The 117175-nt window shown below is 38.1% G+C and overlaps 1 protein-coding gene across 2 annotated transcripts; it reads left to right on the forward strand.

Annotated features, from left to right (window-relative positions):
- The first annotated feature begins 21916 nt into the window (after positions 1–21916).
- On the forward strand, positions 21917–101662 carry LOC147581671 (uncharacterized). Of its 2 annotated transcripts, XM_086702899.1 has the most exons (3): positions 21917–22337; positions 81025–81228; positions 101100–101662. In XM_086702899.1, exons 1-3 carry the CDS (start codon positions 21987–21989, stop codon positions 101205–101207), a joined length of 663 nt encoding a protein of 220 aa, XP_086559025.1. In that variant the 5' UTR covers positions 21917–21986; the 3' UTR covers positions 101208–101662. The 2 variants fall into 2 exon arrangements, with proteins under 2 accessions (XP_086559025.1, XP_086559024.1); XM_086702898.1 differs by lacking the exon at positions 101100–101662 and having other exon boundaries at positions 81025–81513.
- Positions 101663–117175: the final 15513 nt, after the last annotated feature.

The following is a 117175-nucleotide window of genomic DNA, read 5'->3' on the forward strand; positions in this document are numbered from 1 at the left end:
GGATCTTTTATATATGGCCTTTATGATGTTGAGGTATGTTCCATCTACACTTATTTTGTTGAGGGTTTTTAATCAAGAATGGATGCCATATTTTGTCAAATGTTTCCTCTGCATCTTTTGAGAGAATCATATGGTTCATATCCTTTCGTTTATTTATGTAGTGTATCACATTGATTGAGTTGAAAATATTGAACTGACCCTGCATCCAAGGAATAAATCTCACTTGATTATGGTGAATAATTCTTTTAGTATACTATTGAATTCGATTTGCTAATATCTTGTTAAGAATTTTTGCATCCATGTTCATCAGGGATATTGGTCTGTAATTCTTTTTAGTGGGGCCTTTGTCTGGTCTTGGAATCAAGGTAATGCTGGTCTGGTAAAATGAATTGGAAGATTTTCTTCCATTTTTATTTTTTGAAAGAGTTTGAGAAGAATAGGTATTAACTCTTCGTTAAATATCTGGTAGAATTCCCCTGGGAAGCCATCTGGCTCTGGACTTTTGTTTGTTGGGAGACTTTTGATTACTGTTTCAATTTCTTTGCTGATTCTGTTCAAATTTTCAAACAGAAAATTTCTGTTCAAATTTTTTATTTCTTCCTGTTTTCGTGTTGGTAGTCTGTATGTTTCTAGGAATTTAACCATTTCTTCCAGATTGCCCAGTTTGTTGGCATATGATTTTTCATAATATACACTTATGATTGCATTTCTGTGGTGTTGGTTGTGATCTTTCCCCTTTCATTCGTGGACTTATTTTTTGTAAAAATTTAAAAAAATGTTTAGTATTTAGTTTTGGAGAGAGAGAGAGAGAGTGAGCAGGGGAGGGGCAGAGAGAGGGAGACATAGAATCTGAAGCAGACTCTAGTCTCTGAGCTGCCAGCGCAGAGCCCAATGTGGGGCTCTAATCCATGAATTGTGAGATCATGATCTGAGCCAAAGTCGGATGCTTAACTGACTGAGCCAGCCAGGCACCCCCTCATTTGTGGATTTATTTATTAGGGTCCTTTCTCTTTTCTTTTTGATAAGTCTGGCTAGGGGCTTATTTTATTAATTCTTTTAAGGAACCAGTACCTGGTTTCATTTATCTGTTCTACTTTGTTGTTTTTGTTTGTTTGTTTCTGTTTTGTTTATTTCTGCTACAGTCTTTATTATTTCCCTTCTGCTGGCTTTAGGCTTTATTTGTTTTTCATTTTCTAGCTCCTTTAGGTGTAAGATTAGGTTGTGTATTTGAGACCTTTGTTGCTTCTTGAGGTAGGCCTGTATTAAAATATACTTCCCTTTTAGGACTGGCTTTGTTGCACTCCAAAGGTTTTGGACTGTTATGTTTTCATTTTCATCGGCTTCCATGTACTTTTTAATTTCCTCTTAATTTCCTGGTTAACTCATTCATTCTTTAGTAGGATGTTCTTTAACCTCTAAGTACTTGTGGTCTTTCCAAATTTTTTTCTTGTATTGACTTCAAGTTTCATAGTTTTGTGGTCTGAAAATACTCATGGTATGATCTCAATCGTTTTGTACTTGTTGAGGGTTGATTTGTGACCCAGTATGTGATACATTCTGGAGAATATTACCTGTGCACTCAAAAAGAATGTGTATTCTGCTGCTTTCAGGTGAAATGTTCTGAATATATCTTTTAGGTGCATCCGGTCCAGTGTGTCATTCAGAGCCATTGTTTTCTTGTTGAATTTCTGCTTACATGATCTGTCCACTGTTGTAAGTGGAGTGTTACCCAGTGGTAACAATTGGGTATCAATGTCAATGCATTTCTTTATGTTTGTTATTAATTGAGTTATATATTTGGGTGTCCTCCAGTTGGGGGCATAAACATTTATAATTGTTAGCTCTTCTTGATGGGTAGATCCCTTAAATATGATATAATTCTCTTGTTACAGTCTTTGTTCTAAAATCTAGTTTGTCTGAGATGAATATGATTACTCTGGCTTTCTTTTGGCATCCATTAGCATAGTAGATAGCTCTCCATACCCTCACTTTTTTTTTTTTTTGCTTGTCACACAATTTTTATTAAGTCAAACACTTATTTATATCTGTTTTGATTCATGTATACATATTCTGTACATTATTTTATTTTATTTTATTTTTTAAAATTTACATCCAAATTAGTTAGCATATAGTACAACAATGATTTCAGGAGTAGATCCCTAATGCCCCTTACCCATTTAGCCCCTCCCCCTCCCATTACCCCTCCAGTAACCCTCTGTTTGTTCCCCATATTTAAGAGTCTCTTATGTTTTGTTCCCCTCCCCGTTTTTATATTATTTTTGCATCCTTTCCCTTATGTTCATCTGTTCTGTCTCTTAAAGTCCTCATATGAGTGAAGTCATATGATATTTGTCTTTCTCTGACTAACTAATTTCGCTTAGCATAATACTCTCCAGTTCCATTCACATAGGTGCAAATGGCAAGATTTCATTCTTTTTGATTGATGAGTAATACTACATTATATACAAATATTCCATCTCTTCTTTATCCATTCATCCATCGATGGACATTTGGCTCTTTTCATACTTTGGCTATTGTTGATAGTGCTGCTATAAACATGGGGGTGCATGTGCCCCTTCAAAACAGCAAACATGTATCCCTTGGATAAATACCTAGCAGTGCAATTCCTGGGTCCTAGGGTAGTTCTATTTTTAATTTTTTTTTTTAAATTTTTTTTTCAACGTTTATTTATTTTTGGGACAGAGAGAGACAGAGCATGAACGGGGGAGGGGCAGAGAGAGAGGGAGAGGGAGACACAGAATCGGAAACAGGCTCCAGGCTCTGAGCCATCAGCCCAGAGCCTGACGCGGGGCTCGAGCTCACGGACTGCAAGATCGTGACCTGGCTGAAGTCGGACGCTTAACCGACTGCGCCACCCAGGCGCCCCTATTTTTAATTTTTTGAAGAACCTCCCTGCTGTTTTCCAGAGTGGCTGCACCAGCTTGCATTCCCACCAGCAGTGCAAAAGAGATCCTCTTTGTCCACATCCTTGCCAACATCTGTTGTTGCCTGAGTTGTTAATGTCAGCCATTCTGACAGGTGTAAGGTGGTATCTCATTGTGGTTCTGCTTTGTATTTCCTTGAGGGTGAGTGATGTTGAGCATTTTTTCATGTGTCCATTGGCCATCTGGATGTCTTCTTTGGAGAAGCGTCTGTTCAGGTGTTTTGCCCATTTCTTCACTAGATTATTTGTTGAGTTTGATAAGTTCTTTATAGATTTTGGATACTAACCCTTTATCTGGTATGTCATTTGCAAATATCTTCTCCCATTCTGTCGGTTGCCTTTTAGTTTTGTTGATTGTTTCCTTCACTGTGCAGAAGCTTTTTATTTTGATGAGGTCTCAGTAGTTCATTTTTGCTTTTGTTTCCCTTGCCTCTGAAGACGTGTTGAGAAAGAAGTTGCTGCGGCCAAGATCAAAGAGGTTTTTGCCTGCTTTCTCCTCAAGGATTTTGTTGGCTTCCTGTCTTACATTGAGGTCCTTCATCCATTTTGAGTTTATTTTTGTGTATGGTGTAAGAAAGTGGTCCAGGTTCATTCTTTTTTTTTTTCAATATATGAAATTTATTGTCAAATTGGTTTCCATACAACACCCAGTGCTCATCCCAAAAGGTGCCCTCTTCAATACCCATCACCCACCCTCCCTTCCCTCCCACCCCCTGTCAACCCTCAGTTTGTTCTCAGTTTTTAAGAGTCTCTTATGCTTTGGCTCTCTCCCACTCTAACCTCTTTTTTTTTTCCTTCCCCTCCCCCATGGGTTTCTGTTAAGTTTCTCAGGATCCACATAAGAGTGAAAACATATGGTATCTGTCTTTCTCTGTAGGGCTTATTTCACTTAGCATCACACTCTCCAGTTCCATCCACGTTGCTACAAAGGGCCATATTTCGTTCTTTCTCGTTGCCCTGTAGTACTCCATTGTGTATATAAACCACAATTTCTTTATCCATTCATCAGTTGATGGACATTTAGGCTCTTTCCATAATTTGGCTATTATTGAGAGTGCTGCTATAAACATTGGGGTATAAGTGCCCCTATGCATCAGTACTCCTGTATCCCTTGGGTAAATTCCTAGCAGTGCTACTGCTGGGTCATAGGGTAGGTCTACTTTTAATTTTTTGAGGAACCTCCACACTGTTTTCCAGAGTGGCTGCACCAGTTTGCATTCCCACCAACAGTGCAAGAGGGTTCCCGTTTCTCCACATCCTCTCCAGCATCTATAGTCTCCTGATTTGTTCATTTTGGCCACTCTGACTGGCGTGAGGTGATATCTGAGTGTGGTTTTGATTTGTATTTCCCTAATAAGGAGCAACGTTGAGCATCTTTTCATGTGCCTGTTGGCCATCCGGATGTCTTCTTCAGAGAAGTGTCTATTCATGTTTTCTGCCCATTTCTTCACTGGGTTATTTGTTTTTCAGGTGTGGAGTTTGGTGAACTCTTTATAGATTTTGGATACTAGCCCTTTGTCTGATATGTCATTTGCAAATATCTTTTCCCATTCCGTTGGTTGCCTTTTAGTTTTGTTGGTTGTTTCCTTTGTTGTGCAGAAGCTTTTTATCTTCATAAGGTCCCAGTAGTTCATTTTTGCTTTTAATTCCCTTGCCTTTGGGGATGTGTCGAGTAAGAGATTGCTACGGCTGAGGTCAGAGAGGTCTTTTCCTACTTTCTCCTCTAGGGTTTTGATGGTTTCCTGTCTCACATTCAGGTCCTTTATCCATTTTGAGTTTATTTTTGTGAATGGTGTGAGAAAGTGGTCTAGTTTCAACCTTCTGCATGTTGCTGTCCAGTTCTCCCAGCACCATTTGTTAAAGAGACTGTCTTTTTTCCATTGGATGTTCTTTCCTGCTTTGTCAAAGATTAGTTGGCCATATGTTTGTGGGTCTAGTACTGGGGTTTCTATTCTATTCCATTGGTCTATGTGTCTGTTTTTGTGCCACAGGTTCATTCTTCTGCATGTCGCTGTCCAGTTTTCCCAGCACCACTTGCTGAAGAGACTGTCTTTATTCCATTGGATATTCTTTCCTGCTTTGCCAAAGATTAGTTGGCCATACGTTTGTGGGTCCATTTCTGGGTTCTCTATTCTATTCCATTGATCTGAGTGTCTGTTTTTGTGCTAGTACCATACTGTCTTGATGATTACAGATTTGTAGTATAGTTTGAAGTCCGGGATTGTGACACCTCTTGCTTTGGTTTTCTTTTTCAAGATTGCTTTGGCTATTCAGTCCATCCCCTCACTTTCAATCCACAGGTGCCTTTAGGTCTAAAATGAGTCTCTTGTAGGCAGCATGTAGATGGATCTTGTTTTTTAATCCATTCCAATCCCCTATATCTTTGTTTGGAGCATTTAGTCCATTTATATTCAGGGTGATTATTGAAAGATATGAGGTTAGTGTCATTGTGCTACCTGTAAAATTGGTGTTTTTGGTGATGTTTTCTGTTCCTTTCTAGTTTTTGCTGCTTTTTGTCTCCTCCTCACCCCAACTCAAAGAGTCTGCCTTAATATTTCTCGCAGGGCTGCTTTAGTGGTCACAGACTCCTTTTGTTTTTGTTTGTCTGCGTAACTATTTATCGCTCTTTCTATTCTGAACAACAGACTTGCTGGATAAATTATTCTTTGTTGCACATTTTCCCCATTCAGTACATTGAAAATATCCACCATTCCCTTCTGGCCTGCTAAATTTCTGTCGAAAGATCTGCTGTAAACCTGTACTGTCTTCCCTTGTATGTTAAGGATTTTTTTTTTCCTTGCTGTTTTCAGGATTCTTTCCTTGTCTGTATATTTTGTAAATATGACTATGCTATGCCTTTGTAATGGTTGGCTTTTGTTGAATTCAGTGGGAACTCTCTGTACTTCTTGGATTTTGATGTCTATGTCCTTCCCCAGATTAGGGAAGTTTTCAGCTACAATTTGCTCACATAAATCTTCTGCTCCTTTTTCTCCATCTGGGACTCCTTTGAGACGAATCTTATGTTTTAACAAGTTGCTGACTTCCCTCAGTCTACCTTCCTGATCCATTACCTGTGTTTCCGTCTTATTTTCAGCTTCATTATTTTCCATTTTTTATCTTCTATATCACTAATTAATTCCTCTGCTTCTTCCATTCTCACTCATCCACCACAGAAGAACAAGGGGCATAGGGCATTTGGCAAGAAAGTAGTTAAAACTACAGACTATGGATTTGAAAGTAAGCTCTACTGAAGTATACACAAACAGAAAGGTGAACATACCATAGAAATACAGCTTAGTAAAGTTTTACACACTGACCACCTGTGTAACCAGGACTAGGAGAGTAACGTGAGTTATGGAATTTAGTGCAGAGCAGATAAGAGTGAGGACAGAAGAGAGAAAAGTACCAGGGACTATAGGATAAAATGATATTCTGATAATTAAAGAACTGAAGCAAAAGTTGAATGAGAGGAAGGATAGGATGTTGTGACCACAGAAGAATGGCTACTTAAGTGTTTTATCCCAGGTTCCAGGTTTTAGTAGTAAACTTGATGTGGTCTTGGGGGGGGGGGAGTGGCTCATTTGGTGTCATTGAAGCCAAGTCATTTGACAGGTTATATGCTCAAATATTTTGGGCATCCGGGACAACAGAAAGAAGGACTTCAAAGTCTTAAAAACATATGCAGGAGTGACCTGGAGTCAATAGATAATGGCAAGGAAAAGTGGTAGAGGGTAGAACAATGGAGGCAGATCTTAAAGGTACTAAAAGAATGAAGAAAGAAAGATAATGAAGGACAAAGGGCCTTGAAACAGCAGTAGGGTTTGAGGAGGATGTTGACCCCACCTTCAGATTCTGTGGAGTTGGGTATAAAATTCAGTCCCTACTTGAAAGGGCTGTAAGGGAGGAGGAACACTGGAGCAGAGGTAGTTGCAATGAAGGCCAAGGAGTGAAGGGCATTCTCTGCATAAAGGTTGGAGTTGGGAGAGTTTGGAAACCTTTGAGTGGATCTCCAGTGAATATAGGGGTAGGTTGGGGTGGCACGGAGATGGGGAGGATGTGATAAGACATTTTGTCATTTTGGTCAGGATTACTGTTCACTTCTGGACATTGTTTCTGCCCCTTTGATTTTCTTATGGTAGGCCTTTTGTGCCCTCTCTTACCTAGGTGGCTTCTCTCTCACTTCATCCATTTTCTAAGTGTTCTTCAAGGTAACTTTCATTTCTTTCTCTGAGAGTCGGCATTTTTTGTAAAATTCTAATTTCTTCTATCTCCTTAGTTTCACCTCTAAATTTCTTTTGAGTTTTAATGCCTTGCTTGGGTAAATGAGTAAATTTCAGACATTTCAGAGGAAGATCTAGGAAAATTTGGTTATCTCAATGAGAAAAAAGGGAGCCATTATCTCTTTTCAGTTTTTTGGGGTAATTTAGCTCGTTCTTTCTTTCCTCCCTTCCTCCTTTTCTTCCTTCCTTCCTCCCTCCTTCCTCCCTCCTTTCATTCTTTCCTTGCTTCCTCTCTTCTTTCTTCCTTATTCCAGCTATAACATTTTGGCATAAGAACTACATTGTCTTTCTGCTGTTCTCTATGAGTGGTTTATTATTTTAATTGCTACCTTATCACTCAACAAGTTAAAATTCTTACATCATTCTCTTTGCACAGTATAAAGATCCTCATGGCTATAAACTCTGCTTTGACAGAAGGTTGGCAGTTTAACTTTTGAAACTAAAAGGTGAATACCACTAACGAAGAACTTAAATTCATGTCCAGGATTCTGGTTTGAGGGAGAAAACAATGCTGAACTAAATGAGGTAAATGGGGCCCTACTATCAAAATGAGCCAACTGTTACAGGGGCAGGATGATAATGTTCAATAACACCTCCTGGTTTAATTAAGCATAATAAATACAGATGAAATCTAGGTTACTCTTTCCTGTATCTTATCATTATATGATATATTCTCATTTCTAGAGGAGTATTTAAGATACTTGCATTCATGTGCTGCAGATGGTGTCTAATCTCTCAAATCTTCATGGAACATATTTATTTAACATCTAATTGCGTAAGGCAGCATGCTGGGTGTAATGTCAAGAAAAAAATATCTTATAAGGTTATAATGTAGAGGAGAATTATGGAAGCATTTTCACATTTCTTTTCCTCATATAATCTTACCCTAGTTTTTAAATATACCTTAAGGTTTTAAAACATGTAACTTATTTATTGCTCTGTTTTAAATAATGGTAGAATTTAAGAAACTTAATTTTTAAAGAGTCACCACTTTAACAGAGTTTATGCACTTGCTGCCTTCAAGACATCACGTACATTAATGCATTCATGAGTAGCATAAATAAACTAATGTAAAGATGCATATTATAGACACATTAGAAATGTGGATTTATTATAACAGAGTATAAGATTCTTGAAGAGGCAGTTCTGTTAATATTTTTTATGTTCTTTACTTGTGGCATGGATGATATTTCAGCTCCTTATGAAGTATTAGGAGTTGTCTTATGTGAACAAATTATGTTCAAATTTAAGTTCCTTCCGAGTTTGGCCTTGAAGTTATTAAATAAATATTGAATTATTTTAATGTGAAAATGTCTCACATTTTGAAAGCAGGTATTCTTTTCTCCTTGAGTTTCCTATTTTCCAGGTTAAACAGTGCCAGGTTTCCCAATGGCCTTTTTACATGACACAGTTTTTATATGGCATCCTGATTCTCTTTGTCCCAGAAACAAGTATAATAGTTTTAATAAAGTCTGATCAATGAAAAGCACAAGTTTTACTTCCTACATCTGATATACTCAATTATTATTATTAATGGAGTAGGACTTCTATTAATTGGCTTATTTTGTCGATATATCATCCTTTATTTATATTTCATTCATTGTCAACTAGAGCTCTTAAGGTTTTACAGCTCATGTTAATAAGTAATAACCATAACAGTTGTAGTTAATTGAGTGCTGAATAGCTGACAAACACTGTTTTATTTTTATTTATTTATTTTATTTTATTTTTTTAATATATGAAATTTATTGTCAAATTGGTTTCCATACAACACCCAGTGCTCATCCCAAAAGGTGCCCTCCTCAATACCCATCACCCACCCTCCCCTCCCTCCCACCCCCCATCAACCCTCAGGACAAACACTGTTTTAAACACTTTGCATGTCTAATGATTTTTATCCCTCAGTAACCTTATGAGTCAGGTATGTTATTCTTTCTTCTTTAAAGATGAGTAAATTTAGACATTGCAAAAGGCCATGGAGTTAGCAGGTGGCAGATCCGGGATTCAAAGTTGGGCGGTCTGGATCTGGGCTCACGCTCTTATCTTACTTTTCCTATACGATTTAATTTACATACTCAGGAACTGTAGACTCAATTATTACTATCTTTAAATAAACATTTTATTTTGGAATAGTTTTAGGTTTACAGGAAAATTGAAGAGAAGTAGTTTTCCATATACTGTTCATCCAGTTTTTCCTATTTTAACATTTTACATAACCACTTGTAGAAACTAAGAAACCAACGGTGCATTACTATTAACTAAATGCCAGGTGTTCTCTTAATATCGTTAGTTTTTTCACTAATGTCTCTTTTCTGTCCCAGGATGTCATCTGGGATAGCACTTTATACTTAGTTGTTCTGTCTCCTCTGGGGTATGACAGCTTTCCAGCCTTTCCTTGTTTCCAATGACTTTGACAATTTTGAGGAGTGCTTGTCAGGTATTTTGTAGAATGTCCCTCAATTTGGGTTGGTCTGATTTTCCGATAAATAGACTGCGGTTGTGAATTTTGGGAACAATGCCACAGAGGTGAAGTGCCCTTCTCATTACATCATACGTGGGCACATGTTGTCAAACTGATTTATTACTGCTGATGTTAACCTCAATCATCTGTCCAGGTAGTGTTTGCTAGGTTTCCCCACTGCAAAGTCACTTTTCCTCCCTCTTTTTCCTATATATTTTTTTATTAGATATTTTGGTTCAGTGTTTCCCAAAGTGTATTATACAAAAAATACTAGCTCTGTGAGAAGTTAATTAGTATTACTTGAATTAAGGAATCCATTACCAAATAAAAGTGGAAAATATTGGTAAAACAAAGGTAATTTTTCTTTATTGCATTGCTTCTCAGAGCATTTTTAAATGCCTATATGCATTATACTTCTCCAGGAGAAAATAATACGCAGTGTTTCCAAATTTTGTATGTTATCATAATAGTTAAAGCATCACAAGGACGAGCATTTTGTAAAACACGTTTTAAGAATAGCTGTTTCATCTTGCCTTCTAGTCTAAATGAAGCTCATTTTTAAAAAAATATAATTTATTGTCAAATTGGCTAACATACAGTGTGTAAAGTGGGCTCTTGGTTTTTGGGGTAGATTCCTGTGGTTCATCGCTTACGTATAACACCCAGTGCTCATCCCAACAAGTGCCCTCCTCAATGCCCATCACCCATTTTCCCCTCTCTCCCACCACCCATTCACCCTCAGTTTGTTCTCTGTATTTAAGAGTCTCTTGTGGTTTGCCTCCTTCCCTCTCTGTAACTATTTTTTTCCCCTTCCCTTCCCCCATGGTCTTCTGTTAAGTTTCTCAAGATCTACATATGAGTGAAAATATATGATATCTTTCTCTAATTGACTTATTTCACTCAGCATAATACCTTCCAGTTCCATCCACGTTGCTGCAAATGGCATGATTTCACTCTTTTTCATTGCCAAGTAGTATTCCATTGTATATATAAGCCACATCGTCTATATCCATTCGTCAGTTGATGGAAATTTAGGCTCATTCTATAATTTGGCTATTGTTGAAAGTGCTGCTATAAACATTGGAGTACATGTGCTCCTATGAATCAGCACTCCTGTATCCTTTGGGTAAATTCCTAGTAGTGCTATTGCTGAGTCATAAGGTAGTTCTATTTTTTTTATTTTTTTGAGGAACCTCCACACTGTTTTCCAGAATAGCTGCACCAGTTTGCATTCCCACCAACAGTAAATGCAGCTCATTGATGTCTTAGAAGACATTGGCAGAGAGTCACCTGTAAAAGGGCAGCTACAGGAATTAATTTTACTATTTTGTAGTGTGTAAAGCAAATTATTCATGAGATGTCATGTGACTTCATCTTTAATGATTACTTACATTAACATTCCAAATGAATGAACTGAGTTCCTAATGAACATGAACTGAGTTCATGTTTTCCAAAGTTGTTTATTTATAGGCCATTTGCATTACAATAGTGTAGTCATAATTAAAATATATTTTTGGAACTGTTATTTTGGAGTTTCACATAGCTTGCAAAATACCTTTCATAAACTCATTGGCAACAAATTTCCATTCATAATTTCAGAAGCAAAGAGTAACTCAGGGTAGGATGAATGAAGCCAGTTATCAAGAAGGGTAGTAAGTTTTTAATTTAAAAAAATGCAACTGTAAAGTAAGGAAAGTGATTTTTGTGCATGTCTTGAAAATTTTTTCTGATGGTTATTTCAGGAAAAAAGTCCAAGCACTTTTGGATCATGGGAATAGTTATATAACTTCTAAGGTTTGAGACTTCTAAAGATTGAGAGGTCATTAAATTGGCATGTGAGATAGACTCTTAGATAAGTTCACCGTTCAATTTTGACAGAGACTGACAATTCTCATGGACTGGGTGGGTAATTTGTCAAGTCATATAGTTACTTGGGGGTAGTGCTTCAATCTACTCTACAGAATCACTTTATGTATTACTACTGTGATATCATCTCTTGGTCAACCGTGGCACATAAAGTAAGGATATCTTTCCTCTCCAGCTAATTCCTGCCACACGTACTGTATACACTGGTGGCAGGTAGAAAATCAGGCAGCAATGAAATTGTCAGAAGTGAACCTGTGTGAGTGGAGTTAGGGGTCAGGGTAGGACTGTGTTGAGGGTAAATGTTGGGAAAATGAAGCCATTTCTTGTGTGTATCTGACAGAATGTTTCTGGAGTTGAGATTCCGAACTACCTCTGCTTTCTCCTCTAAATTCCTTTCACCTGGTTATCCTAAACATTTAATTCTAGTGATCACAGAGGCTTTCTGAGTTCGCTAATTTTTAGTTACTATCTTTGAGTTTTAAAGTAACCCTAATAAGCACAGATTACCTCTTTATGTTTACTTTCAATATTTTTTTGTCTACTGAGGAAGTTAATATAACTACAAGTAATGCCATGAAATTCAGTGAAACGACATAATTTCAGTGAAACCAATGTGATTTCATTCAAAGTAGGTTCATTCTGGCAGAGAGAATTACATTTTCCTCATATTTTCTTTTCCTTTCTTAAGGCATTCCTCTGCCTCTGGTCTAAAACAGTTTCTCAGTTTCTTTGCAGGAGGTCTCCTTTAAAGGCCTTTTTCTGCCATGGACTATTTTTATCCCTCTCTTTTGTATTTTTATATTATAGCACTGTTCCACTTCTCAAATTATTCAGAAGAATAAATCCATTTAGTTTAACATGGCTTCTCAGAAATACTTCTTTCCTTCAGTCTCACTTTGTTTTGTCTTTTTTGTTTTTGTTTTTGTTTTTGTGTTTTTCATGGATCACTAGGATGACTAGGACAACTTGAAGCCAATAAAGAACTGTGTTTGACATCAGGAGACCTGGGCCATGTTATTGAACCTCTCTGAGTCTCAGTTACCACATAGATGTCCCATGGTTAACAGTGAGGTTGGCTTAGATATTATATTCACAACATAGCTCATAGACTTAGAGGTTATTATTATGATTCTAGGAACCATAACCATGAATATGAAAGACAATTTTAAAACAAGTGTTCCCTTTTGAACTATGAAAAGATTGTTAACCAAAGATGTTTTCTCATACTAGCAGAAGCATGGACTTCATGGCCCAGCTTTTTCAGAATTTGTTATTCTAAAAAGAGATACTTCTCTCCCCTCCCCCAGCATTTCTATACTGATGGGTACATTCATTCACAAAACTCCAAGAGTTTTTAGATAATTTTGTTGGATAGTTTTAGCTATTTGAAATATAATAATTTTTATCTATTCAAAAACTATCAGCCAGTCTTAGAATTGTCCTCAATACTTCCATATTCAGTTACATATAATTGGTTATTGTAGGTATTTCTGTAATTTATAAGCACACCAACTACTACTCATCAGTGTTCACAGAGTAATCATTTACTAAATTACTTTACAAGTATCTTTCCTACAGATAAGTCTTTTTTTAAGTTCATTTATTTATTTTGAGACAGAGCAGGGGAAAGGCAGAGAGAGAGGGAGAGAGAATCCCAAGCAGGCTCTGTACTGTCAGCATAGAGCTCACCTTGGGATTCCAACCCAGGAACCGTGAGATCATGACCTGAGCAGAAATAAAGAGTCCCATGCTTAACTGACTGAGCCACCCAAGTGTGCCGTCTAAGTCCAAGTGCCCCTTATAAGTCTAAATAAGTTTTGTTGAGGGGATAGTTCCTTTAAGCAGAAAAAAAACCTACTTCTGATGAAAACTAAAATCTAAGACTGCCAAAATTTTTAGGGCACTTTCAATGGCTGTTATATGACTATAAAACACTTTGTCATGTTTAACTCCCCATACCCCACTAGCATTACTTTCAGCAAAACTGAAAATTCCTGTTGAAATCTTTATAGGGGGATCCCTCTTACTTAGCTGAGATCTATCCCTCAGGGTCGTGGGACGGGATGTAATGAGACACACAACCATGATGCACTGTCAGGCATCTGTAAAAGCAAACTGAACACAATACCCAGAAAACGGCTGACAGGGGCTGGAGGAAAAACCCATTCAGGGACACCCCACTTTACCTACAGAATAACAGAAGAAATTCCGATGCCACTCAGTTTCCTTATTCAGAAGTGGAAAATTGTTTTCTGTTTGTTTGTATATAATAGTAAACTAAACAGCTCCCTTGAATTCAGCTCCCTTGAATTCAGTCTGTTGTGACACGTTTAGTTCCATATGACACCCCCATCTCTACCCCCTTTCACTTCCTGCTTGAATTAGTAGTATATTTAATGTTACCTGAAAAACTATGGTGCAAATATAGACAGCCTGACTTCTCAAAGCAAATTCCAGCCCATTATATTTCCTAGTTTTTGGCACATTAGAAAGTCTATTCCTTCTGAGGCATTTTGGTTGCTTTTCTTTATTTTCGAATAAGGGAACCAGGAGGATACTGACGCAGATTCTTTGCCTGACTCCCAATGAAGGGGAGGGATCAGGACCCTTTAATTGTTTGGGCAGATTTAGTTTACAATTTAGCTAAGGCTTATATAATTTCTAGACTCTATGAAAAACAGAGTGAAAAATATTTGTGTTTTTTCAGATGTTTGTATGTATTTAGGCATGTTTTAGTTAAAGTCATACTTACCTTGCTAAGCAGAAACAAGTTGCCCCCTTTTCCCCTAAAACATCTGTCAGTATTAGTTTTGGTGGTTCTTTTTGATTCATTACTGTGTTTCTCATTACTCACGCCCATTTTCATGGGAACTGCTCTGACACCTGTCATAGCCCAAAGATCAACTACCTGAGTGTTTGGATTTCACATCGTGTATTAACCTTGAACCTAGGAGAAGGTTAGCACCCAATGCCACAAAGATGCGGTTGGTTTCCCTTTTCACTCTTCATGTCACACATCTAACACTCTGATCATAGAAAAGGAATCAGTGTCTTTCTTGTTCTATATGGGAAATGTTCTGCCTTTACATTAACACCAAGGGCTTTCTGAGTCTAGGAGATAAAAGGGGATAATTTCACATGGAACATCACTGATCAAGTGATACCTAAGAATTAAATTTTAAGGATTTTTTTCATGTACTCTTATCAGTAGATAGGAGCCAAATAGCTATTTTACACTAACTCCCATCTCTACAAATGTTTCTTGATTACCTTATTGAGCAGCATGAATTAGATAGTATTAGCTCATCTAATTTCCTTTTTTATGTGGTAAGAATTATTATAGTTTTAAGTTTAAGTAATTCAAAATTAGAATTGAATTTAAAATGAGAGAGTTGAGATTTCTGGAAATTTAAAGTTGAAATCAATGTCAGTTAGGTAAGCACCAATGCTCTGTAAGAAGGAAAACAGATCCATGCTCAGACCTTTGGATTCCCATTCTAGGATTCCTTTCTACTCTCCAGACTGAGAAATATCTAGGGTCATTAGTGTCCAGTAAATGCAAGTTTGTGGGACACAAAAGGAAACCTCATTCCAGGTTCTCTCCTAGAACAAGGCACATCTTCCAGTGAGACTGGAACTATGCCTCATTAGAGAATACTCTCCACCTCTTCTCATACCACAGCTCTCCAGTTAATATGGTCTACAGCTATATTTCAGTACAGAGAAAAATGATTCTATATTCATATATATATTATATATATTCAGGTGTCCTCATGCTATTCTATGGGGTGTATAATTATCTGCACATCTTTTTCTTATAGATGAGAAAATTGAGGTTTGGAGTAATTGAGTAATTTTCTTAAGATCACAGTTTCTTTTTTTTTCACATTTACTCATTGTCCCAATGTCTTTATTTTATTGATTGATTGATTGATTGATTTTTTAATTTATGTAAATATTAGTATATAGTGGAAAAATGATTTCAAGAGTAGATTACTTAGTGCCCCTTACCCATTTAGCCCATCCCCCTCTCCCATAATCCCACCAGTAACCCTCTGTTTGCTCTCAATATTTATTTATTTATTTATTTAAACAAATTTTTTTAACGTTTATTTATTTTTGAGACAGAGAGAGACAGAGCATGAATGGGGGAGGGTCAGAGAGAGGGAGACACAGAATTTGAAACAGGCTCCAGGCTCTGAGCTGTCAGCACAGAGCCCGACGTGGGGCTTGAACTCACGGACCGCGAGATCATGACCTGAGCCGAAGTCGGCCGCTTAACTGACTGAGCCACTCAGGTGCCCCTGCTCTCCATATTTAAAAGTCTCTTCTGTTTTGTCCTCCTCCCTGTTTTTATATTATTTTTGTTTCCCTTCCCTTATGCTCATCTGTTCTGTCTCTTAAAGTCTTCATATGAGTGAAGTCATATGATTTTTGTCTTTCTCTGACTGACTAATTATACTTAGCATGATACCCTCCAGTTCCATCCACCTAGTTGCAAACAGCAAGATTTCATTCTTTTTGATTGCCGAGTATTACTCCATTGTATATATGTATACCAACTCTTCTTTATCCATTCATCCATCGATGGACATTTGGCTGTTTCCATACTTTGGTTATTGTTGATAGTGCTGCTATAAACCTGGGGGTGCATGTGTCTCTTCCAAACAGCACACCTGTATCCCTTGGATAAATGCCTAATAGTGCAATTGCTGGGTTGTAGCGTAGTTCTATTTTTTAGTTTTTGGAGGAACCTCCATACTGTTTTCCAGAGTGGCTGCACCAGCTTGCATTGCCACCAACAATGCAAAAGAGATCCTCTTTCTCTGCATCCTCGCCAATATCTGTTGTTGCCTGAGTTGTTAATGTGAGCCATTCTGACAGGTGTAAGGTGGTATCTCATTGTGGTTTTGATTTGTATTTCCCTGATGATGAGTGATGTTGCACATTTTTTCATGTGTTGGTGGGCCATCTGGATGTCTTCTTTGGAGAAGTGTCTATTCAGGTCTTTTGCCCATTTCTTCACTGGATTGTTTGTTTTTTTGGGTGTTGAGTTTGATAAGTTCCTTATAGATTTTGGATACTAACCCTTTATCTGATATGTTGTTTGCAAATATCTTCTCCCATTCCATTGGTTGCCTTTTAGTTTTGCTGATTGTTTCCTTCACTGTGCAGAAGCTTTTTATTTTGATGAGGTCTCAGTAGTCCATTTTTGCTTTTGTTTCCCTTGCCTCTGGAGACGTGTTGAGTAAGAAGTTGCTGCAGCCAAGCTCAAAGAGGTTTTTGTCTCCTTTCTCCTCGAGTATTTTGATGGCTTCCTGTCTTACATTTAGGTCTTTCATCCATTTTGAGTTTATTTTTGTGTATGGTATAAGAAAGTGGTCCAGGTTCATTTTTTTACATGTGCTGTCCAGTTTTCCCAGCCCCATTTGCTGAAGAGACTGTCTTTATTCCATTGGATATACTTTCCTGCTTTGTCACAGATTAGTTGGCCATACATTTGTGGGTCCATTTCTGGTTTCTCTATTCTGTTCCATTGATCTGAGTGTCTGTTTTTGTGCTAGTACCATACTGTCTTGATTATTACAGCTTTGTATTATAGCTTGAAGTCTGGGATTTTGAAGCCTCCTGCTTTGGTTTCTTTTTCAAGATCGCTTTGGATATTCAGGGTCTCTTCTTGTTCCATACAAATTTTAGAACTGTTTATTCTAAAATAATAATTTTAGAATATTAGCTCTGTGAAGAATGCTGGTGTTATTTTGATAGGGATTGCATTGAATATGTAGATTGCTTTGGGTAGTATCGACATTTTAACAATATTTGTTCTTCCTATCCAGGAGCACAGAATCTTTTTCCGTTTTTTGGTGTCTTCTTTAATTGCTTTCATAAGCTTTCTATAGTTTTCAGTGTATAGATTTTTCACCTCTTTGTTTAGATTTATTCCTAGGTGTTTTATGGTTTTTGGTGCAACTGTAAATGGGATCTATTCCTTGATTTCTCTTTCTGTCACTTCACTGTTGGTGTATAGGAATGTAACCAATTTCTGTGCATTGATTTTATATCCTGCGACTTTGCTGAATTCATGAATCAATTCTAGCAGTTTTTGGTGGAATCTTTTGGGTTTTCCATATAGAGTATCATGTGATCTGCGAAGAGTGAAAGTTTGACCTCCTCCTGGACGATTTGGATGCCTTTTCTTTCTTTGTGTTGTCTGATTGCAGAGGCTAAGAATTCCAATATTTTGTTGAAGAACAGTGGTGCGAGTGGACATCTCTGTCTTGTTCCTGACCTTAGGGGGAAAGCTCTCAGTTTTCCCCATTGTTTGGAAAAAGTTTGGAAGTTTTTCTCCATTTGGATGATATTAGCATTGGGTCATTCATATATGGCTTTTATGATCTTGACGTATGCTCCTTCTATCCCTACTTTCTTGAGGGTTTTCATCAAGAAAGGATGCTGTATTTTGTCAAATGCTTTCTCTGCATCTATTGAGAAGATCATATGGTTCTTGTCCTTTCTTTCATTGGTGTGATGAATCACGTTAATTGTTTTGTGGATATTGAACCAGCCCTGCATCCCAGGTATATAACCCACTTGGTCGTGGTGAATAATTTGTTTAATGTATTGTTGGATCTCGTTGGCTATTATCTTGTTGAGGATTTTTGCATCCATGCTCATCAGGGAAATTGGTCTATAGTTCTTCTTTTTAGTGGGGTCTCTGTCTGGCTTTGGAATCAAGGTAATGCCGGCTTCATAGAAAAAGTTTGGAAGTTTTCTTTCCATTACTATGTTTTGGAATAGCTTCAAGGGAATAGGTGTTAACTCTTCCTTAAATGTTTGGTAGAATTCCCCTGGAAAGCCATCTGGCCCTGAACTCTTGCTTTTTGGGAGATTTTTGATGATTAATTCGATGTCTTTACTGGTTATAGGTCGGTTTTAATTTTCTATTTCTTCCTGTTACAGTTTTGGTAGTGTATATATTTCTAGGAATTTGTCCATTTCTTCCAGATTTCCCATTTTAGTGGCATATAATTGCTCATAATATTCTCTTATTATTGTTTTTATTTCTGCTATGTTGGTTGTGATCTCTCCTCTTTCATTCTTGATTTTATTTTTGGATCCTTTCCTTTTTCTTTTTGATCAAACTGGCTAGTGGTTTATCAATTTTGTTAACTCTCTCAAAGAACCAACTTCTGGTTTCACTGATCCGTTCTACTGTGGTTTTTTTGTTTGTTTTGTTTTTTTGGTTTCAATAGCATTAATTTCTGCTCTAATCTCTATTATTTCCTGCCTTCTGTTGGTTTTGGGTTTTACTCATTGTTCTTTTTCCAGCTCCTTAAGGCATAATGTTAGGTTGTGTATCTGAGATCTTTCTTCCTTCTTTAGGAAGGCCTGGATTGCTATATACTTTCCTCTTATGACTGCCTTTGCTGCGTCCCAGGGGTTTTGGATTGTGGTGCTATCATTTTCATTGACCTCCATATACTTTTTAATTTCTTCTTTAACTTCTTGGGTAGCCCATTCATTCTTCAGTAGGATGTTCTTCAGTCTCCAAGTATTTGTTACCTTTCCAAATTTTTTCTTGTGGTTGATTTCAAGTTTCATAGGATTGTGGTCTGAAAATATGCATGGTATGATCTCGATCTTTTTGTACTTACTTAGGGCTGATTTGCGTCCCAGTATATGGTCTATTCTGGAGAACGTTCCATGTGCACTGGAGAAGAATGTATATTCTGCTGCTTTAGGATGAAATGTTCTGAATGTATCTGTTAAGTCCATCTGGTCCAATGTGTCATTCAAAGCCATTGTTTCCTTGTTGATATTTTGATTAGATGATCTGTCCATTGTTGTGAGTGGGTGTTGAAGTCTCCTATTATTATGGTATTACTATCGATGAGTTTCTTTATGTTTGTGATTAATTGATATATATGTGTGCTTCCATATTTGGTGCATAAATGTTTACAATTAGTGGGTCTTCTTGGTGGATAGACCCCCTTGATTATGATATAATGCCCTTCTTCATCTCTTATTACAGTCTTTATTTAAAGTGTAGATTGTCTGATATAAGTATGGCTACTCTGGCTCTCTTTTGTTGACCATTAGCATGATAGATGGTTCTCCATCCCCTTATTTTCAATCTGTAGGTGTCTTTAAGTCTAAAGTGGGTCTCCTGTAAACAGCATATAGATGGATCTTGTTTTCTTATCCATTCTGTTACCCTATGTCTTTTGATTGGAGCCCTGAGTCCATTGACATTTAGAGTGAGTACTGAAAGGTATGAATTTATTGCCATTATGAGGCTTGTAGAGTTGGAGTTTCTGGTGGTGTTCTCTGGTCCTTCCTAATCTTTTGTTGCTTTTGGTATTTTTTATTTACATATATATTTTCTCATGTTTTCTCCCCTCAGAGAGTCCCCCTTAAAATTTCTTGCAGGGCTGGTTTAGTGGTCACAAACACCTTTAGTTTTTGTTTGTCTGGGAAACTTTGTATCTCTCCTATTTTGAATGACAGCCTTGCTGGATAAAGAATTCTTGGCTGCATATTTTTCTGATTCAGCACATTGAGTATATCCTGCCACTCCCTTCTGGCCTGCCAAGTTTCTGTGGATAGGTCTGCTGCAAACCTGATCTGTCTTCCCTTGTAGGTTAGGGTCTTTTTGTCCCTTGCTGCTTTCATGATTCTCTCCTTGCCTGAGTATTTTGTGAATTTGACTATGATATGCCTTGTTGATGGTCGACTTTTGTTGACTCTAATGGGGGTCCTCTGTGCTTCCTCGCTTTTGATGTCTGTGTCTTTCCCCAGGTTAGGAAAGTTTTCTTCTATGATTTGCTCACATAAGCCTTCTACCCCTATTTCTTTCTCTTCCTCTTCTGGGGCCCCTATGATTCTGATGTTGTTCTTTTTAATGAGTCACTGATTTCTCTAATTCTTAAATCGTGCTCTTTTGCCTTAATCTCCCTATTTTTTTTCTGCTTTGTTATTCTCTATAAGTTTGTCCTCTATATCGCTGATTCTCTGTTCTGCCTCATCCATCCTTGCCTCCACGGCATCCATCTGTAATTGCAGCTCAGTTATAGCATTTTTAATTTCATTCTATTTTTTGCTTCTTTTATCTCTGCAGAAAGGGATTCTAATCTATTTTTGATTCTAGCTAGTATTCTTATTATTGTGATTCTAAATTCTGGTTCAGACATCTTGCCTGTATCTGTGTTGGTTAAATCCCTGGCTGTCGTGTTTTCATGCTCTTTCTTTTGGGGTGAATTTCTTTGTTTTGTCATTTTGAAGGGAGAAAAGGAATTAATGAGGCAGAAAAATTAAAATAAAAAATTAAAAAAATATTAAAATTAAAAAATTAAACACACACACAAATCAAATAAATGATGGTAGATCATAGGTGTGTTTTGGTCTGGGTGTTGAAAGTGGTTTGACAGATTACAGGAAAAAGGGGGGAGAAAAAAAAGAAAATCGTTTGAGAATTTGAAAAAATGGATACACTGAAGTAGACTAAAATGAGATGATGGGAGTAAAATAGATTTAGAAAAAATTTACACAAAAGTAAAGAATATAGTAGAGAAAAATAAAGAAAAATATTTTTAATAAAAATTGAAAATAAAAATGAATTTTTTTCTCTTTCTGTATTCAAGAAAAAGAATAGTGTAAAGGAGAAAAAAAAAGAAAGAAAATTGAATAGATGGACCTGCTAACAGATTGAAGTAGGACTGAAATTACTTCGTTTTCGCCTAGAAGTCTGAGTAGGAAGCACTTTATAGTCCATAAACTAAGCAGGCGGTGAGACTTGTATTCTTGAAGAGCCAGGTTGGCCCAGTTGGGCGGGGCTCAGTGTAATGTCTCTGTTCTCCACTAGATGGCGCTGCTAGCCTACTGGGGTGGATTGTTGTAGCCCTCATTGGTGTGTATGCGCACGCGCAGAAGTAGGAAAAATGGCGTCACCCAGGTATGCAGTCTCTAGTATGGGAACTGTTTTCTTGGATCGGCAATTGCTCACCTGTCCTCTGTCTTTAGCTTTTGTCCGCTCCCCACTTCTTCACTCTCCGTGCCCAAGCCCCAGGCAGTACCTCTCTCCCGAGTTTTGTCTCAGATGCAGCTGTTTTCCCCAGCCCCTTACTTCTTTTTTTTTTTTTTTAAATTTTTTTTCAACGTTTATTTATTTTTGGGACAGAGAGAGACAGAGCATGAACGGGGGAGGGTCAGAGAGAGAGGGAGACACAGAATCGGAAACAGGCTCCAGGCTCCGAGCCATCAGCCCAGAGCCCGACGCGGGGCTCGAACTCACGGACCGCGAGATCGTGACCTGGCTGAAGTCGGACGCTTAACCGACTGCGCCACCCAGGCGCCCCCCCAGCCCCTTACTTCTGAAGGACTGCGGCTTTGACCCATTCAGCCCCTCTGTGGGAGGGTCTCACGGAGCAATGGCCGAATGCCGGCTGCATCCAGGAATGCCTGCTGGACCCTGCTGCTGCCGGTACCCTGTGACTGTGGCCAGGTTCCAGCCAGCTCCAGAAAAAGTTCGAGAGATGGTGTAGCAGCAGCGTTTCAGGGATTATGGAAAATCACAACACACATCTGGCACCAGGCTTCACCCTTAACGACCTTGTTCCAGCACCAGCGAATGTGGCCATTTTCTGGGATCTGCTGGGACCAGGTGGTCTCAACAGTCGCTACCAAATGTCCTTCTAGCAGTGGAACCGCTTTTCCCCGTGTGGCCCAAGAACCTCCTGGACCCCACTCTGCTCCGGGGGATTCACCCTTCCCATCAGAGCACCTTCAGGTATCGAGCTGCAGAGTTGCAGACTTTGTGCTCCCCTTGTTTGCAGTCTTAATGGAATTTAAACCCTCTCCTTTCTCCTTTCTCCCTTTTTAGTTTAGTCCCTGTGGCTTTTTCCAATATTCCACTTTCTCTCCAGTTGCTTTTGGGGTGGGTGCTTTTCTTGTATTATCCCCCCACCCCCACCCCTGTCTCTGTCCTCTCTCTGCCTGCAAAATCACCTCCCTGCCTGCTGCAGCGTCTCACTCTCCAAGTTCACCTCTCTATGCTGCGTACCTGCTGAATTCTGTGGTTCAGGTTGTGCAGATTATTGTGTTAATCCTTAGATAAGTTTTTCTAGGTGTGCAGGATGGTTTAGTGTTTAGGCGGTATTTCACAAGACACACAAAAAACTTCCATGCTGTTTTGTCATCTTGGCTCCTCCAAGATCAAAGTTTCTAAAAGGAGGAGCCAAGATTTGTACACATCTGTCTGCTTTTATAGCCCCTCCTAACTTTATTGGTATCTCCATCACCATAATATGCACCAGATGAGACAGAACAGTAATAGTCTTTTGCTACTGTCAAGTAAAATAAAAAATTAAAAATCAAACAAATTAAAGCGAAGTCCTGTATCTATCAGCATCTCCTCCATTCACCTACTCTCAAAACCAGGTGATTGCAATTAACATCAACAAACTTAGAGAAGTCACTATTTACAAATGATTTTCAAATTTTAATTGTCATTATTGAGTCTGCATTTCTGGACATCAGAATGATTTATTGCCTTGATTACACATGTTCCCCACAGATTACAAATTCTAGTAATTAAAGGATAAGATCAGAATATTAAAAAAATTTTTTTTAATGTTTATTTATTTTCGAGAGAGAGACAGAGAGACATAGAGACAGAGAGCAAGCAGAGGAGAGGCAGAGAGAGAGGGAGACACAGAATCTGAAGCAGGCTCCAGGCTCTGAGCTGTCAGCATAGAGCCTGACGTGGGGCTCGAACTCACGAATTGCAAGATCATGACCTGAGCCGAAGTCAGATGCTTAACCAACTGAGCCACGCAGGCACCCCAGAACATTTTTGTCTTTTGTCTATTCTGCATTTTTTAAATATAAGTTGAGGGAAAGCAGTGAATCGGTTTTGACCTACCAAATCATGGGAGTTCCATAGGTCTCTTATTATCATTAATTCATATTTTCACTGGGGATTGAAATTTTTCATTTGGTTGGCTGAGCAAAGTATGTTGTAATTCTTTTTATCTTTTTATGAGTTTATTTTTCTTTGGGATGGTAACTTAGATCAGATGCAGGAAACCTCTTTGGAAAAAGAAGAATGTTTTTATTCATTCTAACTTGAGTATTCTGAAGTCTGTCATATTTGGAGCATTAAAATATTATGTGCTTGACCAACCAAGAATGGCAACTGTTCAGCTACACAAAAATCTGTATGGCAAACCTTGTCCCTGTGGCTTTTATAAGCGCACACAGTGTAGTCAATATGACACAGTTCAATATTTGTTTTATGTAATCAAATGAATAGCACATTTATCCAGAGAGTGCTAATGTAATAGTGCGATTATCAGCAAAGCAGAAGACTTTTATATCCATGCTATAGTACAATAATGTATGTGAAATTTCAATAATGGCCTTCTCATTCGGGAAAGGGTGGTCATTAATTGAGCTGGTTTCCCATCAGAGAGTGGTAATCATCAGTTTTCCAATGATGTTGATTTTTATATGAACACAAAATACCAATTCATTCTTAATGACATTTTCAGTAATAATAGGGATATTAATTCAAATTCCTTTTTCATTTCCCAGATCTTTATATTTACTGCTCAATCACTCTATTTCTGCTCTAAAGGAATATGTGCAGACCTTGAGGGAGACAGACATAAGACAAAGACAATGCCCTAGAAGGCTTACAGTCTCTTAAAGGTGACACATGTCAATAGATAATTGAAATGCAGTGAGTTAAGTGCTATGTCCACTTCTCACCTCCCTTTACTCCTCAGTCAAACCTACCATGTGATCAAAGCCACCAATAATCTCCCTAAAGCTAAACTCAATACATTTTTCTTAGTTGGCTTCCTGGAAATGTTTCCCATTGTGAGCCATTCCCACTCTCTCAAACATCTCTTGGCTCTGGGTTTCCATAGCATCACTTAATCTTGGTGTGTGTGTGTGTGTGTGTGTGTGTGTGTGTGTGTGTGTGTTTTCCTACCTCTACAAATACTATTTTTATCCTTTTTTTAAAAGAGGGTTTTTCTGTCTATCCTGTGGTGGTCTCCAGAACTTTCATTTTACTATGCACATTTGCCACTATTTCAGTTATTATCTTTGAACTAATGGTAAAATCCGAACAGCCACAGTTGTGAGGGCAGGTGGAGCCATGGGAATGGCGGGCCAGGGGACAAATAAGAAAGAGAGGAGAGAGAAGGGACTTAAGGGCTAAAGCCAATATACAGTGGGGGAAGGGAGTCTCCCATAAAGAGCCTCAGTCTGTGATTCAGTTGGCCCTATGATTTTAAGGTCAGAGATCACAAAGCTGCTTCCAAATTGCTTTCTCAGAGGACTGTCTAGCTGGCTCAATCAATCAGTACAGTGTGTGGTTTTGAACTCAGGGTTGTGAGTTTGAGCCCCACTTTGGGTTTAGAGATTATTTAAAAATAAAATCTTCGAAAAAAATCATTAGCCAAATTGCTTTCTCAGATATGCTTACACACTTGTACTTTGATACTAGCTATCTTTTCCGCAAAAACTTTCTTCTGTTTATGAATTCTGCTCTTAAATTTAAAAATGCACAGTTCCTGGGGTGCCTGGGGGGCTCAGTCTGTTGGGCATCTGACTTGATTTTGGCTCAGGTCACGGTCTCAGGGTCCTGGGATCGAGCTGCAAGTCAGGGTCTGTGCTGAGTGTGGAGCCTGCTTGGGATTCTCCCTCTCTCCTTCCCTCCGCACCTTACCTGCTCACACTTACTCACTGTCCCTCTCAAAATAAATACATAAACATTTAAAAAATAAATAAATAAAACAAAATCTTTAAAAAACGAATACAGGGGCACCTGGGTGGCTCAGTCGGTTGAGCGTCCGACTTCGGCTCAGGTCATGATCTCACGGTCTGTGGGTTTGAGCCCCGCATCGGGCTCTGTGCTGAGGCTCAGAGCCTGTGCTCAGAGCCTGGAGCCTGCTTCGGATTCTGTGTCTCCCTCTCTCTCTGACCCTCCCCTGTTCATGCTCTGTCTCTCTCTGTCTCAAAAATAAATAAACATTAAAAAAAAATTTTTTTAATGAATACACAGATCCTCTCTTCTTTTCCTGTCAGACAAAATAAAACTGTTTTTATTCTGAAAGGAAAGACATTGCAACACATATTTTTCTTTTTCACTTGAAACTTGTGCAAAAAATGCCACCCAGAGTTGGTATGGAATCAGCAACTGCTGATTCAGGGAGCTGCAGAAGAGGGGTAGTGGTGAGCCAGGTAATGTGGGCGCCTCTACCTGGGGGAGCATCTGGAAAATGAGTTGTGTATGTGTGCAGGTGTGTGTGTGTGTGTGTGTGTGTGTGTGTGTGTGAGGGAGACAGACAGCCTGAGAGAGAGAGACAGAGAGACAACAACAGTGATTCTTTTACCACTAATTGCAGGGATTCTCAAGCATTCCCATTTAGGTGTCTCTAATGACACCTAATGAGGGAGGAGAGGGGCGAATGTGTAACCTAGGAGAATCCATAGCATTGTGCCCTTCTCAGATGTGAAGGTGAAAGTCTAAAAGTTCTTTGAAACACAATGTTTCATTTTAAAAAAGAAATCAGAAGTATCTCACTCCCTATTTTAGCCATGCTTGTTTTCATATAAAAAGGATATTTCAAGTAACTTGCCAAAAAGATGCTATTGCATTAAGTCAAACAATTTCAGAAGATGGTGCTGAATTGATAAAAGCAATCCCATCTGATAGGTTCAGAGTCCTGGCAGTTTTGAGAAGCCAGTTTCACACGAACATAAACCTACTAACGGCAACAATTTTTATCATTGCTTTTCAAGCCTTGCTGCACTGGGGAGACATATTCTGAAATATTCTGCCAAAAAAGCAGCAGGGTGCAATGCTTTCAGTGCCTCTTGGTGGAAATTTTGATAAGTGTATCTTCTTGTGTGTGTTATTTGGCAGATTAAAAAGACTTTGATGGTACTCTCTTATTGCCCTAGGTGATCATTTATTGATTTATCCCAACAAATATTTTTTCATCGCCTACTATGTGCCAGGCATTGTTCTCTAACTATCAGTGAATTTGGCAATGAGTTTTTATAGGGAAGGAAGACAACCAAAGTTGCTACAGATTATTTTAATTCCAATGCTATAGTTTTTAATTTCATGTAACTGACAAACGTGACTGTATTTCTAAAATAAATCTCTTCATTTAATGTTCAAACATTTTCATCATGTTATGTGTACTGAGATCACTTATTTATTCTCTGCAATCATGGGCTGAGATATTCACTTTTAAAACACTATCTGATAAAAAAGTCAATTTTGAGAGTTGTTCCTTGTCATAGGATAATGGTGGTTTTGTTTTTCTTATCTAGATCTTTAGCTATGGGTCAGGATGAGATCATCACCTCTACTTAGCCCCTCCAGCATACATTTCTGTGATAGAGCAAATTTTCAAAATCGCTTCCATTTTCACTATAAATTTAAATAAAAGTAAAAGGCATATTCTTTGCAGTGAAATATTTCTGGTGAATGATTCAATGTCTGGCTTCCTGGGCCACAGGGTCCCTTGTGAGGGCCACTGCTCTCCTGGTTCAGACCAAACTGTGACCATCCATGCATATCTTCTAGTCCAAGCCTATGAGGGCTTATGAAATATCATTTATCTAAAATCTGAGCACGACTTTCTACAGGCTCTCTCAGGGCTAGAATATTCAGTCTTGTGCTCTACTGCGTGTATGAACTTGGATACTTGAATAAGTGGACTCACCTCCTTTTGTAAAAAGGGGATCACAACCACTTTACAGTGTTGTCTTAAAAATGCCATAAGCTTCTTACTATAAAGTGCAGAGCACACTGTCCAGCACACAGAAAGTATACATAGAAAATTTTAGTATTATAGAATATATTAGCCTTTTTAATAATTAATTTTAAGCAAATCTCTTTCTTCATCCACACAAACTGAACATTCCTATTCTTGATAAAAACTGCCTTCCAGGGGTGTCTGGGTGGTTCAGTATGTTAAGTGTCTGACTCTTGATTTTGGCTCAGGTCATGATCTCACAGTCATGAGATCAAGCCCCTCATTGGGTTCCGTGCTGGGAGTGGAGCCAGCTTGGGAATCTCTCACTCCCTTTCTCTCACTCAAAAAATAAAAATAAAATAAAAATAAATTGCTTTCTAAATCCCTCTTTCTTCTTTTCCTTTATTTTGCTCCACATTGTATGTTTAGAGATGATATTTGGTTAAGTAGTCCATATGTCAGACTACAGTGTAAGACCTAAGAAGCCTGCTAAAACAGAAAGCTGAATGCTGGGACAGAACCAAATGGCTGGCCCAGTTCTGGGAATTTTAATTCAAGGAGTTTTTAAAATGTGTCTGAGTTGTTTATTCCCACACAACATTTGCTGGGCTGCAATCTAGACACTTTGCATACTCTCTAGTTTAATTCTCCCAACCTCTTGTGAGGTACATTTTATTATGTATTCTTACAGATAAAAACAAAGAATGAAACCTCGGGGTCTTGGAGAGGTTAGTGGCTTTTTAAAGAACTTACGTTTAATCAGTGGTTGAACCAAGATTCGAATACAGGACATTTTGGGTTGAAGCCCCAGATAAATGTTGCCCTATTAAAACAGAGCAGAGAATTTCAGATATTTTGACAACACTATCACAAACCTGATGAATTTATTCTTGTTCATTGAATTTTTAAAAAGTATTATCCTGTTCAAGACTAGTGAGAATCAAGGACAAACAATAATAAAGAGAAATGTATCTAGGCATTTCAATTGCCATGGAAGCTCTTTGATTTGAATGAATTATGGCTCAGGAAAAACACAATTTGTCAGAGATCATCTGGGGATGAATTAGTTTGGAAGGAGTTAGATGCTAGTAGATAGATTCAGTCCACTGAGCCATTCATTTAGAGTCTGAGACAGTTTTTACTGGGTTGGTCAAAAGGCTATGTGGCTCTTGCCAAGGTTGACTTAAATCCTCTACTTACCATCTCGAAAGTGTTCCAGAGTTAATTTAAAAAATAGCATCCATACCTTTAAACTAGAAAACAATATATATGTATTGTAGGAAGCTCCTAAAAGAAATATACAGAGAAGCATTTTTCAAAGTTGTATCTAAATCATGCTGTTCAGAGATATTTCCTTCTAATTTGTTTCAGTGCCTGTCTAACTTGTACAAAATTCAAGTCATTATATACTTTTTCCATATAACCACTATAACACATGCATTTTCAATATCATTCAAAGATTCTTTGATATAGCAGGTCTTAGTTTATCTTATAATAATATTGTTTTTCTCATTTTATACACATTCTAATTAATACTTATTGCAGACAATTTGGAAAACCCTAAAATGCAAATAAAAATTACCAGTAATCATACCATCCCAAGATAATCATAGCTAATTTCTTCCCTTAGAGATTTCCCCGTGTGTGTGTGTGTATGTATATATATATATATATATATATATATATATATATATATATATATGTTTTATTTGTAATAATAGCTCATTTATGGACTGTGTCCTATGTACCAAAAGCTATTCTAACAACTTTCAGTCCTTAGGGCATCCCTATGACATGAATATAATTATAATCTCCATTTGCTTGGAAAAAACTGAGGCACATTAGGTTAAAAAACTTTCATAAGTTTACATACCTAATAACGACAGAGGTGGGATCTGAACCCAGGAAATCTGCTCCATGGATTATACTCTTATTTCTAATATGATACTGCCTCTCTCAATTTCATAATTGATTATACGGAATAATTTAGAGACAAGCCTTAAAAATTTAGCACCACTATATTTCATTTAATCTGAGATATCATTTATTCTGTTACACTATTACATTATTTGTAATGTACAAATACAATACAATTTGTTACAATACAGTGTAACTACACTGTTACATTATTTTACGTATGACTAAGGAAGAAGAAAGGCTATCAATTTTTGTTGTAAGATGCCATTGATTATAACATACATTTCAATTTCAGAGATGTTAATATGTGGACAAAATGCCTTTAAGAAAATATAAAACCCATGTGATGAATATTTTCTGTCACCAAAAAAGCACCATTAAAAAGCATCCTTTACAGGTGCCCTTCATGGCTCAGTCAGTTGAGCATCTGACTCTTGATTTTGGCTCAGGTCATGGTCCCAGGATTGTGGGATCATTATTTAGTTATAAATAAGTAAAAATCAAAATAAATAAACGCATTCTAAAAAAAAAGTACCATATAGCATTGCATCATATACATATACTCCAATTTGTTACTCAATCCCTTAGTTTTTACCTATGTTTTCCCAGCTAAAAATAATGCTGTAATTGTGAATAATACTCTGATTGTGGATCTAAATATTTTTGCACATCTCCTGTCAGTTCCTTAGAATATGTTTTTGGTTGTATAATTTTTTGTCAAAAGTGTCAATATTTTACTATTTTCATATTGTGAATTTTGGGTAGGAGATTTTACTAGTTATCATTCTCATCTTCAACATAGATATACTCACTTTATCTTACTTTTATGGTGGGATTTTCCTTTCATTTGAACATTTTCTTCTCCTGATAAGCTCAAGTGGTCTCCCCAAAGCCTTAAAATGAATGCATTCTAGAGTTTACACTGGAGGCTAATGAAGAAATATCTTAAATAAATTTTAAAAAGTATATAGTCTAGGCTACATTTGCTAAGAGAGAAAAAAAGGTCAGTTAATTGAAATCCCAGGCCCAGTTTTCATACTTTATCATGGCGTACATGCTTTCTTTCTTTCTTTTTTTTAATGTACACTTTCTTTGTTTTAGAGAGAGAGCACACACGAGTGGGAGAGAGAGAATCTTAAGCAGGCTTTACATTCAGTGTAGAGCCCAACTCCAGGCTCAATCATACAACCCTGGGATCATGACCTGAGCCCAAATCAAGAGTCAGACACCAAACCGACTGAGCCACCCAGGTGCTCCTATTGGCCTTTATTTTAGAAGCCAGTTCATTTGCTGAACACTTTGAATTGGTCTAGACTCTGTCTTGTGCTTTGCTATTGTATATTTGGGGACAGCTTAAGTTATCTCCTTTGACTTAGAAGGACTCCACTTCCAACATCTGTCTCTTCTGCAGATCTCATTGGAACTTGGCTTTAGACTTTCACAGGCATGTCTAGAGTAGGTCTTATTAGGGCATGATCCTTACTTCTAAGGTGTGGTGTTTCTGATGTTCCATCCATGTAGTGTCTGTTAACAAACTCTGTCCATACTGCTGGGACCAAACTCCGGTTGTTCAATGCAGCGGTGGTTTCTGTAGCATGGCTTCACATCTTGTAAGTCTCTTCTACTCTAAAACACAAAACAACCAATATCTCCTCTGCCCTGTGTGGCCTCACCCTACACAGACAGCCCAGCTTCCAGCCATGGACCGACAGAAGACCCATTGCTTCAACATGGACTTCATGGCTCCTTTTACACAGTCCCCATGTCTAATTCCTGCAGATCTTAGTCATTTCACTGACTTTAAATTCTATTCTCTGCCTCCTCAGCTCATGTTCTGCTAGGACTCCAGCTCTTTGTTGCTGTGACAGGAAATTGTCTCCAGGCAGAAAGTGGGGGGCAATAGTGGAGTTGCCTTGTGAGTTTCACTTCTTTCTGGGATTTCAGTCTTGTAACGTCTGTTGTTTGCTCTCTGAAACAGTGACTGCATATATTTTGTCCAGTTTTATAGTTGCTTACCATGAGAGATCTAATTCAGTACCAATTAGTCCGTCATGAATGGACATTTTCTGCAAAGGCTAATTTTACACCTCTTCTCAAATGTACTCGTATTTCTCTAGGAGACACAGGAGGACAGGATGAGGAGTAACTTATGTAAATTCACAGTCAGACTATTTTTAAGCAGATTTGTTAGTACCATGAGTTAGTGTCAGGGAATGTAGAAAAAGAATAGATAGGTATCCACAGTGACAAAGTCTTTTATGACCTAAATGTGCATCCATTAGAGACCTGTCATGGTAAGTCTTAGTTCAGAGCCACTCATTCTGTTCACTTACTCCCTTGATGTTACAATCCTCACCACACCATCCTATAGCAACTGATTACTAACCTTTGTTTAATTATTTCCAGTGACGAACTCAGTGCCTTGTGAAGCAGCCAGAATTCCTTTTTTTTTAAAAAAAAAGGTTTATTTATTTATTTTGAGAGAGAGAGAGCACGTGAGCAGAGGCAGGGGTGAGAGAGAGAGAGGTGAGAGACAATCCCAAGTGGGCCCCGATGCGGGGCTCAATCTCATGAACCGTGAGATCATGACCTGAGCTGAAATCAAGAGTCAAAGGCTTAACTGGCTGAGCACCCAGGTGCCCCTAACTCAGCTTCTCCTATCTTTGGATGGTGAAATTTAAAGCCAGATATTGTTTCATTTTTTTGAGCTGAACTCTGTCTCCTAAAGCCATCCCTCCGGTATCTTAGTTTTATTGGCTACCAATGACCGCTAAGACTCATCTTTCATGACAGTTCTTCAAATATTAGCAGACAAGGAGACTGTTCCTACTGAATCTGCTGCTCTCTGTGGTTGGTTGGGAAATTGTTCCCAGGAAGAATATGGAGACAACTGTGGATTTTCTTCTTTCTGGAATTATAGACTTATGTTGTCTGTTGTTTGTTTCCTGAAAACAGTTATTTTGTATATTTCTTCAAGTCTTATAGTTGCTTACTGTAGGAAGTCTAATTGAGTATCAGTTACTACATCATATGGGGTTACCATGCTTTACAAAGTCTATTTTTGCATTTTGAGAACTTAAGGTTTGAGAGCTTAAGGTTTGAGACTTAAGTGGTGGTCTCAAACCTTGGAACCATGCCAGTGTCAGTGAGACTTTATTAACTTAATAAGTGCTCTTAAAATCTCTAGGAAGTAGGTGTAATTTTATCCTCATTTTACATAGGAGGAATCTGAGGCACAGAGAGGTTACGAAACTTGCTTAATGTTACACAGCCAGAAAATGAACATTTCTGGACTATATAGACTGAGAAGTAATGTGCATTCATTGCAGATTTCTTTTTATTATCTCTTTTGCTGAGTGAAAGTCTGATTACTTTCTGGCCTTTTGATAGCTCTGGGAAGCTTGTATCTGATATCTCTTACTCGTCATTATTAAAAACATAAAATTACAAAATCATTTCATTCCAAACTACTCGTAGAGAATAGAACTGATTACAATTTGAAATCAGAAACCACTTTTGGGGATTATAAACCTCTGTACTGGGAATGCCCAGTCCAAAGAGCCACTAGTTTTTGTCTGTTTTGTTCACTGCTACACCCTCACAGTTAGAAAGAGCAGCTGGAAAGAAATGTACCCTTCATACATATTTGCCGAATAAAATTTTATATTGTTCAATTTCATTGAGAATAGGACCACATTTTCAACCTTCTATTACTAAAAATCTATGTTTATCTTGCAATTACAAAGGATAACTGTATTACAATTTTTTCACTGCAAGAATACTTTCTAAGACTAGTGATTTTTTGCCTTGTGTCAGGCTCCATGCAGGGCATAGAGTCTGCTTAATAGTCTGTCTCCCTCTGCCCCTCCCCCCATTCACATGCATGCTTGTGCTATAAATAAATAAGATAAAGCTAGTGACTATTTCTGTTTTTTTTATTTACTTCTTTTTATACATATATCTTTTGCCTTACACAAATGTTACCCCTCATGTTAGAAGGTGTCAATAACAAGGTTTGGTTTGATGATAACTTGATATTGGTAGAGTATTAGAGAATTCTCATTGCTTTGACATACAGTAATACAGATGCAGAGATGGGCATATATGGGTGCAGCATGTTTACAAGGAAGACACTTCCCTTAACGAATTAGTCTCTTGGATAGTTCTGGATTACAAAGATGAAGAGTACATTATTAAAATTATTTATGTATTTTTTTAACTAAAGAACCATGCACTTTCTCCTCTATGCCATATCTTTTCACTTCACTTTTCATATATTATCATTGTTCCATGGAGCTTGCTGGTGTGACTTCCTCATGAAATCTAATTTTCATAGCATGAAATGCCAAAGGCTTCATTCCCCAGGGATTAAAGGTACCCAGTATATTTCATGCAGTCACCAAAGGGAAAGCTTTGAAATATGGTCACATGGTGACCTTTTGTACTTGAGAAAATTGGCCAAACAAGCCTGGGCCTGACAGAGAAGAATGGCAAGGAAGATGAACAGTGTGCCTTTGTGCACTTATCCCATAAGAGTGGGGAATCTTGCAAAAATATACATACACAGCAATTCTCAGATTCTGGACCACCAGTTCTGGAAGCTATCTTTTTATTAAAGATAGCTTTTCTTTTTCTTCTTCTTCTTGTTTTTTAAAACAGCTTAATTAGGGTATAATTAGTATACAGAAAACTGCACACATTCAAGTACACAACCTGAGTTGTCTGGACACAAGTGGGATACTGAAACCATTACCAAAGTCAAGGTACTAAACATACTGTTAGTAGCTTTTCTTTAACTTTTTGTCTTGGTGGGAGGAATGTTCTTTGGTTAGTCATTAGTAAGGAGTATTGGGGTTGTAAATGGCCAAAGAGCAAGCAAAAGCTGCTTAGTCAATAAGAAAACAACATAAAAGAAGAGATGTTTCTGCTTAACAGCAGAGGCATCTCACAAGACCGTTTAGATAAAATTTTTCTCACTCAAGAAACAAAATATCTGTTGTGGAAAATTATATACAACTTTATGCCCTTTTATTGTGTAAGGTAAATAAGAAGATGTGCCAAAGGAACAGACATTAATGAAAACTCTCAACTATAACTGGCCTCATTGGAATAAACAATTTGTGCACAAAATAAAATAAAATAAAAGCAACAGCAATCACCTGTCTTAGGACAAATAGCTGGAGGCAATCTTCTTCACAATGGAAGCCTTTTGTCGACTAGCATTCTTTATTATTCTTTTCCACCTTGCACTCATTTTGTAGAAGTTGCGTAAAGATAGCAGGTAGAGTGTCCAGGGTTTATGCTGAAGGATTGGATGAACTTTGAACCCTCCTTGGCTCCTCTCTCTCCACCTCACGCCAAGGAAATCCCAGGGGGTTTTACTCAGATCCGGTCACTTCTCAGCATCACCATTGCCATGACAGGGCACATCACCATTTCTCATCTGGGTTCTGTGCTACCCTCCTTCAAGATCTCTCTGTTTCCATTCTTTGTACAATCTATATTTTTTCTTTCCAAAGTTTTGTTTAAATTCAAGTTAATTAACATATAGTGTAGTTGGTTTCAGGAGTAGAATTTAGTGATTCATCACTTACATATGACACCCAGTGCTCATCACAACCAATGCCCATCACCCATTTAGCCCACCTCTCCACCCACCTCCCCCCAGTGATCCTCAGTTTGTTCTACAATCTATACTCAGTGCATCGGTTGGAATGCCCTTGGATAAGTAAAACGAACCACATCACTCCTCTGCTCAAACTCTGTAGTGGTTCTGCTTCACCTAGAGTAAAACACGGAGTCCACAGAGGACACACAAAGTCCCAGCCCAGGGGATCTGGTCTTGGTTATTTCTCTGATCTCATTTCCTACCCTCTCTTCTACAATTATTCCACACCAACCCCATGGCCTTCTTGCTTCTTGACCTTATCAGGTATCTTTCTACCTCAAGGTCTTTACTCTAGCTGTCCTTTTTGCCTGAAGTGCTCTTTTCCCAGATGCCCACCCAGTAGATAACTTCTGAAGGTCAAATCTTTGCTCTAATATCACCTTCTCACTGAGGCCTTCCCTTCCACCCTAGTTAATATTGCAACCTAGTCCTCATCTCCTACCCTGCATTTCCTGTACCCCAACTCCTTTTTCAAGTAGGTATCACCTTTTACCATACTATATACTCTTTATTATATTTACTGCTATCGTTAGTCTCTGCCCTGTAACTGCTTCTTCCCCCCAACCAAACATAAGCTTCATAAAGGGCAGAGAATTTGTCCACTTTATTACCTGATATATGCTAAGGACCTAGAACTATACTTGGCACATAATAAGGTCTCAATAAATGTTTGTTGAATGAGTGAATAAAAGTTATCTGGTTCTCTGAATAAATTGAATTCTATGGCTGCTATTTAAAGTTTCTTATCAAACTTTAACGTTATTTTAAATTAGTTTTTTGAATAAGCAATACAAACACATGGCACACAATTTAGAAGGCACAAAGGATATATAATAAAATTAAGTCTCCTTCACACCTCTCCACAGATCATCTTTTGAGAGGAAACAAATTACTAGTTTTTTTTTTAATACATCTTTTCAAAGGTATTCTATACATTTAGAAGTCTATAGGCATTTGTAACCTTTTATGTTAACATAAATGGTAACATTTTATTTATCTTGCTTTTGGTATCTTGGTGATTATGTTATTATAATACACAGATGAACTCTCTTGCTCTTTAAAAAAATTTTAATGTTTATTTATTTTTGAGAGAGATACATACAGAACATGAGCAGGGGAGGGGCAGAGAGAGAGAGGGAGACACAAATCTGAAGCAGGCTCCAGGCTCTGAGCTGTCAGCACAGAGCCCCATGTGGGGCTTGAACACACAAACTGGGAGATCATGACCTGAGCCAAAGTCAGACGCTTAACTGACTGAGCCAACCAAGAGTCCCTCTCTTGCTCCTTTTAACAACTACATCGCATTTCATTTATTTATGTACAATTGGGTAGATATTGTTTGCTCTTACATAAAATCATTGCAATGACTGTTATGTGCCTGTGTCAGCATAACTGCCAGATAGAGTTCTAGAGAAGGAATTGCTGGATCAAATAACATGTACATTTTTATTTTGAAATATACTGCCAAAAATTCCTCCCTGGAAATGTTACCAGTGAACGCTTTCTCCAACAATGTATGAGGATTTGTATACGATTCTTCATGCTGTGTTATGAAAGATTTTTGTCCTTAATTAATTGTATTTCAAATCAATATGGCTAATAGTAAAAAAATAAAAACACTACAATAGTACAGAAGGTATAAAGTGGTCGATGAAAGTGCTCGAGTCTTTCAGAGTCTTCCTTTACAAGCTCCAAAGATATTCATGGTTCACAGCATTTTGCATATATTTTCAATACATACATAAGAATTATATACAAATGTATAAAATTCTTTTGTACACAAGTGTAAATACAATGTAATCATGCTCTATGACTTATTCATTTGGCAATATATCATGGGTAACATTACAGTTAATACATATAATGCTGCTTTATTTTTTTTTAATGATTACACAGTAGAATATGTACCATGGTTTAGTCTGTACAGATGGAAGTTTAACACATTTTCATTTATTTATTTATTCATTTATTTTAAAATATTTATTTTGAGAGAGAGAGAGAGAGCCTGTGTGTGCCATGCACATGCTTGCATGTGGGGGAGGAGAACAGAGCAAGGAAGAGAGATAATCCCAAACAGGCTCCATGCTGAGCATGCAGCCCAACATGGGACTTGAGGTGAGGTCCATCTCACAGTTGTGAGATCACGACCTGACACCTGAGCCAATATCAAGAGTCCGACGCTTAATCAGCTGAGCCAACCAGGCACCCCTGAAGTTTAGCACATTTTAAGGATTTTAAGTGCAAACGGTGCTGCAAAGGATGGCTTTGTGTATGCATCTTTAATTTGTTGTTTGTTAATGCAAATACATTTTTAACAGCCAAGAGATATGTGTACCTAAAATTTTGATAGTTCTTTCCAAGTTACTCTCTAAAAAGTTGGAATGCTATTCTTTAAATTAGAGATCTTGCTTCTCTACTTACTGTTGTCCTTTACCACTATTACGTGGGTGCAGAATCAGCATTTGTTCAACTGATGTGGAATGGTGTGTGTTCTAATGGGATGTGACACTGGGAAAGAAACAACTTTTCCACTGCCAGTGGGGATCCTCCCCAATTCTGAGACTTCTGCAGAATGCCATGTATAGCGAACTCCGTATATTTCAGATCTCTGGAGAGGCCTGCATTACAACTGGCTGCCTAGAAGGAGGCGGTGCTACTGAAGTTAACAGAGAACTTTGTTGCTGGTAAAATTTTGTACACATAGGTTGCCATCCTACTAAAAATGTTTCCCATATGTGTCCTCAATTCTTCATTGTGACTAAGAGTTGCTATTACAGCAAATGAATTGTCATGAATTTTGCATTATTGTGATCATCCTTAAACATCTTTGCATGCTGCCTAAACTCGGGAGACACAATTATTTACATATATTTTCAATCTATTTAAAAAGGATATATACATGGTAATCCAACAGCTCATTTATTCTGTGGTCTTGATAGGAAAGCTGGGCAAACATAATGCAATAGTTTGCTAGTTGATTGCAAGTATACAATGGAGTGAACTACAAAATAAATTACTTCTTATAAAGATTTAAAGGTTGGCAGGAACAAAATCCAGAGAAGTTGTTGTTGTTATTTTGTTTTCCCCGAGGTAAGCAAACTATTTATTGAGTGTTTGTGCCTAACCTATTTTATCTGTCAAATGATTTCCCTTTGTTTACTTTGGAAATTGTTTTCTTCCATCATTTTATAAGGAATAGCTAGCTATTTAAAGCACCCTACTTTGTAGATTCTAGAGTCTAAGGCATTGCTCGTGACAACATAACAGGGCAGTTAGTTATTTCAATACCAGGCCAGAGAATGGAGAACAGAAGCAATTATAAAGTATAGTCACCTTGTTATGCTAGAGATCGGGCAGCAATGGAATAGAGCTAGCCAGAAGACATGCATATCTGGCATTCTGGTAAGACCCAAAGTTCCAGCAAAGACGGGGGTCAAGATCAAATAAGGTGAAGCAGGAGGACCTATGGCTTAAGTCTAAGGCAATGCTTCCCAAGTTTGAATGATCATAGAAGTGTATGATGATGTTTGTGAATAAACAGATTCCAAGATCTCACTTTGAGGCTCCAATTGAGAAGTCAGCGGCAGTGGGAGGGGCAACAGGAGTCTACATTTTCACAAATGATCCTACTGCAGATAGTTTACCTACTGCATGTTGAGACACAGTCAACTACTGGAAAGTTGTCTCAGTCTAGGGGTCAGAGATTTAACCATTACATCACTGGTAGGCAGGGTTGCTGTGCTCCACTTCTACTCAGAAGGTGTTTCTTCCATTTTGTTGAATTTGCCTGATGGTGTGAATTATCCTTGCACAAGAATCTGAGCTCTCATGGAGAGATAGAGATCTTAGGAGAGTACACATCTTATACTAGACAAAAGTTGTGTCAAATTAATAGTTTTATTTTAGTTGTGCTACTGTCCTTCGACATTTGTGACCTGGAGTCAGATCTTGCCTTTGACAGCTTGTGTAGTGTTCACTTTTACTCACTTTTTCCTGTTTAAGAAGTTATTTTGCCTTTACATTTAAATTCTTCCTGCCCAAGGGGTCCATGGGTGGCTCAGGGGGTTAAGCAGCTGGCTCTTGACTTCAGCTCAGGTCACAATCTCATGGTTTGTGAGTTCAAGCTCCATGTCTGGCTCTGTGCTGACAGCTCAGGGCTTGCTTGGGATTTTCTCTCACTCTCTCTCTCTCTGCCCCTCCCCTGCTTGCATACTCTGTCTCTGCCTCTCTCTCTTTCGAAATAAATAAATAAATAAATAAATAAACTTTAAAAATAAATAAGAATACATAAAAATAAAATAAATTCAATAAATTATTCCCACCCAAGCCTCCATTTGAACAGTTTCTATATGTTTTCCTTTTTTTTTCATTCTCTTCCCATGAAAGTTCATTTTCCTAGTAGGAATTGTGAATGATTTTAAATCAGACAATCTAAAGAATTACTGGTTTCCATGGGCTTATGAGTGGCCTTAATCAGGGCGTCTAAACTCAAATGCATCAAAAATTGTGGGGAAGAGTGTATGCGGAGAACAGGGGTGTGAATCAAAAGGGAGTCACTTCAAACTGACAAGTGTACCACCTGCCTAAAAACATCAAAAATTCAAAACAAAGCACTGTGTTGTCAAAACGGAACAGGTTTTCAGACCAAATTCTGACGTCTGGCCTCTCGTCTATGCCCTTGACTTAAAGACTTATATTGGTCAACGTGTAGGTCCTATCTCAGTTGGTTATGACTTCATGTTGATACGATATAAGTGACACTACAATAAAATGTTGTATGCACATTAGAGCACAGTATGATACAACAGAAATTTGGGGGATATATTGGGAAGAGCAAGAATAAGGAGGTGGGGAATAAAGAGAAAGAGAGAGAATATGCAAACTGTGTCAAACACCTACTGCCTACATGAACTTGAATAAGCTACAAAGCCTCTCTGAGCCTGTTTCATGTGTAAACTGGGGATAAAATATCTGTCTCAGGAGACTGTCTTAAGGTTTAAGTGAGATAATACTTGTTAAACTTTATACACTGCTTGATACATAGTAGGCACTAAATAAATAGAGTCCCTTAATTGATTTATATGACAGAATATGCTGACAATATTCTGAAGAAGATGGGATTTCTCTAGAACTAATACATACATACTTGGTGATATGATATATGATGTGGACCCATCTCCAAGGCTAAGCTGGAAATATTGGATGGAGATTGCTCATAGCTGAGAACAAGGCAAACTACATTCTCTGGCCACTAAATTCAAAGTCACACTCCTACTGTTCTTTGTTTTTCTTTTTTCTTTTCCCATTTCCCCTCACTCCTAGCCAATTCCAGTAATGGTACCTAGTCCTTTTCTTGTGTTTTCTGAATGGCAATGCCCTCCAGAGGTTATGAAGTGAACCATTGCTCTCGGTTTGGGAATAGGGTAGGTGGAAGAAGTCAATCTCTATAAGATGACAAACAGCAGGCTTCAAGGAGGGCTTAGCCGGGCACCTTAGACCCTCTCTTATGCCCACACAGAAAAGCCAGGGTCAGCTTTTTCTGGGAGAACAGAGCTTGAGTTCCTCAGCTTTGGAAGACTCCTGCAGCCTTGGAGCGGCTGCATAGCCAAATAAGGTGTGACCTGAATCATTCGTCTTCCACCAACAACGTCCCATTACTTCTCTCCCACAGACGAGCATTGTGAAAAAGGGGGTCACCAACAAGAGGGTGAAGAGATCTCTGGGGAAGAGATAGTTACTCAACTGTGATAGGATTATCTGAACTTGATTATCTGTAGGAGATAAGGTTTTAAATTATAAATGAGGGAAAATTTGTTGGGTTGGATTGGACATACTGAAACAGGGAGAATAAGTGTTTTGGTCTGGGCAGGGGTGTGGGGATGGAGTAACGCATGCAGTTTGAAAAACTTAGCAAGCTTCAAGCAGCACATATCCGACGTTTTACTGTTTAATTCATACATGACATGCATATTCTCTAGCAATTCCCCGTTACGTTTTTGTGTTTACCCTGGTCTGTCTCCTGTTTATTGTCCTAATGTCTTTGCAAATGCATGCAGGTTAAAGTGAGGGGACCACAGTGTGGGACTGGTCTATGGTACTCATTTCTGCTTGGAACTGCTAATTTCTATGGTTACCACATCAGCAACCTTGGCTTGATTAAGCTGAGAGTCAAAAATATTGGCTGAGTACCTAATGTGAGTCAAGTACTGTACTACACTAATTTTTGTGTTTCTTCATTCAAGAATAATATTTATTGAAAGCCTGTTTTGTTCCAGATACTCTTCTAGGTGCTGGGAACACATCTTTGAACCAAACAAAGCCCCCATTCTTATAAAGTTTACACTCCAGTAGAGGAAAGCAGACCACACCTCCCCCACCCCCCGAAAAAAACACCACCCCAAAACTTGCTATATTCTATGTCAGAAGATGTGATCCAGTGGGGGAGGTAGCATTTGAGCAAGGACCAGAAACAAACATTAGATGAAGCCATGTAAATATCCACATAAATATGCAAGGTAGAGGTAACAGTTCTACAATGGCTTTGAGACAGAAGAGTACCCAGTGTGTTTGAGAAACAGCGAGACCTATGTGGCTGGAGATGAAATAGTGGTGACACCGAAGTAGACATCAGAGGGATCCTCAGGGAACAATCACTGAAGGCCCTAGCAAGGGTTTTGGATTTTATTTTGCTGAAATGGAAAGGCACTGGAGGGTTTGAATATACAACTGGCATTTTAAAAAGATCATTGCTACCGTGTGTGGAAAATGTTGATTTCGCTGACTATGCTATGATTAATACATTACCATTTTGTTTGCATGTAGGATGACAATGTACAAAATCAACCCATAGACTTTGTTTGCATATTTACAAGGCAAAGTGTGTTTCAATTATTATTCCATGGTATGATATGCCTCATATGAAGATATGCCTTTTAAGAGGCAGCACTTGGATTTTCTGTTGTGGTGGTTGTTGTAAGGGTGTCTCTAGTTTGTCTGTAAAGTAGTTTATCCTACTTCAAAAGTTGTCATGATACTGAAATCTGGAACCTATCCCTCTGTTCCACCCTTTCATTCCTAACATCTCATAAATACCGTAGCAGACCAGAGTCTGTCTGCCAGAATTAGGAAGTGGTGGTAGGTATCTTAGCTCAGTAGGTTCTAGTTTAAAGTACTATGACTTAAGGGGTGCCTGGGTAGCTCAGTTGGTGAAACATCTGACTTCAGCTCAGGTCATGATCTTGTGGTTTCTGGGTTCGAGCCCCCATTGGGCTCTGTGCAGACAGCTGGAGCCTGGAGCCTGCTTCAGATTCTGTGTCTCCCTCTCTCTCTGCCTCTCCCCCACTTGCACTCTGTCTCTCTCTTTCTCTCTCTCAAAAATAAATAAATGCTAAATTTTTTGTAAAGTATTATGACTTTAAAAAATTGTATGTATAAAAACTGGGATGTTTTTCAAGTCTTATTAAGAAGATTTGCGTAATGTCAAACTGACTAATAAATGAACAAGGCACCTTGTTTCTGCATAATTATAAATTAAAGTGCCCCACAGATGAGCAAAATCAGATAGTTTAGGAAAAAAGAAAATAAACTTTAAAAGAAACAATCTTTTAAGAACACTGTAAGAAATAAATTACATTCAAGAGAGAGCGAGGGTCAAAGGCAAAGAGAAATATGTAAGCCAAGAAAAGGGACTTCCAGGAGATAAGAAACCACTTTTAGACCATTTTTTTTTTAAATGTCTTGGTGATCCTCATTAAATACTCTTTATTTTTAGAATAAGCTGAAATTTTCCTGGAAACTGTCATGAAATGGCTAAAAAATAGGATAATATATTCACCATACAAACTAAGAAGGCCTTAGAGAAAGACAATATGATGTTTTTCCCCCATAGCTGAGTTTCTTGGTGAATTAGGCTCAATGTCTACAAGAAATTATTACTGAAAAATGAGATAATACCCAAATATTAAATAGAATATATTGTCACTGAAGACAAACTTGCATATTTTATTCTTCCCTATAAAACAATAAATTATACCCATTTTGTCAGTAATGAACTTAATAGCAAGCTAAAATTTAATTAAAAATGAGGGAATTAAGTCAATATATTTTATTCAGGGAACACTAAACTAGAAATATTAACTTCCCCACTTCAAAAGGTAAAAAGTTTCGATATTCTGATTGATGCCTTTTTAAAAGATGCACAACTTTTAGTGGTTTATACTGTTGCACACTATTTTGGACCCTTTCCATTAATAAGTCAAAATATTTTATAATGAATAAGTTTTATACATTTCCCCCAAATACAATAGACATATTAGTTTGTCCATACAGTTATATTTATTTGTTTTAAAAATATGAAGCTATATCTGGAATGACTTGCTACTATTGTGCTCCAAGGTGGTAGAGTGATTCCAAACCCCCAAATAACTGGGTTGGTAGGGCTAACTGAAAAGAAATCCTTGTGCAAATCAAGTAGATGGAAACCCAGGAACATATGTGGCCTCACGCGTTTGGTTTAACCTTTTTAATTATAATTTTCATCTATGGAAAGGAGGTTACAGAAAGAATAAATGAAATACTATCTACAAACATCTAGTATAGTAGGTGCTACATACAATTTGCATTCCTTTACTATCCAATGAATCAGTTAAGGGATATCATGATGGTAGTTATATATAAAATATAAGAAATGGCCCTTGATTGGTAAATTTGCCCTATTTCATGAATTTAAAGCAACAGGAAATTGAATCACTATTTCCTGAACTATAATCTTGCAGCTGACATGACATAATTTTTAGCTCCAAGCACAGGCTCATTGGGAGTAAATGGCTTGTTTTGGTACCTTCAGCTTTTTAATTGTGCCCTCATTTTCTTGTTCTGTTGTTCTTTCTCTTGTTTGCTTTTTGAGCAACATATAGATTCACACAATCCTAGAGTATGAAAGACTCTTAGATTAGAACATGAGAAACCATTGTTTTGATGTAGTAATTCCTTTGACAACATGCCTAATAGGTGGTCATTCGTCCTCTACTTGCATACTTTTTTTTTTTTTTTTATTAAAAATTTTTTTTTTCAACGTTTATTTATTTTTGGGACAGAGAGAGACAGAGCATGAATGGGGGAGGGGCAGAGAGAGAGGGAGACACAGAATCGGAAACAGGCTCCAGGCTCCGAGCCATCAGCCCAGAGCCTGACGCGGGGCTCGAACTCACGGACCGCGAGATCGTGACCTGGCTGAAGTCGGACGCTTAACCGACTGCGCCACCCAGGTGCCCCTACTTGCATACTTTTAACAAAAGTGAGGTGAAACCTGTCTCAACACACTTATGTAGAGAAGTAATTGTTTTCTCAGACTCCTTTGCAGCTGGGTGTTTACTGCTTATTAAGTTTATTCCAATGGAATGTGAGCAAAAGTGATACACATCGTTTCAAATCAGAGATTTAAACTACGGAAGCATCCATCCTCCACATAATCTCTATGAACCAGAATGTGGGGATATGCCCTCATTGCAGCTTCAGTCAGGCAGACAAACAAACAACGAGAAAATGAGAGACCTCAAAACAATATTGAAGAAACCTGGCTCCAGAATGACAATCACCCTCTGTCTAGAACACTAACTGTGGATTGTCGTATAATAAAAAAATAAACTCCTGTCTTCTTTACACAGTTGAATTAACATTGAGTCTCTGATATATTATTATTAGGAATATTCTGTTATTATCCTAACTCATGCAAGAGACACTTCACTTTTTCTATTCTCTGGAAAAGGTTGCTTAAGATTGGATTTATCTATTTCTTGAATATTTCCTAGAACTTGCTTATAAAATCATTCAAACTGATGTTTAGAGTTATCCATCATATTCTCTAAAGTTTTAAAATCATTCCTACATAACTAGAAAGTAGTTATGTCCCTCTTTTTACTCTTGATGTTGTTTAGTTGTTTAACTTTTTCCTTTCCCATTCTTACCAGTTATAATTTTAAATTATCTTTGTCATTTCAAAGGAGCAACTTAGGCTTTATTGATTCTTTATTTAATTGTTTTTTAATTTAATGTTTATTTTTAACAGAGAGAGAGAGAGAGAGAGAGAGGGAGGGGCAGAGAGAGAGGGAGACATAGAATTCAAAGCAGGCCCCAGGCTCTGAGCTGTCAGCACAAAGCCCAATGCTGGGCTCAAACTCCCAAACCGTGAGATCATAGACGAAGTCAGACACTTAACCGACTGAGCCACCCAGGTGCCCTGAATTGTTTTGTAATTTAATTCAGGCTCTTAAATTTATTATTGTATTCTTATTTGGGGGTGGGTTAATTCTATCCCTTTTATTCTAAGTTATTAAGTGAGAAACTTAACTAATTTTTAACTAGAAAGCCATAAATTACATACAAGTATGTGTTTAAGTTTCAAAATATAGAAATGAAGCAGTTGAGGTGCCTGAGTGGCTCAGTTGGTTAAGTGCATGACTCTTGATTTCAGCTCAGGTCATGATCTCACGGTTCGAGGGTTCGAGCCCCGTGTTGGGCTCTGTGAAGACAGTGTAGAGCCCGCTTGGGACTCTCTCTCTCCTTCTCTCTCTGCCCCTACCCCCACTCTAAATAAATACATAAATATTCTTTAAAAAAAGAAATGAAGCAGTCATTTAAAGGAATTAGTATCAATTACTGAGAAGGACATATTAAAATCTCCTATTCTGATAATAAATTTGTCAGTTTCTCCTTAAGGTTCAATTCCCTTCTCCCCTTTTTTTTATTTTATGTAATTTGAAGCCATGTTGCTTGGTGCATATAATATATATATATATGTGTGTGTGTGTGTGTGTGTGTGTGTGTGTGTGTGTGTGTATACATTTACTATATTTGATCTGTTTTGACTTATTGCTGTCTCCTTTTATTTATTCTAGATTTTCCATGTTTGTTTCTCTTTCTTCTTGCCTTTTCTTGGATTAAATTTTATTTTGCTTTTTTTCTGTTTTCGCTTCTTACTGGTTTGAAAACTGAACACTCTGTTATCCTAAAAGTTTTAACATGCATATTAAATACAACAAAGTTTAAAAGACTTTCTAAATGTTCTAACATCAACTGCTATTTCATATAGTCAATGTTTATTCATATTTCAATATGTTTACCGTTTTCTGTAGAGGCCGCTTTTAGGCAATAGGCTTGAGCAATGGAAACGATCAAGGTAAAAGAGCCCACAGCTACCACCAAGCTGAATGCAAATAGGCTCATTAAGCAATCTGCTTTGAAATAGCCATAGGCTTTAACTAACTAATGTGCTACTTACAACCTGGCACAGTTACCAAAAACTGGAAAATTCCATAGTTCCCATATTCCTTCACTCCATGCTATAACTGTTACCCCCTCACCCCCACCTTGTGGCAGTCTCTGCTTTGCTGTTCTGCCCGCAGCTCCCTTGTGGTGTATTCAGTAAACTTCTATCTCCCTTGTTCGGTATCAGGTGAATTCTTTCAGCCCTGGCACTATTGGTCTCTACCCAGGTTGCCCCACATTTAATGGCCCCCCATCCTATCAGGAGACCCCCACATTTTCTTTGTTTATTTGTCTTTTTCACATTTTACTTATTCCTTCTGGAATCATATTCTTTATCCTGAAACATTTCCTTTTATGCTGCAAAAAGCATTAGTGTTTCCATTTGGTTCATGGCTTGAGAGAGGGCTCCAGGGTAGTTAAAAAGCTGTCTAGTGGCTGCAGGGAGAGGCTCAGGCATAAGCCTTGGCACGAGAGGGATGCTAGAGGGGTCCCTCCAAGGCCAGGAGGCTTCAGAAGCTCCTAATTGCGCTTGAGGGGGAGCTTTTGGAAGAAATACTCCCCCAGCCCAGCCTGGAGGGCCAACCAGCCTGCAGTTAGTCAGATGGTCACCATCCTCTGGGTGACTTTTACCTCCTTATCAGGAAATGGCTCTCCAGGAAGTCACACAGATGGGGGCTTGCGTAGGCAGAACCCAGGTGCATGCAGATCCAAAAGGACTAGGTTCAGGCTCTTCTCTAGAACCAGGGCAGTTCTCATGGCATCCAGGGTTTTACCCCACTCAGTTTGGGATGGGTTCTGCACTGAGGAGGACGCCCCCCCCCCCCACCACTGGGTTGGGCATCTTCAAGAGACTAAGTGCCCTCCCCCTTCTCTTCAGCCAGCTCGTGGAAGAAATGGCCCATGCCCTCCAGAGCCATATGGTTTGGGTCAAAGTAGAGGCTTTGCAGGAGGCTTGCAGATACATGTTGACCAGGCAGTTGATCATGGCCTCCACATCGGTGGAATAATTCTGATGAATCTAGGAGCTCACGAGTGATCGGTAATAAGGAGCTAAGCTTAAAATAGGGTGTTGGCTGGTCCCAGAAGCAGAGGGTCACAACTGGAAAAAAGGTTGGACCGTGATCAGAGGTTGGTGGAAGGGGCAGGCATCCTCGGGTCTGTTCTGTCCAAACACTGTCGAAGCAAGAGACAGATCTGCAGGACCGCTGTGCACACTACTATCCTGAAACATATTTTTATTTTATTTATCTTTTTCCTGAAACATATTTTTAAAAAGTTTAGTGGAAGTATCTTAATTGTAAGTTGTCATTTCTTTAACTGAAAAGGTATAATTTCATTCCTTTTTGAAAGGTAGTTTTGCTGTGTATAAACTTCTAAATGGTGTGTTATTACCTATCAGCATCTTGAAAATATAATTCTAAATTGTGTTGTTGTTACTGAGAAATCAGATGTCAGTTTCATACTCCTTCCTATGAAAGTAATTTCTCTTTTCTCTTGAGTTGACTTTAAGATTTTGTTTCTTTGTTATATGTAGTCATACTGGGATATAATATTTTAAAAAATGTTCTGCTGAGAGTTCATTTGGTTTATTGAATCTATGTCTTGGAATGTTTAGTCAGTTCTGGATTTTTCTCAACCATTATCTCTTTAAATATTTGCTCTACTCTGCCCTCCCATGGAGCTCCAATTTAATGAAGGCCAGTTGCACCCCCTTATTCTCCATATCTCATTCATGTAAAGATTGCTAACACCATTTCTCCCTCCGTTTCTCTCCTAGCTAAGGAAACCCAGCTTTAGAGATAGGCAAGAAGTTTCTGAGCAAAGATAAAGGCAAAGGTTTGTTAGTTGGAATCTCCTCATCTTTGTTGGATGTATAGACTCTTTAGCAGATACTTCCTTTTTTCTTATCTTTTCTTCTCTTCTCTTGTCTTGTCTTCTCTTATCTTCAGATGCTTCCTTCTCTTCTTCTCTCCTCTTTCCTCTCCTCTCCTCTTCTCTTTTATTTTCTCTTTTTCTTTCTAAGTAGGTTTCATGTCCAGTGTGGGGCTTGAACTCAAAACCCTGAGATCAAGTGTTGCATACTCTACCTACTGAGCCAGCTCGGCACCCAGATGCTTCCTTTCCTTGATGGCTGTTTCCAAATTTGCCAATGATGAAGTTTAGACAATCAGTGCAAATACTTTTATATCTATTCTACTTTATTCTATTAATTCCCTTGCTGTCATATTTTTAGCTACTCTTAGTCCATTTTTGCCCAATTTTGATGGTTTCTGTACTCCTAGTTAAACAAGGTTCTTTGGCTTTCTTTGCTTGCTCAGATTAAATTCGCCCAGAAGACTCAGCGAATTAGACACCAGAGTACCTTTGAATAACAGGGTGTCATCTCCTTTGTGTGTTATTAAGTTAGGTTCCTAGATCTTTGTATGTTGTAACCATGTGCAACTATGTATTGATTAAAGTTAAAAAAAATGTTTAAGAAAGTCCTAGAGAATTAGGAATAATGATTTGACATGTATAAAGAGTTCTATTTTTAATGGTCTTTGGTGGGGGGGATGGCATATATATATTTGAAAGAGAATGCATGTGTGAGTGGGGGAAGGGCAGAGAGAGGGAGGATGGTATATTTAATATATCCCTACTTTCTTAAAGGACAATAAAGTTGGATTCTCTACTTTGTTTTGGTAACTTTTGAAGGTAGTAACCCATACTATATGAGGGGACAAGACCAAATGAGTTAGCAGGACTTTAGTTTAATTAGGACAAACAGGCACTGAAGGAAAGGAGGCCAGTGCCTTTTGAATAGATTCCCTATTATTGGCCAATGAGAGCCATGAGAATGCACGTTTATTCACTAGTTTTGGCATCTTAAATTTTAACCTATAATTTTATTATCAATTAATTGTAACTTTTTACTGGTTTTACAGGCCAACAATGCCATCTTTTTTTAATTTTTACTTATTTTACAATGAGTGAAGTTAAACATCATTTACAGATCATTACTGTGGTATTTCAAGGTACAAGAAACATGCTGGATGCATACTTTAGAAACAGCTATTTGAGTACCTGCTATTTGTCATTGACTTACGGGTTCTTTTAGGTGCAGAAGTTAGTAGAAGGAACAACTCAATGTAAAAATCATGGAATGCTTCATGAAGGAGATAGTAACGTGAAAGATGAAGATTTATGATCTGTATACTTGGTTCAGCGTTTGGATGCACCTGACATTGATTCACTAGTAAGTAGGGTCAGGATTTTTTACCAGAGCTGTTGGTGTGACCTTTGTTCAGAATGGGAAAGGGACTATAGTGAAAATTTTGACGCAGGAAGTAATCATATGTGAGCAAGAAATCTACAGCCAGCAAGTCAGCAAGCTGGGTCTGACAAGTTCCAGATAATCTGTTAAGTCTTAAGTAGCCCTGACCATGAGCTCCATTTGTTTAAAGGAGTCAGCCTAAGGAATTAAGTCTGGCCAAGGAGGATGGAGTTTCCCTGGGTTGTGCATTTGCTTCAGTGTCATCAGAAAGACTAGCAAAGTGGAGTAGATGGGAAGGGGTTTACTCTGTCAACAGACAAGTCCTTTCTGCTCAGCCAGCAGAGCTCTTGTAGGAACAGGGTGAGAGGATTTTCAATTTGGAAACTGTACTTCTCTTGTCCCTTTGATATATATAGAAAATAGCTCAAATCAGAGTGAAATGTTATTCTTGAAGTGGCTAGTCAGAATACTCAGAAACACTCAGATTTGGGGCATGACTGCATGTTAATTTAAGGGAGTAGGGCCTTGGGAACCATTACTTAGAATTCTCTTTATGTCTCTTGTACCTCTGGAGTTTCTATTGCATGTAAGATGAAGGGTGTTTGAATACAGTGCTTGATCTTCTGATTACAGTTACCCTGCCCTGCAGTATTCTTCCTTTCAAAGGCAAGGGAGGCAGCAGGGCAGGAAAAGAGAACTTTCCCAGGTAGACATAGGCAGGTAGAACCACACAATTGGAAATAAACCACACTTTGAACATTTGCCATCAAGGTATGGTAGCAAATAGAAAAAGAAGTGTAAGCAAAACATCATTTTCTATGCTTAAGGGAACTTAGGCCATAAGACAATGTTAGAGATAACTATAAACTTTATACACCTTTCCATCCTTATGGGTTTTTTGACAGCCCTGGTTAAAAACTTTTTGTTCAGCTTTTATCAAGGAGGGAGATTGAACTTGTTGGCCAAGGCAATATTTTTAGTCAAGTTTCTGACATCCACAATGATAACAGGTAAGCAACTTCCTTTATGGAATTTTCCCTTGCACATGCCTTATTCTTCTGTGTGTGTTATTCTTATAGGCATCACCATCATGTATGATTCATACATTAAAACTGCTGGGGCGCCTGGGTGGCGCAGTCGGTTAAGCGTCCGACTTCAGCCAGGTCACGATCTCGCGGTCTGTGAGTTCGAGCCCCGCGTCAGGCTCTGGGCTGATGGCTCAGAGCCTGGAGCCTGTTTCCGATTCTGTGTCTCCCTCTCTCTCTGCCCCTCCCCTGTTCATGCTCTGTCTCTCTCTGTCCCAAAAATAAAAATAAAAACGTTGAAAAAAAAAAATTAAAAAAAAAAAAAACTGCTGATGGAAGGAAATTTGGTCAAGGAAATGATTTTCTTTTTTTGTATAATGAGAAAAACAATAATATATTCTAGTTTTTTTTTTTTTTCAGTTCGTATATTTCACTCTTCATGATTCTACTCCATTAAGTTTTATCTCTCTCTCCTTTTCATTCCAGTAAACTTTTCTTTATCTGCTCCTACCTATCCTGTTATCTCTTTTCTGCCTCTGTCTTCCTAATTACTACTTTTATTTATTTAGATTTAGTTTTCCTCTCTTCTTTAAAACTCTATCTCAGGAACCACCATGGGAGTCTGTGTTGCTATTATTGACCTACTGACATTGGTCTTGATCAAAAGTCTGAATTGTAGTTTCAATTACATTGTTGAAGATTTACCTACTAATTGATCTGGGATGTGAATTTATGCTTCAGCTGAAAGGCCTAAATATGGCAGGTGAAAAGCCTCTAATGGAGAGGGAAAAAAGCAAACAAAACAACATGGAATTCTTACTTGTTCATTTCTAGAGCAGTGTAGGCAAGATATGTAAATAATGGAGCTATTTATATCAGCTGTCACTCTGCTTTCCCTGAGAAGTAACTCTGCAGCTTTAAACAATTCTGCTTGGCATCTATTTGGATGGGTGATAACTGTAAAACATTTTCAGTGTCAAGAACTATACATTTTAATGTCAATTTTCATTTTAATGGAGTCGGAAGCTTTGAGAACAGTTCTGATGGATAGAAATCATCAATCAGCCCTGAATCCGCTGTTACATTAAACAGTTAAACAGAAAACAACAGTTTTGTCTCAGCAAATACGTAATCATATGCACAACCAATTTGTAATTGAGAGTGAAAGAAGAAAAATAACTTTAATGTTTTGGAACTGATTGGATGTATTTCCCACTGGATATAGAATTCTTTCCTGAATTTTAAAATGCAAACATTTGGAGTATTTAAGACAAGTATGCTGGGGCGCCTGGGTGGCGCAGTCGGTTAAGCGTCCGACTTCAGCCAGGTCACGATCTCGCGGTCCGTGAGTTCGAGCCCCGCGTCAGGCTCTGGGCTGATGGCTCGGAGCCTGGAGCCTGTTTCTGATTCTGTGTCTCCCTCTCTCTCTGCCCCTCCCCCGTTCATGCTCTGTCTCTCTCTGTCCCAAAAATAAATAAAAAAAAAAAAAAAAAAAAAAAAAAAAGACAAGTATGCTGTTGTTTTGCCAAATATTTGTTAAAACATTTATTTTGCTTTTCTGGAAAACATCCTCTGCTCTAGGGTATGTGATCCTTTCCAAAGTTTCTTTTCTTTCAGTAAACATTTTTATTGAGCCCATGGATCCTATGCTTGAGAACATATGTTTTTACAGTTTTAAACTGATTCATTTCCTTTTTCCCATCTTTTATATGTTTGACTGTATTTAAAAATCCAAATCACATTAAGCTAGCTCACTGAATATGTATTTAGAGATAATGGAATATAAAAATCAGATACTTAATTCTCTTCTTTGGCGTACTATATTTAAAAACTTTGTAAATAATTTTTGTTTTCTTTTGTTTCCATTATACAATTCCGTGTTAGAAAAATTGATATGCTTTGTAAATCATTTGGTTTTCTTTTGTTTCCATTCCACAGTTATGTATTCTGAAAAATTGATACAATGCCCCCACGAGAAAAAGCTCTCTTTTTCTTATCAGGACCAGGAATCCTGGTTTAATTCATTTTTCAACATGCATAATACAAAAAAGAACCATTCTGTCACTTTGAAAGTTACGCTGTGGAGTCAATGTTATGTCTTGAGAAACACACAATCTTTAGTGCACAGAATACATATAAAATGGTAGTCCTGTAAAACTGTATAGTAAGATTCCAGCCCTAGCTTCTTCAGCTGGGCATCATTTTATTTCTCTGGGTCGCATTTTCCTCATTGGTAAAACTTGAAGCCATATTTGCCTTAATTTGCAGAATTCTGAATATACGATGAGGTGATCAGTGACAAGTGCTTTGCAGTACATGGCTCTTTCCTAATGCAGGACTCAGGATTGTCTTTGACTTTGCAGATCTTCACACAGTAGCCCTCCTGTGACATGCAAAACCCATGTGAAAATAAAAGCTGTCTGGTAACCCAGACACAAAAGCGTTTATACTAGCTTTCCCACTCACCTGCTAGTAATGCTAGCAGTTTATTTCACCTTGCTGTTTGTCAGTGGACTCAAATATACTGTCAAGATTAGAAGATTGACTCATCTTACAGTACCACCGTGAGGCATAACCAATAAAAAAGAATTTCTCATTTAGCAAAATCACAAAAGACATCGTAAATGCTATGAGACAGTGTTATAATTCCACCTCCCCAGCATGACCTCTGGCATTAATGTATTCATGAATCCAAATAATGCACTGACTTTAGTACAGAGTAAGCAAATGTAATTTTCCTACCCATTTTTCCCATCAAAGTGCTCTTACTTCCTGAAATGGTTCGTCAGATTTTTCAGAACTGATGACAATCAGTCACATCTTCATTGTACATGTGTAAACTCTATTGCTTAACATTTTCATAAACCCAGACAATTCACAAACATGTCATCCCTAATTACTCACTGCTGTGGGAACGAAAATAGAAGGCAAAACACAAGGGAAATGGTGTTTTGAGAACATTCTTGGAAATGACCTCTGATCATGGGGAGGTAAACAGAATCTTGCATGGTCAAACTACTTGAAATACGTCGCTTAGTATTGTATGATATGGTATATCATACAATAACATGAGGTAATTAGAAGGCTTAAGAGATGCGCAGGTCTACACTATAAATCTCCTAAAGGGCTAGGTGAGAAGTGGTTTTATTCATATTCTTACTGGAGTTATTGGATGTATTGGAATCGCGGTGAAATGCTTTATTCCTATCCCGCATCCACCTTGAAGTGGAGCTCAGCAACTTGTCTCATCCTCTTCCCCCATGCCCCTGGCCAAAGTGGATACAATTTCACTACTCATTAGCAAGCTAAATATATTTTACTTAAGGTTTCATGGGGGAGTTGGGGAGAATAATTCAGACAATGAGAACAGCACAGGCAAAGGAGAAATATGAGTATTCAGGGAACTGAATGGAAGCCAGTGTGACTGGGGCATGGCAAGTTAAAAGCATGGTGTGAGATGACGGTCAGGCAACGGCCTGTCTTGGCAGGTCCTTGCAGGCCAGTTTGAGGATTTTGGTCTTTAAGTCCTTTGAAGGTTTGTAAATTGGGACAGGGCAGAGAGAAAAGGGATGTTTATATTTTGCTGCAACAGCTCTGAATAGAATTAGAGAATGAATTGAAGTGAGGAGCAGAGGGCATGTAGGGATGGACAAATAGTTAGAAAGCCCTGAAGACATCCACTTTCAACATAATGGGACCTTGCACCTGAGTGGTGGCAGCTGAGATGAGGAAAAGAAGTACTTATGAGTGTTAACTGGGTTTGGGAAGAAATGGCAGAAGGGAGGTTTTAGAGATCCCTGATAGGCTTGAGGCTCACATAACAGGTTGAAAGAAGGTGGCACCTTTTACTGAGATAGGGATACTGGAAGTAGATAAGATTTGGGAAGGAGGCCAGGATCTCTTGTTTCATATGCTGATCTGGAGATGCATTTGAGGAATATATATGGAGATTGGCTATATGAGCCTGGAGTTCAGAGAAGAGGTCTAAGTTAGACATAAAAGTTTGGATCATATCCATATAGTTGGTTTGCCATTAACTTTTTTTTTAATTTTATTTTTAAGTAATCTCTACACCCAATGTGGGGCTTGAACTCACAATCCTGAGATCAAGAGTCACATCCTCTTCCCACTGAGCCGGCAAAGTGCCCCGTTGTTCTTACCTTAAAAAAATAGATTTATTGAAATAGAGTTAATATGCTGTACAATTCACCCATTTGAAGTGTGCAAATAATCCCATGATTTTGAATGTATTACAAATATGTGCAGCCACCACCACAGTCTATTTTAAAACATTTTCATATTTCCAAAAGGAAAATTTGCATGCTTTAACTGTCACAGCAGCCTTTCCTCAATCCCAAGCCCTAAGCAACCATGAATCTACTCCAATGGATTTCCCTGTTCTGGACGTCTCACAGGAATGTGGTCTTTGCATCTGGCTTCTTTCACTTAGCATAATATCTTCAAGTTTTATCCATATCATAGCAAGTATCAGTACTTCATTTGTTTTTATGCCTGAATAATGTTCCATGCTACGGACACATCACATTTGTTTATCCAGTTCACATGCACTTACAGGTGTGATTATCTGAGAAAAGATCATGGTGTGAAAAGAAAATAGGGCTTCATGACACACTTAAGGAATTTCTTACATTTGGGTGCCTAGGCGGCTCAGTGGTTTAAGCATCTGACTTTGGCTCAGGTCATGATCTCATGGTTTGTGAGTTCGAGTCCCACATCCAGTGCACTCTATCCCTGCTTTGGGTAAAACACGAACCCCACTTCGGGTGACCCCTGCTTCTCTCTCTCTGCCCCTTGCTCACTTGTGCCCTCTCTCTCTCTAAAAAAAAAAGGTAATTTGTTAGATTTAATAGCCAGATGGCAAAGAATGAATTTGTAAAGGACATGGAGAAAGAACAATCAGAATGATAGGAGAAAACCATGGGGATTTGGTGTCTTGGAAACTAAACAGCAAGAGTATTTCAAAAGGAGGGAAAAGTCAACAGTGCCAATGTGAAGTCCATTGAGATGGGGGCTAGAAATATCCCTTAAGTTTGTGGATGGAAAGTTCATTAATGACCTTAGCAAGTGCTATTTTGGTGCAGTGATGAGGTCATGAACTCATACTCTAGTGGATGGAGGAGCCAAAATGAGGAAATGGGGATAGAAATGTTAATTACAACAGCAGCAGTTTTAAAGAAGCTTGACTTGGAAAGACAGGAGCAAAGGACAAAAGAAGCTTCAGAGTTGGAGGGAAATGTGTGGTTGAGGAAAGGGTTAAGGACTCAACCAAATCTGGATGATTTAATTATGAGGAAGAGGTTAAATACACAAAAGAGATCTGGAACAAGTGAAATGGATTCCCACACAAGATGACAGAAGAGACAAAAGAAACAATCCTTCCAGAGTAATGAGAGAATAAAATGGATACAGTCCTAGATGGGTGTGCCTATTTAACATTTGGAAGATGAGAGGATGCCCATCTACAGGCCTATGTTTTCTCTGTGAAGCAGAGGTAAGGTCATCTTTTTGCCTTGAGGGTGGAGGCAGGGAGACCAGGGGTTTGAGGAGGGTAGAGAAGGTTTGCAATGTCACTGTGGGGGCACCTGGGTGGCTCAGTTGGTTGAGCATTCAACTTCAGCTCAGTTCATGATCTCCCAGTTCATGAGTTCTAGCCTAGCATCGGGCTCTGTGCTGACAGCTCGGAGCCTAGAGCCTGCTTCGGATTCTCTGTCTCCCTCTCTCTCTGCCTCTCCCCTGTTCATGTTCTGTCTGTCTGTCTGTCTCTCTCTCTCTCTCTCTCTCTCTCTCAAAAATAGATAAACATTAAAAAAAAAAAAAGAAAAGAAAATGTCACTGTGGATGTCAGAGGGTGAAATAGCAAGTGGAGCTTAGACTTCTGGGCAAGATGTGGGCTTAGTTTAGGTGGTGATTATGAATTGATGGTGGAATCAATCAACAACCAGATATTTATTGTCACTTCCTCTGGAGGTTTTCTTACACTCCTTAAAAATGGGTCCCTCCCAGCATGGTCTGTAGCCTAGAGTTTGAGGTTTAGACCTTGCCTTTTACTCCTCTATTTCTATCCTCTCCATCACCACTCATTTATTCATTCATTTATTCAGAAATATTTATTTAGTGCATATATGTGCTAGGATCTCCATTACTTCAACAATTACCTATTCCTCCCCCATCCTTACCTCTTTGCCCTTTATACTAGCCTTCTCCTGTTTCCTTCTTTTTAATTTTTTTAATGTTTGTTTATTTATTTATTTATTTATTTATTTATTTATTTATTTATTTATTTTTGAGAGAGAGACAGAGTGCAAGCCTGGGAGAAGCAGAGAGAGAAGGAGACATAGAATCTGAAGAAGGCTCCAGGCTCTGAACTGTTAGCACAGAGCCTGATGCAGGGCTCGAACTCACCAACCGTGAGATCAGGACCTGAGCCAACGTTGAATGCTTAACCAACTGAGCCACCCAGGCACCCCTCCTATTTCCTTTTCACTTTCTTTTTTCCCCCTTTGTTTCTCTATATCACGATGGGGAAGATGGAGTTATCAGTATTTCCCCCAGATTCTAATAGCTTTCATTCATGGATAGATGAATATGTCAAGCCTAGAGGTGCTATGCATTGAGACCCACAAATAGGTGGGGCAGGATAGTCTGTAAGCCTGTGTTACTGTGATACCCATATAGGATATGCAGAATGTGTTATATTTGAATGGTTTATTTATATGTTCTCCTTACTAGACTGCCAAGTTTTATGATAATTTCTGGATTTTAGTAACCACATTTGCTTGTTTAATAAATATTTATTGAACTACTATGTGCCTATGAATTACTATGCACAAGAGGGAGGGAGACAGAAATAGAGCATTGAAAAGAAGCAATCTTTTTTTTTTTTTTTCAAGGAGCTCAGAGTCCCATAGGATAGATACATGGTTGAAGACATACATTATAATATGATGTGGCTAAGGGCATAATATAAGTATACAGGAGAAAAGAATTAATACAAAAGAGGGTGGGTTGGTCAGGGAAATTATTTGGCAAGAATTTGAAAGGATTGCAAGTGGTCAGTTGTTTACCAGGGAGGAAGAAGACAGAGCGCATGAGTGACGGGAGCTCCTTTTAAGCAGATGGAACAATAAGCACTGCTAAGACCTACAGAGTATGGGGAAGATTGACAGGAGAGAAGAAAGTAAACATAGGCATGGGCCAGATAGGGAGAGGTCTTTCATCCATGCTAAGTGTTTGGGCTTTATTTTACAGGTGATTAAAAGAGGTGAAGAGCTTTAAGTAGTTGGAACGACATGACCTAAGTTGCCTTTTAGCACAATCATTCATGAGGCAATATGGAAAAATTATTTGGAAAGATTAAAACTTAGAATAAGGAGATCAGCTAAGAGTTTAGACAAGAGATAAAGATGTTCTGAACTAGGTTGTGGGGGTGTGAATCAAAGAAAAGCATGCATTCAAGTTAATGGGGCAAAAAGAATCAACTAGACTTATGATCGACACAGCCCAGAGGGAGAGGAGTGGGAAGCGAAGATGAAAGGTGACCCCCAGATTTCTGGTCTGTGTGGCTGGTGGCATCACCTATGATGACTCTCAGTACTAGATGAGAACCAGGTGTGGGGAGAGAGTAAAAGATCCATTTTGAAGCTGTTTGTTTGGAATAGCATTGGAACATCTAGGTGGAGATATACAATAGGCAGATTTACAGAGGTTAGGAAAGTGATCTATGTAAGGAATAAAGAGTTGTGGCTTTAAAGCTTGAGAACAGTAATTAAAATTGTGAGAACAGATGAGATTGCCAAGGACGAGGTAAGAGTGAAAAGAGGGAGACTGAAACATAGAAGCCTGAGAAATATAAGTAGTTTACGGTGTGGTAGAAGAAAAAGAAAAGAAAAGGCATCATAACAGCATAAAATGGCTAGACAGGTAGAAGAGAACTAGGAGAAGTCAATAAAGGACACCGCTTCAAGGTAAAGGGTGATAAATATAAAAAATGGACAGTGGTAAGGATTTACTCTTGTTCGTTGGTTTAGGAATTAGCATTTGTTTGTTTGTTTGTTTGTTTATAGAAGTGTGTGTGTGAGGAGGGGAGGGACAGAGAGGGAGTGAGAGAGAGAGAGAGAGAGAGAGAGAATCCCAAGCAGGCTCCATGCTGTCAGCACAGAGCCCAATGAGGGGCTGGCTCCATCTCATGAACCATGAGATCATGACCTGAGCCAAAATCAAGAGTTGGACAGCTAAGCAGACTAAGCCACCCAGGCACTTCAAGAATAGCATATTTTAATGTCCTTTGTAAGTACAGTTCCACAGGTAGGCATGAAGATATTATATTCATGTCAAAAATGATCAGTAATCACCTATTACTGGAATGAGGGCTAAATGTTAAGTGAGGAAAATAAGAAGTGAAATGTTCTTTAAATACTTTTAAATTTTAGCACAGCTAGGATGATGAAAGGGTAAAAATATTTAATGTCCTCCAGCAAGGGCTCATTAGACTTTTTTTCTTTTAAATACTCCATGGCCAACAGGTGGGACGTTGGTTGTTCTTCTGTGTGGTTCTACATATCACTACAATCAATGGGAGTGGATATTACCCAAAGAGAAAATATTATAATAAGAGATTTCTAACATAAGAACGTCCTTCTTAGCAAGGAAGGAAATTCATTACCCTAAGATGTTAAAGAAGTCTGAGTAGCCACTTATCAAAACACTGCAGAGGAAAGTCCTGTGTCATTTAAATGTTTGAAAGAGTCTCTTTAATATGAGACTTCATTCAATTATTACCTTTTGTTTATAATGGGTAACAGTTGTAATTTGAATTTAAATTATAACTCTAGATGACAGGCCTCTAGACTTATTTCATAATTCCCGTCTTATGTACTCTCTCTTCCTGGTAAACTTTTGCTTCTGCTACCAGTTAATGCTCTCCCTTTGATCTCTATCTCATTTTGCACCCACCACAGCCAATTGACTGAAATAGTCTCTTCTCTCATCCATGTTAACTTTCTTTCCCTCCTGGAGCCTTCTCAGACTAGCCTGCCTCAAGTTCCTGTCACATTGGTTGCTCCAGCAGACCCTCTCTTACTGGCATGTGCCAATCCACAGGTCAATGATACAGCCACTGTTTGTCAGCATGTCAGAAAATATACACATGCCTTTATATGAGTGGTTTCCTAATTCGTCAGGCAACTGCCATCGTATATCAGCATCCCCTGGGTTCATTCAAAAATATAAGAAAGGAAAGATTGACCTTGAAAACCAAGAGCTGAGGCAGGAAGATGGCGGCGTAGGAGGACGCTGGGCTCACCGCGCGTCCTGCTGATCACTTAGATTCCACCTATACCTGCCTAAATAACCCAGAAAACCACCAGAGGATTAGCAGAACGGAGTCGCCGGAGCCAAGCGCAGACGAGAGGCCCACGGAAGAGGGTAGGAAGGGCGGCGAGGCGGTGCGCGCTCCACGGACTGGCGGGAGGGAGCCGGGGCGGAGGGGCGGCTCGCCGGCCAAGCACAGCCCCCGAGTCTGGCTTGCAAAAAGCGGAGGGGCCTGACGGACTGTGTTCCGACAGCAAGCGCGACTTAGCGTCTGGGAAGTCATAAGTTAACAGCTCTGCTCAGAAAGCGGGAAGGCTGGAGGACAAAGGGAAGGAGAGCTGCTGAGCCCCCGGACGACAGAGCTCAGTTTGGTGGAACAAAGGCGCTCGCCAGCGCCATCTTCCCCGCCCATCCCCCAGCCAAAATCCCAAAGAGAACCAGTTCCTGCCAGGGAACTTGCTAGCTCCGCGCGCAAACACCCAACCCTGCGCTTCTGCGGAGCCAAACCTCCAGCAGCGGATCTGACTCCCTCCTGCTGCCACAGGGCCCCTCCTGAAGTGGATCACCTAAGGAGAAGCAAGCTAAGCCTGCCCCTCCTGCCCCTGTGCACCTTGCCTACCCACCCCAGCTAAGACGCCAGATCCCCAGCATCACAAGCCTGGCAGTGTGCAAGTAGCCCAGACGGACCACCCCACCCCACAGTGAATCCCGCCCCTAGGAGAGGGGAAGAGAAGGCACGCACCAGTCTGACTGTGGCCCCAGCGGTGGGCTGGGAGCAGACATCAGGTCTGACTGCGGCTCCGCCCACCAACTCCAGTTATACACCACAGCACAGGGGAAGTGCCCTGCAGGTCCTCACCACGCCAGGGACTATCCAAAATGACCAAGCGGAAGAATTCCCCTCAGAAGAATCTCCAGGAAATAACAACAGCTAATGAGCTGATCAAAAAGGATTTAAATAATATAACAGAAAGTGAATTTAGAATAATAGTCATAAAATTAATCGCTGGGCTTGAAAACAGTATAGCTGACAGCAGAGAATCTCCTGCTACAGAGATCAAGGGACTAAGGAACAGTCACGAGGAGCTGAAAAACGCTTTAAACGAAATGCATAACAAAATGGAAACCACCACGGCTCGGATTGAAGAGGCAGAGGAGAGAATAGGTGAACTAGAAGATAAAGTTATGGAAAAAGAGGAAGCTGAGAAAAAGAGGGATAAAAAAATCCAGGAATATGAGGGGAAAATTAGAGAACTAAGTGATACACTAAAAAGAAATAATATACGCATAATTGGTATCCCAGAGGAGGAAGAGAGAGGGAAAGGTGCTGAAGGGGTACTTGAAGAAATAATAGCTGAGAACTTCCCTGAAGTGGGGAAGGAAAAAGGCATTGAAATCCAAGAGGCACAGAGAACTCCCTTCAGACGTAACTTGAATCGATCTTCTGCACGACATATCATAGTGAAACTGGCAAAATACAAGGATAAAGAGAAAATTCTGAAAGCAGCAAGGGGTAAACGTGCCCTCACATATAAAGGGAGACCTATAAGACTCGTGACTGATCTCTCTTTTGAAACTTGGCAGGCCAGAAAGAATTGGCACGAGATTTTCAGTGTGCTAGACAGAAAAAATATGCAGCCGAGAATCCTTTATCCAGCAAGTCTGTCATTTAGAATAGAAGGAGAGATAAAGGTCTTCCCAAACAAACAAAAACTGAAGGAATTTGTCACCACTAAACCAGCCCTACAAGAGATCCTAAGGGGGACCCTGTGAGACAAAGTACCAGAGACATCACTACAAGCATAAAACATACAGACATCACAATGACTCTAAACCCATATCTTTCTATAATAACACTGAATGTAAATGGATTAAATGCGCCAACCAAAAGACATAGGGTATCAGAATGGATAAAAAAACAAGACCCATCTATTTGCTGTCTACAAGAGACTCATTTTAGACCTGAGGACACCTTTAGATTGAGAGTGAGGGGATGGAGAACTATTTATCATGCTACTGGAAGCCAAAAGAAAGCTGGAGTAGCCATCCTTATATCAGACAAACTAGACTTTAAATTAAAGGCTGTAACAAGAGATGAAGAAGGACATTATATAATAGTGACAGGGTCTATCCATCAGGAAGAGCTAACAATTATAAATGTCTATGCGCCGAATACCGGAGCGCCCAAATATATAAAACAATTACTCATAAACACAAGCAACCTTATTGAGAAGAATGTGGTAATTGCAGGGGACTTTAACACCCCACTTACAGAAATGGATAGATCATCTAGACACACGATCAATAAAGAAACAAGGGCCCTGAATGAGACATTGGATCAGATGGACTTGACAGATATATTTAGAACTCTGCATCCCAAAGCAACAGAATATACTTTCTTCTCGAGTGCACATGGAACATTCTCCAAGATCGATCATATACTGGGTCACAAAACAGCCCTTCATAAGTTTACAAGAATTGAAATCATACCATGCATACTTTCAGACCACAACGCTATGAAGCTTGAAATCAACCACAGAAAAAAGTCAGGAAAACCTCCAAAAGCATGGAGGTTAAAGAACACCCTACTAACGAATGAGTGGGTCAACCAGGCAATTAGAGAAGAAATTAAAAAATATATGGAAACAAACGAAAATGAAAATACAACAATCCAAACGCTTTGGGACGCAGCAAAGGCAGTCCTGAGAGGAAAATACATTGCAATCCAGGCCTATCTCAAGAAACAAGAAAAATCCCAAATACAAAATCTAACAGCACACCTAAAGGAAATAGAAGCAGAACAGCAAAGGCAGCCTAAACCCAGCAGAAGAAGAGAAATAATAAAGATCAGAGCAGAAATAAACAATATAGAATCTAAAAAAACTGTAGAGCAGATCAATGAAACCAAGAGTTGGTTTTTTGAAAAAATAAACAAAATTGACAAACCTCTAGCCAGGCTTCTCAAAAAGAAAAGGGAGATGACCCAAATAGATAAAATCATGAATGAAAAGGGAATTATTACAACCAATCCCTCAGAGATACAAACAATTATCAGGGAATACTATGAAAAATTATATGCCAACAAATTGGACAACCTGGAAGAAATGGACAAATTTCTGAACACCCACACTCTTCCAAAACTCAATCAGGAGGAAATAGAAAGCTTGAACAGACCCATAACCAGCGAAGAAATTGAATCGGTTATCAAAAATCTCCCAACAAATAAGAGTCCAGGACCAGATGGCTTCCCAGGGGAGTTCTACCAGACGTTTAAAGCAGAGATAATACCTATCCTTCTCAAGCTATTCCAAGAAATAGAAAGGGAAGGAAAACTTCCAGACTCATTCTATGAAGCCAGTATTACTTTGATTCCTAAACCAGACAGAGACCCAGTAAAAAAAGAGAACTACAGGCCAATATCCCTGATGAATATGGATGCCAAAATTCTCAATAAGATACTAGCAAATCGAATTCAACGGCATATAAAAAGAATTATTCACCATGATCAAGTGGGATTCATTCCTGGGATGCAGGGCTGGTTCAACATTCGCAAATCAATCAACGTGATACATCACATTAACAAAAAAAAAGAGAAGAACCATATGATCCTGTCAATCGATGCAGAAAAGGCCTTTGACAAAATCCAGCACCCTTTCTTAATAAAAACTCTTGAGAAAGTCGGGATAGAAGGAACATACTTAAAGATCATAAAAGCCATTTATGAAAAGCCCACAGCTAACATCATCCTCAACGGGGAAAAACTGAGAGCTTTTTCCCTGAGATCAGGAACACGACAGGGATGCCCACTCTCACCGCTGTTGTTTAACATAGTGCTGGAAGTTCTAGCATCAGCAATCAGACAACAAAAGGAAATCAAAGGCGTCAAAATTGGCAAAGATGAAGTCAAGCTTTCGCTCTTTGCAGATGACATGATATTATACATGGAAAATCCGATAGACTCCACCAAAAGTCTGCTAGAACTGATACATGAATTCAGCAAAGTTGCAGGATACAAAATCAATGTACAGAAATCAGTTGCATTCTTATACACTAACAATGAAGCAACAGAAAGACAAATAAAGAAACTGATCCCATTCACAATTGCACCAAGAAGCATAAAATACCTAGGAATAAATCTAACCAAAGATGTAAAGGATCTGTATGCTGAAAACTATAGAAAGCTTATGAAGGTAATTGAAGAAGATTTAAAGAAATGGAAAGACATTCCCTGCTCATGGATTGGAAGAATAAATATTATCAAAATGTCAATACTACCCAAAGCTATCTACACATTCAATGCAATCCCAATCAAAATTGCACCAGCATTCTTCTCGAAACTAGAACAAGCAATCCTAAAATTCATATGGAACCACAAAAGGCCCCGAATAGCCAAAGTAATTTTGAAGAAGAAGACCAAAGCAGGAGGCATCACAATCCCAGACTTTAGCCTCTACTACAAAGCTGTCATCATCAAGACAGCATGGTATTGGCAGAAAAACAGACACATAGACCAATGGAATAGAATAGAAACCCCAGAACCAGACCCACAAACGTATGGCCAACTCATCTTTGACAAAGCAGGAAAGAACATCCAATGGAAAAAAGACAGTCTCTTTAACAAATGGTGCTGGGAGAACTGGACAGCAACATACAGAAGGTTGAAACTAGACCACTTTCTCACACCACTCACAAAAATAAACTCAAAATGGATAAAGGACCTGAATGTGAGACAGGAAACCATCAAAACCTTAGAGGAGAAAGCAGGAAAAGACCTCTCTGACCTCAGCCGTAGCAATCTCTTACTCGACACATCCCCAAAGGCAAAGGAATTAAAAGCAAAAGTGAATTACTGGGACCTTATGAAGATAAAAAGCTTCTGCACAGCAAAGGAAACAACCAACAAAACTAAAAGGCAACCAACGGAATGGGAAAAGATATTTGCAAATGACATATCGGACAAAGGGCTAGTATCCAAAATCTATAAAGAGCTCACCAAACTCCACACCCGAAAAGCAAATAACCCAGTGAAGAAATGGGCAGAAAACATGAATAGACACTTCTCTAAAGAAGACATCCGGATGGCCAACAGGCACATGAAAAGATGTTCAGCGTCGCTCCTTATCAGGGAAATACAAATCAAAACCACACTCAGGTATCACCTCACGCCAGTCAGAGTGGCCAAAATGAACAAATCAGGAGACTATAGATGCTGGAGAGGATGTGGAGAAACGGGAACCCTCTTGCACTGTTGGTGGGAATGCAAATTGGTGCAGCCGCTCTGGAAAGCAGTGTGGAGGTTCCTCAGAAAATTAAAAATAGACCTACCCTATGACCCAGCAATAGCACTGCTAGGAATTTATCCAAGGGACACAGGAGTACTGATGCATAGGGGCACTTGTACCCCAATGTTCATAGCAGCACTCTCAACAATAGCCAAATTATGGAAAGAGCCTAAATGTCCATCAACTGATGAATGGATAAGGAAATTGTGGTTTATATACACAATGGAGTACTACGTGGCAATGAGAAAAAATGAAATATGGCCTTTTGTAGCAACATGGATGGAACTGGAGAGTGTGATGCTAAGTGAAATAAGCCATACAGAGAAAGACAGATACCATATGGTTTCACTCTTATGTGGATCCTGAGAAACTTAAGAGAAACCCATGGGGGAGGGGAACAAAAAAAAAAAAAAAAAAAGAGGTTAGAGTGGGAGAGAGCCAAAGCATAAGAGACTGTTGAGAACTGAGAACAAACTAAGGGTTGATGGGGGGTGGGAGGGAGGAGAGGGTGGGTGATGGGTACTGAGGAGGGCACCTTTTGGGATGAGCACTGGGTGTTGTATGGAAACCAATTTGACAATAAATTTCATATATAAATAAAAAAATATATAAAAAAAAAAAAAAAAAAAAAAGAAAACCAAGAGCTGATAGAGAGAAGGGGTTCTTTTATAAGATGAACATTTTTTTTTTGATATGTCTTGGTTTCCTGTGAGGAAAAAAACCACATTCAAATAAATAATAATAATGAAGGGATCACAACAATGGGGATATGATCACCATTTTCTATTTATATGTGTTAGTTGATTCATCAATGATAGTCCTGAACTATGTCTATTCCTGTTATATATGTACATATTACCACCACTGTCTGCTCAGAATTTTTAAGGGTGGAGCTAATGCAGGTAACTGTTTTCCAAATAGTTGAGGGCTTACCTGAGTATAAATACTGCTTTATCTTGTTGAAATATACATTAAATTGCTTTCTTAAAAGGAAACTACTGAAATAAACTTGGCATTTCATGGGTTCAGAGTTAACATTATAAGATCAACTGATATGCTTATCTCATTGAATTACTTCTTCCTTTTATGGAGCCCCTATCAGCCAGCAAAAACCAAGTTAGGCTCTGGGGCTGTAGTATAGTGCAACACAAGGAGGTGTGGGGGCTTGCTGGCACTTAATGGCCAGTGCTTTCTTTGGTTTCAGACTTTCTATTTTAGCCTACCTTGCTGTCAGACTCCCAGTTTCAACTGTTTTTGAAAGTAGACTCACCTCTAAGCAACCTCCTTCACCACCTCTGTTTTTTTTTTTTGGATAGCTTTTCTGTATACATAATAAAAATGAATATATAAAGCAAGTACATAAATCAAATGTAAATCTGCTATGAGTGCATGAAGGGGCTCTCCTTAGAGTAATTGCATAATTTTAGAGCACAAACATGTCATCAATTTTAGGTTCTGAGAGGCCACACATGCATATATTACTATAGAATTAGATTGGTCAAGGGAGCGCAAACCATAATTGATTATGTAGCTGCTATTGCTTCTTGTTTTCATTTCAATTGTGGGTGTATAAACAATGTTTATTAAATAATAATTTCTGACTTTATACTCAAAACTAGGTGTTTTTTTAGTGTCGTTCCATTTATTGGGTACAGCTGATGGCTTTACTGATGTAACCAAGATGGAAAAAATTTATTCATAGAATTTCAGGGAGTTTGGGCTTGCTTTGATAATGAATAGCTCCTTGAGAATAAGTAATATTATACTTCCCAGGCATTTGCAGGCAATGAGGAGGATGAAGTAGAGGGGCATATGTATAGTCTTTGGAATATAACCTGGCAGGAAAAGACAGAAGGAGCCAGAAGCCACTAGTATGGCAGAAAGTTGGGTGGTACATGGTCTAAATGCCTCCCATAATGCCTTTAATCCTCAGGAAATTTACACTCTTAAAATCACGTGATCAGTTTTTTTGTGGATAGGACCACAAAAGGGATAAAGGATAGGACCAAGCTATGTTTCTGAGATAGAACCCAAGGAAATAAGGTTAAGAATTTGCAGAAACCATAGAAGGAAGTTCTGAACTTAAGAGGCCACGTATTGACTGTTCAATCCAAACTTACTTAATTTTTGTAAGGAAAAGAGAGTCCCAAAATGATTATTAGGTTACATATAAATAAGAATCAGTGCAAAAGTAAAAGACTAAATAGATATATTGTTCATGTTTTTGCAAATGGTTTTTAACTGCAAGTCTGCATACATCTGTAGCTACTATATAGATAGATAATTTTCTTTATGTAACATAAACATATGTGGGATTTGTTTAAATTACTTGCATCAGATTGAATTCGTATTTCTGGGTGGGAATCTATTAGGTCTTCCATTCTTGCAACTTCTCACAGAGTCTAGTGTAGTTCAAGGGTAGGTAATCAATGTCATTGTTTGCCCTACTACCTGAATGACAGCAATAGTGGGTCCTCTGTTTGCATGAGTAAATCCAAATATTGAAGTGACAAAGGCATTGACAAGAGAGGTGGAAAAATGGAATAAAAGAATTAGTGGCAAGAAAAAGATATGGAGTACTCTAGATCTATATAATGGAATTATGTAAAAATTAGGGTAAATACCCTACTTTTGATCCACATTGTGATATGTCATTAAAGTTTCAATAAGCAATATATGTCATCCATCAGACAAAAACCAAAATTAAACAAAATCCAAAACTCTATGACTTAATAGAAAAAGGGGAGCATTTTAACGTGAGGCAAGCTTAGGTGTGATCCAGTGGGATATAAATAGAAATGAAGTCTGTGTTTCTCAAAGTATGATTTGCAGACCATCTGTATTGTAAGCACATGATGCACTTGTTAAAATACACAGGTATGAGTCCCACTATAAAACAGGTAGAGTTTCTGGAAGAGAAGGCCCCAGAATCTGCACTTTTAATCTGCACTTTAATTGTAATCTACTCAAGTTTGAAACCACCATCCTAGAATGCAGATTTCATTGTGGTTTCAGAGTTGATGGATAGGACTGATATTAGAGAGTAGGGAAAAATGACGAGGGAATATTTGCTGGTAACTAGACAGGGGGATGTGGCAGTGAACTCTGCTTTATAGTAAAGCAGACCAGGATTTGGGGCGCCTAGGTGGCTCAGTCGGCTAAGCATTGGATTCTTGATATCAGCTCATGTCATAATCTTGCAGTTGTGAGATAGAGCCCCCGCATCAGGCTTTGTGCTGAGCATGGAGTCTGCTTGGGATTCTCTCTCTCTCCTTCTCTCTCTGCCCCTCCCCTACTTGCATATGTTCTCTCTCTCTCTTTCTCTCTCAAAATAAATACATAAACATTAAAAAAAAAAACAGACCAGGATTTTACTAGATGATACCTTGAGCAAATCATTAATTTTTCTGATCTTCTGTCTTCCTTCCTGTAAAATTCAAGTAAGAGTACTCCTGTAGGATTGTGGTCATGAATAGAGATAGTTTGTGTAAAGAGTATGACATATGTAGGGCACCTAATAAGTCATGGCTATGATTGTTAACCCCATGGAAAGAGATTTCATCGTGCTTAAATTTTGCAACCCTAGGTTTCAGAAAACTACCAGGAAGCACAGAGATCTCACATTTGAGGAAAACGTTTTGTAAACAGGTCCCCTAATGCAATCCAATCATCACCAATAACATATACATGGAGGGCAAATATGATTCCATAAGAAATTCATGGCCTGAGAGAAAAGGAAATAAAATCTGTCGCAGGGACATGGTAGAATAATGCAAACTTTCCACTGCTTTGCACCGGTACATGATTACAAAGGAAAAGTGTAACTTCCTAAAGAGGGAAAGAAATTATTTTGGCTAAATTTGATGGGCTAGAAAAGATAAATGCTGCAGATAACAAAGAAACTAAAATTATAGCTCCAAGGGGGTAGGAGACAAACATCAAGTTTTTGTTGTGTATGTGATTAAATCTCAGAGGAGCATGACAAGAAGACCCGAAGTGAGAAGAAAAGAACTGGTAGGTAAAATTTGTAAATGTTCAGTGTCCCTGTAGCAAATTGGTGCAGTTCTGTGTTTGTTTCTTTGAGGAAATAACTATTTCAGGCCTCAGGGCCTGATATAGTAAGTTAGAGTTGCACTATCATGTAATCGCAAAGACCTTAAGAAAAAAAATTTTTTTACACTTATTTATTTTTGAGAGACGGAGCGCAAGTGGGGGAGGGGGAGAGACAGAAGGAGACACAGAATCCGAAGCAGGCTCCAGGCTCTGAGCTGTCAGCACAGAGCCCAACATGGGGCTCGAACTCACAAACCGTGAGATCATGACCTGAGCTGAAGTCGGATGCCCAACCAACTGAGCCACCCAGGCTCCCTGCAAAAACTTTTTGAAGGAGGGAATGTACTTAATCTTTTTTCTTCTTAAATTCTCGAAGTGAGTATTTGGACAGTTGGATAGTTGTCAGAGGTAGATTTTAATTTTTACAGCTTTTTAAAAATGGGGGAAGGGGAGGGGCACAATGTCTCCTTAGAGAATCCTAACATCATTATTTGCAGCTTATTATGTGGTTGAGGCTCCAGTGTTGAACCACTGGAAAGAGAAATATTTTGGTAGTAGTTAGATTATCGGTATCAGGCAATTAGCAAAGAAAACAGGGCTTCTTTATGAATCAGTTGACTTAGTTTCTCCCCCAACTTTACTGAGATATAATTGACATATAACATTGTAGAAGTTTAAGCTGTACAACATTTTTATTTGATGTATGCATTTATTAAAAAATGATTACCACCATAACATCACATAATTACTATTTCTTTTTTTTTTTTTTTTTTTGGTGGTGAAAACAATATCTGCTCTCTCAGCAACTTCGGGTATATAATACAATATTATTAACTATATTCACCATGCTGTACATTAGATCCCCAGAGCTTATCCATCTTAGAAATGGAAGTCTGTACCTTTTGACCACTGTCTCCCCATTCTCCTTCACTATGCTCCAGCCTTTGGTAACCACTACTATGGTCTCTATTTCTATGAATCTGGCTTTTTTAGATTTTACATATAAGTGAGATCAATATTTGACTTTTTACATCTGATTCATTTCACTTAGCATAATGCCTTCATGGTCCATCCATGTTGTCTCAAATGGCGGGATTTCCTTCTTATTCATGGCTGAATACATTCCATTATATATATATATATATATATATATATATATATATATATATATATATACGCACACACACACACAAACACACACACACACATACACACACATATATACATTCTATGTATATACGTGCCACATCTTCTTTATTCACTCATCCATTGACAGACACTTGGGTTGTTTCCTATCTTGACTGTTGTGAATAATACTGCAATGAACATGGGTTTGCAGATATCTTTTCAAAATATTTATTTCGTTTCCTTTGGCTGTATATCCAAAAGTCAGATTGCTGAACCATATGATAGTTCTATTTTTAATTTTTTTTTTTTTGAGGAAACTACTATTTTCCATAGTGGCTGTCCCTATTTACATTCCCACTAATAGTGTCTGAGGATTCCCTTTTCTCAATACTTTTACCAACACTTGATATCTCCCTTTTTTTTTTTATGACAGTCATTCTAGCAGGTGTGAAGTGGTATCTCACTATGGTTTTGATTTGCATTTTTCCTAGTTATTAGTGATGTTAAGCAATTTTACATGTACCTTTTGGCCATTTGTATGGATTCTTCAAAAAATAGCTGCTCAATTCTTCTGTCCATTTTTAATTGAGTTGTTTTTCTGTTATTGAGTTGTATGACTTCTTTATAGATTTTGGATATTAACACCTTATAAGTTATATTTTTTGGAAATATTTTCTCCCATTCCACAGTTTGCCTTGTCATTTTGTTGATTGTTTCTTTGCTGTGCAGAAGCTTTTTAGTTTGGTGTAGTCTTATTTATTTTTGCCTTTGTTACCTTTGCTTTTGGTGTCAGATTAAAAAAAATCATTGCCAAGACCAATGTCAAGGACCTTTCCTGATATTTTCTTCTAGGACGTTTACAGTTTGGGTCTTACATTTAAGGCTTTAATACATTTCAAGTCAATAATTTTTGCAGTGATATAAGATGGAGATCCAGTGCCATTCTTCTGCGTTAGATTTTCCAGTTTCCTCAATGCCATTTATTGAAGAAACTATGCTTTCCCCATTGAGTATTCTTGACTTCCCTGTAAAATACTAATTGACTGTATATGCAAGAATTTATTTCTGGGCTCTCAATTCTATTCCTTTGGTCTATGTGTTTATTTGTATGCCAGTACCACATTATTACTATAGCTTTGTATTATAGCATATATGAAGAAATCAGGAAGTGTAATGCCTCCAGCTTTGTTCTTTTTCAGAAGTGCTTTAGCCACTCAGGGTCATTTTGTTCCATAGAAATTTTATAATTGTTTTTTATATATCTGTGAAACATGACATTGGAATTTTCATGGAATCTGGGTTTTTTGTTTGCTTTTTAATAATGCCATCCAAGAAATAGACTTAACATTACTACTCAAGAAGTTTTTTAATGACTGTTTCTGCCCAATTCTAGGAGTAATTTTTAGCTTAAACTCCAACCTAAAAGTCCTTTCAGAAACAAAACAAATAAGACAAAACCCTCTATTACTAATAAAGGAAGAAACCACGAGTAAAGAAAGCAAAGAGAGAGAAAACTGTGGACCACAGAACTCAACAGGGAGATCCTTCCTCAGTTATGTTCACTTGACAGTTCAAAAACTCTATTGAATAAAGGCTAAAGTTGTTTAGAAATCAGTTCATGAGGATTTTGTTGTTTATGGTATTACCAGTAGATGACAATAGATAATCTGATAATTGTAGATTTCCATGGGAAAAATGGAAAACATCCAAAATATAATGATCAGAATCAAAAAGCAACATCCTAGAGTAGACTAGAAGAAAATCACTCATTTGGCCATATCTAACCAAAGGTTTTCACCATTTGCTAGGGGTCAGATGTTTAGTATACATACTCCATAATATTATTAAGCACATAGAAGATACCTAGTAGATGCAAGAGACTCTGAATTAAAACACAGACTATGTTATCAAAGAGTCTAAGGAACTAGAATCTTACATGTTTTCTGTGTGTGTTTCTATGTGTGTATATTCACATGTGTATTAAACATGAGCTTAAGGTGTTCTGAAATGTAAATTGCCATTATTTCATAGAATAAACTTTTTATTCATTCTCAATTAATCTTTCCACTGTTTTTCTGCATAAACTGCAAGGCAATGCTATTGAGAAATAGCTAGAAGAGGCCCATTTACTCAACTTTTCAGTGTGGATAGCAGTGACTAATTATGACCAGGCCACCTGTTATACCTTCTGAGGAACACGGCTTTAGGGGGCTTATTTGAAGCTAGAAGGGCTATACACTTTGAACAAAGACACATTGTTCCTTTAAAATAAGAAAAAAATCACTGTGAATGGCTGTACAGGAAAGTGATGTTAAATACAATAGCTAAAATAGTTATTAACTTCCTTTTAAGATATTTCAACAAGAATCTAAATCTTCTTTTTTATGAGGGAGAATCCAATTTTTTCATAAAGTATATTATTATCATCTGGGCCTAATTCATTGGCAGGGAATGATTGCTCACACAGATAGTGGTGATAATATAGCATTTGCATTTTTCAGAACTTTATGTTTAAAAAATGAATAACAGGTAAGAATAGAATCCTATTCCATCTCTACCTTCCCTGAGACACTAATACCTCTTTAGCATGACTTTGTCGTGCTAGTCCAGGCTGAATTGCCAGTTTGCTATTTTTAAAAGTATCTTTTCTAACCATCTCACTTCAAAGGTGATTATTTTAAACTCAGCTACATCTTCTTGGTGATTTCTTGTGTTTTTGGTAGAGGAAGTTTGCTTTATTTTGACATGTGGTATAATGATCATATCCAAATGGACAATATGGACTTCAGTCAAAAGGCCTTGACTAGTTCCTTCTAAAGCTATTTAGTGTCCAAACCAGGCAGCTGTAGTTATGCTTTTAATTCTTCCATGTGACTTAGAAAGGAGGTGAGAAACCAGCTTGCACACACACACACACACACACACACACACCCTACATATAGTTTTTTCTCCCCAAATTCATACAAGTGGAGTCACATGTGAAAGAAGCACTTTCAGTTGCTTTCCATAATGATTAATTGCTGTGCAACAAAGGCTTCCCCAAATCCTCTGAAAGAACATCTTGCTGGCTTACAATTAATACATCTCTTTTGACAAAGTCACTAGCAGGAAGAGGGGGAAAGAGCTTATTTTAAATAGTGAACACACCTCCATTTGTCATAAACCCAAGCTAAGCTTTTCACAGCTGCTTTTCATTTTCTTTGTCTCTAGCCCAGTAACCTCTAAACAAGGGAAATCTCACTTTAGTTATGACATTACTGAAGTGTTAGCTTTTTGTAAAATTCCAGCCCAATCTCCTTCCTTTCTTTTAAATACTAAGCATGAGGTCATAAATTAGAAAACGCATAGATTTTCGGTTGTAATCCCATTTATTAAGGTTTGACAGAATAACTCCATCTAGTTAAATCTAGTTGCAGTGCACTAAGATTTATTAAAGGAAACTGTAATGCATCTCTTTCAAAGAAGAGCTAGGCACATCTACTATATTCGGAGTTAATGGTGATTTAGAAGAAATGTACAGAACATTTATTTTTACTTCTGACTTTATGACATTTTTGAAAGCCTCAAAAATAATAAACTATAAAATGTAATTTTTCTCTCTAAAAGATTGTCTTGTGGGTTTGGTATTTCCCACTATCTAAAATGCGTTATTGCACAAATTTTGCAGATACACATATCTCTGTCATAGCAGAATGCTTGATAACAAGGAAACAAATTGCAACAAGTCCATGTATTGTGGCATTAGAGGTGTTCTTCAGTTCCTTTCTGATCTAAATTGTCCATAAGAGAATGTAATCCTGGTCCTTTGGCTCTTGCATAACAAACTATTAGAAAAATCATCTTAATGGTAGAGGTAATTCTCAAAGACTGTACTGAAATAAGCAACAACAGACATTTAAATGGCTAAATAATGAGGATAATAGAGATTGCTAGTCAGTTGTTCTGTTTTTTTAATTCTACCAAGAAAAAAAAAATCTGCGATGTTGCAAAAGTTGTACAGTCACTTTGGCCATTCATGTAGGAATGCTTGGACTAGTAAGATCATTCAATGGCGTATGACCTAAGCATATCAAATAAATGTGAAAAAATATATTTATGGCATTCTGTGAACATTAAAAAATTACTTGTGCTTTGTTCTGTGGGCTTCTCTTGCTACCCTACACCACAGTGGCCAACTGTTCTAATAGGCAAGCATTTGTGAGCAGGTAACCCAATGTTTTCTGCATCTTTAGGGTCTAGTCTTATTGGCATACAGCACTCATTCATCCATATTACTCAAATCAGTGATGGAATGATAGAATAAGCTGATGGAATTTTTTTTTTAAACCTTTGGTTCTCTTAGCATTTTTAACTGATATATAAAATAAAGTATTGGTATTATGGAGAAAAAGCACTAATTCCAGTAGTTGGAAATATAGTAATTTACCAGTTCCTACATGTGAACTGTCTGCCCTTTGATTTGTACACACTGCCTTTGGGCTTTCCGGCTACCTTTATTTTCCTTGGGCACAATGTATCCTTTCTACTTTTTCCATTGTTTCCATGCTTTAGATGCTGGCTTTCTAGTTACAGTCCAAGTTTGATGTGGGGCTCAAACTCATGAACTGTGAGATCATGACCTGAGTTGAAGTTGGATGCTTAACTGACCGAGCCACCTAGGCACCCCCAGTTATTTTTTAAATAGGGATATAATTTGGTCTGAATAAAAATGAAATATTTCCATTATGTTTTGAGCTGAAGAGTTAAGGTCACAGAAATGAGGATTAAAAAAAGGTAAGTCAAGTGAGAAATAATAAGAATTGTCAATTCTTCATTAGCATTAGCTGATTATCCAGGCAAATGCACTTTGCTCTCTTTCATTCCCTGTTTCTGGCCAGTTTACAGAATAGAGACAAGTAGATTAAAGCACTATTCACAATTTCAGTATTTTTGTAATTTCACTCATTTTACAAGTAACAAAGATTGCTACCAATTATTGGCAAATTCCTGTGTGTCTGTCTTTGTGGTGAGGACTTGACCCACATCAGCACACATTTAATCTTCACAGAAACTCTGTGAGTTAGACAAAATCTCTGTTTTAAAGATGTGAAAACTGAGATTTATAGAGGCTGAGATCATATAGCTACTTAGCAGCAAGAGCTATATGGCTCCAAAATCCAAGCTTGTAAGCGAACACTCATTTATGAATTTAATGAGCACTACCCTGCTGCTCTCTAACAGGATACCAACTATTTGGGGTACAGGATTACATTAATCATTAAAGCTATGTTTGAATTTATAACTTGATTTTATTCACTCATTCTATCTAAGTTTTTTTTAATTCCATAATGAGAAAGAATTAAGAGTATGGGTTAGGCTTACATGAATAATATCTATTCATAACACAACCATGACCATGAATCTACAGAAGCCAATCAACTCTGGCAAATCTATCATATTTCCATAGGTTGTTTCTGTCTCCAAAATGACTATCTTATTCATGCTCCTCTCTCTTCTTCTTTTCCACCCCCTGTCATATCACATCCCCTGACTCAGCTGATAAAGTTGATAAATGATAAAGACTCATTTTCTTTTTGGAAACCAGTACACTTGGAACTCTCCCACCCTCCTGCCATGAACCCTACTGCCCTTCCTGTCCTTGAATCTGTACTCTCTCCTTTTACAAAGGAGGAAACAATCTGCCATTGTCAAGAACCTCCTCTTCCACTTGTGACCTGGACCCCAATGACACTGTGTTTTCAAAGATTTTCCTCCTGTGTTTATCCTGTCTCTCCTGTCTCATAGGTTTCTTCCTTTTACTGAATTATTCTTACTAGTATACAGACATGCTTGTATCTTTCGACTTAAAAAAGAATGCTCTATTTAGCCCTTATTTGCCTTCAGCTATCACTCGCAAATCTCTGCTCTTCACTAAAAAACTTCTTGGGTTTTCTGTATTAACTGCCTCTATTTTGTCACCACTCATTCTCTCCTCAATTCACTCCCATCAGACTTATGTTACCAGCAATCCTTTGAAACTGCATTTGACTGGATGGCCAATGAAGTCCTTTTCTCAAATCCAGTGATCACTCTCTCTGACGTTGACTTGCCACAGCATCTGCCATAGTTGACTACTCCCTTCCTTTTGAAGCACTTTCTTCTGTTAGCTTCCATAACATCACTTTTTTCTTGATTTCCTCCTACCTGGTAGTCACTCATTCTCTGTCTCTCTTGTCTTTTCCATTGGGCCTTGACTGTGAACTGATTGTAGGCTTTTCCATTTGCATGTCCATGGTAGCCAATTTCATGACTTATATACTCTCAAATATCTCTAGCCCAACCTTTCTCCAGAATCCTCTCACCTACTCAACATGTCATGTATAATCTAATAAATATCTCAAATTTACATTTTTCTACTCTCTGTTTCTATGATTTTGACTATTTTTCCTTTTTTTTTTAAAGATTCCACAGTTAGATGATACCATGCAATATTTCTGTCTTTCTTTCTGGCTTATTTCACTTAGCATAATCCCTTCAAGTTTCATCCAGGAATATTGCAAATGACAGGATATCCTTCTTTTTTAAGGCTGAATAATGTTCCATTGCATTTTGTTCCACTTCATTTTCTTTATTTCTTTCTTTTTTAATGTTTATGTATTTTAGAGAGAGAGAGAGAGAGAGACAGAGAGAGCACAAGCAGTGGAGGGGCAGAGAGAGGGAGACACAGAATCTGAAGCAGGCTCCAGGCTCTGAGCTATCAGCACAGAGCCTGATGTGGGGCTCGAACTCACAAACTGTGAGATCATGACCTGAGCCAAAGTTGGACTCTTAACTGACTGAGCCACCCAGGTGCCCCCATATACACGCCATTTACTTTATTCATTTTTCCATCAACAGACATGTACATTGTTCCCATACCGTGCCTATTGTGAATAATGCTGCTATGAACATGGGAGCACAGAAATCTCTTTAAGATAATCATTTCCTTTCCTTTGGATATATACCTAGAAGTGGGATTGCTGGATCATATATACGATAGTCTATTTTTAATTTCTTAAGTAATCTCCATACCATTTTCCATAGTAGATGTATCAGTTGACCATCCTGCCAACAGTGTGTATGAGTTCCCTTTTCTCCATATCCTCACCAGCATCTGTTATCACTTGTCTTTTTGATAATAGACAGATGTGGATGACATCCCCTTTGGTGTTTTCTTTAGAAAAATATCTATTTAGGTCCTTTGCCTGTTTTTTTATTTTTTTCTTTTTTTGTTATTGAGTTGTATGAGCTTTTTGAATACTGACCCTTACCAGATAGATGGTTTACAAATGTTTTCTCCCATTGCTTAGGTTGCTTCGTTATTTTTTAATGCTTTCCTCTGCAAAGAAGCTTTCTAGTTTGATGTAGACCCACTAGTTTATTCTTGCTTTTGCAGCATTTGGTTTGGTGTCAGATCCGAAAAAATTATTGCCCAGACTGATGTAAAGGAGCTTAATGCTAATGTTTTCTTCTAGGAGGTTTACTGTTTCAGGTCTTATGTCCATTTTCAGTTTATTTTTATGTATGTTGTAAGATAGTGGTTATTTCATTCTTTTGTGGCTATCCAGGTTTCTCAACACCATTTGTTGAAGAGACAGCATGTTCTTGGCTCTTGGCTCCTTTGTCTGAAATTAACTGACCATAAACCCATGGGTTTATTTCTGGGCTCTCTATTCTGTTCTATTGATCTTTTTGTGTCATTTACATGTTGTTTTGGTTAGTACAGTTTTACAATATAGTTCAAAATCAGGAGGTGTGATGATTCTAGTTTTGTTCTTTCTCAGGATTGCTTTGACTATTCAGGCTTATTTGTGGTTCCATACAAATTTTAGGATTGCTTTTCTATTTCTTTGAAAAATGTCATTGAAATATTTATAGGGATTGTATTGAGTCTTTAGATCATTTTAAGTTGTGCGAAGATTTTAACAGTATTTATTTCTAGTCCATAAGTGTGGAATATCTTTGCATTTGTTTGTGTCTTCAAAACTATCGAGTGGCTGGCTCTGGAAAACAGTGTGGAGTTTCCTCAAAAAAATTAAAAATAGATCTACCCTATGACCCAGCAATAGCACTGCTAGGAATTTATCCAAGGGATACAGGAGTACTGATGCATAGGGGCACTTGTACCCCAATGTTCATAGCAGCACTCTCAACAATAGCCAAATTATGGAAAGAGCCTAAATGTCCATCAACTGATGAATGGATATAGAAATTGTGGTTTATATACACAATGGAATACTACGTGGCAATGAGAAAAAATGAAATATGACCTTTTGTAGCAACGTGGATGGAACTGGAGAGTGTGATGCTAAGTGAAATAAGCCATACAGAGAAAGACAGATACCATATGTTTTCACTCTTATGTGGATCCTGAGAAACTTAACAGGAACCCATAGGGGAGGGGAAGGAAAAAAAAAAAAGAGGTTAGAGTGGGAGAGAGCCAAAGCATAAGAGACTGTTAAAAACTGAGAACAGGGGCGCCTGGGTGGCGCAGTCGGTTAAGCGTCCGACTTCAGCCAGGTCACGATCTCGCGGTCCGTGAGTTCGAGCCCCGCGTCAGGCTCTGGGCTGATGGCTTGGAGCCTGGAGCCTGTTTCCGATTCTGTGTCTCCCTCTCTCTCTGCCCCTTGCCCGTTCATGCTCTGTCTCTCTCTGTCCCAAAAATAAATAAACGTTGAAAAAACAAATTTTAAAAAAAAAACTGAGAACAAACTGAGGGTTGATGGGGGGTGGGAGGGAGGAGAGGGTGGGTGATGGGTATTGAGGAGGGCACCTTTTGGGATGAGCACTGGGTGTTGTATGGAAACCAATTTGACAATAAATTTCATATATTAAAAAAAAAACTATTGAGTGGCTGATGGATTAAAAAAAAAAAAAAGACCTAGCTATATGTTGCTTACAAGAGATTCATCCTAGCTTTAACATAGACTTGAAGAGATGGAAAAAGTATTCCATACATATGGAAATCAAAAGAAAGCAGGGATATCTACACATAAAAAAAAAAAAAAATAGACCTTAAACCAAAGGTTGTAACAAGAGACAAAGATGGCCTTTATATAATTTTAAAGGGGTCAATTCATCAAAAGAATATAATACTTATAAATATTTATGCACCAAACATAGAAGCACCTAAATATATCCAGCAAATATTAATAGATCTGAGGGAAGAAATAGATAGCAATGTAATAATGGTAAAGAACTTCAACACCCCACCTTCAACAATGGATACATCATCTAGACAGAAAATCAATAAGGAAACATTGGCTTTAAACTACATGTTAAATCAGATGGACTTAACAGACATTCACAGAACATTCCATCCAACAGCAACAGAGTACAAGTCCTTCTTAAACACACATGGAACATCCCCTAGGATAGATCATGTGTTAGGAAACAAAATTTAAATTTTTTAAATTTAAGAAGATTGAAGTCACATCAAGCATATTTTCTGACCATAATGGCATGAGACTGGAAATAAATTACAAGAACACTGAAAAATTTACAAATATGTGGAGATTAAACAAATGTGAACACACAATGGGTCAGAGAAGAAATCAAAAGAGAAATAAAAAAGTATCTTGATATTTTTTTCCGATGAAAATGGAAATACAACATACCAAAGCTTATGAGGTGCAGTAAAAACCGATCAAACAGGAAAGTTTATAGTGATAAATGCCTGCATTAAGGGAAAGAAAGATCTCAAATAAATAAGCTAACTGTATATCTCAAAGAACTAGAAAAAGAACAAACTAAGCCCAAAGTTACTAGAAAGAAGGAAATAACAAAGATCAGAGAGGAAGTAAATGAAACAGAGACTAACAGGGCAATAGGAAAGACCAAAGAAACTAAGACCTGGTTTTTTGAACTGTAAACAAAACAGACAAACTGTTAGCTATACTTCCTAAGAAAAAAAGGAAGAGGACTCACATAAACAAAATTATAAATGAAAGAGGAGACATTACAACTGATACCACAGAAATACAAAATATCCTGAGAGACTACTGTGAGAAATTATATGCTAACAAATTGGATAAATTACTAGAAACACACAACCTACCAAAACTGAATCATGAAGAAATAGAAAATCTGAACAGATTAATTATTAGCAGTAAGGAGATCCGATCAGTAATCATAAACCTCCCAACAAAGAAAACCCGAGGACCTGATGGCTTCACTGGTGAATTCTATCAAGCATTTAAAGAAGAACTAATACTGATGCTTAAACTCTTGCAAAAACTAGAAGAGGGGAAATACTCTAATTCATTTTAGGATCCCTAGGAAGGACATCACAAGAAAAGAAAACTATAGGTCAATATCCTTGATGAACATAGATGCAAAAATCCTCATCAAATTATTAGCAAACTGAATCCAACAATTTATTAAAGGGATCATTCAGCACAAGTAAGTGGGATTTGTTTTGGAGATGCAAGGATATTACAACATCTGCAAATTTTGATACACTACAATTAACAAAATAAAGGTAAAAAAATCATATGATCTCAATAGATATAGAAAAAGAATTCGACAAAATTCAACATATTTTTGTGACAAAAACTTTCAACAAACTAGGCATAGAAGGAACATACCTCAACATATTAAAGGTTGTATATAACCTACAGCTAGTACCATAATCAATGTTGAAATGCTGAATGCTTTTTCTCTATGATCAGGTCAGATTCTTTTCTTTTCTCCATACCTAATATATCCATCCATAGTTCTTGGTTCATATATTTCTCTAAAATATATTCTTTCCAGGGGAGGAGCCAAGATGGCGGAACAGCATGGAAGCTTTTTGCATGTCTTGTGTCCATGAAATACAGCCAGACCAGCACTAAACAATCCTACACACCTAGAAAACTGATTGGAAGATTAACACAACAATCTGCACAACCTGAACCACAGAATTCAGCAGGTATGCGACACGAAGAGCTGAACTTGGGCAGCAAGAAGCCCCGAAAGGTAGGGAACCCCTTTTGCGGGTGGAGAGAGGATGGAGACGGGGGAGAGGGGAGCATACGGGAAAAACACCCCTCCCCAAAAGCAGCTGAAGAGAAAGTTCAAAATTGGAAACAGATGCAGGAACTAAACTAAAAAGGGAGAAAGGAGAAAGGAGAGGGTTTAAATTCCATTAAGACTGTAAACAAGGGGAGCGCAAAGGCTGCAACTCTGCAGCTCGATACCTGGCGGTACTCTGGTGGGAAAGGTGAATCCCCAGGAACAGAGTGGGGTCCGGGAGGTTCTTGGGCCACATGGGAAAACAGTTCCACTGCTGGAAGGACATTTGGTGAAGACTGTTGAAGCCACCTGGCCCCAGCAGACCCTGGAAGGCAGCCACATTCGCTGGTGCTGGGGCAAGGTCGTTGAGGGTGAAGCCTGGTGCCAGATGTGTGTTTTGATTTTCCATGGTCCCTGAAACGCTGAGGCTTCACTGTGTCGCGATCTTTTTTGGGGCGGGCTGGCACCTGGCCACAGTCTCAGGGCACTGGCAACAGCAGGGTCCAGCAGCTGTTCCTGGGTGCAGCTGACATTCGTCCATTGCTCATTCAGCCATGGCTCAGCGAGACCCTCCCGCAGAGGGGCAGAGCGGGTCAAAGCTGCAGTCTTTTGGAAGTAAGGGGCCGGGGAAAACAGCTGCATCTGAGACAAAACTTGGGAGAGAGGTACTGCCTGGAGCCTGGGCACGGACAGTGGAAAAGCGGGGAGTGGACGAGAGCTAAAGATGAAGGACCTGTGTGTGATTGCTGATCTGGGAGAACAGACTGGGTGGCTGGGTGGTGCCATTTTTCACCGCTACCGCGCATGCGCACCGCCAAGCACCAATCCACCCCAGTATGCTAGCAGCGCCATCTAGTGGACAGCGGAGCTGTTACACCGAGCACTGCCCAACTGGGCCAACTTCGCTCTTCAAGAACACAAACCTTACCACTGGCTTAATTTATGGACTATAAAGAGCTACATGGACTGACCTCTAGGGGAAAACGAAGCAATTTCAGTCCTACTTCAATCTGTTAGCAGGTTCATCTATTCAATTTTTTTCCCCTCTCTTTCCTTTTTCTCTTTTGCAATTCTTTTCTTTTTATTGAACACAGAAAGAGAAAAAACTCATTTTTATTTTCAATTTTATTAAAAATATCTGTCTTTAATTTTTGTTACAATTTTTACTTTTGTGTAAATTTTTTCAAATTCTACTTTACTTCCATCATTTTATTTTAGTCTACTTCAGTGTACTCACCTTTTCAAATTTTCAAACAATTTCCTTTTTCTCTTTCTTTCCTTTTTTCTCTTTTTTATTTTTTCTTTTTCTTGAATGCAGAAAGAGAAAAACTTCATTTTTACTTTCAACTTATTTTAAATATATTTTATTTAATTTTTATTACTGTATTTTTTGCCTTTATGTAATTTTTTTCAAATTCTTACTCCCATCATTTTATTTCATTCTACTACAGTATATTCACTTTTTCAAATTTTTAAACGATTTCTTTTTTTGTCTTTTCTTTTTTCCTTATCTTTTTTCTCATTTTCATTTCTTTTATTTTTTCTTAAATACAGAAAATGAAAAAATTCATATTTCTTTTCAATTTTTATTAAAACTATTTTTCCATAATTTTTTTCTACTATATTCTCTACTTTAGTGTATTTTAGTCTAGTTTAGTGTATTCATTTCTTCAAATTCTAAAACTACTTCCTTTTTTTGTCTCCCCCCCTTTTTTTCCTATTTTTTTCGTTTTTGTTTTTTGGGTTTTTTTTGTTTTGTTTCTCTAACCTGTCAAACCACTTTCTACACCCAGACCAAAACACACCTAGGATCTAGCATCATCTATTAGATTTGGTGTGTGTGTGTGTGTGTGTTTAATTTTTAATTTAGTATTTTTTTATTTCAATTTTTCTACCTCATTAATTCCTTTTCTCCCTTCAAAATGACAAAACAAATAAATTCACCCCAAAAGAAAGAGCACGAAGAAACAGCAGCCATGGATTTAACCAAGACAGACACAAGCAAGATGTCTGAACCAGAATTTAGAATCACGATAATAAGAACACTAGCTGGAGTCAAAAATAGATTAGAATCCCTTTCTGCAGAGACAAAAGAAGCAAAAAATAGCCAGAATGAAATTAAAAATGCTGTAACTGAGCTGCAGTCACAGATGGATGCAGCAGCGGCAAGGATGGATAAGGTAGAACAGATTCAGCGATATAGAGGAAAACTTACAGAGAATAACGAAGCAGAAAAAAAGAGGGAGATGAAGGCAAAAGAGCACGTTTTAAGAATTAGAGAAATCAGTGACTCATTAAAAAGGAACAACATCAGAATCATAGGAGTCCCAGAAGAGGAAGAGAGAAATAGGGGTAGAAGGGTTATGTGAGCAAATCATAGCGGAAAACTTTCCTAACCTGGGGAAAGACACAGACATCAAAAGCCAGGAAGCATAGAGGACTCCCATTAGATTCAACAAAAACCGACCATCAACAAGGCATATCACACTCAGACTCACAAAATATTCAGGCAAAGACAAAATCATGAAAGCAGCAAGGGAAAGAAAGTCCCTAACCTACAAGGGAAGACAGATCAGGTTAGCATCAGACCTATCCACAGAAAATTGGCAGGCCAGAAAGCAGTGGCAGGATATATTCAATGTGCTGAATCAGAAAAATATGCAGCCAAGAAGTCTTTATCCAGCAAGGCTGTCATTCAAAATAGAAGGAAAGATACAAAGTTTCCCAGACAAACAAAAACTAAACGAGTTTGTGACCACTAAACTAGCCCTGCAAGAAATTCTAAGGGCGACTCTCGGAGGGGAGAAAACATGAGAAAATATATATGTAAATAAAAAATACCAAAAGCAACAAAAGATTAGAAAGGACCAGAGAACACCACCAGAAACTCCATCTCTATAAGCATCATAATGGCAATAAATTCATATCTTTCAGTACTCACTCTAAATGTCAATGGACTCAGGGCTCCAATCAAAAGACATAGGTAACAGAATGAATAAGAAAACAAGATCCATGTATATGCTGTTTACAGGAGACCCACTTTAGACCTAAAGACACCTACAGATTGAAAATAAGGGGATGGAGAACCATCTATCATCTAATCGTCAACAAAAGAGAGCCAGAGTAGCCATACTTATATCAGACAATCTACACTTTAAATAAAGACTGTAATAAGAGATGAAGAAGGGCATTATATCATAATCAAGGGGGTCTATCCACCAAGAAGACCCACTAATTGTAAACATTTATGCACCAAATATGGAAGCACACATATATATCAATTAATCACAAACATAAAGAAACTCATCGATAGTAATACCATAATAGTAGGAGACTTCAACACCCCACTCACAGCAATGGACAGATCATCTAATCAAAAAATAAACAAGGAAACAATGGCTTTAAATGACACATTGGACCAGATGGACTTAACAGATACATTCAGAACATTTCATCCTAAAGCAGCAGAATATACATTCTTCTCCAGTGCACATGGAACGTTCTCCAGAATAGACCATATACTGGGACGCAAATCAGCCCTAAGTAAGTACAAAAAGATCGAGATCATACCATGCATATTTTCAGACCACAATGCTATGAAACTTGAAATCAACCACAAGAAAAAATTTGGAAAGGTAACAAATACTTGGAGACTGAAGAACATCCTACTGAAGAATGAATGGGCTAACCAAGAAGTTAAAGAAGAAATTAAAAAGTATGTGGAGGTCAATGAAAATGATAGCACCACAATCCAAAACCTCTGGGATGCAGCAAAGGCGGTCATAAGAGGAAAGTATATAGCAATCCAGGCCTTCCTAAAGAAGGAAGAAAGATCTCAGATACACAACCTAAACTTATGCCTTAAGGAGCTGGAAAAAGAACAGCAAATAAAACCCAAAACAAGGAGACGACAGGAAATAATAAAGATTAGAGCAGAAATTAATGCTATCAAAACCAAAAACACAGTAGAACAGATCAATGAAACCAGAAGCTGGTTCTTTGAAAGAATTAACAAAATTGATAAACCACTAGCCAGTTTAATCAGGAAAAAGGAAAAGACCCAAATAAGTAAAATCAAGAATGAAAGAGGAGAAATCACAACCAACATAACAGAAATAAAAACAATAATAAGAGAATATTATGAGCAATTATATGCCAACAAAATGGGCAATCTGGAAGAAATGGACAAATTCCTAGAAACACATACACTACCAAAACTGAAACAGGAAGAAATAGAAAATTTGAACAGACCCACAACCAGTAAGTAATCAAAAATCTTCCAAAAAACAAGAGTCCAGGGCCAGATGGCTTTCCAGGGGAATTCTGCCAAACATTTAAGGAAGAGTGAACACCTATTCTCTTAAAACTGTTCCAAAAAATAGAAATGGAAGGAAAATTTCCAAACACTTTCTATGAAGCCAGCATTACCTTGATTCCAAAACCAGACAGAGACCCCACTAAAAAGGAGAACTATAGACCAATTTCCCTGATAAACATGGATGCAAAAATCCTCAACAAGATATTAGCCAACTGGATCCAATAATACATTAAAAAAAGTATTCACCACGACCAAGTGGATTTATACCTGGGATGCAGGGCTAGTTCAATATCTGTAAAACAATTACCATGATTCATCACATCAATAAAAGAAAGGACCAGAACCATATTATCCTGTCAATAGATGCAGAGAAAGCATTTGACAAAATACAGCATCCTTTCTTAAGAAAAACCCTCAAGAAATTAGGGATAGAAGGATCATACCTCGAGATGATAAAAGTCATATATGAGCAACCCAACGCTAATATCATCCTTAATGGGGAAAAACTGAGAGCTTTCCCCCTAAGATCAGGAACAAGACAGGGATGTCCACTCTCGCCACTGTTCTTCAACATGGAAGTCTTAGCCTCGGCAATCAGACAACACAAAGAAATAAAAGGCATCCAAATTGCCCAGGGGGAGGTCAAACTTTCACCCTTTGCAGATGACATGGTACTCTATATGGAAAACCCTAAAGATTCCACCAAAACTGCTATAACTTATTCATGAATTCAGCAAAGTCCCAGGATATAAAATCAATGCACAGAAATTGATTGCATTCCTATACACCAACAATGAAGAGACAGAAAGAGAAATCAAGGAATCGATCCCATTAACAGTTGCACCAAAAACCATAAAATACCTAGGAATAAATCTAACCCAAGAGGTGAAAAATCTATACAGTGAAAACTATAGAAAGCTCATGAAAGAAATTGAAGAAGACACAAAGAAATGGAAAAAGATTCCGTGCTCCTGGATAGGAAGAACAAATATTGTTAAAATGTCGATACTACCCAAAGCAATCTACATATTCAATGCGATCCCTATCAAGGTAACACCAGCATTCTTCACAGAGCTAGAACAAATAATCCTAAAATTTGTATGGAACCCGAAAAGACCCCGAATAGCCAAAGCAATCTTGAAAAAGAAAACCAAAGCAGGAGGCCTCATAATCCCAGACTTCAAGCTATACTACAAAGCTATAATCATCAAGACAGTATGGTACTGGCACAAGAACAGACACTCAGATCATTGGAATAGAATAGAAGACCCAGAAATGGACCCACAAACATATGGGAAACTAATCTTTGACAAAGCAGGAGAGAATATCCAATGGAAAAAAGACAGTCTCTTCAGCAAGTGGTAGTGGGAAAACTGGACAGCGGCATGCATTAGAATGAACCTGGAACACTTTCTTACACCATACACAAAAATAAACTCAAAGTGGATGAAAGACCTCAATGTAAGAAAGGAAGCCATCAAAATCCTCGAGGAAAAAGCTGGCAAAAACCTCTTTGATCTTGCCCTCAGCAATTTCTTACTCAACACATCTCTGGAGGCAAGGGAAACAAAAGCAAAAATGAACTACTGGACCTCATAAAAGTAAAAAGCTTCTGCACAGTGAAGGAAACCATCAGCAAAACTAAAAGGCAACCGATGGAATGGGAGGAGATATTTGCAAATGACATATCAGATAAAGGGTTAGTATCCAAAATCTACAAAGAACTTATCAAACTCAACACCCAAAAAACAAATAATCCAGTGAAGAAATGGGCAAAAGACATGAATAGACACTTCTCCAAAGAAGACATCCAGATGGCCCACCAACACATGAAAAAATGCTCAACATCACTCATCATCAGGGAAATACAAATCAAAACCACAATGAGATACCACCTCATACCAGTCAGAATGGCTAACATGAACAACCCAGGCAACAACAGATGTTGGCGAGGATACGGAGAAAGGGGATCTCTTTTGCATTGTTGGTGGCAATGCAAGCTGGTGCAGTCACTCTGGAAAACAGTATGGAGTTTCTCAAAAAACTAAAAATAGAACTACCCTATGACCCAGCAATTGCACTACTAGGCATTTATCCAAGGGATACAGGTATGCTGTTTCAAAGGGACACATGTACCCCCATGTTTATGGCAGCACTATCAACAATAGCTAAAGTATGGAAAGAACCAAATGTCCATCGATGTATCAATGGATAAAGAAGATGCAGTAATTATATATACAATGGAGTATTCCTCGGCAATCCAAAAGAATGAAATCTTGCCATTTGCAACTACGTGGATGGAACTCGAGGGTATTATGCTAAGTGAAATTAGTCAGAGAAAGACAAAAATCATATGATTACACTCATATGAGGACTTTAAGCGACAATACAGTTGAAGATAAGGGAAGGGAAACAAAAATAATATAAAAACAGGGAGGGTGACAAAACAGAAGAGATTCATAAATATGGAGAACAAACTGAGGGTTCCTGGAGGGGTTGTGGGAGGGGGGATGGGCTAAATGGGTAAGAAGCGTTAAGGAATATACTCCTGAAATCATTGCTTCACTATATACTAATTTGGATGTGAATTTTAAAAAGTAAAAAATAAAGTTAAATTATAAAAACATTAAAAATAAATAAATAAATAAAATATATTCTTTCCAATATTCTTAATCATTATCACCACTACTTTAGACCAAGATGCTACCGTTGTGACTCCTGCTCTATTGTAGGACCTCTCCAGTCTCCTGTCTCTGCGGTCTTGTCTTCTCTACAAGTGACTCTTTGCTTTTACCCATTTAAATCACAGGAATCAAAGAATACTTCCTTTAGGCGTGGGCAAAGATGTGCTCTTAAAAACAAACACTACCTTTTATTCCATGAAAGATTCAGGTGTGGATGTCTTTGTAGATGCCCCATGATTAGTACAGTTATTTTGCAAATTTCCCCAAAAGAGCAAGCCATCAAAAAGCACAGGGAATAAGTGTCTGCATTTTTATTCTTGGGGAAATAGACTTAGGTTTCAAATATTTTACATACAAATGACATTTTTATTTTGATTTCTTTACTATGCAAAATTGAGAAACAAGCTTATGTTAACGGCTTCCTACTTAAAGGCCAAGAACACAGTCCACTGACTTCAGTGAATCTTTGTGCATTACTCTGATTGTGAATAAACAAAAGGCAAGCCATCACTTCTATGATTGTAATGTTCCTCCTATTTAATTTGGTTCTTAAAAAAACATCAGGTAAATATATCTGTCTCCATTTTCACTGTCTGACCATGATAGTAAACAAATTAGAACTAGACTCATTTCTACTATTTATAAATAACAATTTTTATAAATAATTCATTATTTTAGCTTGTGGATGAGAAAAACCATTTGACTTAAAGGCTAAACACGAGGGGAAATTAAGGATATGCATCCTAACTAGATGTGTGTTTGTTAGTTAAGGTTCTATTTTGCTTCCTGATAGATGTGAAATCAATAACACTTAAAGCGTAAGAGAGCTCAAAGACTAAACACTTCTGAGAAAAAAAAAGATTTGTACGAGAGAACGGGGTTCTAAACATATTAAGAAACAGAAGGGACAGTCGTTAATTTGGTTATGGTATGGAAATTAGGTAATAGAGATTCTGAAGGTGACCATTGATAGCATTTTCATTTGGGTTTGTAGATTAGAGTCCTAAAAAGTCTTCCTCTCCTCCTCCTCCTCCTCCTCCTCCTCCTCCTCCTCCTCCTCCTCCTCCTCCTTTCCTTCTCCTTCTCCTTCTCCTTCTCCTCCTTCTCCTTCTCCTTCTTCTTTTCTTCTTTCTTCTTTCTTCTTTCTCCTCCTCCTCCTTCTTTTTTCTTTTAAGAAGTCTTCTAATTAGTGCCCCTCTGGCAGTGCACATGCACAAGATAGATATTCCCATTTGGGTATTCTGGGGCCAATTGCTCATTCTGTTTCTCAGTTCTTATATTTATCGACTTCATCTTCCTCAGATCTTGGACATTAATAAATTAGTGGCTTCCCTTTTACTCCAATATTTAAGTCCTCTACGTACCCAGTTCAAACTGTGGGAGGTAGGGAATAATAGAAAAAGAAAGCATTAATATTGCGAAATTTCAATTGACTGCATGTCTAAAATGTAAAATGAAAAGCACTTGCAACTTGTGATGTGATTTGATAAAATTAATTTGTGGTCACAACTTTCTAGCAATATGCCTATTAAGTGAGGAAGAATCATGTTACTGTTTCCTGGCAAACCAGCTAACTGGAAAGCAAATTTTTATCAAGGACTGCATAGTGGTTATGCTACCAGAAGGGGTATTTTGAAACCCTGCTCATAATGATACGTATTTAATATCTTAAAGGATACATACACTATTTATGGTTATTTTTTAATTCTTTATATAAATTATTTACTATATAGGCCTCACTAAAAATTCATAACTAGCTTCTTGGTGAGGATGGCATTTTTTATATACACTTTTGGGCTATTCCTGTTAAAATACAAGCTAGCTGTGCTGTAAATTATTTTTAAAAAAACATCTTGGATATTTCGGTCCCAAACTCCTCCAGTGCTGACTAGGAGGGTCTCAGTTGTTTTTAGCAATTCTTTTCAAAGAGGCAAATAATAATTCATGTTATTAGTGGTTACTATAGAATTTTTCTTGCCTTTCAGAATTGGAGAAAGTCCCCTAGGGCTAGAGTAGGGCATTCACATGTCATGGTGAGACTTTTCTGTTGTTGTTGTTGTTGTTGTTGTTGTTGTTGCTAAACCTGCAGTTAGGCAGCCAGTACATGGGGAAAGAAAGATAGTTTCAGTGGTTCCTAGAATTTAAGTGTTCTTGTTGAACTCTTCTCTTACAGAAAAATTAACATGGGAGTTTTCTTGATTTCCATCCAGCATAGTAGGTGAGGGGTGATGGCTGAGAAAAATTATTTGACTTGCATCATTTTGAGGGAAAAATTAGGAACCCCTGTGAACCTTTGAGAAAATAATGTATGCAGACACTTGAGCCTCTTCTTTATGCTGTACACCCCCAAATCTCTCACAATATCATCTTTTGTTCCTTTTATATAAACTAACTCTCTTCTCTCTGATTAATGTGAATATTTTTGCTATTTACCTGTTTGGTTCTGTTACCTATTTTACTTCTTTGTTTAAAAAAAATTTCTCTTTGCTATTATTCAAGTAAGTCACTTTATAGAGATGATATTGTCTCTTAATATAAGCAATGGCTCTCGATATAGAATGCAAGAGAGTACATCAGAAATTACAGAGGCACTTAGTATATGTACTCCCCCTTCCTTGTGTGTGCATATGTATGTGTGCGTGTGTGTGTGTGTGTGTGTGTGTGTGTGTGTATGTGCGTGTCTATATTTTACTGGGTATTAACCTGTTTCCCAGGCAATTCTTATACAAAGCACTATGTGAACCCCTCTAAATAATGTCACAATCCAAACCACCACATTTGACCCTTACGGAAAGATAAAGGATGTCTTCAGTTATCTATACTGGGTCAAGTATTCAGATAGTAAAAATTCTTTACAGGAGTTGTGAAGAGACAAAATTTTTATCCTTGTGTAAAAATATCTTTCTTTGGAATTTTATCTTTTACAGGTTATTCTTGTGGGTTTGGGATACTAAAATGAGAACACATCACTCCAGCTTGTGAGGATGTGCCAAAATGAGCTTAGGACTCAGAAGAAAAGAGGCAGGAAATAGTATTGAAGTGGGCTCTCACATTGGGGAGGTCTTGGGTTAGAGTGGACAAGACCAGATAGGGTCCAGATGGCTTTCACGAGGTTCAGGGAGTGAAATCTGTCTAGTAATAAGATATTTCTTTGTTTGGAGGACATCATCTTTATTGAAAATACTCCTTGGGGAGGGTTCCCCCTGGGTGGCTCAGTCGATTAAGTGTCTGATTTCGGCTCAGGTCATGATCTCACAGTTCGTGAGTTTGAGCCCCGTGTCAGACTATGTGCTGGCAGCTCAGAGCCTGGAGCCTGCTTTGGATTCTGTGTCTCCCTCTCTCTCTGCCCCTCCCCCACTCGTTTTCTCTCTTTGTCTCTCAAAAATAAATACATATTTTTTTAAAAGGAATAAAATACTCCTTGGAGAAATTGCTGGTGCAGCTAACTAACATCATAGAAGATCATGTGATACAGTAGGGTTAGGGTTCTGTTTCACATCCTAGGAGACATGATTAACCAAGCATGCTACAGAGAGAAAACGTGTGTGGGGTGGTTAGCAGTAAGTCTGATGGTGCTTCTGAGTATGTCACTATCCTGGGAGGCCCTTGACCTTTTTTACCTGACATGTCACATTAAAAAAATAAAACAAAATAAAAATAACGAGATCCAAACCTGTTATTTAAAAATCAAGGTTATCTGGGGCACCTGGCTGGCTCAGTCGGTTGAGCATCTGACTTTGACTCAGGTCATGATATCACGGTTGGGGAGTTCGAGCCCCACACCAGGCTCACTACTGTCGGCACAGAACCCCCTTCAGATTCTCTGTCTCCCTCTCTCTCTGCCCCTCGCCCACACATGCTTTCTCTCAATAATAAACAACAACAAAAAAAATCAAATTTATCGGTATTAAAAAGCCTTTTTAAGGTCTTCCCCTTGATATGTGCTTCCGGACTATCACAATGGACTATCTGTTCTTTAATTTTGAAAATGTAGTTTTGTTTAGGTTCTGTTTGAATCTGTGTTAACTGTGAGAGCCCCAGTACTGTACATGCTCAATGCAGCTTCAGCTCCTGAAATGTAGCCTCCACCACAGAGAGAAAGGAAGCCTTGCAGACCCTTTGCAGGTGTGAGCAGACCCATGGATGGGTTTGTGAACCCTCACAGAGGGATGGTTTAACCCACATTCATCCTATTTAACTTGACCATTTAAAGGGCTGACCTTTTTTAAAATGTTAACAACTTGAACAAATTCAACATCTCTTTTATGACTGAACTGCTTTCTTTCTAACTTGTTATTTTTTATGTGTGAAAGGCTTTAGATCAGATACTGAGAAGCTCATCACGCTAAAGGGAGCTTAATTAACATCAATGGAAAATTCACAGAGAAAATAAAAGCAGCAAGCAATAGAAATCACACGGGCTAGATCTAGAAGCCCATAGGGAATAAGCCCAGGAGGCTTAATGCCTTCAGGACAGTCTACCAGATCAAGGGAGGGAGAATAAAAAGTTGAATCTAAGTTAAAAGAGAAATCCCTCATTGCTAACTCAAAATTCTGTATTCAGAATATCCTAAAGGACCAGATACCCAACAAAGCCAAATTCCTTTGCTTTTTTTCCTTTTTTATTTATGTTAAACTAGATTTTTGTGATGATGTGGCATGTTATAGAATAGGCATCACAGGTACACCTAGGGGCTTGGATTGGGAGTGAAAAAGTGCCTTGGAGTATGATCCCTTTCATGGCCTTTATCACACAAGTATGAGTGTTCTTTTGGGTGAAGCCAGGAGAATCATCAAGCACTTAGCATATGTTGGGTCTACAACAATTGTGGTTTCTTTGGGTCACTGTTTTCTTTTAAGTGTCTAATGGCCCCTATCTTCTTATTCTACTCTGCTTGATTTGAGCCTTTGGTGATGTGACATAGCACAGTGGACCGATGCTAATGAGAATAACTCAAAAGGCTGAATCTCACAAGATGTTTAACGTTTAAAAATTTTCCTGACATCTCTGATTATGCTTGCCATTTCTTGATTATGTATTTTCCAAGGTCTAGGTTATAAAAGGAATCATACATTTTCCAAATGGCCATTTGGCTGTTAGGGGTTCTGATAGAAACTCCTACAGATTTTTGTGCATGTTAATATTGCTGTGGGGATGTCAAGAGCTTGTGGTCTCTTTGGTAACATAGCAATAGTTCCAGGCATGACTGTTGCCCAGCACACTCAGCAAAACGGCGTGTTCAGTGCTTTCCTATAAGGCAGTAATGGCTGAGCCAGTCTAAGGCCTGCCCTTGACCAATTATGCTGTTAGAGGTGCTAATCACATGGAAGGTAACTTTGAACCCTGCTTCAAAGGATCCCCCTCTTTTTGCCTTAAGAATGAAGTTGTGTTTAAGGGTTTTTGTTATTATTTATGTCTATAGTGTGAAACACATCTTATGATATTAAGATAAAAGGTGTCCTCTTATATTTCATTTAAGATGCTAGTTCCCAAAATGATTAAATATTTACTGAAAAAGGACAGGTGTCTGTCCATTAGTGTGATTGTCTGAACATTATCTTCTAGTTATTGATTTAATTTGCTCTACTCCTCTTCCCTCAACAGTGATTTTTCTAAAACAAGGCAAAATAAACCCAAATCAAATCCAACTGAGGCAAGGCAAAATAAATTCTTTAATAACAAGCAGCTAACATTTGGGCATCTCCACTATTTGTTTGCACAAACAAAACTAAGTATTTCACTAATGTCATCTGATTCTCATGAACTCTATGAGTTATTATCCCCATTTTGCCGGTGCAGAAACAGAGGCTTCAAGAAATTAAAGATTTTTATCAAAACCACAGAGAAAGTTAGAGGTGGGATGTGAGCCCAGGTCTATCAGACTTCAAAACTTGTCCTACAAGCCACTTTCTCTCCTTTGAGGGCTGTGATTTGTCATTGTATAGCCAGTGCCCACACAGTGCCAGTGCCTGGCATATTACACATACAGTAAATATGTTTGGATTGATTTGATCCAGCTTGACAAGTATTTTCAGTTAGTCTGTTTGTACAATTGTGGAAAGTAAGAGATTGCTCTCTGTTTCTCCAGGTACTTTATTTGTTTTTATTAAGATTAAAAAATTTTTATTTCCAATACAGCTGACATATAGTGTGAAATTAGTTTCAGGTGTACAATACAGTGATTCAACAATTCTGTACATTACTCAGTGCTAATCATGATAAGTGTACTTTTTAATGCCCATCATTTCTAGGTACTTTAAATTTTTTTTTTTCAACGTTTATTTATTTTTGGGACAGAGAGAGACAGAGCATGAACGGGGGAGGGGCAGAGAGAGAGGGAGACACAGAATCGGAAACAGCCTCCAGGCTCTGAGCCATCAGCCCAGAGCCTGACGCGGGGCTCGAACTCCCGGACCGCGAGATCGTGACCTGGCTGAAGTCGGACGCTTAACCGACTGCACCACCCAGGCGCCCCTCTAGGTACTTTAAATTATATTTGGAATTCTTTGGGGGAAGTCAGAACTCCAGGAACCTAATTTAATACTCGTGAACCCTTTAGATTTGGAATAGACAGCAGTCTTTCTTGGGGACTTAGTTTGTACAGCCCACATGACAAGTTGGCAAATGGGAGAAGTGAGGGACATTTTGCTGAAGGATTTGAATGAGGTGAGTAAGCAGGGAAAGGAAATGGATAAATTTGTTGTTGCCTCAGAGGTTAATGGAAAATATCCGTGCTTTGCTGAGCATAACTCACTGCATAAAAGATGTAGCAAAGTTGCTTAACAAGGTCACTCAGCTCTGGAGGGATTTTTGATCTATGTTCAGTCAAATCCTTTCACCTGCAGTGGCCGGTCAAACCTTGCAAATGGAGTCAACCAAATTAGTCACCCGAAATTCAAGCGCCTGGATTGCACTTTCTTAGGATTTAATTCCCTGTCACTGTCACCACCTGGGAGTGACACCTCCTAATTGAGTGTATTCAGTAATGCCCAGAGGCTTCTCAGCCATAAGCCCCAGAGGACACCTATTTATCTTATTTAGATTCAGGCTATTTGCTGACGAAGGCATTTGTGTCAGTGGAAGGAGCTGGCTTTGGAAAATTAGGAGAATTCCAACAGCGTAGGGGTCAGTTATCATTGCATCACTTTCTAGATAAACGAAAAATATTTTTTTTTTAAACATTGAAAGCATAAGGATAGGGTTAAGAATTAAGACCAGCATTTTTGGTCTCAGCTGCCATTACAACTCATAGTGCCCTGGCCCAATTCTGAGCCACTCAGTATGTTACTATCCAGAGCCCACAGTAATGAGAAGACATGTCAAAACCACCTATTCATGGTGATGCTGGATTACTTGAGGTCAGTCTCCTGGAAATACTTGAACCATACTATTTAAATATTATTATAAAAAGTTATAATGACATGCTTTACCTGATTCTGTTTCCAACTATATTACAACACATTGGTTACTTACGATGATGCTCTAGCAAAAGACTTGTTTTCATAGAATTAGATCTGTTGACTTCTTGTGGAGAGACAAAGTTCTTGAACAATTGTGATAACCATCTTGGTTGAAGTATTGGGTTTAATTATATGCTTCTCACCTGAACTATGGAAGCTACTTTTGCTTCTCACCTGAACTATGGAGGCTACTTTGTCCTTCCCAACTTTTGTTACTCCCCATACCAATACTGCTAGTCATTACTGAGATATGAATCATAACTTTGTCCATGGCACTTTTTCTCTACGTGCAATTTTATGTCTCCCTATTGCCTATAGAATAAAGTCTAAAAATCTTAACCCGACACAACCTTCCAATTAGTTGTCCCACATATTTAACTCTTCTGCATTGAAATCCAGTTCTTTTCTTTCTATGCAACATATATTTTTCTTCCTTATTTTTGTCCATGCTTTTATTGTCTTCTGAAATTTTCATCTGCCCTGTCTTGTGGACATTCTTTCCATCCGAAAGGGTATCTTTTCCTTGAAGTTTTCTGTTGCTCTCAAAAAGGTCTACAGCTGGGGCGCCTGGCTGGCGCAGTCGGTTGAGCGTCCGACTTCAGCCAGGTCACGATCTCGCGGTCCGGGAGTTCGAGCCCCGCGTCAGGCTCTGGGCTGATGGCTCAGAGCCTGGAGCCTGTTTCCGATTCTGTGTCTCCCTCTCTCTCTGCCCCTCCCCCGTTCATGCTCTATCTCTCTCTGTCACAAAAATAAATAAACGTTGAAAAAAAAATTTTTAAAAAAAATAAAAAATAAAAAAAAAAAAGGTCTACAGTAAAACCTTGGTTTGCGAGCATAATTCATTCTGGAAACATGTTTGTAATCCAAAGCATTTGTATATTAAAGCAAATTTCCCCATAAGAAATAATGGAAGTTCAGATGGTTCATTCCACAATCCAAAAATAGTCATATAAAAATGATTACAATACTGTAATATAACACAAAATAATAAAGAAAATACAAAATATAAAGAAAAATGAACAAATTAATCTGCACTTAATTTGAAAATCTTTGTGGCTGCTGTGAAGGAGACAAGAGAGAGAAGGATTATTGTATAGGATGACTTTAACCATCACTCATGGGATCACTGCTGTCTATTGGCTCAATGGAAGCTTTTCTGCATGGGGGCCATTGTATACGCTTGCACGATGTTGACTACAGTACAGTATTAATAAACTCTTGTCACATACTGTATTTAATGTAATTGGCAATAAAGCAGCAAAGGAAAGGGTCTGTATCTGCTGGCAGCCTGACCTAGAATGAAGCAAAGCATTCCTAAGCTTACTCTTGGATGGAAAAGCAAAGTACTGCCCATAGGTGCTTTGAAGTGACAAAAAATATGCTAGTGCCAGTTGTGGATACCTTCCAAAGTTCTGAAAAGTCACTGATTTCTGTCAAACACCACAGCCTGATACTGAGCATCTGAGCATGGGAGACCATCACCCACAATCCCAGAGAGACAGAGAGAGAGAGAGAGAGAGAGAAGAGCCATTGGCTCAGTTGTGATCATGTGACATTTGGCATCACGTACTACTTGCATTGTAAGACATGGCTTGTTTTCCAAATTAAAATTTATTAGAGGGGCACCTGGTTAAGCGTCCGACTTCAGCTCAGCTCTGATCTCACCATTCGTGGGTTTGAGCCCTGCATGGGGCCCTGTGCTGACAGCTCAGAGTCTGGAGCCTGCTTCGGATTCTGTCTCCCTCCCTGACCCTCTCTCTCCTGCTCACACTCTGTGTGTGTCTCTGTCTCTCAAAAATAAACATCAAAAAATAATTGAAAATTCATTGGAAATATTTACTAGTCTTGCAGACACCTGCAGAACAAATTACTCACAATCCAAGGTTTTACTGTATTTTCTTTCCTTTAAACCTTCCTGGTACTTAGAATCTCCCATGATAATTATCTTTACTCTTTATTTATTCTATCTCATGATTTTTGCAAATTTATATCCTCTAATCAGGTTGTAAGTAACATGTGGTTAGGGATTATGTCTTATCTTTGTTTTATATACTGTAGGATCTTAGTTAAAAATTTTTTATTTGAACTAAGCTCTTGCTAATAAGGCTGATTCAATTTCTTCTAAGCTTCCACTTGTTTCTTTTCCATCAAAAGAATAGTATCATTGGTGATAATGTGGCACTTGTAAGTTCTTTTAACAGTATTTGAAATTCTAATGTCTGTTGGATGTGATCCATTTCTAGTGTTGAAAGGAAGTGGGTTAAAGGTTGCGGGAAGAGGTTACATTTTTGCCCGAATTTTCCCCTACTTTGAATCCTGTCATCACAGGAATTAGCCTTCTGTGGCATTTAATTACTTAACAACACTCCAAACTACTTGGCATTCCACAAAATTAGTTAAACACTGTGTTTTGTTAAAGATGATAAGTAAAGCTAATTTTCCTGTAATTTTCCATACATTTACTCTGGCAGGAACTAGAAGATGGGAGATTGTACCCAGTAGCCTTTTTACATTTAATTTGTTGTGGTGGTGGTGGTGGTTTGTTTTAATTCTTAACTTCTCTTCTGGCATTTCAAGTACTCCAGAGACTGGAGTACTGATGGGTTTGAATTACAGTGGTTTGAATCTATACTGAGACTTCACTTAAGAATTGTAGCATTTCAAACTGAATTGAAACAAAAATTAATCTTATAGGCTATCATGCTTCATTAGGGATGCTCAGGACAAGAATTCACTAAATGTTCATTGGTCTATTCAGTTATATCTAGTTCTCTCAGGTTCACATGCCTGAAGTTTAGAAACCAACTCAGAACTACAATGAAGTTCCAGGCAGAAACATAAATGGGAATTAACCATAAATTAACACTATTGTTCAAAATATTTTTCTGGCAGTTTAAAAACCATAATTTAAGCTTTCCATGTAAGCTCTTAAATATCTAATATGTCTGTATAATTATGCCTAATCATTAACTTCCTTAATGTCTCTATAATGGTACCTTATTTCACTTTTGTCATTCAGGGTATTTTAGGGCAATCTAGAACAATTAAACTAATTTCAAGACAAAAACAAAAACAAAAACAAAAAACCTTCCAGTTTTAGGCATAGACTAGATACCATTTTTTAGGCCCAAGCAAACTTTTTGAACTACAACATGACAATAAGTCTATTTAGATGTGTTGTAGTTACCATTAAGAAAAAGGTGTTTATATATATTCCTGCTGGTGTTAGAATTTTTATATTTGCCAGCGTAGTGCAGCCTTGAGATGTCATAATGGGCTTTTTATAAGCATGATACATTTAACTTTCAGTTTCTAGTATTACTTTACTCTTTATTGGAATATAGCAGCAAAATTAATGACCTTGAAAATAAACATGCACTAATTTTAGAATAATATGCTTTAAACTGCTCTAGAAATGTTTTTAAGACTCCCTGAAGAGACACTGTCTAGTGACCAAACTGAGCTAGTACAATAGTCATCCCAGCATGATGCCAGCTACTTTTCAGTTGACATCAGTTAGTCCTCAGCCATGCAATGCTATGGTGTGCAGAAGTTTTGGGATTATGCTCAGTGGCATTGTTTCATGATTGTTAACAACAGAAGGTGGCTCCTCCTGGATGAAGAAGCAACAGAGAATATTCTGAAGCCTATGTTTGAAAAAGGCAACAGATCACTAACCCTGGTGATGTATTGTATCTTAGGGAAATCTTAGCAGACAGCTATGTGACAAGACCACAGGATTCACAAGACTGTCAAGTCTGGAACATTTCTGAATATGTTGACTTTTTATGCAGTGAAAGAGAGAATGGTCCAACTGATAATTATAGGTGAATTCTGGCTGCTGTTCCAGTGCACATTTTCATAAATTATAAATAAACTTTTTAAATTGAGATCTAATTGACATACAACAATTATGTTAGTTTCAAGTGTACAGCATAATAATTTGATATTGTGTAGGCTGTGAAATAATTGCCACATAAGCCTAGTCTAGCTAACATCTGTCACTACACATAGTCCCAATTTTTTTTTCTTGTGATGAAGACTTAAGACCTACTCTCTTCACAGCTTCTAGATATGTAATACAGTATTAACTATAGTCACCACGCTGTATCTTACATGCCCTTGACTTATTATTTTATAACTGGAACTTTATTCCTTTTGACCTCCTTTGCCCCCTTTTGCCCACTCCTTGCCTCTGGCAACCACCAATCTGTTCTCTGTATCTGTGAGCTTGTTTTTACTTGTTTGTTTTGTTTTGTTTTGGTCTTTGGGGTTTTTTTAGATTCCACATAAGTGAGATTATATGGTATTTGTCTTTCTGGGTCTGATTTATTTAACTTAGCATAAAGTCTTCCAGTTTCATGTTGTCACAAATGGCAGGATTTCCTTTTTTCTCATGGCTGAATAACATTCTGTGTGTGTGTGTGTGTGTGTGTGTGTGTGTGTGTGTGTGTGCCCCTTGAATAATATTCTGTGTGTGTCCATGCTGCTATAAATGGCAAGATTTCATTCTCTTTTTATGGCTGAGTAATATTTCATTGTTTATTTTCTCTATCCACTCATCCATGGATGGGCACTTTTGTTGTTTCCATATCTTGGCTATTATAAATTATGTTGCAATAAATAGCATTGTTTGGTACATATATAATATATGTATTGGGTACAATATAATAATATATATTATATATGTATTCGGTACATAGGTATATTACAATAATAATATATTATGCATTGTTATGTATTATTATTATTATTATAGAGGTGGTCGTATATTTTTTCAAATTCATGTTTTGTTTCCTTTGGAAAACAAAAACCCAGAAATGGAATTGCTAGATTATATGGTCGTTCTACTTTTAATTTTTTGAGGAACCTCCATAATATTTTCCACACTGGTCACATTGATTTACATTCCCACCAGCAGTGCACAAGTGTTCCCTTTTCTCCACATCCTCTCTCACTAACACGTGCTATTTCTTGTCTTTTTGATAACAGCCATTCTAACAGGTGTGAGGCGATATCTCATTTTGGGTTTGATTTGCATTTCCCTGGTGATTAGTGATGTTGAACTGCTTTCATGTATCTGTTGGATAAATAAATATTTTTGAATATTTCTTTAAAATCATGTATTTATCTCAATTTTATAAAATGGTAAAAATACATAATTGACAATGTTTCAATGTATTGGAAACTATTTTGATTTTTATTTTCTTAGGAGAAAACTAATATTTCTTTAAACATTTCAACAGTTAACTTGATTGTTTTGTGTGTGTGACCCAAATCAACATGTTAGTGGAGTAAGCTGTTTTGGAGATGAGCTAGCACAGTGCGAAGGGCAGGTGAACAGTGTTAACTTTGTTAATTTTTATTCACAGGCATTTCATACAGACCACCCTGGGTCAGTTCTATGTTTACAAATTTGTGCCTATCCGTATTTTCATCAGAGTGCTGACAAGAAGCAAATGACATTCTCTATGAAGTAATTCAGGCAAATTTAATGTAGGGACTTTTTTTTTTTTTAATGTTTATGTATTTTGGAGAGAGAGACAGAGACAGAGACAGTGTGCATGGGGGAGGGGCAGAGAGAGACGGAGACAGAATCCGAAGCAGACTCCAGGCTCTGAGCTGTCAGCCCAGGGCCCGACTTGGGGCTCACAGTCACGGACCACGAGATCATGACGTAAAGTTGGCCGCTTAACCGACTGAGCCACCCAGGCGCCCCATGAAGGGATTGTTTTAAAGTTGTGGATAACTTAAAATAGCCAGTAAGGAATGCTGCAGCATTCTGTTAATAGTAATTATAGAAAACTATTACCATCTTTGGCCTGATGGAGCAATGAAGGGAATTTTCAATGGGAACCATGAGAGCAGTGGCTGCAGGAGAGGGACACCCAATGAAAGAAATATGCAGCTACTGTCAACCATGTTGGTACAGAGGGATCTGGGGGGAATAAATACATCTCTTTCCAATAGCCTTCCAATACCCTGCTGTTGTCCTCCACTAGCCAAACCCAACCAGAAGCCAGAGGCAGGGCAATTGGTTGATATGATCCTTAGGGGTCAGCCCCTTGGGTCACAGAACAGGATGTCAATAGGTAGAGTGTAGATCTGAAAGAGCAAGTGGAAATGCCAGCACACTTACTATATTGTCAAATCTTTTAAATAATGACAGTGAACGTGTTCATTCACATGAGTTGGTGGAAAATCTTGCTGGAAAAATACCTCAAAACCTTATCACACAATGACTGAACTTATGAGAATGTTCTTCAAAATAGCATTTATAAAATTGTAAGTAATCTAAATGTCTTAAAGCAAGAAATTGACTAAGACATTTCTTTTTCTTTTTAAGTTTTTTACTTAAATTCTGATTAGTTTACAGTGTAATATTAGTTTCAGGTGTACAATATGGTGATTCAACACTTCCTTTCAACACCTGGTGCTCATCACAAGTAGTAAGCTGTTGTTTATTGATACAGAGAAGTAAAATTAAGTCGCATAAAATGATGTAGAAGTGGGGCGCCTGGGTGGCTCAGTCTGCTAAGCATCCAACCCTTGATTTCTGCTTAGATCATGATCTCATGGTCATGGGATCAAGCCTTGTGTTGGGCTCCACACTGAGCATGGAGCCTGCTTGGAATTCTCTCTTTCTGCCCCTCCCTGCTCGCATGCACTCTCTCCCCTTCTCTCAAAATAAATAAATAAATTTTTTAAAAATGATGTAGAAGTTTATCTTATGACATGAAACTCCATCTCATAACTTTTTGTAAAATAGACTTGTGATATGACCTTATTTTTGTATATAAAGAAACATAATATGTATGAATATGGAGCAAAAAGATCAGAAGGATATTTATCAAAAACTAGCAGTGTTTCTGGTAGATTATGGATGATCTATTAAACATATTGGTTTGTCCATAATTTCAATGTTTTTTATGATTAATATATACAGTAATTTGGTTATTCAAATAAAATTTTCAATTAAGTCAAATAAAAACTATTTTATTTAAAGTGGAGCATGTGAAGCGCTTGCGTAAGGAACAAGTCAATTTGCTTCAGTTAGAAAGAACAAGGTCCATAAGGTGCCTGTTGGAATTGCAGACATCAAAAACTGATTCAGGAGATAAGCAGATAGAGATAAAAGAAGTCAATGTTATCATTATGTTTTTAAATGTTTATTTATTTTTGAGAGAGAGAGACAGACAGACAGAGCACGAGTGGGGAAAGGGAGAGGCAGGGAGAGAGACACACACACAAAATCCGAAGCAGGCTCCAAGCTCTGAGCTGTTAGCACAGAGGCGATGCAGGGCTCGAACTCATAAACCATGAAATCACACCTGAGCTGAAGTTGGACGTTTAACTGACTCAGCAACCCAGGTGCCCCTAATGTTATCATTATTGATGGAACTTTTGAACCAGGGCTTAGGTATACAGAAGTAATAGGTTGCCAAGTTCTGTTCTCAGCCTAAGACAGCTGTATCTGTTACAGATGGCGCCACACCCTACCATCCATGTCCCCCAGGGCCTTGAGCCTGTGAGGTGTGGACAAGTAAACAATGTGCTCCCTGCAGAAAGGCCAGTCACACAAGTAACAAGATGTAAACTGTTCAGGTCCAGTTGGGTTTTTTGTTTGTTTGTTTGTTTGTTTGTTTCTTTTTTGTTCCTCGGGTCCAGTTCTTTCCTAAACTTAGTAGTCTGAAAAGTCCATTCTTCTCTCAGAATTGAGAAAATAATAAAACACCTACATGGAAAGAAACCTAATACATCATTCTAACATAAAAAAAAAATCAGTGTGTGAATGCTCATAGCTGTTGTTGTAATTTCTTTGAGACAGAGTTAATAGGAATTATATTCAAACCAATTCAACAGACATATCACCTACTATTAGCTCGGTACATTGACAGCTGTTAGGGATGTAAATATGAATAAGATATGGTCCTTGGAAAAGTAACAGAAGTAACAGATTCTACAGAAGAGAATCGCACCACACAAAACTAATCAGCATCTCTCTCCATATGTCCAACTGTCTAGTTCACCTGTTTATACTTCAGGCACTCAAAGCCAACATGTCCACAATAAAATTCATTATTCCTTCCCTGTGAAATTGTAACGATTCTTGACTCCACTTTTTTTTTGGTGAAGGGCAGCGTGACCTAGCGGTCCATGCTAAAACCTGGAAGTTTTCTCCAGCTCCTCTTCTCCTTAATTCCCCACATCCAACTGATTATCAAGTCGACTCACATCTATCCCTTATTATCATTTAATTTCATAACCCTTTCTTCTTTTAAATGGTCTTTGATCTATTCTCTTTCATCTGGATTATGTCCAATGCTGCCCACAAATCCATATCCTAAAATGCTGCTTCATGTTGGCACTAGAGTGACTTGTATTATATGCATAATTAATTATAGTTCTTTCCTTACATGAAAAGACTTGAATGACTCCCAGGTTAGACTACAGCCCTAATAACTTAGCTTGTGGGCAAGGCTTTCTATGATATTCTCTCTAGTTTTTGAACCTCATTTCTCAGCATATGTTTTTTGTTGTTTATTTTTGTTTTGGTGTTCCCAGCATAATGAAGTATACGTGGTTTCCTAGTGTGGCATTGTGTTACTTGTCTTGTCTTTGAACCTGTTGCAATTACTGCTCTCCTACTCTGACACACTCCAGTTTGTTCTAAAAACTCTACCAAAGCAGCAGTCTGGTGGGTTGAATTGCCATCCACCAAAAGACATAGCTAAGACCTAACCCCTGGTATCTATGAATGTGACCTTATTTGGAAAAAGGGACTTTGCAGATATAATTAAGGTAAAGATATTAAGATGAGGTCATCCTGAATTAGGATTGGCCCTAACCCCGTGTTCTTATAAGAGATAAAAGGGGAGACGACACAGAGACACATAGAAGGCCATGTGGAGAAGGAGGCAGACATTGGCATCATGCTTCCACAAGCCCAGGAAAAAAACAGCTGGAGTCACCAAATCTGGACAGGAAAGGAGGGATTATCCCCTAGAGCATGGCCTTGCCAAGACATTGATTTTGGACTTGGAGCCTCCGGCACCGTGAGAAAATAGAGCTCTGTTGTTTGAATCTATCTGCTTTGAGCTAATTTGTTATAGCAGGCCCTAGGAAATGGATGCAACCAATTCCTTGGTAAACCTCTCTTTGGGAAGCAGTATCAAATTATGGTTACATGTGTGGATTTTGGTTTCAAGAAGACCTGCACAGCAAGCTTATCTTATCAAAGAATAACTGTGGTTTGGGGCTAGATTTCTAATTTCACTGAGTTTTTCATCTATAAAAGGAGTAATTATGTTTATCCTACAGGTTTGTAATAAAGAATTAAATGAGACAATCATGGGAAATACCTGCATGATGTAAGAGCTTAATAAATACAAACTTGTATTATTATTCTTCAAAAAGCCCTACTCCTAATCAAAATTAAGTGCCCCCTTTTTCCGTGTTCCCATAAGCACCTTCAACCAACTCCCATTATGGTATTCATTAATCTGTATGTAATCCCTTTATTTTTATATAAGATATGTTTGCAGATATTTTCCCCAAGCTGCCTATTACACTCATTAAAGGCAAAACTATGTTTTATTCCTTCTCATCTGCCCAGTGTATCATACAAAGCCAAGCATATGGCAGGCAGGAACAATCGAATTGAGGGACTGTGGTACCATGATGCTTTCCAGGATGGGGCCTGGCACAGCACTATGAAAGGGTAATTAATGGTGCCAAGTGGAAGTTATTCTGTGATGCTCTATAGGACTCACAGATCTAAAGGACTTATGGGAAAACTCTGACAATTTACACAGAGACAACAATTGACCCATATAAATGCATTGATTATTGAACTACCTTATTTTCAATTTAAAATCACAGAATCTTAAACTAATAGAGGCCTATAAGTTCATTACCTTGCTCAATAATTCCTTGCTCTAAGCCTATGTTGAGATTCCTCCCTCCCCTCTCCAACCAAGTTAGTCATTTCCTTTTCTGTTTTATACATTTCTGCTGTTGCAATTTCAGAAGTGAAAAGCTTGTACTTATTTACTTACTTGTCTAGGCTATACACCGTTTGAGGATGAGTTCCAAGTATTATTCATGTCCATATCCTTAGTGCCTAGCAAGGTGCTTAAGTGTGTAATAGGCAATAATGAATATTTCTTTTTTTATTTTTTATTTTCATATTTAATTTATTTATTTTAATTTACATCTAAGCTAGTTAGTATATAGTGCAACAATGATTTCAGGAATAGATTCCTTAATTCCCCTACCCATTTAGCCCATCCACCTTCCACAACCCCTCCAGTAACCCTCTGTTAGTTTTCCATGTTTAAGAGTCCCTTATGTTTTTGTCCCCTCCCTGTTTTTAAATTGTTTTTGCTTCCCTTCCCTTATGTTCACCTGTTTTGTATCTTAAAGTACTCATATGAGTGAAGTCATATATTTGTATATCTCTGACTAATTTCTCTTAGCATACTACCCTCTAGTTCCATCCACATAGTTGTGAATGGCAAGATTTCATTCTTTTTGATTGCCAAGTAATACTCCATTTTGTGTGTGTGTGTGTGTGTGTGTGTGTGTGTGTGTGTGTGTGTGTGTGTGTGTGTATACCACCTCTTTAACCATTCATCCATCAATGGACATTTGGGCTCTTTCCATACTTTGGCTATTGTTGATAGTGCTGCTGTAAACATTGGGGTGCATGTGCCCCTTCGAAACAGCACACCTGTATCCCTTGGATAAATACCTAGTAGTGTAATTGCTGGGTCATAGGGTAGTTCTATTTTTAATTTTTTGAGGAAACTTCATATTGTTTTCCAGAGTGGCTGTACCAGTTTGCATTCCCACCAGCAGTGCAAAAGAGTTGCTCTTTCTCCACAACCTCGCCAACATCTATTGTTGCCTGAGTTGTTAAGGTGAGCCATTCTGACAGGTGTGAGGTGATATCTCATTGTGGTTTTGATTCGTATTTCCCTGATGATGAGTGAAGTTGAGCATCTTTTAAAGTGTTGATTGACCACCTGGTTGTCTTCTTTGGAGAAGTGTCTATTCATGTCTTTTGCCCATTTCTTCACTGGATTATTTGTTTTTTGGGTGTTGAGTTTGATAAGTTCTTTATAGATTTTGGATGCTAACCCTTTATCTGATATGTCATTTGCAAATATCTTCTCCCATTCTGTCAGTTACCTTTTAGTTTTGTTGATTGTTTCCTTCGCTGTGCAGAAGCTTTTTATTTTGATGAGGTCCCAATAGTTCATTTTTGCTTTTGTTTCCCTTGCCTCTGGTGATGTGTTGAGTAAGAAGTTGCTGCGGCCAAGATCAAAGAGGTTTTTGTCTGCTTTCTCCTCGAGGGTTTTGATGGCTTCCTGTCTTACACTGAGGTCTTTCATCCATTTTGAGTTTATTTTTGTGTATGGTGTAAGAAAGTGGTCCAGGTTCATTTTTCTGCATGTCACTGTCCAGTTTTCTCAGCACCACTTGCTGAAGAGACTGTCTTTATTCCACTGGATATTCTCTCCTGCTTTGTCAAAGATTAGTTGGCCATACGTTTGTGGGTCCATTTCTGGGTTCTCTACCATGGTCCATTGATCTGTGTCTATTTTTGTGCCAGTACCATATTGTCTCGATGATTACAGCTTTGTAATACATCTTGAAGTCCAGGACTGTGATGCCTCCAGGATCAGTTTTCTTTTTCAAGATTGCTTTGGCTCTTCGGGGTCTTTTTTGGTTCCCTACAAATTTTAGAATTGTTTATTCTAGCTCTGTGAAGAATGCTCGTGTTATTTTGATAGGTATTGCATTAAATATGTAGATTGCTTTGAGTAGTATTGACATTTTAAAAATTTTTATTCTTTCTATCCAGGAGCATGGAATCTTTTTCCATTTTTTTGTGTCTTCTTCAATTTCTTTCATAAGCTTTCGATAGTTTTGAGTGTATAGATTTTTCACCTCTTTGGTTAGATTTATTCCTAGGTATTTTATGGCTTTTGTGAAACTGTAAATGGGATTGATTCCTTGATTTCTCTTTCTGTTGCTTCATTGTTGGTGTATAGGAATGCAATCAATTTCTGTGCATTGATTTTATATCCTGGGACTTTGCTGAATTCATGGATCAGTTCTGGCAGTTTTTTGGTGGAATATTTAGGGTTTTCCATATAGAGTATCATGTCATCTGCGAAGAGTGAAAGTTTGACCTCCTCCTGGCCGATTTGGATGCTTTTTATTTCTTTGTGTTGTCTGATTGCAGAGGCTAAGACTTCCAATAGTATGTTGAAGAACAGTGGCGAGAGTGGACATCCCTGTCTTGTTCCTGACCTTAGGGGGAAAGCTCTCAGTTTTTCCCCATTGAGGATGACATTAGCGTTGGGTCGTTCATATATGGCCTTTATGATCTCGAGGTATGATCCTTCTATCCCTACTTTTTAAAGAGTTTTTCTCAAGAAAGGATGCTGTATTTTGTCAAATGCTTTCTCTGCATCTATTGAGATGATCATGTGGTTCTGGTCCTTTCTTTTATTGTTGTGATGAATCACATTGATTGTTTTGTGGATATTGAACCAGCCCTGCATCCCAGGTATAAATCCCAATTGGGACGCGGTGAATAATTTTTTTAATGTATTGTTGGATCTGGTTGGCTATTATCTTGTTGAGGATTTTTGCATCCATGCTCATCAGGGAAACTGGTCTATAGTTCTCCTTTTTAGTGGGGTCTCTGTCTGGTTTTGGAATCAAGGTAATGTTGGCATCATAGAAAGAGTTTGGAAGTTTTCCTTCCATTTCTATTTTTTGGAACAGCTTCAAGAGAATGGGTGTTCACTCTTCCTTAAATGTTTGATAGAATTCCCCTGGAAAGTCATCTGGCTGTGGACTATTGTTTTTTTTGGAACTAATTCGATGTCTTTACTGGTTATAGGTCAGTTTTAATTTTCTATTTCTTTCTGTTTCAGTTTTGGTAGTGTATATGTTTCTAGGAATTTGTCCATTTCTTCCAGATTTCCCATTTTATTGGAGCATAATTGCTCATAATATTTTCTTATTATTGTGTTTATTTCTGCTCTGTTAGTTGTGATCTCTCCTCTATCTTTCTTGATTTTATTTATTTGGGTTTTTTCCTTTTTCTTTTTGATTCAACTGGCTACTGGTTTATCAATTTTTTTCATTCTTTTTAAGAACTAGCTTCTGGTTTCATTGATCTGTTCTACTGTTTTGTTTTTGTTTGTGTTTGTTTGTTTTTGTTTTTTGGTTTCGATAGCATTGATATCTACCCTAATCTTTATTATTTCCTGTTTTCTGTTGGTTTTGGATTGTATTTGCTGTTCTTTTTCCAGCTCTTAAGGTGGAAGGTTAGGTTGTGTATCTGAGACCTTTCTTCCTTCTTTAGGAAGGCCTGAATTGCTATCTACTTCCCTCTATGACCACCTTTGCTGTGTTCCAGAGGTTTTGGGGCTGTGGTATTATCATTTTCATTGGCTTTCATGTACTTTTTAATTGCTTTAACTTCTTGGTTAGCCCATTCATTCTTTAGTAGGATGTTTTTTAGTCTATAAGTGTTTGCTATCTTTCCAATTTTTTTTTCCTGTGGTTGATTTAGAGTTTCATAGCATTGTGGTCTGAAAATATGCACAGTATCATCTCGATCTTTTTGTATTTGTTGAGGGCTGATTTGTGTCCCAGTATGTGATCTATTCAGGAGAACGTTCCATGCGCACTGGAGAAGAGTGTATATTCTGCTGCTTTAGGATGAAAAGTTCTGAATATACTTGTTAAGTCCATCTGTTTCAGTGTGTCATTCAAAGCCATTGTTTCCTTGTTGGTTTTCTGATTTGATGATCTTTCCATTGCTGTAAGTGGGTGTTGAAGTCCCCTACTATTATGGTATTATTATCAATGAGTTTCTTTATGTTTGTGATTAATTGATTGATATATTTGTGTGCCCTCACATTTGGTGCGTAAATGTTTACAGTTGTTAGGTCTTGGTAGATAGACCCCTTAATTATGCTATAGTGCCCTTCTTCATCTCTTGTTACAGTCTTTATTTTAAAATATAGATTGTTTGATATAAGTATGGCTACTCCGACTTTCTTTTGTCGACCATTAACATGATAGATGGTTCTCCATCCCCTTACTTTCAATCTGAAGGTGTCTTTAGGTCTAAAGTGTGTCTCTTGTAAATAGCATACAGATGGATCTTTTTTTCTTATCCATTCTGTTACCCTATGTCTTTTGATTGGAGCTTTGAGTCCATTGATGTTTAGAGTGAGTACTGAAAGATATGAATTTATTGCCATTATGTTGCTTGTAGAGTTGGAGTTTCTGGTGGTGTTCTCTGGTCCTTTCTAGTCTTTGTTGCTCTTGGTCTTTTTTTTTTTTTCCATCCTTTCTCCCCTCAGTGAGTCCCTCTTAAAATTTCTGGCAGGGCTGGTGTAGTGGTCACGAACTCCTTTAATTTTTGTTTGTGAAACTTTTTCGCTCTCCTTCTATTTTGAATGACAGCCTTGCTGGATCAAGAATTCTTGGCTGCATATTTTTTCTGATTCAGCACACTGAATATACCCTGCCTCTCCTTTCTGGCCTGCCAAGTTTCTGTGGATAGGTCTGCTGCAAACCTGATCTGTCTTTCCTTGTAGATTAGGGACTCTTTTTCCTTGCTGCTTTCATGATTTCTTTCCTTGCCTGAGTATTTTGTGAATTTGAGTATGATATGATGGCTGGGTTTTGCTGAATCTTATGAGAGTCCTCTGTGCTTCCTGGATTTTGATGTCTGTGTCTTTCCTCAGGTTAGGAAAGTTTTCTGCTATGATTTGCTCACATAACCCTTTTACCCCTATTTCTCTCTCTTCCTCTTCTGGGCCCCCTATGATTCTGATGTTGTTCCTTTTTAATGAGTCACTGATTTCTCTAAATCTTAAATCGTGCTCTTTTGCCTTAGTCTCCCTCATTTTTTTTCTGCTTCATTATTCTCCATATGTTTGTCCTCTGTATCACTCATTCACTGTTCTACCTCATCCATCTTTGCCATCATGGCATGCATTTGAGATTGCAGTTCAGTGATAGCATTTTTTATTTCATCCTGACTAGTTTTTACTTCTTTCATCTCTGTGGATAGGGATTCTAATCTATTTTCAACCCGAGATAGTGATTATTATTATTGTGATCCTAAATTCTGGTTCAGGCATCTTGTTTGTGTTGATTAAGTCCCTGGCTGTAGTTTCTTCCAGCTCTTTCTTTTGTGGTGAATTCCTTCGTTTCATCAATTTAAAGGGACAAAAGGATTGATAAGGTAAAAAAAAAAATTAAAATTATGAAATTAAAAACAACCCAGAAACACAAAAAAATCACATAAATTATGTTAGATCCTAGATGTGTTTTGGTCTGGTTGTTGAAAGGAGATTGACAGATTAGAGAAAAAAAGCAGGATGGGGAAGGAAAACATTTGAAAATTTGAGAAAATGAATACAATGCAGTAGAATAGAATGAAATGAGGGAAGTAAAATAGAATTTGAAAAATTTACAAAAATTAAAAAATATGGTAGAAAAAAATAAAAATATTTTTCAGAAAAATTGAAAATAAAAATATTTTTTTCTCTTTCTGTATTCAAGAAAAAGAAAATAAATGAAAAAGATAAAAAAAAGAAAATGTTACAGATGGAACTGTGAAAGACTGAAGTACGATTTAAATTACATCGGTTTCTCCTAGGAGTCAAACTGTGAAGCACCTTATAGTCCATAAACTAAGCAGGTGGAGAGACTTGTGGTGTTCCTGAAGAGCGAGGTTGGCCCAGTTGGGTGGGCTTAGTGTAATGGCTCCGTTCTCCACTAGATGGCGCTGCTTAGCTTACTGGGGTGGATTTTTGTGGTGTTTGTAAGTGTGTATGCACATGCGTGGGAGGGGTGAAAATGGTGTCACCCAGCTCCCAGTATCTACTATCGGAACTCTGTGCTCTCCCTGACCATCGAGTGCACACCTGTCCTCTGTCTCCAGCTTCCATCCACTCCCTGCTTTTGTGCTTGACTAAGCTGTCAGGTTACCAGGTGGCACTTCTCTCCTGAGTCTTAACTCAAACGCGGCTGTGTTTCCCGACCCCTCGCTTCTGAGGGTTGTGGCTTTGACCCACTCAGATCCTCTGGTGGAGGGTCTCACTGAGCAATGGCCAGGTGCTGGCTGCACCCAGGAACATTCACAGGACCGTGCTGCTGCTGATGCCCAGAGACTGCAGCCAGGTGCCAGCCCGCCCCAGAAAAAGTTCATGCGATCGTGTAGCAGCAGCTTTTCAGGGATTATGGAAAATCACAACACACGTGTGCACCAGGCCTCACCCTTAATGACCTTGTTCCAGCACCAGCGAATGTGGCCATTCTCTGGGGTCTGCTGGGCCCAGGTTGCCTCACAGCCTCTACCAAATGTCCTTCCAGCAGTTGAACCGCTTCTCCCTATGTGGCCCGAGAACCTCCTGGGCCCCACTCTGCTCCTGGGAATTCGCCCTTCCCACCAGAGCACCGCCAGGTATCAAGCTGCAGAATTTCAGATTCTGTGTATCCCCTATTTATAGAGTCTTAATGGAATTTAAACCCTCTCCTTTCTCCTTTCTCCCTTTTTAGTTCAGTCCCTGAGGCTGTTTCCACTTTGTCTCCAGCTGCTTTGGGGGCGGGGTGCTTTTCCCGTATTCTCCCTCCACCATTTCCATCCTCTCTCCACACGCAAAAACAGCTCCCTGCCCTCCACAGCTTCTCTCTCCCCCACTTCACCTCTCCATGCTGCATACCTGCTGAGTTCTGTGGTTGGGGTTGTGCAGATTGTAGCGTTAATTCTGAAATCAGTTTTCTAGGTGTGCAGGATGGTTTAGTGTTGATCTGGCTGTATTTCATCGACGCCAGATGCAAATAATAATAATAATAATAAATATTTCTTAAATGAACAAATGAATGAATAGAATCCCAGTGTTACAGGTGATAAAAAAACAAGGTCCAGAGATATTTGAAATGTTCCCTGTTACTGACTTGAAAATTTGGGATCAGAACACAGAACTGCTAGTATCGAGTTTTATGCTTGCTCCACTACATTTAAAGGCAAATACTATTTGGGGGGAAATATTGAGTATTATCCAGTATTAATTCTAATTCTCACATGGAGTTGTAGACTTTGCAACAAAGTGAATCAGTTCACCACTTCCTATTTTTCAGCCCACTGAAACTTGGAACACAGAATTGCAAAGCCTGGATGGCTTGTCATGGACTAGACTGGTCTCTTCTCAGGAGGCTGCTTTCCCACTTAAACCATAATTCATATGCTGTGCTTTTTAAATTTAGGCTTCATGGAATGTCAAACATTTTTTATCATGGGTTGCATAATGCAGTCCATTTATGGAATGGCGATGGGCATAATAATCTTTTCCATAAGGCTAGTTCCACAGAGGGGAGGATTCTGTCATGACACAGTGATGAAAGCTAATTACGTTTCCTCTTCCATAATCCTTCTTCTGTCAGGCCAAAGAATGACTATCAGGAGATTGCCAGCTGGACCACTCTCCTCTTTCACTCAGACTCTGTCAAGAACTTTATTTACCACGGAGGTGGAAAGTCTCTTTCCTCCTGCCTCAGGGCTTCTACATATAATTTTGACAGCCTTTACTTTATCAAAGAAATTGTGTCAATTTAGAAATTGTAACCTCCCTTACTGTGGTTGAATATCAAATTTTAGATATGGAAGGATCTCTTAAAAACCAATTTAAAAGAGAATTTAAGGCCAAATTAGAAAATATGTATACTTTTGAAAGGCCATTAATATTATAATGATCGCTGTGGCATTCTTTCAACAAGATTTCTGGAAGTTTGAATTTTCACCAGATTCTACTATTGTTTTAGGCTATAAATATGTATACATGCCACATGCATGGCAGGCTATGTATATATTCACAAAGTGGGGGGCACATTTCAGATCCCAATCTGTATAACTTCAGGGAAGGATTTCCGATTGATGAGGTAGTTGGTAAAGAAACATAGAAGCATGCATCTCTCAGGCTGATATATCTCATCAAATGACCAAACCAGTGCCACTAAGGATTTGATGGGTCTTTTCCAAAGAGCAGCAGACATGTCCCTACCGACCAGAGTGTACCCTGCCTTTGTGCTTGACTTTTCTCTTGCTTTTCTAGACATAAAGCAAAGGTGCTATGTCCTAGCTGCATAATGGAAACCGGTGCACATTATAAATATCTGAAGGAGTTCTTTTAAAAATCTGATGATTGGATCCCATCCTGGTCCAATTAAATCAGAATGTCCAGGGATGAGATCCAGATACGGGTACTTTTAAAAAGTTCCCTAGATCATTCCATTGCACTTTAAAGCCATATCCAAGCTAAGTTCTAACTTGCAGTCACATTAGGGGGCTGACATAGTCCCCAGAAATGCATCGTAAACATTGTAGCATGACCTTCTACTGTCAACAGGCTACCAAAATGGTTATAAATTAGGGTTTTTTTGCTTCAGTACCCTTCCTGCTCACCACCACGAACTCCCTCCCCAAGGCAGTTTCCAAACAACTACAAAATGCCAATTTAACTGGAAGGTCAAATCAAAATAAGACCAGGGTGAACACAGGAGCCTTATACTATGCCCAGAATAGCTATCGCTTGAAATGCCTAAACAGACAGACATGACCGGAGGGAGATAAATGGCACAGGAGAAATATTCTAGGCAGACAAAAGTCTTTTCTCAATTCCAGCTGCTCTTACTTCTGTGTAGTCTGGTTGTTAGAGCTGTCCTTGTGTCCTTGTCCATTGCTGCACTGACTCTAATTGGTTGTATCTTCCCCAGAATTTGAACTCAAGCTACAGTTACTAGGAAAGACCTTGTATATTCTGAACCAGTTAATATGGAAAGAAAGTCTTCACATGATCCAATCAAGCCTTTTCTCCCAGCTATCAACCTGAACACCTGGTCCACAGTACTCCTAGAATGTTAATCCCATGAGGCCAGGGTCTGTGTCTCAAGCCTGATCTGGTGACCTGGGAGAAGTATTTGGGTTGCTCTTTCCTATTTAGGATTCACTACTTGTGCCGACAGACTGCAGCTGTGGTAAAACCTCTATTTGTTCCAGTTGGTTCTTTCATTCCCTACTGGACCATCTTGTAAATTGGCAGTTATAAGTAATGACAAAGAGACTCTCTCAAGGTTGGCAGGTGTCATGAGTAAGTAACATGCCGACATATCACCTGCAGTAAAACAATCTCTCAGCTGTCTCCTGAGATGGGAAAAAAAAAAACCTCTCCACCTTTATCAGCTTTCCCCAGTAAGTATGAAATCTCAGTTTCTCTTCACCATGAGCCTTGAACCTTAGTTTGATTTAATCTCATAGCAGCCTCTATTTTCTTGCTCTATAAGAAGTTGAAGCTACTTAAAAGGAAATGGAATGAAATGGCATACCTATTGACTTCATTTTGGCAGGTAAATTCACTGGCTGATGAAAAACATAATCCACCAGCATAGAAGGAGCCACTGATTAACAGTCCCTGGACAGATTAGCAATTTAAGGTTAGATTGGATTATGGCTATCAATTTTAACAACCCAGAGCTAAATCCACCAATTCATCTTTGATTAAAAACAAACAAACAAAAAACAAAGAACAACCAACTGTTTTACAGATTCCTTATATTTTTTAAAGTTGAGTCCACTTCATAAAATTGTCCTCTATTTGAATTTAGAAGATTTATTATTTATTGTATTTATTTTATTTTATTTTTTTGATTTTATATATGGCATCAAAGGTAAATAGTATAGGTTTTAACCTCATCTTTCACATAGTCTACTTCCTGCATGTCAAGCACAGGTAAATGAGTTTCTGGGCTATTAAAAAATAAATTTAAATTGATGAGGGCCTTTGGTTTGGGGATATTGTAATTCAAACTCTATTTTTTTGGAGTGACTACTGATCATGATGGGTTTTTTGTTTGTTTGTTCTGAGTTACCATCATGGCCATATTTCTGAAACTAAATTCAATAATAAATTCTCTTTACTAATCTCCCAGAGAAGTTAATTTAGTTTTCATGTACTTAGATTATAATAGCTTTTTAAAGCAATATGGATTATAAGGCAAGTTTCAAAATTCTTGACCTATTATTAAAAAGCACTATAATACATTACTACATCTATAATATTATCAAGGACTCTTAATCCAGTGATTATTCGCCTGCTAGACAGTGAATGAGTCACATTTTTTAGAAATATTGTGATTTATCATCTTAATAGGAACTTGACTATTTTAGAAATGAGATGGGCTATAACCTCAGGACTCTTTTCTGCTGTTGCCAGAGTGCTTTTTCACCTGGGAAGTTTATATAGCGAACAGTTAAAAGGATATGCCCAATGAATGGTGTCTCTGCTGCATAGCCCGATTGCTTTTTCATTTTTCTTGTAAATTCCTCTAGGCATTAGGCCACCATAGAATACTGGCCAATGACTCATTGCTTTTAAAAATGTAAAGGGCCCAAATTCAAAGGATTCTCAGCCTTCTGCCTTTCTCCTTGTTTTGTAATACATATAACCTGCTATCTTTGGTTATTGTGTGTGTGTATATATATATATATATATATATATATATATATATATATATATGTTTTTTTGTTTTTTTTTTTAAATTTTCGAAAGAGAGAGAGCATGAGTGGGTGAAAGGAGCAAGGGGGTGGGAGGGAGAGACATAGAGAAAATCTTAAGCAGTCTCCACGCTGAGCATGGGCTTGACTCCATGACCCTGGGGCCATGACCTGAGCCAAAATCAAGAGTGGGATGCTCAACTGACTGGTGCACCCATGCCCACCCACGCTCCCCTGGTTGTTGTATTTTTAAATAAAAATCCTCTCTTATAGTCTTCTTCTTGCCCTGTAGCAGCCCATTCACAATTCTTGGAACCACAACAGAGAGCAGAACTATGCAGAGTTTGGGTGCAGGTATAGATTGGGTTTTTAACACAGAAGGAATCCTGAGGTTCTTAGGAAAAGTTATTCAAGTCGAATTGAAAATAGTGGTGTTTTCACAATGGTTAACTAATATTTTCTCCTTTCCCGTCTGGTTAGAGTTTTTCCCTGCTTTAGGGAGCTGCACTTACTTTTGCTTGTTCCAAGACCATCCTCTTGGTCACAGGAGTGATAGTATTACCCAAGATACAATATGTAGAGTACTTGCTTATTTTTCATTTTGTTGCTTGTGCTTTAGGAGTCATATCCAAAATATCTGTGCCAACACCATGTCAAAGGACTTTTCTCCTACGTTTTTTTTCTGGGAGTGTTATGGTTTCACATCTTAAATTTAAGTCTTTGATCCATTTCAACTTAATTTGTGTAGTATAAAATAGGGTCTAGTTTATTGTTTTACATGAAGATTCAAATTTGCCAGCACCATTTATTGAAGAGACTCTTTTTTTTTTTCATTAAATATTCTTGCCTCCG

This window comes from Puma concolor, chromosome B1, assembly GCF_028749965.1.
Source record: "Puma concolor isolate L17-30 chromosome B1, mPumCon1.1.hap2, whole genome shotgun sequence".
Classification (NCBI taxonomy): Eukaryota; Metazoa; Chordata; class Mammalia; order Carnivora; family Felidae; genus Puma; species Puma concolor.

Coding starts and splice junctions, on each gene's coding strand:
- LOC147581671 (XM_086702898.1), top strand. CDS start 21,987: ATGCCGGCTGCATCCAGGAATGCCTGCTGGACCCTGCTGCTGCCGGTA. Junction 22,338..81,024: donor TCCCATCAGAGCACCTTCAG/GTATCGAGCTGC, acceptor TATTCTTTCCAG/GGGAGGAGCCAAGATGGCGG.